Raw genomic sequence first — 110,309 nt, forward strand, 5'->3', positions numbered from 1 at the left:
CTATTTTTAGTCATCGCATTATATACAAGCTGTTGATTTTTTTCACTTAAATGACACTGTAATCCACACACCGAAAGCCCATAGCAACTGATCCCGGCCTTCAGCATTTTCGAAATATCCTTCACGAAGAGGATAACTGAACTTGCCACAAAGATTTGATTGTCCCGGCACTCACTTGTTTAATACAATTTTCTTCATCTCACAACCCTTTTTCATTTTTTTTCCCTCTGCCTCAATTTGATATAGACTTGCAATACAATTGTATATACATGCCTCCATCACAGTTAGAGCACTAACGCTCCCGCTGCTCCCAATATTTTGTTTCTTCCATTCGACCTCTCTGTTCGGGTGGTATTGTGTTAAAACTGCATCTCTCTTCTTCTTTTTTTCCAGCTGCTTTTGTGTAAGCATCAGCGGTGGTCCAAGTGGTGTGCACGTGTCAACGACACCTGCAACCACTCTCATCATTCGATTAAACACGGCCCCCCCCCCTTTCCCAGTACATTTACTGCGTGTGTGTGTGTATATATGTTTGCATCATATTTATTCTATAGATTTTTCTTATAGGAAAGTCGGGTGTGGGTTGCATGTTCTACTTTGTTACACTCTCGCTGGCTCCCCCCCCGCTTGTACTTGCACATCCACAAAACACAATTGAGGTTCAGGGTTCGATGAACAAGTTCTTATAAGTCACTTGCAGTGGAGCCCTTCGACTGCTTTGCGTTCGTTTCGCCACTCTACAAACCCGAAATTTTATCTAGTTAAAGGACTATTTGAACTAATGAGAAAAGGTCGTCTCGTTAGTCACTGCTCGTTCCTTTTTATCGCCTCCACTTTGAATAATAGATAAGAAAAAAAGAGGTAAAATGGGGTCTTGTCTTTCACGTGCACAAACGTCCCCGTAAAAGAGGTGATTATTCGAAAATGATTGAAAGCTAGTTATTGCCTAATACTATGAAAATAAGGCTAACAAAAAATAACCTCGAGTCATTTGCATTATCGTTTATAAAAAGGGCTTAGGTTAAACGGCATTGGCACGGTCTCCTTTGCTTAAAAACAAACTTCTGTTTACCATTCAAATTCGACAAATGCGCGTCAGCTATATAACGTCTAAGAACGAAGGTGCAATCTATAAATAGCCCTGGGTGTTATTCTTTTCGGCCTTCGTGCGCGTAGCGATAAATGATGATCGTGTTAGTTATAAGTTTACTATATATACAGTATATATATACTGTCCGGTATCTTGCTACACCATGTTTCCATCTGTTTGATAAAAAAAAAGGGAAAGAAAGAATGGGAGCAGTTCTTGATAAACGTCCGGCTGGGTTTTCTAATGCTACTAGCATTGAATTCTTGGAGGAATCGATTTCGAACATGAACATGTAGTCTCTGGCGATCGATGAAATGTTGGCACGACAGCTATGAAAGTAAATAGGAAAACGTTTTTTTCGTTGAATAATAAAGATAGCCGTCTAGAAGTCAATAAGTAAAGGGTGTATGGAGGTAACATTAACGTAAGAAACCGCGGGTCACGTTCACGGATGTCGAAGCTTCCCTAAGAAAAAAGGGGAAACTTACAAAATAGGTGGGAAAAGGCTTAAGGATTTGCGTCAACAATTTCACTGCTCGCCAGCATATTTTTCACTTGAAACGAAATAATTAAAGTGGTGGCTGGAAATTGGCAATAAAGGATGTAATGTGCCAAAGAAGAGCATCCCAAAACTTTGAAAGCAGCGGGAGCCAATCGATGAAAATGCTTTCTCGTAAATGCCCTCTTCCTGCTGTCCTTTTGTTTGCCTTTACATCTCATTCATAAAGATCAAAACGGACGCGATCTTTAATGATGGCAACAGTCGCCTCTAACTACCCCCAAGTATATGGTCAATGGGTGGGAGGGAGCTATGCGGATGATTGATGCGAAACACTTGATTCAGAAGTGCACCCTCCAACTGTTTCATTTGAATATCATTGCTAAATAAGCCAGCCACTAGTGCTGCCCATAAGAAAAAAAATGCTTGCATACACCGTCTGCCGTTCTAAAGGCTCGATATTAAGAGAAAATCGATCAAGACGAGCACAACGTTGAAGATGAAAATTGGGAACGAAGGAGAGACGTCAATATAAAATCGAAAAAAAAAAGTAAACGACCATTGCGTATTGATGGAGGGAGCGGGAGAAATGACTCACGCTCAGCGTTGCCAGTAACGCGTGATTCGATCGATTTCTTCTTTGTTCCCCTTTTTTTGTGTGTGTGTGTGCTTCGTTTGTTTTTGGCGTCGTCTAATGCGATAGCTGCGTGTTTGTTCGTATGGCTCTGATGGCCGTCCAAACACGTCATGTCCCTCTCGTTTGTTCCAGTTTGCACCTGTCGACTCTACTGGTTTCACATTATCAAGTCCATATGTTTCCCTATCGTTCTACTGACGGAATCAATTTCAGAGATAATGGTCCCCAATAATTCTTCGTCCCGTACCGGGCCCTTTGGCTATATACGAGCCAATCAGCGTTGTAAAAAATTGTAAAAAGCTACACGCATATCCGTACGAAGATGTTATCTATCTGTTTTCCCATCGTCTCTTCTTTACGTATAAAGCAAATCTCTTTTCGTGCATATATATTTCAGTCTACAGGCAAAACTAAGAGTCACTGCCGGTTAATAATTAAAAACCCGAATGAGTACCAGAACGTGACTTGATATAAACACACGACGAAACCCAAAACAAAAGACTAAGCAGCTTTCAAATAATCTAAACCGATCATGGCCCTTAAGACGCTAATCAGAATTTCATCGCCTTGTTTTTCTTTTTCAGATTTGACCGGTATGACAAAATCCCAAACATCCTCTTGACGTGTGTGCGTGCGTATCTATGTAGCCCATCGTCGTGATCCCGGACGATGACATGCGTCGAGTTCATTAACCGCTATATACGCTGGGCTACCCGCTGCGACTAACATCCCGTAATTTTAAATCTTTTGTAACCATCGTCTGCATTCTTCCGTTACACGGACATCGAGTCACGAGAGGTTGTCTCCATTTATTTTTATTTTTTTTTTTTTTTGGTCTTCACTGACGTGCCCTTTTATTCACGTTAGCAACAACACCTTTAGTTCAACATACATTTTTTTTTTTCGTTTTAACAGCAGCCGTAACTACTATTGTAATGCAGGATACGTGTTCCATCCCACCCCCTATTGGCTTCCATAACCGCCTATACGCACATATGCCTAATGTAAGTAGAGCAGGCGGCCACAACCAAATGGCCGTCATCTCCAATACATCAGAGACTTTGTTAAACGATGTGGGGATCCAGTCTTCCCCTTCTTTTTTTTCCATTGAAGAAATGCACCATTTTTATTTTGCTGAAGGTGCTGTTACTGCTGCCGGATTACACTGCATAGTGCTGAATCATTTGGTATTCAAGAACCGGACGACGCGATGATTTACAGCCTCTACGTGTGTGTGTGTGTCTACAATATAGTATATACAGCAGGATATATATTGTTACTCCAGAGCCCAGAGGTGCTGGTAATAGCTTTTACACACACGACTGTCTGTGGCACGGAGACTGTACGAAAGCCATGGTTATATGCTGGTGCCCCGCGCTATTTTGTTCCTTCTATTTCTTTCGTTTTAGTTAGCGTTTTTTTTTTCGAATGTATGTTGCGATTCAAGGAGTTTAGAAGGGGGAATAGCCAGCCACCATATCTGAAGAACAGGCCACCAATTGACCATCACCGTCAGTTGCAGATGGTTATCTATCACGGCCAACCGACCGGGAGCAGTGTATCTCAACTGTCGTATGCGGTGGAGGAGGGGGGTCCGAAGGGTAGTGACCAACTTCGGCCCTTGTATGCAAATCAAATCGTTCTCCTTTCACATAACTCCCTTGATACTTTCTTCCCATCCTTTCTATATACCAAACAAGCAACCATTCACCCATTTCGGAGCTGTCTCAAACTTTTCCCTTTTTTTTCCCCGTTGGACCCTTCGTGCGCCATCTATATTTTATGCCATCCGCCTAACAATCAAATTATGCTAATCGGCTCTAACGTGCGTCCAATCTTGTGTCAAAACCCGCACGTCAAATCGCATCAATTTATCATGGAAGCGCGGCAGTGGCAACGGATCTTCCGGTTGACTATTCATGTTGCGACGGAATTGATGGTGGTGGCGCTGGACGACAGGGACCCCTTTAAACACGACACACACGAGAGAGAAGAAAACGATGCATCCCACACATTACGCAACGATCCAAAGTTCCTCGTTCACGCTTTGTTTACACATCAATATCTTCTGCTGGCTCATGCAGAACATTTGCTTCTCCGTAAAAAAAAAAATAAATAATAGAAAGATTTCTTTGCTAAATATGTGGGCCGCTTCTTCCATGTTTATTTCGTTCAAACAGGCAGAAAAAAAAAACAGAGAACGGATTTTCTGTGAAGAACTGATGGTTGCTATTGTTGTTCTCTCAAATGGCTCACGAATGATACCGGAATCTCGCAAAGCGATACACCCTTTACGTCTTTTTTTCTCCAACTTGAGAGCACCGGGAACATGCGCTAAGGGATTGTATCATTATGAAACTTTTATTACTTTCCGTACGTCTTTCACGCAGCTCTATCAGTGACAGGGCAAGCAGAGCCATTAGCCGTCGTGCTTTTGTAATTGCGCTATTATGCATCAGCTGATTACTGATTACATTATCGGCAAGTTTCCATCAAGTAAGACAACTGCTGTATATAGAAACAATAAACATCCTGTATGTGAGTTTCTCATTAAACGTGGCGTTAGAGTCCTTCGTGTAACGATGGGGCCTGCATGATACCGAGTTACGCTCATTGAACATTGAATCAAGCGCGCCCACATCCGATGTTTTATATTTGATTCAGTTTTTCTTTTCAATTTAGTTCATCTAAATATAGTTCGGCCTCTCAAATAAATGCAGAGCTACAGGGGCCTGTATTGCTGCATTTTTAATTGTTAACCTCCGAACGAAACGTCTTTCAAATAATAATAATAAAAAAAAAGAGAAGAACGAGTCATGAATGAAATATGTAACTACTGCCGCTGCGGGCTATAAACAATATATGAATGCCAGTCCAAAATACTTTTTCAATTTTTCAATCTGTCTACGAAGTGTCAGTACATTTAAACCCCATGTCTACAATCATTTGCTTTGACGAGAGCTATTTGCTGTATACTTAACTGACATAAAAGAGGATGAAAATACATTTTTGAAAGCGCCAGATTTCTAGTTATAAGCTACAATAAAATAAAATGAAATAAAAACCAAAACTATACAGACTTATGTTAAATGGGGTTAACGAGTTAATATACTTAATGGATGAGATACTGCTCGGTATGAGAGCTGATTATACGTACATATACTGCAAAACTAGGAGTGGAAACCTGTGTGCTCTATGTAAAGGACTATCTTGACGTCTACTGTCACATATGTCACTTGCTCATGAACACCCGTTGCTAGTTCCCATACGGTGTCGAGACCAAAGTCAAACAACAACTTACCAAACCTTCGAGGAGGAAAGCTATAGAATCAAAAGGAAAGCTCATAAACTCAATGTGGTATAATAGTTTCACACACACACACACAAAAAAAAAAGGGAGGAAGTGAATCAAAAAGTGAGAAAAATTCAGGAGAACGAATTGTATAAGAAAGGAAAAAAAACGTTTTCAACTTGGCTCGATAAATGAATATGGTTTTTCATATATTTGTATAGTGCAACTCGGACAAAAGTTTACACTAGTCCAAATAAACACGCATCCACCTTCTTCTATCTTCTATCAAGTCTCAGTTATCGTGCGCTCTATATAGCCAGAAAGTTTATGAAGTTACGAGAAAACAAAATGAAAAAAAAAAAAAAATTTAGAAAAGCAACAGAATTATTTATAATATATTCGATATTACTGTTATACCCACTTTGTTTTTCTTTTTGCCGTTTCTCGTGGAACCGGCTTATATCTTGTACAATTTGGCAAAAGACAATTTGCCCCTACTTTTCCTAATTAATTTGTCTCCCGTTTCTAATTCTTTTCGTATTCAATAAATCTCAACGGCAGTTCGATTTATTCTTTCGTTCTCGATGTCGTTAAACAAGTCTTTTCTTTTGAGTTCTCCCTTTCTAGTTTCGCCCGAAGCTCTTCAGCAAAAGCCCCGTTTATTTGCAAACATCAATTTACATATTGCCTCAACCCGAATGTCACCACAGTCAAGATAGAAGAACGAAGGCATTTCCTTGTTTTATAACCTCAAAACTGAGGTCTCTGTGTTGTCTCTGTTTTCCCCGTTCTTTCCGTGTTTTCCTTGTATCTGAAAGTTGTTTGAAACGCGTCGTACGATCCAACATCGCCCACCCAAAAGAGTGAAATCTGACTTTCAAATCTCAATTTCTTTCGATGCGTTTCTTGTTTTCTTTTGTCATTCAGGCGTTGTCATTATAATATAGTTGCAACACTATTACACCGCTAGACGCATCAATGTGGCGTGTACATGTAAAAGCACTGAGCAAACGCTAAAATATCAACCCCAATTGCAGGTCGTTATTGTGTAGACTCTGTTGCTCTCGTTGTTATTCTTATGGTTATCCAATGCGATGTGACACCAACATATTTCCTTCGTATGTATACATGCTATGTGCTGTGCTGGTCGATAGTTTCTCTTTTTCAGGGTATCCATCAATCCGTGATACGCTGCGAGCAACGAACCGTCTCCTATATGCAACTGCAGCATCTCTCTGTCCGAAATATTTTATCCCTTCACTATATGTGCACCATGAAGACGGGCGAATTGGGGCCGGCAACTCTTGGCTTTTGCCATAATGAGTTATATGATTCCCCCGCGCCATATATCAATCTCTCTGGCTAATCAGTATCATGTCAGATTCTCGTATAAACTGCAATGATTGTATACATACAGAATAGCACTATATAGTGCATTATTACTCTAATAACGTGACTGATGAAGTAGGACCGAACGAAAATATCACCCAGAAATTTGTTTGTACCGTAAAAGGCCCTTTTTATATATCGGAAATATCTGATTGAAAACATCGATTGATCGCACATTTCTCCCTGTTGTCGTGGAAGCTCGGCCTTTATTCTTGGAATTTGATTTGGCTGTTGGATCGACAAGAATGGCGTTGCTAGACTCTAATGGGCCTAAATAAGACGAGACCCTGTCACACTCCCAATACCCTCGTATAGATGCATAGGTAGCCTTCATATGTAATTCAGTCAAGTAAATAATGCAGCCATTTTCCGAACAGACTAGTCAGACCAAAGTACTCCCCCCCCCTTCCACACTATGTGTTATTGACATTGTAGAAGCCGACCCCAGCTATTGAGCCGGTGTGGGCGTTTTGACAACCGAAATTCGATGAGAGTTACACCCAATGCCCATCGTGTTTCTTTTTCTTGGATGATTGACAGACAATCCGGCAGAGCAAGCAAATTTCAGACAGGAAAAAAATAAGGTCTCCTAACAATTAGAAACAACACCCAGCATCACATATACGCCTTCATTTTCATGTTTTGTTGTTTTGCGTGGAAATTGTACCGTGTGTGAAAAGCATATCCTGTTAACAAAGTTCGTCCCCCCCCCTTCTTTTTCTCTGTATTAGCGCACTCGTCTGTTGTATAAACTATGGCGTTTGTGTTCGTTAGGGCTAAATAGTCTAGGTAGGAGATGTGATACAGTGTGTACATGTTGATATTGCGCGTACAATATATCCGCATGGAACCGGAGCTGCATGTTTTCGTCGCTCCTACCAACTATTAGAAAGGCAAGACGTGTGTGTTTTGTGTTGTTATTCTGACCCGATGGCAAAAAGGTTTTTTTTTTTTCTGTCTTAACACACAGTCAGAATTCCAATTTCAGCTGTTAAAGAGAAACCCAGAGAGAACCTGGAAGAGTTTTGAAATAAAAAAAGGTACGCGCGTGTGACCCAATGGGCAAAGGAAACACGAACTCAGAAAAACAAACATTTTAAGAAGGGGAAAAAAAGTTTTCTTTATTATTGATATGCAAAACTCTCGAAAGAAACACTGTCGACTATTTCCGGAAGTTTGTTTCATTTTACACAATACGTCTGCCCCTTCTTATTGCCTCCTATTTCTTTTCCTTTTTAAGGGAAGGAGAGCATTCGAAGCATTAAAAAAAAGTCGTGACAGTCTAAAGTCAGAGACGGCTATTTAATCGCATGTTTTAACACCGCAGGGGTATTTTCGATTTTTTTCTTTCTTTTACAATTTCAGCTGGATGTATGCGCCGCCGTGTTTCCTCTCATTCTCGGTCTATAATCTTTAGCTACGATGAACGAATTCACCTACTTTTAACGTTCAGAAATGTCTGCCAAGTCACGCACTTTGGCCTATCTCTGCAAACTTATCTGGACAGTCAATATGCTACTATGCAATAAAATAAAGGCGTTCATAGCTATAGGCCATTCAAAAGTTAATATACAAATAATGATAAATATCGAGCAGATCACTCATCTTTTGATTTATTAAACACAAGTAGCAAATACATTTAGCTATTAAACAGCCAGCTATGAAATCAGCAGGTGTATAGGCTGCCTTTTAAACGCATGTACTCAAGCTTTTGTTTTAGAAATGTGACGTTTCTATGGCAATCGGTATTCTTGGTAATGGTATAATCAAATCAGCACAGCAGTCACAATCGCCATAAAGTCCGCCAGCGCTAACGTGAAAGCCCAATCATTTTCGTTTTTTAAAACTTTGAAACGCCATTATGTGGACAACCGTATCCTTTAATTCCGTATAGATGTTATGATGGCGTATACGTGTAACCCAAGCAATCAATTGCGGGATTAAGTTCGACAATTACAGCCTCCATCCTTCTTATTAAGTAATTAAAGATTACGATTGCGTAGGTAAGTATAATGCGTGGTAGATATTAGCGTATTTTCTAATTGCCGTACAGTACGCCGCTAAAATGGAATCTCCAAATTATTTCCAGAAATGAAACGAAATGATAAGAGCTTGGTTATGTTGGTCAGCCTCTCAGGTGGCTAATCATCCCGAAAACGGACCCGTGGATGATTAGTTAATTAGAGAGCTCGTCTGTGAGCGTTCGTGTGTTTGTGAGTACCGGTTGATGAGTCTGAGAATAGCAAACTATGAGGAAGACAAAAAAATCATAGAAGAAGACTGTGAGAGACAAGAGCCTTTTGCGAGAAAATAAAATGGAAAAAAAAAGAGAAGAGCCGTTCTTGTCAAGCAGCCGTATAGAACAGAGAGAAGCATCTCCATCATCATCCCACACACACACACGCACTCCACCCGGTTTCGGTCCTGCTGCTTTGCTCCGTTCACGATGATGAATGGAAAGGGATCAGCGTGATGAATGAGCCGCTCGGCCACGACCCAATCAAAAGCAGCAACAGCACACAACTCTGCCTTGCACGCACACGCCGTGGCGTGTACTATAAATATGGTGCTCATACATTTATATATAAATATGTGTGTGTGTGTGTGTGTTTATCTGTACATATATATATTTCATATATCTATATACTAGGTCTGCTATAGCAGCCGGATAGAGTCTAGCCCCAAAAAGATTCCAGGGAACCGGACGCTTGTCGAGACGTTAAATGTCGTCGATGAGATGGAATAGATCAGCGTCCTTTTCATCTACACCAGCCTAATGGAAAAGAAAAAAAATAAATAAATGTAGAGTTGGCCGACCAAGCATATAGGCAGGTCTATAGCCGACAGCATATTGTGCAGTAGGTCGTGTACAATGTCTATGCAACTTACGCTCGCAACTTCACACATACTGAATAGATAACGGAAATGCCTAGGTTAAAAAATAGGCCGGTGTGATAAGATAGGAAGCGACCAAGTGGACTGCATCGCTACATCTATTATTCGCAACCCCGTCCGTGACAGCGGACAACTTTCAATTGGGCCGCAGGAAAAATGTGTTCCATCTACGTATATATATATATATGTATGGTATGTAGTACGTAGACTAATGTATTACATGCAAAAGCCTACACGCAGCTACGTCAGACGATTATATGGAACGATGACGTACAACCTGACGCCGGAGAGTTATCAGCCACTTTTGACCTTTTAGCCGGGTAAATACTGCTACTCTTTATATCACTATGCTACACTGGCCGTTGCTCGACTTAGAGCTTATACGTGTCTGCCCCCCTCCCTTTTATTCTTCATTTTCTCGTTCAATTGCTTGACTTGGGATATAAAAAAAAAAGAAAAGAAAGGTTGATAAGAAAATCCAACTAATGATTTATTCCGCTTCCTTTTTCATTTCTGGTCTTGTTCCTCTTTTCCTCCCCGCTAAGAAAAAAAAACGTATGCGGCGCTAGAAAAAGCCAAATGTCGTCGATCGATGTCGTTCCAAGTTGACTGGGCTCAGTCTGCCGGCCGAGTCGTTATCGTGCGCGCGTCGCTTTCCACTCGGTTGCGATACACACAGACGTCTGAGAACGCATTTTGCTGCTTTTAATCCACGCAAAAGTGGGCAAAATCGTATCGCAATAATAGGCTGCATCTGTCCGGATTCATATTACATCGTTGGCGCATCAAGCCCTTTTTTTTTCTTCGCCATGAAAATTTTCCCCTCAGGAGTTGAGTGCACGGGAACGTGGTTGAAAGAATTCAAAGGCAAGGAAAAAGGGAGACAGAGCATCTGAAGAATAATAGAATGCGCGGGCCATTCAAATCGACCCAAGTATGGATTTCTTCACGCACGTTGTGCTCTGCAAGAGTATTGAACGATTTTTACTTGGATCCCACAAAGTTACTGGCTTCTCTTTTCATTTCTTTTTTCCTCCTTCTTCTTCTTCTTGGTTTTATTTTTTTTCTTTCTTTCTCCTTCTTGCTCTTTTCCTCCAGCACTGGATTAGATTGAATCGACGTCCTCGACCGGTTGGGGCTTCGTTGGCGAACTGCTTTATATTTTCTATTTTCCTTTTTTTTTTTTTCTTCGTCTTGTTCATCTTCTTTTTTTTTCTCTACCCAAAAATTTTCACAGTGTACATGCAGTAGATATATATTTAGGGAGAGTCAGCACGTTCCCTTATGGTCTTTCTCGATTGGGGGCTGCCTTACTTGCTGGTCTACTCCCTTTATCTCTCTCTTTGGGTTCCCTGCAAGAGCCAGACTTCCAGCAAATTTCCGGCTTCCCCCTCTCCAGAATCTCTTCGGCATCCTCTTCCCGTTATGTGGCCTGCAGCCTCTGCTTTTTTTTTTCTTTATTGTCCTGTACAGATTTTTCCGTTTTTCGACGAGTAGAATATGGAAAACGTAAATTTATTCGAAAAATCTAATCGACTGAGGATTCACCCAGAGGCTCAAACCTTTTCCTTTCATGGCATACTAAACAAGATTTTCGGTAGGAAGCCTGACGGTTTTTCCGTCAAAATATGATCATCCAATAATAGTGTTTTTTAGGAATATAGAGAAAGCTGAATAATAAAAAGGGAGAAATGCATGAAGCACCGGGTGTCAAAGCGCTCTGTAATTACATGGTGAATACAACTTGCGCGTTTTCAATCAGTTTGATTCATTTCCCATTGAAAATTCATTTTTCAACTCCAATCCAAATAGCAGATAATTATTGGGCAGCATTAATAATCAATAACTAACATACAATTTGATGTTTTTTAAATTGCCACTTTAATTGATATTATCTATATTTAATTGTGCCGTAGAAAAATGAACAAAAGTCGATAAAAAGAACTGCACGACAATCAGTTGACAACGGGGCACGTTACTGAGCCGGCATTTTCTAATGAGTTAAAAGACATTGTAAAAGAGCAAAGATCGTCACATGACATTTCTCCTGCATGGTTCACTTGTCTGTTGAAGAGGAACGGCATCCGCAATTTTGACCAAAGGCCGGAGCGAAAGTGGGCGTGCATTGATGGTTGTCAACTTTATAATGAACGAGGAACGCGTTGTCGACTCACGATTTCAATGACGGGGAATCAAGTATAAATGAAGTTAGCACCGTTGCTGGTACTTGCTGGCTAACCGACCACAAAGTTTATACGTCAGCCATCTTCCATTGTCTAATCTCGATCAACACTCACACACAGAACGAGACTCTGCACAACTCAGACCTACAGGACATTTTGGTGTTCAGATAGTGGTGGCAAGGAGCGCAGCTATGGTCCCATTCAACGATCGATTTGCGTAAAGGAGATGGCAACACGAAAAGCCAAAGAAAAAAATTAAGAATAAAAGGGCAAATACCCTCGTTCCATAGCGAGACACAGAGCAGAGATCTCACAACAGGATATCGTCTCTTTGTCATTGCCTTTGTTCTATATGTCTATATTGCCTTCGTCTTTATATGTGCACGATGCCGCCGCATAGTTTATACTGTGTACTGTATACCCAGATTATGTTAGACTATACAGAGATGATCGGAAAGCCACCGCATATATAGAGAAGAAGACGACAATACACCCTTTTTATTTGTTTTTATTTGGGTTCATCGTCTTTCACGTTTTATTTCAAAAGCGCATTGTTAATAGTCGGCATCTCAGTCCCGAAGATGTTGGTCATGATTTTTCATGAGCATCGATAAATAGCGAGATACGCCAAAAGATCAGCATTTGTCTTTTTCTTTTGTGTGTGTAAAGAACATTGCATCATCCGTCCAAGAAATAAAGAACAACAGAAAGAGGCTGATACGAAGAGCAAATCAACAAGGTTGGACAGAGATGGAACGACAGAATGAAACGAAGAAATGGAAGAACTTGAAGACACATTAGCAATCCTTTGCAAAATACAAAGCTGACAACTTTCTTCACCTTTTTTTTTTGTTTGTGTAGACGGGCTTGTTCTTTTTTTTATTTCCCCTGAAAATCATACCGCTTTATCCTTCACGTCGTTTGACGCCATGCCGGTGCCAGCGGCCTCGCGAAAGACCTAATTCAATTTCGACGATATATTTAGATCTCGTTATTGCAAATTATACGGAACCTTTCCAGACCAACTGTATCTTGGCAATTGATTGTCCCATTCGTTACACCGTACGAGAGTGCACAAAATTTTTCGTTCATTTTTTTCTTTGAGGCAAGTCCGGCATACGTTGATCGATCGCAATGACAGTCTGTGATCCAATGTTTTATATAATTTCAAACTGCATCAGTTTTAAATTTTAAAAATCGGGATAAGAGGAAGCGAGGAATAGGAGAACAGCCAGTCAGCTACGTAGGTGAGAAGCGTTCGATAAGATCCGTTGGAGCTATCGGGGTTCGTGATAATGCAAACAAAGAATAGGGACAACTATAAAATCCTCGAATGCGGCATCGTGACGACGCCATTTGCTTTGGTAGAATGAACAACACACAATGGGAAACGATCGTGAAAGTGTCGTGATGTTGTAATCAGATTGAAAAGCTTATTGTCAAAACTGGGAAACATTCCTTTCTTACGCGGCGAAGACGGAACGCTGTTTGTTTTCTTAAGTATTAGATACACTGCGGATCAAAATGCTGATGCTCTTCCCGTTAGATCCTTTCACAACAAAAAAACTCCGCCAACAGTTATGTTCCAATGGTACATTTCATCTCACCCTCCCCGAATAGAAATAATCCCGGAAATAGTGAACGTTCACAATCCGCTGGATCACGTTCCAAATTCCCTTTTTTTGTCTGTGGTATAAGAATATTCGAATTTGTCAATTTCGCATTCTACGTTGATTGGAAATATGCGCCTCATCGTTCAAAAGATGTTTTTCCATTGTGCAACACGGGTAACGCTTATTACCTGTTAACAGACATTTCAACGTTGAAACGTTTGCATGAGATACACGGCATGAATAGAACATTACAACATATCATCCCATGCACGAAAAAGAGGCTTGAAATACGTTAAAAGGTCGTGACGCTACCATAACATCGATATTAACCGCGTGACCTATGAATGGGATTAGTCGTTGCGTGAGAGATATCGTTCCAAATTTTCACAGTACAAAATGTCTCGTATTTAAACACTAAAGAATTATGATGTTGCTTTTCAACGATCGTGAAACATCATACTCTCAAGCTAGCTAGACGTTATACATGACATCCAAAGATGAAAAATATTTCTTTATGTGCATGAGGCTCTGTTCAAGATGAAGTCGTTCGGGATACGGTCAAACGTCATGCAATAGATTGAAATTAGCCTTCCCGCCTTACTCGAGGTCTAAGGGAGTTTTATTGTGTGATGTCATATGGTGAAAGATCTTTTCGTTGGTCAAAAAACGCCCCAGCTAACACACCCGAATACCTGACGATATTATTGCATTTTATTCAAAAATGAAGTAAATAACAGGAAAACCAATGTTTTACTCTCAAATTTGGTTATAATAGGTTTAATTTTATCGAATTCCACGTACACGAAAGCCCGATTTCTAATTTCACACAAAAGTTGAGCTGAAAAAATAAGCCCGACAAAAAAAATAAGGCCGACAAAAAGAATAAGCCCGACTTCTTTGCGCACTTCTTTCATTTTTTCAAAAACCTTGATATAGCTAATGCATACCTAATTTAGATGCAAAATTTAATAAGGATTAAAAAAAACAACTTAAATTTTTTGTAGGGCTCTTGAGTTGTCCAAATTGAAATTTAGTTTTTATATATACTTATTAAATATCATATAATTTTCTGCATTACTCTTACTGTAGTCTTTATTTAAGACTGAAGGTGTATGTGTACTGTAGCGCAAACGTCTTTCATGTTGCCAATTCTAAGGCGAGAAAAGTTAATCGGATTCGTGGTGTGCGCGGCTGCTTTAAGGAACCTCAAATGCCACCATTATTGTTTCTGCCCTTTTGGTAGGCCTACTCCTAGATGGTTACAATGTACACACAGTTAATAGCTTCGTCGGTTGCCTCTTCTCCTCTGCTTGTCCCGATATTTGCAAACACCAGAAGCCTCCCCGCCCAAAACGCCGGTTTGCATGAGCGTGTCTTTGGCAGGCAAACAAAACAGGCGGGACATAACGACCGTAAACAAATGGAACGAGCCCCTCGAAAACTGGTATATAGTAAGAAGAAAAAGGGAGATTCCATCATCTATCAAAAACGAAACGACTATATGCCGCTGCTGGAAAACGCGAGGAGGAGCCGGTCGTATAAGCGAGCGTTTATGTATCAGCAACAGCCATCGGGTAATTTACGTTCACTGGCTATCAAAGGAAATAACGACAGCCAAGCAGCCCGCAGTTCACTGTATATATATACACACACACCAGCCATTGCATTTATACCGCCGCATTTTTCTTTCTTTTCTCTTGTCGATTCTTTTTATTGATGCCCTTCTATGTAGCCTTAGTCCGCTATAGATGATAGGAAAGGGATATTAGAGATGGAAAAAAAACAGCCGGTAGAGTGTTACACAGAAGCCTATAGAGCACCATTATGTAGTAGAAGAAAAAAATTGTACATTTTTTTTTTTATTTCTTTTTTTTTTTTTAACGCTTGATATAAATTCATGCCGCCAATGGCGGAGGCCTCAAAGAAATGTTTCGACAGCTGTGCAGCAGTTAACTAGACAACATCGTTCATCGAGCATGAGCGATAACGGCGAGTTGATAGGAAGAAAGGTAGATCGAATCCTCTAGCACATAGTCGAAAACGGAAATGAGGAGGCTAAAGAAAAGGAAAAGACCCATACATCTTCCCAACCGCTTTTTCCAGTTAACGAGTTGTTAGTTGTAACGAACGACAGGTTGAGGAGCTCGTCCATTTTCCGATATCACGTATTTTTTTTGTTGTTGTGCGTTCGCCTTCTTCACTAGGCCGCTCCTTCAACCCACCATTCTCAAATCATAAATCCTTTGAGTACCACCCATAATATAGGCACAAGACTTTCCCCTTTGATATTGGCTTCCTTTATTTTGTATTCTATTATAGTATTATAATATAACGACGACAAACAATACTTTGTAGAACGTATCTTGTTTCTTTGTCTCGAATACCTTTTACTCAAATAGCGTCTTTGCTTCTGTGTTTTAAATTTTCGATGTTTGTTTTTTTTTGTTCTTTTTTAGACAAAAATTCAAACGAAAATATACAATTTCGTATGCGAGCTGTGCGAGATGACGTACACGAGACGTGACCATACGAGGCTTATATATCAATCCACACTTTTTATAGAATACACGCCGTATATTATACAAGTCCCCCCGACTGAGAGCTGCCGTCTGAAATGCGCCGTCTTTGTATGTTTCTGAGATACGCCGATCGAGCTGCAAGTGATCTCGAAAGAGGAAAGAAAATGAGTAACAACAACACGAAAAAAGAAGCCGAAGAAAGAAAAAACAGGATGCGCAATTCGATCAGGCTCACGAGCTGCACGAATTATTCAAATGATATGTTATCGCGCTCCCCATAAGTGATGTTTCAATCCATTCCTTTATTTTCTTTCTCATCTTTCTGCTTCCTCCCGATACTTATATACAGTTGGGCGGCTCCCTTTATTATTATTTTTTTCTGAAATTCTTTTATCTCAGGTGCCGTCTACACAACCATGCCAAACCATAAATTTCCACGCGACAACGACTCGTGTCGCGAAGCAATAACTATAAAACAAGGAGAGATAAATTCACGTTTTTTTTTTTTTATTCTTTTCATTCCTATTACGGAGATATGATATAGCTGGCTTCCCTATTCATCCACTTACCCAAATGTCCTGCATGAAGGCTATGCGCATTATTTAGTAAAACAAACGAACGTCCGTCAAGACAACAAGAAGCATAGAAAAAAAAAACAAATCAAGATTTATCGTTGCAAGGAATTTCGTATAGTTAGTAATTAAACTTCATTTTATCTTTTAGGAATTCCTTATTCAACATAAATACCTTTTTTTTTTTTGTTTTTTGTGTCTTGTCGGTGTGTCCGTGGTATCGTCGTGGGTGCAACCCTCGAACTGTTGTGTACGCGTTAATTTTAAAACAAGAAATGTAAAATTGCCAATTGACAGTTGGTGCACGCTTGATTGAGATTTCTTCTGTCGGAATCGGCGACTTTTGTCGGCTTGAATTCGGCATTGAAGAAAAGAAAAATGGAGCGGGCGACGATGATGTGGGTTGACTGGCTTTTGTCAAAGTTTCTGCTCATTTTGCATTTCTCTCTCTGTTTAGTTTTTCATTTTTCTCTCTTTGAAAACATGAAAAGGAGATTTCTTTTTTTTGTCTGTACATTTTCCATTGAAATGTTTCGTCATCTCAGCCCGTTTGAAGCGCGTCAGTCAGCGACCACGTAGACAGCATCCATTTTTATGTATAATCTCTCCTGCTTCGTCTGAAGCTTTGTGCTTATTCTCTCGAGGCCAACTTGAAATCGACCAATATATTTTCCCCAATATGCACGTCAATAATATTCCACTCGCCCAGCCTAAGCAGAGAACGACAGATGGAATCAGCCTTGTATTTTGCACACAATATTCCTCGGCTGGAATCTAATCGGCAAACACAAGTAGCAAATAGATGTAATTTAACAAAGCAACTGTATTTATCGAAGGCCATTTTTGAATTATTCCAGTTATCAACAACGGGTTCGAAACTTGCCCTTTCAGCAGGAGAAATGCAAGTGAATCATATACAAAGAATTGCTAATAACTCGGTAGGTAACCCCATTGATTTCAATTCGGTTTCCTTTTGGTAGGGAAACCGAATTTATTTATCGATAAATGTAACCGAATAAATATAAAAAAACGTCCGTGACGCGGCTTGTGTTGCCGACCGGAGGACTCCCATTGCTTGTGTAGCGAGATAACATTAACGCCGACGTTATAGGGTTTATGTTACGTTGTGGAGGCAACCGTGCGATAAACCAGGCAACAATCCGAATCATCACACACAGTCAACCTGAATCGCTAGATTATTATTCAACCGCGAGCTAGAGTTTCGTGATTTCGCCGCTTATCTGTTCCGCCTGGCGGGGTTTGAGCGACGGTAGGGAGGTGGGCCGTAGAAAATAGACACATTATACGTGGAGGCTGGAGAGGAAGCTAAACCAAGTTATGAAGATTGCTGATGTTCATCTGTGTACCCCTCGTGCATATTGCATACTCAGCGGCATACATAAAGTCGGAAGTCAGCGAAACTCAACCAAACCAGCGGCAACGGCATGCACGCATCCCCTAACTCTATATGCATCCGTCCCATAATTCATTAGTGCATACACGCCTATATTTTGGTATGGGGAACTTCAAGATAAACGATTGGGTCAATCCTCGGAGAGAGAGAGAGGAAAATTTATCTCTCCTGTTGCTACGCTTTAATTCCCTTTTGCCATGGTGCTAGAACACTGGACGTGACATGGCTCACGCTATCTGGCAGAGCTGGCGTGGGTGGGATCGAAGGAGATGAAGACGAACAAAAAAGAAAAAGCGAGGATGTAAAGAAAACGGACATACTGTCGTAAGATCCCTACCAATCCGCCATGTAATGGTCCCGCCAAAGGCGAGGGAAAAGAAGGACAGAGGTTCACCTATCAACACTTTTTGCATTCACGAAAAAGAAAGAGAGAAGAATGAAAGACAAAAGAAAGGTCGTTGCAGAAAAGCGGAGATGAGCATAAAAAAAGGAGGTTGACAACAAGACGAGACAAAGATCGAAAAGGGCTGCAGAGCTGATGACGTCGGCTTTATCTATCGCCATTCATTTTTTTTTGTTTCCTTCTTCCTTGCTCTCTATTCTCTAAACGATGGAAAAACCAGTAGGCGGAAAGCTGCGGTTGTTTGGTGCAAAATTCTGCCATCACATCCAGCTGTTGGCCGAGGAAATAATTAATAAAACATGTACCTAATAGACGTGTACTACTTCCAACATTCAACTTGGAAATCTGGAGAGGTTAGCAAAGATTTCATTTCCAATTTTCCATCATAATTTTTCTACTTCAAGGCTAGGGAGCAGAAACAGAAATTGGAAGGGAAAGAAAATGCATGACCGATAAAATGTGACAGTGTAAAACATGTACATCCAAAAGGAATTCGAGCCACACGTCATCGATTTCCCTATCGATGACATCTATTCCATCCTGCTTCTTTTTGTGATGGCCCACGAATCCCGCAGAGAATAGTGGGAAGTGGTCGCTTAGGAACCAATCAGAAGAATTGTATGCAATGGTTCTTGAAATCGGTGACAATAATATCCATATCCTTGGAGAGAGTCAGTCCAGAAATCCAATTAAATTGACCGGGGCCTGCTCCTTTGGTCCCTAGTGTTCGCACAAAGTTGCCATTCGGACGAAAAATTTGAATTCTCCCGTTGCCATTATCACCAACCAGAATAAATCCTATACGCCATAAAAGAACGTTAAATTTTCCGTACAATACATTTTGTGAATGTTTGAGATAGAACCTTGGTCATCGATGGCCAGACATTCAGGATGTTGGAATTGACCGCGTTGTGTACCCCGAAAACCGAAGACGACGACACGCTCACCGTTCGTTCCAAAGACTTTAATCCTGCAATTACCAAAATCGCAGACAGCGACGCGCGATCCATCGGGTGAGACCTTAGCAAAAATAAACAGACCACAAAAACAGCAACACATTATTTTTTGCGAAATATCAATCTTTAACATCCGCTTGTAGAAGATCCTTACCGCCACCCCGGTTGGTTCGCTAAATTCCCTCTTCTGGTAGAGCTTCCCACCGGGGAGAGTCATCGACGAGACGGCGCCCAATTCTCGGAAATAGATGCCATTTCGATCGAGGACCTTGTTACGCGAATAGCACACACAAAGCCCGACATGAAAGAAAGACACAATCGTTAGAGAGGGCTTTTTGTCACGTGGCTTAGGCTTATGGCTTAGAAAACGAACAAGCTGCTCGTTGCTGACAATCGATAGGGCTAGGTTTGCTTCCTCTTCCCAAAATTTACGTTCTTTGGCATACTTAACTCTGCACATGGCAAAAAATGAAATACGAGCAGTTAGGACGCGAAATTCAAAATGCGCACACCTGGACTCGATCGTTGCACGTATCGCAGACGTAGATGTAGCCTTTGGAATCGACGGCGATGCCTTCTGGTGATCGGAAATGGCCTGGAGATGTTCCTTTGACGCCGATCTGGCGTTCGTAGACACCGTCTTTGTTGAATACTTGAATGCAATTCAGCCACTTGTCTGCAGGTAAAAGCAAACAACAAAATCAAATCATCAAGGTAATTACTGAACAAGACATCAGGGAATCGTTCCGAATCAAATAAGGATTGACGTTCTGGCAGTAATCAACATTCAAGAGTTATAACGAAGAAAATGAGAACTGCTTTCCTGTTCCTTCCCCGCAATATCCCTTCTATTCTTTATTCCCCTTTTGGTACATTACAAGACGAAGCTTCAATTAATTATCGGACCTGCTCTGTAGTTGGAGCGTCATAACCAGAATCAGAGACTCCAACTTTCTTTGTTCCTTTGTCTCACTTTCTGTGCCAGACATTTCGACATGCGTTGCTTAGACGTACACTACCTGTGACGTAGATCTCTTCAGCCACTGTTGAAAACGCAATACCGAAAGGGCAAAGAAAGGTTCCACAATTAGTGGACGGAGCCGTCGTCAAAGATGTGCCCTGAAAGCAAAAACGTAACTTTAGTACATCACGTCACGCCGAAGCGGAAAGTGATTAACAAGTGGGCAACCGATGATATAGACAATGAAATGATATATCTTTCTCAAAAGAAAAAGAAAAAAGGATCATTAGTTTAGTGTCGACGCACTCACGTGAGACACTGTGCTACTGCTACCACCTCGTAGGTCCGATCGATAAGGGCTGCCCAAAGATTTTATTATCTTGCCACTCTTGTCGACGACATAAACGCGATGGCTGTCGGTTGCTGCCACGTAGATTTCACCCGTCCATGGCGAGACGGCCACGCCAGCTGGACGTTGTAAAAGATTGGACGTGATGCGCTGGCGCGGATGACCAGGCAACGACCTTAACAATTACGATCAAACATAAAAAACATTTATCTCTGTCGTTTTGTGACGCTTCATACAAAAGACATGTCAGCTCAACCTTTCACGTATCTCAGTGTCACACTCAAACGAGCGGCTCGGTTACACACACACACATATACTTTCGCACATGATTCATTTCCTGCTTCGTCCAGCTTCATGCCCCTCCTTCCGCACCATAAAACATCAATCATGGATGCCTCATTCTCGTTATCTGGTTTGGCTTTACCTTTTTTTTTCCTCTCCAAATGCTAACTTCCTATGACGCATTAGGTTGCAGAGGGTGGGCGCGGTTCATTACCTGTAGTAGAGAGATTGCTTATCAGCACTGGACTGATATTCAGGTGGCTTTTTACAGTCGGTAGGTGGTGCCGAATAGGATGCCAAAAGGGCAGGCTCGATGGGGTAGGTGAACAACACTCGTCGGTTTCTCATGCGGCTATGGGTCGATGATTCGTTCGAAACGGAAGAACAAACGGAAGGGTGAAGTACTGCGGCAGAAGCAGTGGAAATGGAGGTTGCGACGCATCCATCTGTCCCATCCGTCTCGGTCGATTCGCAAGTCAGCGACAACTCTTCACTGTCAAACATCAAGCGGGCCGTGCCGCAGAGACGCGCTGTCTGCAGGATAGCTTCCGAGCGCTTCAGCACGTCCGCCTATTGAACAACATGCAAGACAAAGCCATGAAGTTGAAGATCGATTAACGATGGTGGATTCAGTGTTTTCTTTTGAACGTACATTTGGTACGGGCTCTTCATCACGCGATCCAATGGTCGGAGTCTGGGCCAGGATTTGATCACAAAGTTTTTGGATTTCGGTGAATGTCGCCGCTTCCTCCTCGCGCCACAACTTCAATTTCACTAATAGCTGTTCCTGTTTCTCCGACAGTTGCTGCATTTGGATAGCAATAGAGGCTCGTACGTTGTCGCGTATTTTCTTATAGCGCGCCTGTATCAACAAATTTATTCAATTACACACTGGAACACGACAGGAGGCAAAATGAAACCATTCGCCGCATTTGCGACTAACCTTAGATTCTTGTTTGATTAAACACAGCCGCTGTTTCTCGGCAAACAGGTCGTCAATTACATCTGACCAATTCTTCTTCAATTGCGTGGTGTGCAGTAGGTGGCAACTCTTGCAAAATAACTGGTGGCAGCCAGCACACGTGTAGTAAAAAACAAAGATAAGATTAAAATGTGTCTCACAGTTGACGTGGTGCGTAAATTTGAACAAACGAAAATGGGCTCACTTGGTCGCAATGCTGGCATGTTAAATTACTCTGGGGTCTGCACGAACAGCGGAAACAAATATCAATTCCTTTGCTGGTTTCCTTCGCTGAATTGCTCTCATCTTTTGTGCTGGAACCGGTCGAAAGAGACTCGATAAATGCCTGTAAAAGGATATTGGTTGGGAAAGCGTTGATTCCCTCCAACGGAAGAGCCACCTCAAGCCGACAGGTAGGGCAACTGATGGCAGTCAAGTTCGTTTCAGCGTAAATCCGCAGGCAGTCCAGGCAAAATGTGTGTTGGCATGGCAACTAGAGTTAATTCGTGTAAAAAGAAGACGCATATTTATGAACAACAACTTTCTTTTTTCTTATTTTTAAGAACGTTCAAATTCAAATCCAAATAGAGACCATAGTTGGGCGGCGTAGTTGTTCTAGGCAAATGGCGCAGCGCACCAAATCTTCCAATGTTTGACTGGCGTGACGAAGAGGCACTTTCGAACGCTCGGACGTCGGACGCTTTTCCTCATTTAATGTCGGAGATCGACGAAGATTCTTATGACGGCTGCTGTTCGGATTTGCTCCGGATCCAGGAATGTAATGTTTATTCGCCTCTTTGTCCGTTACGACGAGAGGCATTTTGATGTATCCTTTATTTTTCGGCTCACAAGTTTACAGCTAGAATAAAGAGGTAACAGTTAGAGCTTGAGTTTGTTCAGTGCCACACATGCCATCTGGCCATGTAAATGCGAAAGAAACCAAACAACAATAACGACTAACGACTAGACATTCCAAATCATTCCATAAACCAAAAGTCCTTGCATGAGACGGCAAGATAAGATGGATATCATGATTCACAATTTCATATGGACCAACCTTATCAGTGCATTCTCACGTTTTGGAATTGCATGCATCAGAAGTTAGCCTATGAGAAATTAACTTAGCTACATTACATATATTTGTCGCACATAAGTAACTGTGACGATAGAAGAAAATTTTTTTGTAAAAAGTGGTTTATAAACCATTGTTCTCAGTAACTTGAAATTTAGCGATATACTCGTGTGCAAGTTTTTGAAACCTTTTCAAACATTGTTCAATAGTGTAACGCTGTTTATCCACTTGGAATATGTCCATTACTATCTCAAACGTGATCCAGTATTGTAAATTTATGGGAATTAAGAGATGGGAAGATGTCATAAAGAAATGGATGTTGCTTATTTGTACGCAATGTCCCTAACGTTTTTCTAACTACCGTAGTAGACCATTAAAAATTAACAAACGAAACGGGTAAACTAAAATTTCGTAATCTACAATTTGACAAAAGTGATGATGGTGATGCACTAAAAAATTACCTGATGGGTTGGGGTGGTCACGTGTCGTGAAGCGTTATGTAATTTTAAATCATACAGTTGGCACACGGTCACGTCGCGTTGTCCCGATTATCTTCCGTCGCGAACGAAGTCACCTCGTCAACATGCCTCGTAGTGTTACATAAGGATTGAAGGGTCGTCAGAGGGCGGAGACTTTGAACAGGAAGACTCTCGGAAAAATTTTGTTTTGCTTGTTTGTTTGTTTTTATTTTGACAAAAGGGATTTTTTGCTTAAATAAGTATTTGTTGTTACTTGTAACATTGTAAGTAGTGTATTCATCACCCGGAAAAAAAGTATGAAAGAGAACGATATTATATCAACGATTCGTAAATAACGTTTCTTATTAAATTCCCATAGAAAAAGAAAAAGGGGAAAAAATATGGGAGAGAGGGGAAATTTTTTTTGTGAGAGTATCTGAATCAGACCAACGGAGAGCGGTAACGATTACCGCCAAATTTAATAATAATATTGTACATTTTCAAGAAGGAAATGCTTTTCTGTCTTCGAGAACCACAAGACGAACGGACGGCATGTAACATCAAATACTTATTAGTTTTTCTGATTTTTTTGTTTGCTTTAAATCGTGAACAATTTAGCTGCGTCTAATAAATCAACCGGCTCTGAGGGGTAGCGAGAATGGTAAGAGAAACATTTTTTAAAGATAGAAAAAAGGGTTTAACCGTAAACGGACACGCGAATACATACATACAAGACATATTGACAATCAAACTGCCGCTAAAAAATTTAGATCAAATTTTACTTCTTTACCCTTCGGCCTTTGCCCAATTCCCACTCGAATACGAGAAGCGTATGAGTTAATAGGGGAAATGTTAACTGATGAGAGATGGGAAAGGCAGGGACTTCACAAACAAACTACAAAATTTCCATGCTAGTGGAAAATCACCCATTCCCGATTGCTCCGTCATTTACTTCCGAGACCTTATCATAATTATTAGATCAGCTTCCGTAAACTTGATTTTCGCATGGGAACAGAGACAGGATTTAAAAATTCAAATAGCTTCCAGTGCTAGCAGAATAATTCGTCCCGTCCGATGAAAACAGTACATTTTTTTTTCTTTCTTTTAACTACGCAATGCTTAGGTTTCTTTTTATAAAAAGGGAAAATTGATTCTAACGAGAGCAGTTTTGTGTTAGCTAGAGTATAAGCCGCAGTCGTAGTCGGGTCGTCCAAGGTCCGTCAACACAACGGTCGGTCGGGAAGTTGGCTGGCATGAGGAAAACAAAGGTCAGTCGTAAAAACGAATCCGTACTCAGAGAGGACAACAGAGATAGCGAAAGGAAAAAATAAATAATAAAATAAGAATAATGAAATAAAACAATATCAAAATAAATACATAAAATTTACACTTTACTTTCTTGTTTTAACTATAAAAAAGTGCAACGAAAATAATAAAATAAAAGTAAGTAAAGAAAAATTGCATAACGTAAAATTGAGCAAGAGAAAATTTTGTTTAGAGTACGGGTAGTAATTGCGCAGTGCTAAAGCAACCGAGGAAATCTTACCTATTGCTCTTCGATGCGGATTCGTTTACGTAGAGTATCGTTGTTGGTCGCGTTGGGAGGTTCGGCTGTCATCACTTTTAATCGGGAACCACAGACTTCTTGCCCGTGCAAAGTCTGTCATAAGCCATAAGCTTGCGTCATGCAAAGAATAAATAAGACGAGCGGCCATTTGCTTATTTGTACCATTAGCGCCCTATCGGCGGAATCCTTGTCGGCATATTTTGCGTAGCCACACGATCTGCCACCCAGCATGTAGACATCAATGAGGTGGCCGAAGCGTCCAAAAATATCCTTCAGTACATATATTGGAGGCGGTGTTGGCTGACATACTATAAATAACCTGTTTAAAATACAAGGAAAATCAAGCGTTAATGTTAACTTTAAAAACAGTTAACTGCAAAGCCCGATGCTGTTACCTCTCTCCAACTGGAGAATCCATTGGAGCTAAGGGTTGAGGAGTAGGTAGCTTGACCGAACAATATGAAGGGTCATAGGTTTCACCAGGATAATTGTTATTGGTGGGTGGTTGGCTAGGCGAGAGAGGGATCCCCTGAGTAGAAAGAGCCCCCAACATTTCCAAGTGGCCCATCAATTCATGTCTTTCATCTGTGCCGTTTACGGCGTGTTTTGAAGGGGACTGCAGGAAACCTTGCCCCAAACCGGAGGCAGCTTGAATTAATGATGTCGCTTGTGCAATCGTTTCGGCCAACGTAGCTAAATTATTATGTAGAGCAGCTGTTCGGGCAGCATTATTTGGCGCTATCAATCCGTGATAAGGCGCGCTAACTGGCGATGGATTCGTTGTAGGTACAGGCTGAATACTGTTTTCCATTCCCCCTTGTCCTTGCAGTCCAGATAAAAAGGGTAAACGTGTGCTGGATCCAACGGAGGTCAAGCAATTTACACCTGTCAGAAAAACAAAATGTTAATTATTGATGAAAAAGGTTGGGGAATACAGTCGGAGGAACGATGTCGCAAAACAAAAACAAACTAACCTGCATATTGCACTGAAGTTTGGACATTTGTCGTGGGAAGTGTTGCAGATGAAGTACTGCGGCTCGGTTCTGAATTCATGTAATCGAATTTAACAATCAATCTTTGTCCTGGTGGATATTCAAAGCCGTGGAGCTTTTCTTTTGCGTAGGACGCTGCTTGAGCATTGTTGTACACGGCGGTGTACTGACATCTTCCTTGCTGAAAAAGAAACTAGATGTAAATTGCAACGTTAAAACAGATATACAGTTGTCACACCTGGCGGTTCTTGGTTTCTCTCTTTTCACAGTAATCCAAACCGGGAATAATATCGAATAACTTCCAGAGTTGATCTTGGTTAACAGACGATGATGCTACCACTGCGAGACGAGAGAACCCTTCTGTACTATTTCCACCAGTATGATTTTCGTAAGGAAATACATCGTAGTTGCTTGTTGTCGAAGAAGCACTGCCGATATTAGACTGAGAACTGTCTGCGTGCATTGGTTTAGGCGGTCTGGGATCAGCAAAGACGGGTTTGAATGATCGTTCACAGCACTCGAAGGCTTTGGCAGTGTGCGACACACGGTGGTATTTAACGTACGCGAAGCCTTTGCTTTCTTTGGTATTTTTATCTTTTACAATTGAAACATAGTCAATGTCACCAAACTGAGCAAAGTGATCTCTTAGCTCTGAATCGTTCATGGACTTGGGAACAACAACAAAAAGGCGCAATAATCTCTCTTCTTCATTAGAATCTCTTCTTGATCCTTGCTCACGGCTGTGAGCAATCAAGACCTTTAATGGTCGAGGGTGACATCCAATGCAGCGGCCATTCATTTCTTCCATTGCTGTTGCAGCTTCAGAAGTTTTTGAAAATTTAATGTATGCCACACCTAGAACAAAAATGTTTATACAGATGTAGTTGCTAACAGGAGAATTTGTATATAACACCATTAGCTACTGGTCTAGTTTTTCAAAACCCCTTTTAAACAATGCTTTTTTATAGCAACACACACTAAAGTTTAAAAGAATCACCGCACTGATAAATTTCAGTCTAAAAAATGGATAATAGAGAAAGTTAGGTACCCTTCGGCTCCCCTGTTGTTCGATCCTTGACCATCCAAATTTCTTCAATGGTCCCAAACTTGTGAAAGGCTTCGCGAAAATCATCTTCTGTCACTGATTTACCACATACAATAAATAGTCTTGAGTTTGGTGGTTCGTCTTGTTTGCTTTCCTTTAACGAAGGATGGGCATCTCGATGAAGATCCCCCGACACATTTGGCTTTCTTTCAGCCATTTTGCACCCTTCTTCACTTTCTTCTTCTTCTTGCAAGTTATTGGAGTCGACGTCATCAGGCCGTTCGTCGTCTGCTGATAAGGTTTCTAAACAACAATCCTACAGCCGCGCTTTTCAAAGTTGCCCACTTCATCGTCGTTCGTCCACAATTTATCGTTGTACTTGTACTTCATCGTTTATAGTAAAAAATAAAATAAAATACAAACGTAAAAAGTGTAGCTTTCCACCGTCACGCATATACCTATACGTGGCAACAACCTTGAAACCCAAGGCTAAGAATGTTAATAATATCCTCTCAATCCACGTTTGCGTAATACGGTATAAACAATGAGTTTCAGTTTTTGCAGAAAATTTTTTAAGCCCGACTAAATAAGCCCGATTTTTCTTATTGTTTCGTTTTTTACATTTATTTTAAAAACCATAAGGCCTATTGAAACACCAATTTGATTTCAACGGTGAGTATTCAATTCTGAATCAATGTATTTAAAGCGAAATTTAAAATTAGCCAAAAATGAAAAAGTGCAAAGGCTATAATAACCTTACCACTTTTGTAAAAATCGGCAAAAAATCACATCTTTCGATGAAAATCACGAATTCGATGAAAATCACACAGTATAATCAAAATTTAACGCTGATTCAGAAAAAGCCATTAGTTTTCTTGTCAAGATAGCAGTTTTTGAATTACACTGAATATTCGTGCAAAAAATAAGAAAAGTCGGGCTTAAAATTTTTTCTTGAAAAAACCGGCAGTCATCAGAATCGATTGAATATCGCAGGGTATGCTCAAAATTGGATGCTGATACCAGCAAAATTATTATTTTTTTCATTAAGAAAATCATTCTGAAATACATAAAATATTTATGCTGCATCGCGCTAGCGCTGTAGCGTACTGGCGCGCTATCATTGCCTCAAATATCCTGTGTATTTCAAAAACGATCGACTTCATGAATGAAATAGCAATTTTCCCCGAATCAGAATTCAATTTTAAGTATATCCTGTGATATTCAACCAATTCCCAAGAGTGGCAGTTTTTACAGAAAAAAATTTTAAGCCCGACTTTTCTTATTTTTTCGTTTTTTTACATTTATTTTAAAAACTGTAAGGCCAAATGAAAAATAGGCTTTATATCCGTTATTTTCATTCAATTCCGAGTCGAAATCATGTAGTATAAGCCAAATTTAAAATTTGGCCAAAAATGATAAAGGCTTTCCCAATTTTGCCAAAATTGGCCACAAACGACATCTCCTGGAATTCGATGAAATTCACACAGTACAATCAAAATTTAACGCTGATTTTGAAAAAGCCACTAGTTTTCTTGTCAATTTGGCCGTTTTTGAATTATACCGAATAATTGTGCAAAAAAATAAGAAAATTCGGGCTTATTTTTTAGTCGAGCTTAAAATTTTTTTCTGCAAAAACCGGCAGTCATCAGAATCGGTTGCATAACACAGAATATACTCGAAATTGAATGCTGATACCAGAAAATTTTTTATTTTTTTCATTAAGTGAACCAATTGTGAAATACACTGAATATTTTTGCTGCATCGCATTAGTGCTGCAGCGTACTGGCGCGCTAGCATTGTATCAAATATTCTGTGTATTTCAAAAACGATTGACTTATTGAAAAAAAGGCAATTTTCGCGGAATCGACCAGTTAGTTTTTCCTACAACAATTATTTTAATTTTTTGCTGAACACGCTGACATCTTTTGGGAGAAATCAAAACCATCCCATTCAAAATGTAATTCATGAGCCATTGCTATCGCGCCCACGAAACACCACAACCACGTGAAGTTCTTTTCCGCTTTCAGAAACCATGTCTAAAGTCAAGGTAAGAAATATACGTGATGTAAAGCGAATTGATTTGATTATTACTCATAACTAGATTGGTATAATTGGCGGATCCGGTTTCTATAAACTGGATGCCCTAAAAGATCCGGTTGAAAAATCTGTAAACACCCCTTTTGGTGAGCCTTCAGATGCTTTGGTCTCCGGAAAAATCGAGGGTGTAGACTGTGTAGTACTTGCGAGGTAGCTTAATATTTATTATTTTATTTATGTGGGTTTCTTCCCAATGTTGTTTATTTGGTATTTTTACAGACACAATCGCAAACATGGAATCATGCCCACTAACATTAACTACAGAGCCAATATATGGGCGTTGAAAGAGGAAGGTTGCACTCATGTACTTGTTTCAACAGCATGTGGTTCCTTGCAAGAGGAAATAGCTCCTGGTGATCTTGTAATATTGGACCAGTTCATAGACAGGTAATGGCATATAGTGGTTAGACATTATAACACTAAATATTTCATTCATTACTAATAAACTTTCTTTCTGTAAAATAAATAAAATAATTTTAGAACTACAAAAAGGATGCAAACATTTTATGATGGAACATGTGCTCAGCTTCCTGGCATTTGTCACCTGCCAGTAGCTGAACCATTTTGTTCTCTTACTCGTGATTGCTTGAAAAAAGCTGCAGAAGCATCCAATATACCAGTACACCCTTCAGGGACCTGTGTTACTATTGAAGGTCCTCGGTTCTCATCCAAGGCTGAAAGTTTTCTTTTCAAGTCTTGGGGTGGTCATGTAATTAACATGACAACTGTTCCAGAGGTAATTTGAGTTTAAATAAGCTGTTACTGCCAGTTCTGTAGGGACGTTAAGTGGAATTCAAAAGAAAACTTGGAAAATTGTTATCTACCTGACAGCCAACATTTTGCTGTACCATATTTTTTAAAGTAAGAAGTGAATTCTACTATTAACTGTTTTTCACAATGGTGTTGTGTTAGTGCATTTTGGCCAAAGAAGCTGGACTTTGCTATGCTGCCATAGCAATGGCAACTGATTATGATTGCTGGCATCCACATAATGAGAATGGTGAGGATGCAAAATGGGACACTTTATACCATTTCATTAATAGTTACATGCCTATTTCACTATTTTAAATTTGTTTCTTAAACAGTTAATGTAGAACTTGCATTGACGACTTTCCGCGAAAACGTTGGGAAAGTTACTCAAGTATTGTGCGCTGCAGTTCCTATTATCGCAAAGTTGGATTGGACATTCACCCTTGAGGAATTGAAGGTAATCCATTTACGTAAAAACTATGTAGGATTCGAATTAACCTTCCATAATTTGTCTTAGGATAATGTTCAACAAAACGTCATGAGTTGATATATTCGCCAATTGTCCGAACTTCGTTACTGCCGAAAATTGTGTAACGCAATTATTACTAACTGTAGTATTTTAAGCAATTTCGTGTAATATGACAATAAACAAACGGATAACATTGAGAACTTAAACGTTTTTCGGGTTTTATTACTGGTTGACTATACACATGCACATCGGGAAAAAACCATCCTTATCAGTATAGAACACCATTTTAAAAGGAGTGAAAGAGGAATGTTAGCTAGACATAAATTCATCTTAAAGAGAGAAAACGCTAAATAGCTTCCACTTTTGGCTGGAAGTAGGTGGCTTAGATTTTTCCCGGGAGGTCTATCATGTCTATGTTGATTTTGTAATAGACGTAGGGATAATACTCCGCTTGACCGAAAACTAAACCAGGAATGTCGACATTCTGTTCACCGTCAAGAAAAAGAAATGCATTAAAACATTATTAATTAGAGAAAGAACTTTACATACATCATGCGCGCTTTGAAGGGCAGAGTTATCCAAGTGAAGGTATAACTGGCTGAGCACTTCACGTAAACGTTTGGTCGATTTTTTATTTGGTTGCAGCAACATCGCTTGGAAGTTTACCGGTAGCCCATAACTACAACACAGTAAGCCTGCTCCATTTGATAATTTTAATAAATAATTAGTAGTCGATTTACCGTAGCACTGATTCTACAAAAACTCGCAGAGCCTTTACATGTACCCAAGCGGTAAATCCTTCGCTGAAATTCACCTTCAACCACCTCACTAATGGGCCCTGCAATGTCATGAATTCAAAGAAAATATGTCCAACAAAACAGGCTGAGTTACTACTTACGAACTGCTTCTTTTTATCCGTGGCAAGCTTGGTGATTTCATTCTTTCCAGCGGCTAGCTCTTCTTCATTATAGGTAAAATCGCGAACGATAAACCTGATTAGGACATGACGCGGTAATTAACGATCACCATATTTTGACCAGGAACACGTTTTACGAAATACTTGTGCTCGCGGGCATGATGTTTGAATTCGTCCACCACCTTTCGGAAGAGAGTAACAGTGACCAAAGCATTTTCACCATCTTGAGTCACCAGTTGGGATGAGCGTGGGACGACCATTGCGGTAAGTTTTTCATATTTGTCCCACCAATCTTGTAGTATGGCCCTATTGATAGATTGTTTTAAATACAAATCAGAATAAATCACACTATGAAACAGAGTAGAAAAAAACTACATACTTGGGAATAATGACCAATAGTGTAACTAGATATTCAGAATCCAAAACAAAGTGTTCCTTTTTCACCAGTTCTCCCAGGTTTCGGGTAACTAAACTTCCACTATTAACCAGGACAAGTTTGGTTAAGTGTTACTGTTTTGTTCAAGTCACAAAAACTTACACTTGTTTCTTCTCCAAACTCTGCAAGTTTCCTTTAAGGTTATTATACGCAGATGATTTTGATTTCAGATCAGTCTCAATCTGTCCTACTTGCTTGCTGATTATATCTGCAATATTGCGAAGGGATTGCTTGATTGGATACTTGGCCATATCCCATTGAAATCTAGTTAGGTAAGTAACCAAATCCACTGTGAAAAAATATATATATATTATAGTCAGTATCCATTAGTACTCTAGGTACCAGATTAAAATACCTCCATTGGCAAGCAAGTTCTCAGCCAACTTGTCTCTTTGATCTTCCAATACTTCACCCAAATACAGGGCAATTTTTCGGCTTACTTGTTCTACATAAACATCAAGCTTACCCAAATCATCAGAAAGACCTACCAACTGATCTAGAGTTCCAACTTTCAAATCAGGAACTGCAAACTTCCAGTTTGTGGACAAATTGTTTTGATGGTGAAGTACATCATTCAGTTTGTCAAAAGTCTGCTGGCAAGTTTTATCTCCAGGAGCAGAAATCAACCAGAATTCGGTCATTCTGATTTGTTGATGGTACTGTACATGAAAAAGGATTAAATTTAGAAGAACAATAGTCAAAACATTGCAGTTACCTCTTCTCGACTTGAAGTCACAGGATAAAGTTGGTCACTGTCACATGATCTTGAGATTGTCTACTAAATAAAGGCCTGGCATGTGCGATGAAAGAAAGTCAGTTTTGAAAGTTAAAACTGCGCTGAAATGCTCGTAGCGCCTCAAGTGGTAGAAATCATCATCTGGTTAAATGTTATTAGGGCCTAAAGAGAAAATAAAGAAAGGGTGCTCGTTCACTTTTGGTAAACCTTAAAAGAACGGAAATAAATCACTGGTTGGTGGTTGTATGCATTACGTGACACATTAAACGTGCATAATTATCTTTACTAACATGTAGCATTCTAGACTAGGGCTACATGCATGCGAAATTTATTCTAGTGACGTTCAAAGGGATGACAGGTTGCGAAAATCCAGCGGATGTTATCCTACTATTCAAAGGCCACATCTAACTAGTACAGCCTCCATCAACAGGCCCATTGCTCTTAGCTTTGTTTCGTTGCACTCACATTAGCTTGTATTTTTAATCGACTATGAGGCGAAATGAGACATTTGTTTTTTCAACTCAAGATATATCAACTGCCACCTGTTTTATTTTGAATTACTATTTTATTTTATTTTTATTATTTTGTAACATGTTTTTTAAGAGCATCGATAAACCCAAATGGTGAAAGTTTCGGAACGCTGCATATACCGTACATTTCAATTAAATTATCTGCAACCAGACGCTTCAAATCGACAACGAAAGTATACGAAGTCAACTTTTCTGTTAACACGAGTACCAAAATCTAATTACTCTGATACATACATGTGCGATTCATTCTCGAAAGACTTGAAAGGGGTTGATAGCAATCACGCATTAAAAGACAGGGAGCAATATGAATACAGGGTAATAAAAAGCTAAATTACAAAAATTAGTCGTGTTAATAGTTTCCCAATGTGAGTTTGGCGCTAAAGCGTTTGTCACATCACTACGAATTTTGTACCACATAAACTAGATTGCACCTCACGACACGTTACAAGGCAAAATGAGCGCACGATATACGTTCCACAAGCGGCAAACTCAAATCTTTGTTAAATCTTAGTTGTCTCACTTGGGTGAACTTGGGAAGAATGGAACCGTAGAACTAGCTGAGCTGGTGGGGGTAAGAGACATCTCAATATCAGGGGGCAAGATTACATGTGCTTTCTGCCTCTCACGGTCACTGAGCAAAGGCAAAGGTGGAAGTAGGTTGGGTTTAATCCCGTTAGCCGTCTCTTTTCCTACCGAATCAGCGTGTTCCTTAATGGCCTGTGTTATATTCAAACCAGGTGTCAATACGTTTTTCTTATGAGGAAGGGCATATCGAAGGCGATCCAAGAAAAACGGATCATCCCATTTCAGATACGTGTTCAAGGAGAGATAAGTTTGAAGTTCTTGGTCCATTTTATCCTTAGGTGGAAGCTCTCCCTTGACAATGATAATTAATCGCATCCTTTTATCTTTAAGTACTTGGTGATAGGCTGTCCGAAATTCAAGCTACGCAAAATGAATTAAAAAAAGGAACTGTACAAAGAAGCTGACATTAAAAAAATATATAAAATTAATTACTTTGCCCCAGAAGCTGTCCAAGAAGTTTTCAGTTAAGACTACAATAGTTCGCTTAGAGGTGGCCACTGAACGTACAATTTGATCAGGAATCCATTCCCCAGCCAACCTAAAATTTAAAAAATAGATTCAAATCCTAAACATTATTAAGTTGAGGATGAAATTTTTTGAATTACCAATCACGGGAATGAAGGCAAAGTCGGTAATGCGGTAAGCCCAACGGAGGCCGTTCCAGTTGGGGCACGAGGTGTTCATTAACAAATTTCTCGTCCAAATGAGAGAAACTGATAAAGGCATCGTACATGCGTTCGTCGTTTTCTTCCTCTTCTTTAACGACACACCATAGACATAACTGGCGGTTGTAAAGCCAGGCAAGGATTACTCGCCGGCAACGGTAAAACAGAAGACAGATAAAGAAGACCAGCAAAGCCAATAATGGCATCGCTATGGTCAAATATTTTGTCGCGGCAATGGCTGACGGACAAAGCTTTTCTATTGACAATTCCGATATTAAAAGTCCATTGGCACACATCATGTGGTGAAAGTCTTCCACGCGTTTCCAAGAACCATAAATGAATTTCAGTAGAGCCAGGTTGGAACAGTCGCATTTCCAGGGGTTTCCACCCAAATTGTACGTCAACTTTTGCGTCCCATTCCATGCATCGACAACTCCAATAGGAATATGACTGAAATTGTTATGAGAAAGATCTAGCCGACGGAGTCTAGGGTATCGAAGGTGAAGATTTTGGGCCCAGCTAAGAGAGGTAAAAACAGAGGAATCCATACCATTGTGACTCAAATCCAGTACGGTGACATCGGCGCAACAGTTCAACGCGTTTACGTTGACTTGTCCAATATTGATCAAATTAGAGGAAAGATTCAGTTGGACGTCATAACCAGCAAGTTGGGGCAGGCGAGTTGGAATGTCAGTCAAATTCTTCTGTTGACATTCAAATAGTAGTGTTCTATCGACTGGCCGCTGGTAGCAACCACACGGATAAGTCCCTTCACATTTGCAAACAAACTGCCGTGGAAGAACTGATGTCGGTGCTATACCAGTAAGCATTGCAGGCTCTTGGCAGGTTAGCTTCGGGGCAATTATTTTCCATGAATGTTTTGTGGCAGGCATTGTACGATTCATGTATTGTGCCATGAAGTACACATTACAGTCGCATACAAGAGGGTTATCATCCAAGAAGATCCGTTTTTTTACCGCAGATTCTTCTAACTTTTCATCATCAGATCGACCATCAATTAAATTGGCTGATTTGAAATTGACATGTTCTATTTGATTGTGGCGGAGGTCAACACTGAAGTCTCGTTGTGGAGATAAACTTGCTATGTCGGTGAACGTCAGAGTAGTTAATAAGTTGTGACTCAATATGAGACGGCTTAAAGATTTCATGAACGACCAGTCAGAATAAAGATCCGCAATTTCGTTTCGAGACAGATCAATTGATTCCAGTTTTAAATTGTGCTGCAAAGGAGATTGCCTCCAACCATCAAGAGGATTCACAAGACCTTCGTCAAACTTTAGACGATTACGAGCCAGATTTATGATAGTTAATTCTGTCAAATGCCTCATGGCTTCCGGTTGGATGATTTCAAGTTGATTATCTTCAAGGTAAAGACTTTTTAAGGCTCCAACGCCTTGAAAAATGTTTGCTTCAATTCTGACAAGTAGGTTTCCGTTTAACTTGAGTGTATTCAGGAGTCGCAGGCTGGTAAAGGCTTGATTCTCAATAGTTGGAATCAAATTCCATGACAGATCTAAGTGCGTTAAACTAGCCAATCCCAAGAACCAATCGGGATTTAAACTCGTTAGTTTATTTCGCGCTAGATTCAGTGTGGTCAGCTGCGTCAAATTTGTAAAAGCATGTTTGTCGAAAGAAGATTCATCGAAAGAACAATTGCTCAGGTCTAGATCCAGCAATGACTCCAGATTATTGAAAACACCAAGACGAATGATGGAAAGCTTGGTATTTAGTTGTAGGGATAACTTTTTCAGCATTTTATTGTTACGAAATATTCCTTCGGGCAGTTCTTCAAGCGAGTTGTTCCGCAAGAAAAGTTCTGTTAATTTTCCGTTAAATTGGAAAGCATCCTTGTCCAAGTTTGTCAATTTATTATTACTCAAATCTAGGTATGTCAAATTTATTAAAGACTGGAGAACATGAGAGGGGAGTGTATCCAGAAAATTGTTTTGAAGATTCAACTGGAGCAGATTTTGGAGATTATTGAAGGCACCAAATTCGAATTGGGTAATTTTATTAGAGCCCAACTGAAGGGATCTTAGTAGATGTAGATTCTTGAATATGTGTTGATTGATTGTTTCTAATTTGTTCTTTTCCAACCAAAGTATTTTCAGATTAAACTGATCTTCAAACAAACCATCAGGCAAAAACTCTAATTGATTGTTCTGCAGGTTTAAATTTGTAAGTTGTGATATTTGCCGAAATGAGCCATGATGTAGTGTTGGAATAGGAGTACATGATCGAAGAGAGATTTGCTGAATGAAACTGAGATTCAGATGTCCACCGAAGAATGTGGATAAACTTTCCTTTGGAAGAGGGCAAAAATTGAATTTAAGAACTGAAATATTGCTTGTTGGAATTCCTTTGAGGTATGTATACACTGAATCAGTGAGTGGATTGGTCTCATTACATGGACACTCAATCACAAATGAACTGACACTACCTTCTTTCACAACGTAACTTGCAGTAAAATAGTCTTCACCGATGGAACATTGTAAGTCGAAATCACCATTATCTAATGGAAAGCATCGACATTCAGGGTGATGGCTTGATGAACATTTCCAAAAGTTCTCTGGATGCTGAATGACAATTGCACCTGATTCTTGGCCGATAACAGCGGTTTGTATAAGAACACAACACAACAGAAAAAGACGATACATTTTAAGTCGTTTACATTACTTCCGATTTAACACTGTCGATCAGTCTACACAGAGAAGAGAATCATGACCTTGACGTTAACAATATGACGTTCCTGTTTCCCGATTCTACGAACTTTCTATCTCAGAGTACTGAAATAAGGTAGATTATAAAGGCCTGTTCTCGGAAATTACAGCTTGCAGTGTGCAGCGCTTTCCCCGTCGTAGTTCTGCCTGCCACCTATGGAAATATACAATTAAATTCAACAATGCTCTGTTGTCTTCAAATGGCCCCTTTGCCATTTGGATGTTGTAACCAGCCACTGTGTGTCTCTGGATGATAGCTCTGAAATCTGGCAAGTTTTGGATCAAACAATAGCCGTTTAAAGTAGCAAACCAGCCTTGCGTTGGCCTTTGTGTATTATTGCAAATCACATAAACATTGCCTGCAGCAGCTGATGGGAATAGACGTGCTCTAGGAGAAAGTTACGGAATCATTAAAGCAGTTGCCATAGTCACGTTCGTTTGCATTGTTATTCTTATAGTCACCTGTTCTTATTGGAAATCTGAACAGTTTGATACCTACATAACCTAAATGCGTTTCGTTTTTAGCACGTACGAAATATTATTAACGATGCAATATGCATGAACTACGATGAGAGGAGCGCATACTCCCTGAAAAAGGGTACATGGGGGCATTCGGGTTTATCGTGGCATGGGCGTCGCGGTGAGGAGCGCATCTTCTTGTTTTTTATTATTCATCGTTTCTTGTAGTCCAACATGATTCTTCTGAATCATTCTGTTCCAGACCAAACAAAATCCCGCATTTTAGTCATTGTTGCCACTTTTTTTCGGGGTGGGGACCCCGATTACAGCTAATCGGTGCAATTCCTACCAAAAGTCCGCGCAGTATCCTCAAATTTGTCCCCCGTACGCACGCTTTTAGTCATACTTCCTGCCACGGAAAACGAAGAGTTAGTTTTCCATTTTGACGCAGCTGGGCGCCACAATAAAGCATCTTAGTGTTCCCAGTTCCCACATTTGCAAGCTACCATAAGTAACTCATTGGGGTACCATCACATTGAAAACCGCATCTATTGAATTGAATTACTGCACTTTTAGCAAAGCTTTCACGGTATTATAAGGTTTTTCATCTCTCTCTCGCCAATCTTCGGTAGAGCTTTTGTTCTAAGAGAATCTTTCGAAAAAAACTTGCTGTTGACGGCATAAGACGATGGCCACTGGAACTGTGGAATCTGCTGTGGCTGTACGATTGGAAGAAAATAGAGAAACCGAAAAATCAGTTGACAGAGAAAAGGTACTGTTTCATGTTTGGGTATTTTGGGTTAGATATTGTTGAAGTAACTGTTCATGTACTTCGAGCAGACATGTCCACTATTGCTTCGTGTGTTTTGTGCAATGGGTAGACATCATAGTCTTGGTGACTATGCAAGGGGAAGTGTCCCAGCAACTGAACTTCAGATTTACACCTGGTAAGCATATCTCTGAAATAACAAGTGGCTGACTAATAAATCAAAAATGTTTTCGTACAACATTCGTTTTCTATTGTCTTCTCTTTCAATTGTGGCAACTTTTTTCTGTTTCTAGGACTGATGCAACTCTTTTAGAAATAACTGGCTTGGTAAGAGAAGTTAATTATGAAGCAAGACGTCGTGGGACACGCTTTTCATTTGCACAGGTAAATGTACAATATTGTTGGAACAATATGCAAGAGGAGATTTCATATTAATCATATTTGTTTTTATTTTGCAAATTGTATTGCTTTAATATTCTGATTTTAACATTTAATGGTTGTATATAGATATATCCTGACAGAAGTACATTAAGTATGTCTCGGCGCGAAATCGGTACTACTGTTTCAGGAGAACGTGGACCTGATGATATGAAAACCCTAAAACAATGCCGTTTTACCATAGGAGACTACATTGATATTGCGATTACTCCGCCTAGCAGAAATATGAATAATCAAAGCAACCGAAGATTCAGACCATACTGATTTTTTTATTTGGATAATCGTTTTGTCACTACTGGTCCCAAGTGTTCACATTGACAGTAAAAATCTCCTACACAAAAAAGTTTTACGTCTTTTTCTGTTCTTGCAAAGCTTAATTGTTTACAAGAAATTTACACCTTTTATGGCGCCCATCAAGTAGTGAATGCCGAGGTCTTCCGTAAACTCAAGGATTTTCAACACCAATATTTCTCGCTGGGGATCAGAAGATACGGGATTTTCTTTTGCCATCCCTAATTTACTCATCAATTTATGATAAGACTTCTGCATTTTGCTGTCCATAACCATGCCATTCTGGAAAGACAGTTTCAGTTGATGATGAGCGTCTTTCGTATTCCCAGTTTCTTCCAAAAGTTCCGACATTTTAAAGCGAAGTTTTGACATGATCACTTCTTTAGAACCGTTTACTGGATAAGTGATGGAATTTTGTTCATTAAGTTTAGCAATAGACCTAGAAGATAGTTGTATGTCGTTAGCTATTTTGGCAAATCTAACTTACATCAGAACTATTGTTGATCATTACCTGCTTAAAAGCTTAATAGCTTTTTTGTTTTGCTTCAGTTGGACGCAAATTTCCGCATGGAAAAAGAGTATCAAGAAATCTTCTTCCAAAGAAGATTCGATGATGTCAAGCGCCTTTTGACAATCATTTGCCAGGAGGAGAGCCAGAATATACTCGTGTAGTACAATAGTCGTAGAAGGTGAGCGAAGTTCGAAAGCTGTCGAAAAAGGAATCCAATTTTCTTGGAATGGAGTCTTTGACAATTTTTCATATTCAACGGTTGCTTCTTTGTATCGCTATGACAGTAATCACTAAATTATGAGAAATACTGTTTCTCTTCATGAATGTAAATTTTACAGCATTACTTGATTTTGGAGAAAAACTCGCGCGAGGTGGTATCTCAAGATTGGTATTTGTGGTAGACTAAATAGTTTCAACTGTCCAAGAAGGAATCCATAAAATTCAGAATGAAAAGAGGGCTGAAAAACGGGGCACCCCAACGATTCCTCGGCAATTTTCAGTGCTTCAATTTGGAAGTCAACTTCTCCCAATGCCTAAATATATGAAATATCAGCGACTATGGTTAGATGACGAAACAGTCGTCATCAACATATCAAATCAGGTTGGCTTACTTTAAACTGTGTGGCAGCATAGGCCATCACAATAGAACAGGCTCGTGTTTGCGCCAATTCTCCCGCTCCGGCAAGGCTACATTTCAAATGAAATTTAATAAATTTCTCCACAAGAAAATAACGTGATCGTATAACAATACCTTAAAAACCTTAGTGACATAAGCGGTTGCTTTCTTAAAGCAAACTCTGCAGCGCCGATTAGACATCGTGCGAACTTCAAATAAATGTTTTGTATTTTACCATAGTCCTCTGTCTCATCATTGTTAGATGCAATGCATGTGCAGCTAGCCAACTGACAATTCACAAATCCTTTCAAGATTCCCCAGATCTCAGACAATGATGAGGTTTGCCCACTTTCCAATGCAAGTGCCTCAGACCAAGATGAGTTGACACAGTGAAACAAGCAAAGAAAAAGTTTTGAAAAATCACAAATAATAGAGCTGGAAATTCTTACCCCTCTAGGCTGTAATGGCATTTCAAGAGGGGAAAGGAGAAGTACATCATTAGAAAAATAATTGTCATTTTTCCCACTGTGTTCTAAGATTTCCAGAGTGTCCTTTATCAACTGAACATACCTTAAATCTAACTTGAATAAACAAATAAGTACACAGCTGTACAATAAAAGAGGCAGTTCACCTTGCCTAAAAGTCTTGGCCTCAATAAATTGATGAATCAAGGATACAAAATTTTCAGTAGGAGAGTCATTTCTTGGAGGAAAAAAAGTCAGATGACTACATAGTGCTTTCTCAAGTGCAATATAAGCAATTTCGGTTGCCTTAATACTATTCCCACAATAATGTTTGCAATTGAGTAGTGAATATATCACGTTACAACTACAACTTAAAGTCAATAAGCTAAACTCTTTTTCTTGTGGAAGTGCCAACGTTTTGCTTTGCAAGTGAAGGAAATCGTCGGCAACTGCTCTTCTTAGCACTTCATCTTCCTTTACATAAGAAATTTGGAACTTGCATACCAAAATGTTGTTTTGTACGATGAATTCTTCAAACAATGAATTAGTTGGTAAGTCAGACAGGTGTTTGATACACTTCAGATATTGGCCCTCTGCGTAAGACGTTGAAATAATATCCATTGTCAAATCGATTTGTCTCAGCTGCCCATTACATAATTACAAGAAAAGTTCGCTTAGTAGATAAGCTCAATCAACGAGCAAATTTAAACTTTCAAAGTAAGACAAAATCAAAATAACGAATCGGTAAATGCTGAATACAGTGTTGCCACCGATATGTTGCACAATTTGTTTGTAATCATTTTTACAGTTTAAGCCGAGATTGGTTCAAGGTATTCTCTTGATTTTATTTAATACTAAAGAAACTGAGTGAGGTCCAGTGAATTTTAATTCTAATTAATGAGGTGGCTCTCATGTATCATGGAAGATGGAATGCTTCGAGAAACGCATCGATTCTTTTAAACATCGATTACCTACAGCGTTGCGCCTTCGCCTCACAATACCGCTGTCAGGGCGTAGTGCCGAAGTAGTCCCTTACAGTTCTCGTACTAGACTCTAGGTTAGTTGCCAATCGCCAGTCGACCGTTTACATATTTGTTGACAAGTCTGTTCGTTCTCGACGCCCACATTTACCTTCTGTTAAGATGTCCGACAGCGCCAATGGGAATAGTCATGGAGGAGACATCCCCGAAATCGAGCTCATTATTAAAGTGAGTGAATAGTATGTAGTGGTTACATGTCGTAAGACGGTATCGTTTCAATAGTAACGAAGGTACTTCCAAAAAACTTCGGCACCGCTTTAGGTCATAGTTTTACGCCCAATTCGTGAAAGAATCCCGCGTTTCATTGGAGTGAATTAGGCTATAATTCACTCCCATTATTGACAAACAGGTTGTCCAGAGTTTTATCTACAAAAATGATAAACCTTGGGAAAAAAAGCAAGTCTTTTTCTTGACATTTGTTCAGCTGTCTTTGGCAAAATTGTTTCTGACCTACGTGTTTTCCATTGTTAAGTCTCAACTCAGATTAGAGAGGCATTTTCTTATCTTTTTTTCTGGCTTTATATATTTCGAAACTACAGTTCCTTTTGAAAATCTTAAGGTATACAGTAAAAAGCGTTTTTCTCCATACTATGTTTGCTTTGGCTCATCGGGTTCTCGCATTCTGACATATAAAGGACGGAATTTACAACTGGCTCTCGACCTCGAGTCTAACTGGGTTTCCGGTACCTGCAGCATTTCCCCTTTCCACTCCCTCTGCATTACAGTGCCTGACGTTGCATTTTGATAACAAAAACTTTTCTGTTGTTTAAACGCGGGGAAAACGTTCCTACCAGCAACAATATCAGAGAAATTTATACTCGCCATGTGATGAGGGTAATAGAGGTAAAACGGAACGGACGTTTTGTCGATTGGATTGCCCTTGTGTGATGCTGACCTCATAGAGGATGGCCTATTTTTCTTTTTCTTTTACATATTCTTCCTGCCGTGGGCGCTGTTTGCTATACAGTTCAACCAACCCTTGTACGGGCTTGTCTGTTTACGTAAAGAAAACAAAGTTTGCTTGACAATATTTGATGCGCTGATGGAAGTATTTGTAAGCTTCACCACCAGAACCTGCGTTCAGCGATTGCTGTCAAAGTTTTCAATGAACCTCAGGAACTTCTTATCGCATGCTTCAATAGGGATGCTGTGGCAACTTGCATATAGGGAGACCTAGTTCGATGTGACTGATAACGCTTTATTATCAGCAGATTGTTTGCCTTCGATTGCCGTGTGTCCTAGTTTAGGGGTCCTGATGGTAAATAGTTCTTGTACAGTAGCTCCCTCATCTAAAGCCTTATAACGCCTTTCTATTGCTGCATATCATCTGATTCTGTCCCAACATTTGCGCTAGCCACTGTATTCGGTGTAAAACAAAAAAAAAATCGCTTTGGAATTGCGTACGTTATGTTTTTCAGCTAGCCAATGACAGTGCGTTATTATGCGGAAGTTGCGGTTAAAAAAGAGGCGCGGCGCTATTCATGGAATTTTCCCGGGAAGACGTCACTGAAAAATAAACAAAAAAATAAAAATGTCGATATTGATAGGTTCTGTGACGTCAAAGACCGTTTTAGAAATTTCACAATGAAAAACCTTTATTATTTTGTATCCTAGGCGTCCACGATAGATGGCCGCCGCAAGGGAGCTTGCCTGTTTTGTCAGGAATATTTCATGGATTTATATCTTCTGGCAGAACTTAAAACCATCAGCTTAAAAGTGACAACAGTTGATATGCTGAAGCCCCCACCCGACTTCCGGACCAATTTTGAAGCCACCCCACCACCAATCCTGATCGACGGTGGCTTGGCTGTTCTGGAAAATGAGAAAATTGAAAGGCACATTATGAAAAACGTCCCAGGCGGTCATAATCTATTTGTTCAAGACAAGGATGTTGCTACCCGCATCGAAAACGTTTATAGCGTAACTTCATGACATAAAAAAAAAATGTATTATGGATTCTAATTTTTGTTTTAATGTTTTCTGACAGAAATTCAAGCTTATGTTGTTGAAGAAAGAAGAAGCGTCAAAGAACGCTTTGCTTTCACAATTAAGAAAAATCGATGAGCATCTGGGCAAGCGGGGGAATCGGTTCCTGACAGGTGATACCCTTTGTTGTTTCGATTGCGAACTGATGCCTCGTCTGCAGCATATTCGAGTAGCAGGTGGGACAAATAAGTTTTCTAACATTGCTTATCTTCGTCTTTTTGCCATATTTTTAAAAATAATTATTTATTATATTTTTTTGTAGGAAAGTACTTTATGGATTTTGATATCCCTACTGATTTGACTAATCTGTGGCGTTACATGTATCACATGTATCATTTGGATGCATTTACCCAGGTTTGTTATTTGGAGAGATTATCATACCTGTCCCCTAAAGAATTTTTATTTCATGTTGCCTATTTATTTCAAATCATTCTTAGTCTTGCCCTGCCGACCAGGATATCATCAACCATTACAAGTTGCAACAGGTAAAACCCACAATCAAAACACCGATAATGTCAATATTTCTATTTTGTATACGTATTACATGTATTCTAGGGGACAAAAATGAAGAAACACGAGGAATTGGAAACTCCAACTTACACTACGTCCATTCCTGATAACATTCGGCCGTGATTTTAGATATCCTGAAAGGTGCTCGTGCTTATGTTTGGCCAAGGACTAGACGATGATAACTATTAAAAGAAAAAAGACTAACATGTGTGTACAACTTTTTTTTATGGGAAAAGTTAGATACGCAAAGTCTAGTTCAGAAACATGTCGAGGGGATCCAGTCTATGCACAGGGAAAAACTGTCGTTTCCTTTGAAAGCAACCGGCGGCGTTTTTTCATATTGTTATCCTGCCTTCGCTCTTATCCGTTGTAGCTTTACAATCGGCAAAGTGTAGTTTTTCGCTGTACAACTAAAAGGACCCACCTTGACATGTTTTCGTACTGGACTGTACCAACCAGTGTTTTCAGAACTATCAGATTTAACGCTCTTCATGTGCCTTTATTTTCTTAGATTAATTTTTTGGGCCTTACTTTAGTTCTTCAAAAACAATATTAGTTACAGTTCCGTTGGGACCTTGAAATTCTTTCCTTATTTTATTTTTTCTTGTTAATTGGGGTTCCTATTTATTTTCAACTTTTTTTTGGTTCATTCGTTCTACAATATTGTTCTTCTGCTTGATAAGTCTCCAGATGTGGTACATGAATGTGTAACAAAAACATTACAATACGCACTAACAAAGTCACCTATGCCTTTACAAATACCACATTCGCTGCGCTGGAAGGATAAAAATGTTCAGTTTCGTTTCTAAGAGAGTTCGTTATTTTTGCATTTTTCCTTATTTCTTTCGATTCTTTTTGCAGCTGAGCAAGGAACTGAAAAATAGTATTGGTAGCTCTCGCTGTTTACAAATTTATAGATTATGATTAAAGTGGAGACAACACGTGCAACAACTCAGAGGGTGCTAGGAAATTATAAATATAAAATTTTTGTATGTTATCCTAGGTAGGTATATCGTATTTTGTTCTGTATTTTTTTGTTTATTTTTTAGAAAGTTTAGCTAATTACTCGAGGCAAATGAGAAAGTTCCTAAAAAGAACAATTAAAAAATACGTAATAAAAGATTCCCACACCCACGACTAAATATTGACAAACACAATAGTCACAACAGACAATGTTAATTTCGTTGTGTTAATTTTGTTTCCGGCATATTCAAAGCTGACATCGTAGAGCGCTATATGTGATGCAGGTCATTTAGTAAATCTGAACAAAAAAATGACGCCACATCTTACCGTAAATTGAATTACAGAGAAAAAAAAGTAAACAGACAATGGGAATACTTTTTCCATGCTCCCTCTGGCCACCGCTGGCTTAAAAAGTAATACAATTTGTTTTATTCTATCGCTAAATATATACAATGCACAGGTAAATAGCCAAATAAAATACTGAGCTAGCATTATCCTCTCCATCAGTACTTGCACTTCACGTTCACGCTGCTATGGGATGATTTGTAGCCGACTGACAACATTGCGGACGTACCGCAATGCAAATTCTTTATCCTTGTGACAAGTAGACAACGCTTTCGATAAAGTAAACAATAAAGTTGGTATTTCCCCCAGTCAAGTTTATTAGAGAATTCCACAAGAAAACAACGTTGTTATTTATATTTTTACTTTAGGGTGATTTAAATAATGTCTCATCAAAAAGATGAAAATTTGGATTTTGATTACTTGAATCCAGCACCAGATTCTGGAAGTTATGTTTATTACTCAACAGAATCTGCATTCAGTCACCCCTATGCAGCTGAAACAACTCAAAGTTCTTATTCTCACTACAGTAACTACCAAAGTCCATTTCGAAAAGTGGATCATCAATATTCACCAGTTCCACGGAATATGTTCACAAGTGAATCCTTTGAATCTGGTAATAAAGGATATTCAAGAACTTTCAGTGGCAATGATTTACTTACTGATAATACAGGGTCTGGTAGATGCCTAAGGAGACTCAATTCTGATATACCATCTTACTGTGATTTTGGAACATACAACCCATTCCAAGGCAGCCCTCTAGAAATTGCTAACTTGAGCCTTGTGGAAAATCGGTCAATAACAGATGAGCAAACTCAGCAGACTAGAGAGCCACCATATGAAACTGAGTTAGTGCATGAAGAGCCTACTGAGATGATTCAGAGTAAGCGCACTTACAAAGATGCTCTTACTTTCCCTACAAGAAGTGAAAGTCCTAACAATGCTAATGAAGGAGTTTCAAAAAAAATAAAGGTGGAGAATGAAATCCGTAAAGAAACATATAAAGAAAAACTGCTAAGCCCTAAACAAGAGACACCTGCAATTTTCAGTAAAGCCACACAACCTCTCATAAAACCGGGCTTAAATAATCACAGAAGCCAAATCAACACAAACCCCAAAAGGCCTTTGAAAATAAACAACAATTTAGCCACTAAAAATACTGCTAAGGGTAATACAAAAAGCCCAAGGGAAAAAAACTGGCACTGTTTGAATGAATCTGTACGAAGTGTCCGATCTCAAACAGATTTGGGGGGCATTAACAAGAAAAATCGACTGCCGTTCATCGATAATCATTCTTTTGAACAACCACTTACTGACGATGAAGCTATTAGCCCGGTAGAAGTTCGTGCAAAAGACCTTAAAAAAAGTGAAAGAATGAAAATAAAAGTTCGGGAAAAGGACAATGAAAAATCTAATCGACGTCAAAGTAAGAAACATCAAACTCCGAGCACCAGCGCAACGCTTGCACGTGCATATTTTCCCAAGGTATGATTTTCCAGCCCCTATTTGAATTAAGCCGTATCGTCCTTCACGTTGAACGGGATTATTCTGTTATATAGTAATTGACAGTAGAAATGAAACTTATGTCCCTCCCTTTTTTTCCCCTACAGCTTGCTCGCGTTTGTGGATGGTTCTGCATTTGGTAATTATATCACCTCATTGTCACTAAAATTTCTTTATACATTAATATTGAATTCACAATTTCCAACTTTTCCCATCTGATGAAAATTATGCATCAAGGAAAAGAATTACCTAATCACGTTTCTATTTGGCATTTTCTCGCCAATATTTTCTATACTCCCAATCCGAATATCTTCGGTAACATCGTTGTTCATTCTGGATTACTGATAAAGCTTTCGTGAAAATAGGTTATATAGTCTCTGCGCTGACGTGATTCGAATGAGTTACAACTTGGCTTGGCTGGGACTTCAGCAATGCCACGCAGTCCTATGGGAGAAAAGTGTTGTGGTAACTAAATGGATAACAGTACAAATACGGATTTCGCGTCAATATGTGACTGCCAATTGGCTGCCGTCGATACGAGAATTTTTCCGATTTTTCCAACGAAAATCTTTATCTGACCATGAAAGTAGTGCATTAGGCGGTTTAAATGCTAATATTCCTTTGCCTTCCACTGGAGAAGAAGCCATGCATCGCCTTTTAGCCTGCAAAGGAAGAGATCCGTATAGCATCCTGGGTACGTAGATGTGGACTGTTTCTCCTACTCTATGTAATATTTCTCTGGATTTCATTACTGATCTATAGGTGTTCGGCGGGATTGTTCTGACGAAGAAATTCGACGTTACTATAAGCGACAAGCAGTTTTGGTTCATCCGGACAAAAATCGGCAACGAGGAGCTGAAGAAGCCTTCAAAATATTAGCACACGCTTTTGAATTGGTTGGACAGCCAGAGCGCCGCAGCCACTATGATCAATTAGTACAAGAGGCGGACGAAATGGAATCTGCTTGGGCTGAGCTAAACGAGTTACTGTCCCGGTTGCACGCCAAGATGGATGAGGCCGCAAATACTATTCGATGCACTAATTGTGCCAAGCGTCATAGAAGAGTGAAAACTAATCGTCCTTGTTACGCGGCTCGCTATTGCCAGGTTCTTCATTTACGCACACAAAATTGGATTGTAATCCTTAGGTTTTATTTTTTTTTTTTGGCAGGAATGCAAAATTCATCACTCTGCTCGGGAAGGAGATTTGTGGGCTGAATCACGGTATATGGGTTTCCGTTCCAAATACTACGCTTGCATGGAAGGCGCCGTGTACGACATCACAGAATGGGCTTACTGTCAGGTATTACGGTTGTATTTTCATTCTTGTGCGGCTGATGCGGTCCTTTATAACTATGTCTACATAAAATTTTTAGGCCGGGCATTTGCGCCATTTGCAGTCTAATTCTCATCGTGTTCAGTACCGTATCGTTCCGGGCCAGGGGCAACCGAGCAACGGGGGCGGTCGGAAATCAAGTTGATTCATCTAGTTGCCTATCTTCTTTTCGTCTTGAAAATAAACATTTTTGATGTTCTTTTGTTCATGTGTTAACGCTGAAGTGTCCTCTCGGGTGATTTGTAACTAATACCTTTGGTGCCTTTTTTTCAATCGATTTTGCTTTGTCTGGTATTTGGAAATTATCTTGGTCCTAGAATCTCGTCGAGAGGTTGCGGAATAATTTGTCTCTTCCTTCCCAGTTTAATACACATTTTAACTTGAGTTTATTCATTTGCTTAATATCTAATGTGGGACGGATTTATAATAAAACAAAATTTTGTTGAACGCGAAATTTGCATAGGATACGCGTATAAGTGATTGTACGTACGTACGGCCCCCGTACAACGTAGACCTACACGGTTTACCGCATCCCTCACATTTCCACGGTGATTCCCACAGCATATCGCTCCGCTTTCCAAAAACACAAAATAACTTGTCGCTCCAAACGTACCGTGACTATTAGTGACACGTAATGAGTTCGTCTGCCTTGATCTTTGATATTGTGAAATTCGTTTATTTTGCCTGATTATTTTCTGAATTTGACCTCGCTTATTGAATTTTCGGTTTTGAAGATGAGTGAAGTTAGCAGCTGGTTTAAAAATTTGCCCATTTTTACCCGACATTGGTTTGGACTTACTATTGCATTGTCACTTGTTGGGAGATTTGGAATTCTTAGCCCTAAATATCTTGTCTTGGATTATTATGCTTTATTCGAATCATTCCATGTAATATTTGAAAAAAAATTATGCCGGGTAGATGTGTACAAATGTTTTAATGTTCTTAATTTATATCTTTAACTAGATATGGAGACCTGCAACTGCATTGTTTTATTATCCTATAACACCCAGGACAGGATTTCACTTCCTCATAAACTTGTATTTCTTATACAATTATTCACTGCAACTGGAGACTGGATTATTTAGTGGACGACCTGCAGATTACTTCTTCATGTTATTATTCAACTGGATCTGCTGTGTCATCATTGGGCTCCTTGCTGATTTTCCTGTAAGTAGCTAGTTTTGTTATTTTTGTTTTTCTGTTTTTTTTTTCTGCCATATATTGAAGCAAAAATGGTTCACCTGTTCATCACTACTCTTCATTTCAGTATTTAATGGATCCCATGGTACTTAGTGTACTGTATGTCTGGTGCCAACTGAATAAGGACACAGTTGTAAATTTCTGGTTCGGAACCCAGTTCAAGGCAATGTACCTACCCTGGGTTCTTCTTGGGTTCAACTTGATCATTGCTGGAGGGTAACAATATTTTTCTAAATAAGTTTTATTTGTATTTTAAGTGGTTGAGCTGTTGAGTTTTCAATCTCCTAAAAAAAAATCTAGGGCTATTATACTTTTGAACTGCTTAATAATACCATAGAAAATTTCATGTATTAGACTCAGCAATGGCACATGGATTTATGAGACAGATACTTTTACATATTATTTAATACTTTTACATATTGTTTACAAATTATTTAATTAAAATTTTTTCCGTAATTCACATCAGTGGTGTCATGGAGCTTGTTGGAATTGTTGTGGGACATTTGTATTTTTTCCTGACTATTCAATATCCTCAAGAATTTGGTGGTCCTTTACTTTTGACTACCCCACAATTTCTGTAAGAAATTCTTCATTTTTTACCTTCCACTGCATTAGCTGTACCTCTCTTTCTGTATTAGGTACAAATATTTCCCGAACCAAAGAAGCGGAGTTCAAGGATTCGGCACGGCACCGCAGCCCAGAGCCGAATTCAGGCCAAATGTAGATGCAGGTCCTCATCGCTATGATTGGGGCCGTGGAAATGTTTTAGGTGGACAAAATTAATCACCGACACAATTTTGTTTGATGTTCTGTATGTTTAAGAACGAAATTAATCCTTTTGTCATCAATTTCTGAAAAGTGGTTGCTTTCGTTTACGTTAAAAAAAAATAATAATAAAAAAAAATAAAAATTTTATGTCTGACGATTTCTTGTGTATTTATTCTTATTAGTGATTTCGCGCGTTCATTCAAAATTTGTTTAGGAACGGCATAACTTGGGATCCATAGATGAGTATTAGTTTCCGATGTTCTTGTCTCACAAGCATTGTATTTCTTTTGCATTATTCTGAGGCTCACCATCTGCTGATTTCGTAGAAACGACGTTTTCAATATCTGTTTTCAGTGATCCAATTTTGATCGCGGTTTGAAGTGTATCAATCAAGTCCATAACCACAGCATCTTTTTCACTCTGCATGCTGGACATTATCGATGTTTTTAGTTTATCAAAGAAAGTTAGTTCCTCACACCATATTTCGTCAAAGTCTGTGCGATCAGGAGAATCCTGATAAAACTTTAGACATGTTTCCTTAGAAAGGAAAAAAAACCCAGAAAAACATTGGAATATCATCCGGAAAACGAAAAAATGTGTGTTTACCAATTTCGAGACTACGTCTTCTTTTGCGGAAGTATCATACACCACATTGTATTGCATAGCCATGGGGCGGCCAAGCTCAAGTGGTCGAGATTCGGCGGGCGGGCAGACCCAATAACAAGCTAAATGGCTTGCTGAGTTTGTTTGGTTTGGATCAGTGCGAAGAAATGGCGCTAAAAATTATCACCGCGAAATTCCATTAGTGTCATTTTTTCAAAGCCGATGAATCCAATGAAAAAATTTTAAAAATGGGGTTTACATAAAATCATCCCAACGCAGGGACGGTAACCTTGCTCGCCGGTTCCCTTCAGCCTTAACTGGTGTTCAAGCTGTGAGTCAATATCTTGTACCGTTGGAGTTGGAGGCGAAAGCGGATGGCTATGGTACCATCCTACCAGACAAAGTCCGGAGTTCTCCATAGATTGGGCGATTTTTACTTCAGTACTTTGGCCACGTTTGTTTTCCTCATTCCGATTCAAAAGCGGAAAAGCTTGCTTGATCGTGAGTGCTAAAGAAAGATCATCTATTACGCGAGCCATTTTACAGATCCTGGATAAAAATACTCAACTGTTTGTGTTGATGTCCCATTGCCCCGCTAGGTATCCAACAACTTCGGATCGTGTCAGGGAGCAATGTACTTCCATCACAATTAAGACAGCCGTATTCAATGATATTAAAAAGGGTTGAAGTTTTCCTATGTTTGCAAAGGATATAGTTTCAATCAACAAATTTGGATCCCTGAGGAAGGTTTAGAAGGGTAAATGTTAGGAAGGGAAAAACAAATTTTCACTGTGATGAATAAAAAGTGATGAACTAACTCGATACTCGTTCTGTTTCCTAGCGTTTCATGCTTAATTATTTGTCGATCGGTAGTAGATTTGACATTTGGTACCATTTCGGGTTCCGTTTCCAGTAATACAGGGTCGTTGTTGGACATCTGACAATCATCAGGAGTAGAATTGTCACTAACCTGTTCCAGTCGTCGTTTACGCATCCACTGATTTTTATATACATCCAAAGGCCTACCACAATATCGAACCTACATCGTGTTATTTGTCGAACAGAGATGAAAGTTTAAGCGGTTTGAAGTAACACTACAAACTTAATTTCTTCGACATTTCATCGAGTCGTTATCGAATAACATGCCGAGAAAAAAAAAATTACCGATGACCAGCCGCATCCGTATTTTTGCTCAGGATTGACAATTTTTTTGCAGCGTAGGGCCCATGCGCTTGGGGAACTGAAAACTTCTTGGACTTCAGCAGAAAAAATTTTTCCATCTGCTAACAAATCCCCATTAAATTTTTGACCCTGTACAAAACGGCATGGAAATGTAGTTTCACGAGATCGACAAATGCAAATATTATGCCTACCATATATTCGAGCGACATGGCACCCTCTTTCGGCTGAAGGATATTGTCTTCAAGTAACATTTGTAGGGTGACTCCTCTTCCAGTGAATCCACCTGCAGTTTTTGATTTTTTTTCATTCAGTTCCTCATCTTCATTGCCATCTATGTTTTCCTAGTTGCCAACATGAAAAATCACATAGCATTCCAGTATCTAAACAATGTGTTTGGAAAGGCATTACTTCTCCATCCATTTCATGATCTATTGCTGCATTGAGGATGGTTTCAGCCATATTATTGGATTGTTCAGAGGTATGTTCAGTGCTGACTGCAATTAACTTTGCCTCTTGAGTATCAGCTTGATCACTAGTGCTTGAATCTTCAGATGCATCTATCATGGTTATCCTTGGTCTAAGCAGTTTTAGAAATCCAAGCAAAACTTCAACTCTCCCCTTTACTAAAAAAAAAAAGTAATAAAATCAAGATTTTGCATCAGACGTAGTAGCAATTGGAGTCAGCAAATCGACCCGAACCATTGGCGATTATAGCACGTTTGCCGGTATAATAGTAAACGTGGTAGGTGTTGTAGAGTTCTCAGCCATGATAGCGCGGTAACAGCTATCAGTCTAGAACTTGCATACCCATCTTCCATGCGTTTAGTTGTTGATGAAATATTACCTGGAACTTCGGATGACAAAGTTCGAGTTCTATCGTTATCTTAGAAGTCTAGTCCGTTAATAGTAGGAGAACCTGCACACATACTGGTAATTTCTTGAAATGCCAAAAATTATGTCAAACTAATGTCAAACAACAAAATCGCGATCTGAATCGATCAATCGAAATGGTACTTTCGATAGCTTACGAAAGCGATACTTGATACATAAACGGTTGAAAGAGTTAGAGAACGTTATATGGACGACTCCGACGGCAATTTAGAAAAGTGGAAAATAATTTGACTTAATTTTCATCTCCGTTCATGGGAATTCAAACCTGATTGCACAGCTCATACATTTTATGTGTTAACTCATTACTAGTCAACATGTTGGTACAAGAACCTGTCCAGGTTAGTAATGTGTCATCGTACTTAATAATGAATTTGTACTGTAAGGGTGTATCAAAGATGTCCCTTTGCGTGTCAGTTTTATTTTATTCAATAACAACTTGCTTTTGAAAATAATTAGGCGGCTATCTGGCATTGTCTTAATCATTACAACTATTGGAATGCTACATTTCTAGCTGAGAAACTTCAAGATGAAAGTAAGTGTATCTAGTGTAACCATTTGATAGTTAGCACTTACAATATTTAATATTTCACTGCCATTTCCTTTTAGTTAACAATGAGGAAAGCTTGTATCTACTTGCCACTTGCTACTACCGTTCAGGAAAAGCAAATCAAGCAAGAAGTTTACTGCAATCAAAAGGAACTCAGTCCCCACAATGCCAATATCTATTAGCCAAATGTTGTTTAGATCTGAACAAGTAAGTAATTATTTTTACTGGAAAAGAACAATAGATTGAAAATTTCAATGTTTTTAGGCTTGCTGAAGCAGAAGGAACATTGATGGGAGGAAATATCTTCAAACAGAAATCTTTAGATGATGTTGTGGCTGAATATGGAGATGCAGCTTCTTTTGTCCTAGTTTTACTGGGTCAAGTATACATGCAAACAGAACGAAAGCTCAAAGCTGTGGAAGTCCTCAATAGAGCTCTAAAGCTTAATCCATTCCTGTGGGCTGCATTTGAACTTCTGTGCCGGCTTGGTGAAAAACCAGAAGCTGAAGAAGTCTTTCAGTTGGATGGATTGGAAAATTTCTCACACTGTCATGGAACTAACCCAATAGCTTCATTGATCACTGCTCAGATCAACCAATCACAAGATGCTACCACCAAAGTACATCCTCATGAACCAATGTCTGTTGACCAAATCTCCACTCCTATACTTCAGGTTCCTTCAGCAGATGTAAACATAGTGAACACAAGGTAACAGACTTTCTATAAATATAAAAGCAAATATGTTAAGAACTGGTTAAAACTTTTAATATATGAATCCGAATATTTACAGCACTCCACTACCATGTGTGCCTCTTATCCATCACAATATACCTAATTTGACTCCAGACGATCAAATGATACCTTCAATACCGTTGACGAGTACCATGGCTCCAACACGTTCCAGGGCACGATCGTTCCGGCTGCGATCAGTTTTCAAAGCTGGTCAAGCTCTATCACCCATGTCTCCCAAGTATGAAGTTTTGCTTTCAAACAGCGATGATGTAACGTAAACCATAACTTTATTGTAGTTTCGGTATCATTCCTTTGGATACGTCATCGGCAAGCGATGCGTCTCAAAGTTCAATGGTATATCTGTGTCCATCGCTTGCGCCTTCGGCAACCGAAACAAAAGAAACAAAGATAATGCCTAAACGGGTAAGACAAAAAAATTTTCGAATGGGTAATATAGTATATTCGTCCTGTTATCGATTTCATGTGTTGTAGTTGGGAGGCCGGCGCGAAACGGCTAGTGCTGCCCCAAGTGCTCCTTCACGTATGGGGGTTTTCTGCCAATCAGGAAATACAGCGACACCAACACTTTCGTCGCCTCCGGCTGCGAATGTCAGAAGAAGCACGCGCCTCTACAGGTTAAATTGATTATTTCTATACTAAGCTGTACGCGATAAAAATTAGTTGATAATTCTCATTAAATTACAGCTCCAACAACTCAGTAAAAGAAAATAATAAGAGCAGTTCACGTTTCGTCGTACCCAAGTTGCCCCTGAAACGCAGCAAATCTAAACTAACAAAAAGTGATACGCCAGAAAGTGGATTAGCACCAATCAGCGACTTCCAAGAATTGATCGGAAAACTAGATAAAGAGGACGAAAAACCAGGATTACAACCCAGTCACATAACCTCTGCACAGACACCACCGACAAATTTAGTTCATGAGGCGGTCCAAATGCAAAAGCAGTCGGCGGAAGGACTTATGTCTCTTCTTCGGATTGTTGGCAAGGCGTTTTCACACCTCACGTCTTACGAGTCTCGTCAGGCGATTGACACAATAGAATGGCTGTCTGCACGCCATAAAAGATCAAGCTGGGTTCTTTCTCTTATGGCCAAAGCTTACTTTGAGTTAGCGGATTACAAGCAAGCGGCAAGGTAACCTTAACACTCTTTCGCTTACCGCATCTTAACAGAAAACTTACAAACGATTTGTTTTTCTTCTTTTTCAAGGCTGTTCCAAGAGGTGCGTGAAATGGAACCCTATCGTACTGATCTAATGGAGTATTACAGTACTGCACTTTGGCATCTGCAACAAGAAGTTTCACTCTCAGCCTTAGCACAGGACATGCTTGAACAGGATAAAATGTCTGCTGCGACTTGGTGCTGTGCCGGCAATTGTTTGGATCTTCAAAAAGATCGTGAACAAGCACTAAAATTTTTTCAGCGAGCAATCCAAGTTGATCCCAAATTTGCGTATGCATACACACTTTTGGGTCATCAGTATCTAGCTCTTGAAGAAACAGAGAAAGCCATGGATTGCTTTAAAAATGCTGTCAGAGTCGATCCGATTCATTATAATGGATGGTAAATATTCTGATAGCTTCTCGAATCTTCATTCATTTATCCACTTTCAAAAATTGTATATTGAACTTAGGTACGGCATGGGAATAATTTACTACAAGCAAGAACGGTATTCCATGGCCGAGTTTTATTTCAAGAAGGCGTTGGACATCAACAAGAACAGTCCAGTGTTAAAATGTCACGTTGCAATTGTGGAGCATGCACTCCAGCGAACCGATCGGGCCCTACAAATGCTCAATTCAGCCCTAGCTGTAGAAGAACGTAACCCACTCTGCAAGTTTCATCGGGCATCTATTTACTTCGCCTGTGATCGACTCGACGAAGCCTTGACAGAATTGCACGAGTTAAAGGAAATTGCTCCGCGCGAAGCTCTTGTCTATTACCTTATGGGAAATGTATATGACTAACTTAGTAGAGCCTTGCTTCTGATTAGAGATTTTTACACATTTTCCTTTATCAGGTTTACAAAAAAAGAAATGAAACTCACCTGGCGCTAACCAATTTTAGCTGGGCCAACGATTTGGATCCTAAGGGAGCAAGTGGTGCTAGACGTCATATCAAAGAGGTAATTGACCCAACTTCCAGTCTGAGCCTTGTTCCAGTTAGTGGAATCTCCCAAGAACCACATCAAGCTTCCATCAGCAACGATCAAGGTATAGCCTTTTTTCCATCTAACTCTCCTTATCATAGTTTAAAATTTTGAAAAGTTTAAGTGTTACATTTTCCCACGTTTAAATTATCAATAGATGATGGGAGTACCGTGGAAGGAGGCAATCACTCTGGAGCTAGTAACAATTTGTCCAATGATGAGTCTCTGGAAATGCCGCCGTTACCGACAATGGACAGCGGAGATGGTGATCATTTCTACAATACAACTGAGTAGCTAGCGTTTGCAAGTGCTTGTATTTCTCTAGCCTGGGCGTGTAATTTGTTTAACTGTCCGAAATCAGTGAAAAACTAACAGAATTTCGTTTTTTTTATTGCGGATCACAGGCTTGAACGAATAATATAGTTTAGATTCGCAATTGAGATTGTCTATTGGCCGTTTGATGTTCATCATATGAGCCTAACTTTGTTTTCGCGTCTGAATATCGTGAAATAGGTCATAAACATGGATTCGGTTTGAGCGGGTTTACTTGCCAGCTTTGTTAAGTGTTTGACGTATTTAGTGTTTTTTTTTTCATCATATGCATACTCTCTTGGGATAATAGTCTAAGCTTGCTGTAAGAAGTAACATTGTTCCGGCTCGCCCAATTTTAGGTTCTGTTACAGCAAAGTTTGGAATCTTATTTCGTTTTCTCGCGCTTCTTTTTTCTGAACTCGTACCCGTGTGCACGAACAAATTATGGATACTGCTGTGTAAATCTGGAAAATTATTTAGCTCGAAATATAAAAGACGTTGTTCCAACTTCCAATAGCTGAACTATTGCACTTACAACTTAAGTCGTTTAATTTCATCAGCTCGAAAATCAGTCCTGAGAGGAAATGTAGGATGAGAGACTAAGTAAAATATCAGTTTAGTCTGATAACAGCAAAACACCTACCTCAGCATCAAAATTTGTCGTACTTCTTGTGGTGTTAACCTCCATGTTACCGTACCGGCATTAGGGCCCCAATATTCAGATATTTCTGCCAGATTTTCAATATTCAATATTGTAACTATTTGTGTCAACCGGGTGAATCGATCACGTATAGTCCATGTCGTTGTTGTGCTTAAATAAGTGATCAACGCTCGTATTTCCTTGTCTAGCTGTAAAGCGCCTAACTACAGAATATAATAAGAGGGGAGTAAATACATTTTGTTCGAAACTTCGGTAGGCTAACCATACCCTGTTAAAGACAGTTTTGAAGATAACTTTCTCGAACTGTTGCGCGACTTGGGAAGTGAGAGTTCCGATTAAGGTTTGATAATTGTTTGGAGTCAAGGAATCTTTAAAGCCACTCATGAATCCGTCTAAATGAAGATTCAACTCCTGAATAAACGGGTCTTGGGCTTCGTAGCAGCTAAATTCCTCCTATTCGTAAAGGACAAGTATTTTTAAAAAATAAATTAATATGAAGGTGGAAATGGGCTCTACCTCATCAATTACGTGGTTGACAGAAAGAAGCTGGTCAACCCATGGCTTTATCCGAGGCTTAATGGCTGAAGATTTTAGCTGCTCATGGCCGAAATCTAATAAGTGACGGAATTTATTTTTTGATGTCTCAAATCCAGCCAGGCACGATTTAATTTTTTCTTGGTCACGACTCGTCATGGTGCTTCCGAGGTTAAGTTGGATTTCATGGGAAACATTTTTATCCAATGTTTCAATGCATTCTATACTAGTTTCAATATTGTTGAGTGCTGTCTAAATATAAATAATATGAATACACATATAAATGCATAATGCAGATAAGAATCAAAGTTTAAAAAGATACTGCAAACATGTAGAATAACTACGTAAAGGGTAAATTACCAAGAAGTTTGCTTTAGTTTTTTCTGTATCCGATGACTGGAGTCTTATCGATCCTTGTTGAAGTGAGCTCTGTATAGCGTTATAAGCTTGCGTTAAATCCAAATAGCCAGACGGAAATCCCAGCTTACACTGCTGCTGGAATACCAATGCGTAATCTTCTTCCAAGAGGGTACACGCATTATTGATAACAGCGCAAATGCTATCAATACTGCAGCTAGTCAGACTTCGTCTAAGAATTTTGAAGTTTGAAAATGCGGAAGTGTTGTAAACAAGATGTGAAGTACCTAATTGATTTTTTCACTAAAAAGAAGACATCATCAACTATGCTAGAGGTTAAAGAACCTTCTACAGCGGTATCCATTGCAACGGCTTTAGAAACGCTTTCCGAAAGAAAATAGCGCTCTAGCATAATATAATGGCCAAGAAGCTCTTGCACAGCACGGTTAATCCCTGTTTTACTACTCAACAACTTTTCGAATTCGTTCATTCGAAGATCCCGAGATTGTTCTTCTGTAATTCCAACCTCAAGATCATTCTAGAAAAAATTATTGATTTGTTATTATCATAACTTATGGATTGCTTTTGATTTTGTAAAATGAGAAAAAGTAAATTTAAGTACCGCCACTCTTCGGCGAAGAAAACGTAGGTAAAGCACTGTTCGAGAACTAAGGAGAGTAAGCTCGGCAAGAACGGCATCCAAGACCCTAGGATCGCATTTCTCGTGTAACGCTTTGTTACTTAAAAAGAAGTAAAGATAATTAAGAATGACTATGGTTCTAGAAATGATTTCCGGCTGACAGGGGCTTACCCGTTTGATAGTACTTCCGATACTAGATGGATTTGCTTGTCAAACTGTCGAGAGCGACGAAATTCCGCTAATATTTGACTTGCTTGTTTGTCGCATTCTGGTTGTAAATATTCCACTACTTGAAGAAGACGACCGGGACCTGGAAATTATGTTATATTCTAAGGGGGCGTCTATATAGCACACAAGCTTTCGATACTAAAATCTATATAACATAACACGTAGTCACACCGTAATAGGTTTCCACTAGCGGCTGATGGATTTCAATGATGCGAGCCACAGTTTCCAGAAGTAGAGTTAGCGTGTCGGCAAAATAAACATTTGCTCTTACATTGGTGGCTTCTCCATCAGCTTGCCTCAGATTCTTTTGAGCTTTTTCTTTCAACTGAAAAAGAAATGTACAAATGATGTAATTTACTGATTTTGCTAAAGCCTGGTTTGTTAAAACCTGTGCCGCAAGATAGCTGCCAAACTTTGAAATTCCTTCTTCATTCATGTTAAGAAGGGGAAATATTTTAAAAAATCTTTCAACAGAGGCAGCATCAGCATCTTTTACAGCCTCATCAAACTTTTGTTGAAGAACTTTACACAACTGAGCTTGCGCTTCATGTAACAGTACTAGGGAACTATCCACAGTAGGACCTTTAAGATGTAATTAAAATAGTGAAGGATGATAATATGATATTAATAAATATCATATTGATGATAATATAATTGTAGCTCCTTCCTTGCCTTGGGCAATATCTCCTGCTGTTAGCTTCAGGGTAGTTTCATCGATGGATAAAAATCTATGAACATGTGCAGCAGCTTTTTCAAAGTCCTCATTTTTCATAGCTGAAATTACTCCTTCTCGACAAAGTTGCAGGTCCAGTAGATCATTCACCCGCTTTTGGCATTCTGAAACCCTTCCCTTTTTAATTGACAAATGATCATAAAGTATTAACAGCAATATTTTGAGCAGCATTTGACTTGAAATACCTTGGCAATATCAAGTTCTCTCACTTTAGCGCTCACATTTTCAGCAAGTGTGCAAGTGAAATGTATCATTCCTGATAGGTGTTTTGCATCACTTTTCACAGATTTCAGACGAGGTACGAGTAAGGAAACATTCCGCAGTTTTGCTTCTATATCACACTGCTGACCCATCAGTAAGTCGAGCTTTTCTGTAATTCTAACCTGAACCATGGAAAGAGCCACGTAATTTCAAATTTAATCAACACTGAAATTTGCACTAGGAATACCTCTTCCAAACTCAAACGTTTATGCTCTTCTTGAATATTACTAAGCGACATCATGAAATTTAATGTTCGTTTTTACACAATTGTATACGTCAACTTATTTTTGTTGACAACCATCAGAGACATCTAGCGTAAAAAGCGAGTTTCGATATTGCTAATAGCGGCATTTATAAATAAAAGGTGAATCTTTGTAAATATAGACCAGAGATAGGTGTGTTTAAGACAACGGCTTCCGGTGTTCGGGAAGTTCCCGATAGGCAAACAACCAATAAATTGAAAAAATGTGAAGGGAATTACCAGAAATGGAAAAGTGGAAAACGACATCTCTAATGGCAATCCGTTTTACCCCTTCCCCCCCCCCCCCAAAAAAAAAATGTATATATCGGCCTTTTTTTTCTGTTTTACTGCTATTACCATCTACCGGTGGCGTTTCTAGTTAATTTCTCTACATACACTGACCGAAAAAATAAGCCCGACTAAATAAGCCCGACTTTTCTCGGTCGGGCTTAAAATTTTTTTCCCAAAAAACTGACATTCATCGGAATTGGTTGATTATCACAGGGTATACTCAAAATTGAATGCTGATTCGGGGAAAATTCCTTTTTTAAAACTAGGTTAATTATTTTTGAAATACACGGAATGTTTAACACAATGCTAGCACGCCAGTACGCTACAGCGTTAGCGCGATACAGCAGAAAGTCGGGCTTAGATTGTCGGGCTTAACATTTTTTCCTATTAAAAAATAATATTATTAAATCTAGATAACTATATATGTATCTGATTCAAAATTTAACAAGGAACACGAAAATGAAATTTGTTTTTAAGTAGAGTTTATGGCTTGATGCGTCACGCTAGCGCTGTAGCGTACTGGCGCGCTAGTAATGGTTTCGATTCGCGCACACACTAATTTTATATTTTATATTATTCCAAAACTATAAACTCTACGTAAAAACAAATTCCATTTTCGTGTTTCTTGGTTAATTTTGAATCAGAATCATATATATTTATCTAGATTTAATGATATTATTTTTTAATAGGCCAAAATTTTAAGCCCGACAATATAAGCCTGGCCTCCTGTTTTTTTTGTTTAATTCAAAAACTATATGGCCAATTAAAAATTAAACTTTATATTCGTGATTGGCATTCCATTCTGCATCGAAATCATGTATTTTTAACCAAATTTAAGATTTGGCCAAAAATGAAAAAGTAAGAAGGCTATAGCCTTCTCACCTTTTCAATTTTGGCAAAATTTTAGATTTCGCTTTAAATACATGGTTTCGATGCAGAATTGAACGGGCATCACGAATATGAGGGCTGTTTTCTAATGGGACTCATAGCTTTTGCATAAAACGTAAAAAACGGTAAAGGTTGGGTTAAAAAATAAGCCAGGGCTTATATTGTCGGGCTTAAAATTTTTTCCTATTAAAAAACAATAGCATTAAATTTCATTCGCATAATAATTAAGTTAAGTAAGTAGAATATAACAAAATTCCTGTATAGTTATATGTTAATCAAATAAAGTTATTAATTAAAAAAATTATATATTTACCTGGCTAGAATATGTAAAGTTGTATTTAGAAAATTAAATAGGAACCTGGCCGCTAGATGGCCATAGCTGTAAAAAGAAAAAAATGTCGGAAAAAAAAAATCGCACTTTTTTCTTTTTTTCCGACACGTAGCCATCTACCGCTCAGACTCATTATTACTGGCGTAGGCAATTTCAGTCCATTGGATGCCATTCGCAGTTAGTTCAGTAGCGTGGATGGAGAATAACGCGTGGCTGGAGGAACAATTGAAAAATGGATAAGATAATACAACAAAAGGATGGTAAGTATAAACATTATTATATTGGTTTTCAATTATTAATTATTGTTTATTAGATCAAATTATGAAGCTGCAGGCCCAATTATTGGAACAACACAAAATATTAGATAACAGCAAAGCTAAGGATGGTAAGGCCTAATATGTAATGATTCTATTTATTTGCTTTTATTCATTTGTGTTTTGTAGCTCAAATTTTGAGTCTACATGCTCAGTTACTGGAAAAAAAAACAAATTAGAATGGGACACTTTCCAAACAGTGAAGGAGGTTTTTCCAAACTCATCCCTAACTGAACGTGAGGATGAGTTGGTGTTAGGCGAACACAGTCAGGTACCTAAACTTTTCAAATAAGAATTCAAAATAAGTATAGAATTTTAAAAAACAATTATTTATTGTTTAGTTATTCAGTCCACCACCTGACAGTGTGTTAAATTTAAATTCTGTTAGTGCTGTACTAAAAGAATCGTTAATAATAAGTCCATGCAGCGAAGGAACTGAAGAATTGTGGGACCGTATTTGGGCCGAAAATGGGTGTGGTACGGAAACCCAGAAATGGCATGAGTTCAACATAAAACATGGATTATGTACTTTTCGGTTTTTTGTCTATTGAAAAAGTATTTTTAATGCTGTTATTTTGCATTCACAGAATTTTAGTGGGGGTTCAAGTAAAATCTGGAAGTATTACAGGATGGAAGAGTGAGCCTACAAATGAAAAAACACTGAGAGTGCATTACCGTTAAGGTGTGAGGTAAATTAATAGAGTAATGCAAATTGCCTAATGAGAAGTACCATCTTGTGTTAATGAATCAAGTACAACAGCAATCCTTTATAGTTCTGTCACAGCTAGAAGCCTCAAATAATTCTGCTTCTCTGGCTAAAAAACAACTTGTCCTTTACGTTCAGTGTTGGGGAAATTGGGTACTTAAATGGCCCTAAAGATGTTTTAATTTTGCTGCTATTGCAGAGATGAAAATCATACATGGACTGTTTAGGTATGAAAGGATTTTTCTTCAAATAATTTTGAATTTATGACGAAGAATTTCTCCTCCTTTTTGCTAACCAGGTCTAATCTACCAAAAAAATTTTTATCCAATAGGAAAGGATTTTCATGTACTGGGAACACAACTATCAACAATGCAACATTCTACAGGTGCTAGTTTATCATTCAAGAGCCTTATACAATGATGTTAATCTGCAATTTGTATGTCCTTTCCCAAGCTTCCACCAGAAGTTGAATCTATGAGTTATGTAACTTACATGATCAACAATTGATGTTTAATGGTGTTGTTTTTCTTTCCTCAATATAGGTTAATAGTAACATTGGATCTGAAAAGATTCTTGGTTGGGGCAAGACACTGAATAAATTGTATTGATTGGATGGATGACATGACATTTCTATACTTAATTCGGATTCCCCAGACGGTATTTGATATTTAAAAAATTGAAGTGCATATCTGGGCTCCCTTCTTTTCTGAAGCCCCGTTTCCCCTTGACTCATAATAAGCCCGTAGGGGGTCATGCCCCTGCTGTACGGTATATATAAAAACAACATATACCGAGGTTTGGAGGGCTCTGGCCGGAAAGGGGACGTGGGGGTCCGCTTAGTCCAATGATGTGTTCACGGAGGGCGACGTGGCTACACACAAATCCGAACTAAAGGTTAATCGCTCCAGTAAAAATTTTCCATATCTTCGGCTCTTCTTCTGGCTTCTCTTAGCCAATCACCGGGTAATCTCCCCGGTGGGTCAACAAGGCAGTGTCTCCCCCTGCCTGGGTTGACGGCAACTTTTGAAAGGGCTATTGTGCCTTTTTAAAGTTGCAAAAATAATTGTAATGTGCAGAGAATTGTCAATAAATTTTTTTTTATAAAATTTTTTTTGCAAATTTTTTTTTTTTCATTGTCTGTTCGCTTTGTTCACACATTACATTTATCAACTTTTTTTTATTTAGCTTGCTCAATTCATTTATATTGTTTTTGCCACCGTTATATCATTTATCTGTAAGTATTCAATTATTATTTATCACACTTTTTGAATTCTTGAACTTAGACAAGGAACAACGTGTAATACCTGGATATGTTCTGAAGTAATTTTGTATTTGTATATTGTTTTACTGGTATGGGAATCGATCCCCAGACATTCAGCGTGCAACGCCAATGCTCTAACATTGAGCCACGAGATATGTTTACAACTTTTATTATCACATATCATATGTTATCGTCTAGGATGTTTATGCAGTCTTTCACAACTATATGTTTATCTTTTTAATGCTTTCATAAGGTTCATAGCTCTGTGGTAGAGCATTCAGCTGCGATAACTGTTACCCTGCGTTCAAACCTTATTAGATGTATAAAGATCTACATTTCAGTTTTATTCAAAGTGTAAATGCAAGTCCGCAAGTGACTAGAAAAAAGCCAACTTGACATCATATGATTCATGTCTTATTGGTATAGCATCGGCGCGGTATGCCGACAATCCAGGGTTCGATCCCTAGATAATAATTGAATACTTACAGATAAACGATAAACCAATGGAAACAATGCTTACCATCAAAGGTGGCATAAACAATATAGGTGAATTGAGCAAGCTAAATAAAAAAAAGTTGATAAATGTAACGTGTGAACACAGATGATGAAAGAAACAAATTTGGCAAAAAAATTTTATAAAAAAAAATTTATTGACAATTCTCTGCACATTACAATTATTTTTGCAACTTTAAAAAGGCACAATAGCCCTTTCAAAAGTTGCCGTCAACCCAGGCAGGGGGAGACACTGCCTTGTTGACCCACCGGGGAGATTACCCGGTGATTGGCTAAGAGAAGCCAGAAGAAGAGCCGAAGATATGGAACATTTTTACTGGAGCGATTAACCTTTAGTTCGGATTTGTGTGTAGCCACGTCGCCCTCCGTGAACACATCATTGGACTAAGCGGACCCCCACGTCCCCTTTCCGGCCAGAGCCCTCCAAACCTCGGTATATGTTGTTTTTATATATACCGTACAGCAGGGGCATGACCCCCTACGGGCTTATTATGAGTCAAGGGGAAACGGGGCTTCAGAAAAGAAGGGAGCCCAGATATGCACTTCAATTTTTTAAATATCAAATACCGTCTGGGGAATCCGAATTAAGTATAGAAATGTCATGTCATCCATCCAATCAATACAATTTATTCAGTGTCTTGCCCCAACCAAGAATCTTTTCAGATCCAATGTTACTATTAACCTATATTGAGGAAAGAAAAACAACACCATTAAACATCAATTGTTGATCATGTAAGTTACATAACTCATAGATTCAACTTCTGGTGGAAGCTTGGGAAAGGACATACAAATTGCAGATTAACATCATTGTATAAGGCTCTTGAATGATAAACTAGCACCTGTAGAATGTTGCATTGTTGATAGTTGTGTTCCCAGTACATGAAAATCCTTTCCTATTGGATAAAAATTTTTTTGGTAGATTAGACCTGGTTAGCAAAAAGGAGGAGAAATTCTTCGTCATAAATTCAAAATTATTTGAAGAAAAATCCTTTCATACCTAAACAGTCCATGTATGATTTTCATCTCTGCAATAGCAGCAAAATTAAAACATCTTTAGGGCCATTTAAGTACCCAATTTCCCCAACACTGAACGTAAAGGACAAGTTGTTTTTTAGCCAGAGAAGCAGAATTATTTGAGGCTTCTAGCTGTGACAGAACTATAAAGGATTGCTGTTGTACTTGATTCATTAACACAAGATGGTACTTCTCATTAGGCAATTTGCATTACTCTATTAATTTACCTCACACCTTAACGGTAATGCACTCTCAGTGTTTTTTCATTTGTAGGCTCACTCTTCCATCCTGTAATACTTCCAGATTTTACTTGAACCCCCACTAAAATTCTGTGAATGCAAAATAACAGCATTAAAAATACTTTTTCAATGGACAAAAAACCGAAAAGTACATAATCCATGTTTTATGTTGAACTCATGCCATTTCTGGGTTTCCGTACCACACCCATTTTCGGCCCAAATACGGTCCCACAATTCTTCAGTTCCTTCGCTGCATGGACTTATTATTAACGATTCTTTTAGTACAGCACTAACAGAATTTAAATTTAACACACTGTCAGGTGGTGGACTGAATAACTAAACAATAAATAATTGTTTTTTAAAATTCTATACTTATTTTGAATTCTTATTTGAAAAGTTTAGGTACCTGACTGTGTTCGCCTAACACCAACTCATCCTCACGTTCAGTTAGGGATGAGTTTGGAAAAACCTCCTTCACTGTTTGGAAAGTGTCCCATTCTAATTTGTTTTTTTTTCCAGTAACTGAGCATGTAGACTCAAAATTTGAGCTACAAAACACAAATGAATAAAAGCAAATAAATAGAATCATTACATATTAGGCCTTACCATCCTTAGCTTTGCTGTTATCTAATATTTTGTGTTGTTCCAATAATTGGGCCTGCAGCTTCATAATTTGATCTAATAAACAATAATTAATAATTGAAAACCAATATAATAATGTTTATACTTACCATCCTTTTGTTGTATTATCTTATCCATTTTTCAATTGTTCCTCCAGCCACGCGTTATTCTCCATCCACGCTACTGAACTAACTGCGAATGGCATCCAATGGACTGAAATTGCCTACGCCAGTAATAATGAGTCTGAGCGGTAGATGGCTACGTGTCGGAAAAAAAGAAAAAAGTGCGATTTTTTTTTTCCGACATTTTTTTTTTTTTTATGTAAAACGGATTGCGATATCATACGGCATATTCAGAATTGAACATTGCTGCCGATTGTGGTATTGACGATAGCCATGAGGAAAAAAGAAAAACGAAATCACACAGTATAATTAAAATTAAACGCTAATATTTCTCTTTTAGAATAATTTTCTTAACATCAGCCTTTAATTTTGAGTGTAAAGTGTAATTTATTATAGAATTCCAATTAGCGTACTTTTTCATAAGATTAAACATTTTTGGAATAAACGTAAAAAAACAATTAGAAATGCTGGCGTGCTAGTACGGTATAGCGCAATCGTGCTACAGCACAATATTCAATATGTTTTCAAAACAGCTAGTTTGACGAGAAAATGAATAATTTTCCTGGAATCAGCGAAGTATAGCGTGTAAGTTGTTATATAATTTCAAGAAGTATACGTTTTTCGTGAAATTGTTGTGCTAGAAAATAAGCCCGACAAAATAATAAGCCCGACTTTTCCAAAAATTTTGTTTTTTTTCCAAAATCTTTAATTTATCAATGAACAGATATGATTTAGATACTGAATCAATGGCAATCACAAAAACTGTCTTTGTATTTTTAATATTATCATATATATAGTTTTTTAACTTATGTTACGTCTTCAGTTCGCTCACGATTTTCAAGCATTCCATTTTAAAAACTGCGCAGATTTCTGTTTCTAGCTTAGAGTATTGCTTCCACAGCCAGTTTATGACTATGACGTATTTTTTTTCATTTTTTAAATGAAGATGCATTGAGGATATATGCAAAGATAAGCATTATTTCCAGAAGCACCTCATCCAATCCGATGGTCTTGAGAGGGAGTAGAACCGAATTCCAATGCCGGTATTTAGTTGTGCCGCTCTGTTGATCGTTACTGGCAGCAGTTTCCAACACTGCGTGATTCATGTGAGTTGAAGGCAATAGGACAAGTGTGTTGCGACAAGTGTGAGTGCGATCCATCGTGGTTCTTTGTTTACAGTTCACTCTCTCTTCCGAGGTGCTGTTATAACCACTAAATCAAAAACCAACGAAATTCTAAAACTACTTCTAGGACTTCGTAATAACCCAAGGAATTTCAAATGTTTATATTATCAAAACGTTTGGTCAAATCAGACGGTATCTTGAAGCATACAATTTTCTTTAAACCAACTTTGACGTAAAACAAAAATATAGCAAATGGCAACTTTTACAAAATTAGGTATTTTCTTTGTGGCAACGATATTGCGTATGCCACAACATTAAAAATCTGTCCATTTAGGCGCCATGAGTGTAAGTTTTGCATCATCATTAAGTAGCACATTGTAAATAAAATGATTCATACTAACTTTGGAAAATTTCCTGTTTTGAATTTCCGAGCATCGTCAACTACGAAGCCCTGTAAAAAATTGGTATATGAAAAAATTAAAAAATAAAGACTCTGAAGGCTTGAAGAGTCTACCCTTAATCCGTTGAAAGAGTTGGAAAACAAAACTGCAGACAAAGCCACTCGACGATTAAATTACACAGACCGGAAATTCAATCCCACCATCTTCGGTTTCGTATGTCGTTTTTTATTATTTTAACCGTGATGGCGCACGCAGGATGAAGACGACGAAACAGTGAGGGGACGAAAGAAAGTTAACGTCAAATATACACGAAGGTATTATTTCATGAAAAGACATAGTAGCGTAAAAAACGAACAGAAAAGGGTGGCCCAACGCGTATATAGTATAAAAGATTAAGTAAGAACAAAAGGGATCAAGAAGCACTAGAACCGCGTCTCATCGTAGCTACGGCCATCTGGGTACTGTAGAAGACCTACATGGGCCTAGACAAACGTTGAACGTCTAACTATACGCATAGATGAAGGAAGTTAGAAGTATACCAGTACACGTCTTTCACCACAAAGCGCAATAATGATGTGGATAGGAGGAATCCAGTCGATGAGACAGTCTATATATTTGATAACGGCCGGCGGCGATTCGTCCCTGCTGCGAGAGTTACGTATTTTTAGGTTATAGTTATTCGGTAGACTCTAAGAAGCGACGATGAAAGTAATCATCTAGTGTTGTCTTAGTCGAACTGAAAAGGCGGTGCAGGGAATGTCCAATCAAAGTTAAACGGATTACACGGTGTGTGCGAATACGAACTCCAAGGATGTGAACGTGTTCTATCTCGTGAAAATCGTTTACTTTTTCGAGTGATTGTTTTGAATTGACAGGCGATTCTTTGTGTTATTTTAAACACGTTTTCCCTCAAAATCAATACTTCAATAGAGGTTTAGAGTATCACAAGACTATTGGTGGATAAGCACGTCTCTTATTTCCTCGATGTACGTCGCACTTTCAGTTGTGAAAGTCGGGGTTCGTAGCAGATTCAAACCCTCGCGTCAACGCGTATGAAAAGTGCACCATGATGTTTGGTTCAACGGATATTTTAGCCTGTTGTTGCAGCTGTCGTAAATAAAAATTAAACCATTGCTTAAAGGGATCTTCAATCACAACCACAAGCCATCGAGTTCCGAATTAATGCAACAAGGAGATCACTTTCTTGTGGACAGGATAAAACGATACGCGGAACGATTGACGTATTTCCTCTCCAACCGGTTTCGTTCTAGTTCCTGGGCCAACTCCTCGACATCGCTGGAACTTCTGATTTGTATAAAAGGTACGACAGCGAAGACAAATTCATCCATTTACGTAAAGTCAAAACTGAGGCTGGGATCACTGAATTCTTTTGATGCCTAGATGCAATATTGTGACGACAGTTCTAGCACCATTGGAATTCAGTTTACCCTGGCTGACACTAATCATCGTTTGCTCTTGATCATTGTATTATTTTTTGTAACTCCAGTACATTTACGGAAGAACTGTTTCAGCATCTCACTCTACTAGTTTGAGTTTCCGAATTCTGTAGCGGGAATTTAGCATCCACTGATATCCTTTTTCGGTTGTTTGCGGTGCCAGCGATTCTCGAGAGGGTCAAAGCCGTGTTCAGGACTTCCAAACATGGCCCAGTCAGGAGTAGACGCCATATAGTCCTCTGAGGTAAATGATGCTTTTCCTTAACAAATGTTAATTCATTATACCTTTTCGTTAGCCATGAAATGTTTCACGCGTACCTTCAGACAAATAGTATTCACGCATAAGCTGATGAAACTTATCGTAATCAATCCAAGTGTTCCAACGACCATCCCTAAAGAATTTACTGCGTTTGGCTAACAAGATACAGTTGGAATGCTCGTGTTCAGCAGCTAAGCCGTAGCCTTCAAGGTAGGTACAAATTTTCTCCCCAAAGGTGACTACTTCATGATGCCATGGTATATTCTCCATAGTTAGCGTTGAAGCCTTGGAAGTTCCGCAAAAAGTAACACCTAAAGATGAACGAAAAAGTTCAAAAACAACCCTCCAGACTTCACACACTTGCATTGTCCGCTACAATATATTAATCAGCTACCTTTGATTTCAATGAAATCCGGTTCTCCAAGTTTTACAAGATTTGCATAACTTTCTAGCTCTTCCACGTTCCAGGCTTTGACTAACGTCAGGCGATAGACAGTTCTTTGTCCCTTGGCTGAAAGAGCACGTAAACTGTCCAAGAACCTTTCCCAGAAATCTACGGAGCGAATTCATTAACACCCAGATTTGGTAAAACGAGTATTGTAGTTTTACGCATACCTTTAAACAACGGCCGATCAATTTTTTTGAGGCTCTCTTTCGTGCTAGCGTCAACAGAAACGTAGAGTTGTGTGCATGGTTCAAGCTGGCGAATAGCCTCAGGAAATTGGGCATTGGTAACCAAGAACGATGAAATTTTCTTCTCATGAAGCATTCGAAGGAATCGGTTGATTTCCGGGTACATGATTGGTTCACCAACAAGCGAGAGTGCACAATGAACAGGACTCATCCCTTCAACTAGGCGATCAGGCTGGACTCCCGGAACACCTGAAGAAGGAAGTAGATTTTTTAAAAACGTTTTCAAAGTCCTATTTAACGAAACCTTCGTTCACGATGGAAAATTTAGACTAAGAAGAAATATAAAGCTTTATCGTATAACCTTTAAATTGATTTATCATTTTGCCATGTTGTTCCAACGCTCCCTCCAATATGAATTCAGCTGGATCCATTTTCCATCGCCATTCTGTCCCTACTGGGTTCGAATGATGACGCCAACAAAATACACATTTGTTGGCACAAGCTAGGCTAGGCGTTGTTTCCATACATCGGTGGCTACGCACACAACAAATGTTTTAGCAATGTGCTGCGCAAAGCAAGTAAAAAAATATCTAAGACAAATGAAAGACCTTTCAATTCCGTAAAATGTGTGCTTGTAACAGCCGCCGCGACCTCTTAACATGGCCTACAAGATTGAGTTGAACGAGAGGTAAAAAAATTAACTGTGGAAAATATGCACATTAACCAATATATTATTAAAAGCTTGTATACTTTGGTCCATCGGCACAGTTTAACCCCCGAATGAGTTCCTATCAACCGATAGCCTTGCTTTGTCAAAGATTCTCGCAATTGAGGCGTTAGCATTTCACGGGCTTCGCCATTTTCCACACTCATTTCTTCTTCTTCTTCACTGTCTTCTACAGCTTTATTTTCCACTCGAACAAAACTACCTAGATCTTCCAAATCGAGAACTGGTTCGTTCGAATCAGAATCGGAGTCCGTATCATAAGTAACATCTGTTTCTTCCAAAATATTGTTCTTCTTTTTCTGAAATGAATTAGTAACTTTCTTCTTTCCTTTCTTGCTGCAGCAATCATTTCCTTTACTACAGCCAGTTTTATTCACAGTAGTATGTTGAGGCTTTTTTAATAAATTAAGGATCCCTTCAGACCAATGGTCAAAGTCGGCTTCTATGTTTCCATGAAAACTTTCCGCAACATTTTCATCACCTAGCCCAAGAGGTGCATAACGTTCCGCTCCTAACTGGCTTAACCAATTATCAATGTTCCGTCCGATAACGTTGTAGTTTTCGGAATACAAAGAATTTCCAAGGCCAAATACGGAAAATCTAACATCAGCTAATAAAGTTTTTGGCACTCGAAAATCAAATGCAGAATCTTCAAGCCATTTATAGAACCACTGTGCATCATCAGGAGGTGATCCTTCAGCATACGTTGAAACAATAAATATAAATAGTGTATCCTTTGCCTCCTACATTCGTGAGAAGGTTAGTTATTAAATGTATGCAATTTTAACAATACAAGTTTTAAATAGCATACCGAACCAACGAAATTGTCTTCAGAATCACATTCCTTTAGGTTAATAACTGAGACTTCCACCCCATCTTCAGCAACATGTCCTAATAAGATTTCTGCAAACTTCTAAAATATTTATTTGTAAAAATTGAGAAAGGTTGTCATTGTTAGATTCAATCACAGTTACAGTCCAGTTTACCTTGCTCTTTCCCATAAGGGTTCCATACATGATTTTTATTCGAGAAGGTTGCTTCTCAAAGTTGGAAGCTTGTGTGCTCCCACAATTGCACACATGCTTTTTCTTTTTCCTTTTTGGATTTTCGGCAGTGGGCGTTGAATACAATTCATTTGCCAGGCCAGAAGAGCTTTCATTTATGTTAAGTTCACTCTTGATGTTGTCCTTTTTCTTTCTTGTGACCCAATATCCAACAATTAAAGACAACGCGGCGAGACCCAAGGAAGGTAGAAAGAAACTACCAACCAAAGGGGGTTGAGCTACCTTCATCATAAGATTTTGCCTTTTGTATTTAAGAGTTGAAGAATCTTCTTTTTTCCTATAGCCAGTTTTTAAAAGCCCTTGTTGCTCTCAAAGTTTCGTCTAGTTTTAATTTACGCAACGTGCAATCGACACACAAAATCTACGTTGCCAGTTATCCGAACGTCTTTGAACCCGACCGTTTACACCGGTTACCATTTCTTCTTCCTTTTAATCATTAGTTCCACTGGGATTATTGTATCAATGGTAAATGAACTAAAATAAGGAACCCATAGATTCCGAAATTTATCATGGGAGTAACAAGCTCAAATATACCGCTAGCAATCAGCATCGGCCTAGGTCTCGGGCTCGGCCCGTCGTTGATCGGGTCAATATTTTTCTGGTCGGTCGGATCGACCGAGTTACTTACTATTTCATTCAGCCACGTGACATCGGGTTTGATCAGGATTGGCTAATCGGAGTAAAATACCCGTTAGTAAGGAATCGATGCTTACATAAGAATAATCGATGTGTGTATATTTATTGGCTAATCAAATCGATTGCCGGTTGACCAATCAGACTCTTTTATGGAAGTGGCGCGCTTTAAGCCGTCCTTTTTTAAGATGTTACCGTATCTCCCAGATCGAGAGACCCAACCCGACCCGCGGGAAAAATACCTCCACGATCCGATTTCTGCCATAAATTTTTGGGAAACAGATTATAGTCAATTGCGAGCATAAAAGTTCGTATCAAGCGATCAGTTATGGCCCTGAAATCCAAACTCACATGAAATACACCGTTGTAACTACAATCGCAATCAGAGTTACTAATCCTACAGTGGAAATTTTTTGGAAGCCTTGAACAGCGTACTGCTTTCAGGGCGTTAACGCAAAAGGGCGTTACCATGTTGGCAGATAAGTTGAATTGAGTGAATTAAATTTCGTTAACTGCCATTAAAGAACAAATCAGAAACCACCCCATTTCCATGGTTTGATTCCACGATATACCATTCCACGTTCCAAGTACATAAGTTACCTGATCAACCGTGAGCTGTCAAAATACGTAGTACATACATCTAATACCGCTATCCTCTTCGTTGATACTTCCATAACATACAAAATTTCGTTGTGCATTTTTAGATAGGGTTTAGAGAAGTGACTGAATTACCGGAGAACTTGAATTCGTCATGGCAAGTGGTAACTTAGGACTAACTTATGGAGGACAAGAGAAAACACCATCATTGTCAGGTGAAACTGAGTTTGCGGCAGAAGCTGGAGCTCCTGGTGGATTATTCCACGCCGATTATAAACGACATGACGATTTGAAACAAATGTTAGACAGCAGCAAAGACAGTCTCAAGTTAGAGGCTATGAAAAGAATAATTGGGGTAAAGATGTTGTGATATCCACCAGTCAAAGAATAACAACAGATGTTTCTGTAGATGGTGGCAAAGGGAAGAGATGCTTCAGATCTTTTTCCTGCTGTGGTGAAGAATGTTGTTTCTAAAAATATTGAAGTAAAGAAATTAGTGTATGTCTACCTAGTTCGTTACGCAGAAGAACAACAAGATCTTGCCCTTCTTTCAATTTCTACATTTCAACGTGCTTTAAAGGTATCTTAGATTAGTGTTCTTCCAGACATAAGTTAAATTCATTTATATGACTCAGGATCCTAATCAGCTGATAAGAGCAAGTGCCCTTCGAGTTCTGTCAAGCATTAGAGTTCCGGTCATTGTGCCGATTATGATGTTGGCCATCAGAGACTCTGTTAGTGACATGTCACCCTATGTCAGGAAGACAGCAGCTCATGCCATACCAAAACTCTATGACCTTGACCCTGAACAGAAAGATGAGCTGGTCATGGTGATTGAAAGACTGCTCTCAGATCAAACAACACTGGTTGTTGGATCTGCAGTTATGGCCTTTGAGCAGGTGAGGCATTTCCCCCGACGATTTATGGATAGTCTTTGAGTGCATTTAACCAGTTTTTTTACTACAGGTTTGCCCTGAACGCACGGATCTTATACATAAGAACTTCAGAAAACTTTGGTAAATATCGTATTCTTTAAGTATATTATGTTTTCTTTACTAATGTTGTAGATTTGTGTGTCTTAGCGCTGTTTTGGTGGACGTCGAGGAGTGGGGACAAGTTATTATAATTGGAATGCTCACACGCTATGCGCGCACGCAATTTACAGATCCTAATATAAACGGTACCAGTCATTCTCAAAAGGATAAACCATTTTATGAAGATAGTGAAGAAGATGATGAAAAATCAAAGCAAAGAGAATCCTTAGCATTAGATCCTGATCACCGATTGCTCTTGCGGAACACAAAACCCTTGCTTCAAAGTAGAAATTCTTCGGTGTGTCTTAACATCGTCAGAAAATATTTTCGTATTTTGAAAGACATATTTCGTTTCCCAAAGGTCGTTATGGCTGTTGCCCAGCTGTACCATCATTTGGCTCCCAAAGAGGACGTAGCTGTAGTGACCAGGGCTTTAATACGATTGCTGCGTTCACATCGCGAGGTTCAGACTGTTGTGCTGAACTCCATTGCATCTATGTCAGTCAACAGAAAGGTATGAATGAACATAAATAATTTGTAATACTCTGAGCTGAACAGTTCTATTTTTCGTTCAAGGATATGTTCGAACCGTTTCTAAAAAATTTCTTTGTTCGGAATACTGATGCCACGCAAATTAAACTACTTAAATTGGAAATTTTGACAAATTTGGCAAACGAGTCAAACATTACTTTCATTCTCCGAGAGTTTCAGACTTACATATCCAGTCAAGACCGAGATCTAGTTGCTGCTACAATTCAAGCCATCGGAAGGTATAAAACCAAATAAATTTCGGTGATGACTGAATTACGAATTATTCTCCTTCACTGCAGATGTGCCGCTGGGATTAAAGAAGTCACTGATACATGCCTAAGCGGGTTGATTGCTTTACTGTCAAATTCAGATGGTTGGTTTTTTAAGTAACATATATTATTTTTTAATTTCTCTTAAACAAATAATGTTTCTTTTTTTTTGTACACTTTTAAAAACTTACAACGTAGAACTCGTGGTTGCAGAGAGCGTCGTGGTCATAAAAAAACTTTTGCAAACACAACAAGGTTCGCATGGAGACATTGTTGGCCAAATGGCTCGACTTGTTAACAGAATAACAGTACCCCAAGCCAGGGCAGCCATCCTATGGCTCGTAGGCGAGCATTGTGAAAAGAAACGGGTGTCTAAAATGGCTCCCGATGTACTTCGCTTTATGGCTCGCAGTTTCGCAAATGAGGTATGTTCCTATAATCACGAGCATATATCCTGGCATGGATTCATTTAACCTATGTTTCACTATTAGCAAGATGTGGTGAAACTACAGATTCTAAATCTAGCCGCTAAGCTGTGCTTGTCGAACCCCAAGCAAACTAAAGTGCTTTGCCAATATGTGTTTAGGTAAGTCTCACTGGGAAGAGCAACATGAATACGTTCTCCTAACACTTGCATACTTTCCTTAAAGCCTGGCGAAATATGATCAAAATTATGATATCCGAGATCGTGTACGCTTTTTGCGTCATCTCATTTTCCCGTCAACGGAACAGGCAGTTCTCGCTAAATATGCAAAAAAAATATTTTTAGCCTCAAAGCCGCCACCGGTGATCGAATCTGTTTTCAAAGGTACTAAGAAGAACTAAAAGTTCCTAGGCGCTATACGTGAACAATTAGGATCTTTATGGAAAAAGTTAGAAAGCTTAATTGCATCAGCTTTTTTTTAGTGTACAATAACATACTGTATCTAGTTTGTTGTTAAGGCAACGCTGTTCCCTTTCAAACCCGCCATTTCTCGGGTCCTTTTCTTTTTGGTCCCAACTAATCGTGGTGAAGGATAGGGTTAATTTATCGCTCCAGGCCTATATTAGGCGTGGCTAACGAAAATATTTCCTAATGGATTGCTTTTGTGTAGATCGAGATGAATTTCAGTTGGGCTCTCTATCACACTACCTTAATAGCCGTGTAGTTGGATACATGGACTTACCGTGCTTTCCCGCTGTTGCTCCTGATTCTAGTGTACGGAATGTTGAATCACCACGGCCTACCATTCCAGTTACCAGGTAAATGCCACATGGTTCAGTTGCAGTTTTCAGCCATGTTAACCTGATTGAGGTACATTCGAAAAGCGTTCCTGGCATTTCTGCGGGAACCTCGTCTAAAGGGAAGAAAAAGGAAACGTTTTACTCAGAAAGTTCTTCAGAAGACGAAGAAAGGAACGAAGAATCTGGAAGCTCAGACTCAAAATCAGACTCATCCTCTGAAACTGAATCAGGTTCTGCAGCCAGTGATTCAGACGCATCCGCCTCTGATGAAGAAGATGACGATGATTCCACTAACATTTCGCAACAAAATATTGTTCGACTGTCACCATCTCTTTCTCCGTCACCTCCCAGCCATCGGCTCACTCGCTCACTCGTGATTCAATCTAGTTCGGAATCGCAGTATTCTTCGAACAGCTCTGATTCAGACGCGAGCATCTCAGACACAGCTGAGAAAGCATCTCCGCGAATGCCACTAGCTGTTCCTAAATCGAATTTGGATCTTCTCCTCGACTTAGATGGTAAGTCTTGTTATTCAGACCAGCTTCATGCCATATCTACTAGCCCTATGCGTGGTTAATCTTATCACAAATATTTTAATACTTACATATTATAAATTCAGTGTCAGAATCTGTAACCACTCCGGTGATGGCGTCCATTCCGGGTATTCCTTTTGCTTCCCTAGCGAACACGCCAAATTCAGACTTGAGCATTCAGCCAGCTTCTGCGGTATACATTTCCACGAGACCAATAGAACTTGGTACATACTGTCTAAATAATGCGTCTTGTATACGATGGTTCAAAACAATTTCTATTAATTAGTCTCCAGCGTTTCAAGCGGATGCAGTCTACAAGTACTATACCGCTATAGTCGCTCCGTGAATCTTTATTCAGCTTCCATGGTCACAATCGAGCTTACTCTGATAAACACTGGTAACGAAGACTTGGCCGAGATCAAAATAGCCAACAAAGTAAGCAGTGAATCATCTCAGTTAGTTTCGCGTCATTCTTGACAGTTTTTTCTTTTAATTAACGTGTTCCGTAACAGAATATGCCTGTTGGCATCTCAATGCACGAATTTACCACCTTGGCATCACTTCCAGCTGGAGCAACAAGACTTGTTACCTTGGGCATAGATTTTGGCGATTCGACCCAGACTGTCAGCTGTGATTTAGTAGCAAGCGGGCGACCTATACGGATTAATTTTAGGCCTTCCGTTGGCGAACTAATCCGTCCTGTAACGTGTACTGAAGGCGTTTTCATCAATGAGCAAGGTACTTATTTGTAATCTCGGCATATATTTAAGCAAAAATTTACCTACTTATTATGTCTTTAATAGGGAAATTGAAGGGGATGAATGAACATAGTTTTCCTATAACCAACATATCCGAACTTAGAGAAATGAAAAATATCTCAGCTAAATTGTTTCGCGCGGCAAATATGGCTTCCATAAATTCTAGCGAGCAAAATACCTTAAGGTAGGACGATGATGTTTTATGCCTCTTCACAATTGTTCCTATAGGTTATTTCCACGTTTCCTCCGACAGATTCGCCGGACAGACCTTATCTTCCAAATCATTAGTCTTGGTTACTGTTCTGGTTGGAGCCGATCCTAAATTAACTGTTTGCTGCGAGAAGATGATAATTGGCTCCATGCTTCTTGCAGAACTCAAAGAGGCGCTAAAGAATTAATTATTTTGAATTGATCCTTTACGTGTGTACATGCACCACAGTTTTCTGTCAATGAAAAGATTTAACACAGCAAAGATTAAATTGAATCACGTGGAAGGACTTCTAAACTTATTTTTGCTTTACAGCATCATTTTTTCTGTTTATTTCACAAACAGTTGGTTTGAATAGAAAAGAAATACATTTTTCGAAATCCGCGTTAAATTTTACATTACTAGGGGGATTTTTATCAAATTCCGGAAGATGGTCATTTTTGCGGATTTTGACAAAAATGAGAAGGCTATAGCCTTCCCACTTTTTCATTTTTGGAACAAATTCATAAATTTTCATAAATGGAACAAATGAAGCGACAAATTTTGCTTTACAGCACCATTTTTTTTCTTTTATTTCGCAAACGCAGATAAAACTATTTGATCTACATTCAAAATTATATTTTATTATTTTCTTCTTCCACGTTTCCTACGACAGATTCGCCGGACGGACCCTATCTTCCAAATCATTGGTTGGAGCCGATCCTAAATTGACTGTTTGCCGCGAGAAGATGATAATTGGCTCCATGCTTCTTGCAGACTCAAAGAGGCGCTAAAGAATTAATTATTTTGAATTGATCCTTTAGGTGTGTACATGCACCACAGTTTTCTGCCAATGAAAAGATTTAACACAACAAAGATTAAATTGAATCACATGAAAGGACTTATTAAACTTATTACTGAATTGCATCCTGACTTTTCGTACCAGGGCGATCAGTCATGATCAATTTCAAAGATTGTTCTTCCTCCTCATATTCAGTTGACTTATTTTTTAAAAGCAGATCTAAATAATCTAGAAATTTAAAAAAAATGGTTAGAGCTTAAACGGCAATTTTTAAACCATAACCTGTAGTTTCAAAATAGTTTCACCTAATGTTTTATTGAAGTGGTCCGTATCCTCCTGCTTGGAGAAAAGGGCGCACCTAGATTCAAGAGAACGTGCCCTCAAAGACCGTAGTTCCTTCAAAGAGTTCAATAGCTGCCCGAGACGTTTGACTTCACTCTGTTTACGACGGGTTTCGCTAAAAAAACCATCTGCTTCACGTCTCGCTTCTTGTTGCTTTAGCGGAAAGAAAGTAAATAAAAAAAGCTATCGGAAAATTAGTCTTTATATATACATAAATGTTTTTCAGACCTTTTTGCGTTGCAATTCATTTCTTCTAATGATGTCTCTTTGTTCGTCAATAATAACATTTAGTTCCTCGCGCCTATGTATTGCTTTTTCCGTTTCCTTCCTCCTTCTTTCTTTCTTTCTCTTCATCCATTTTCTTTTCTCCTTTCTTTTTTCTATTTTTTCTTGGGTTTCCTTTGAAGCTGAATAGTGAATGATTTGTTCATTTATAAATTCTAGTCTCTCCTGTAGAGAAAAAGAAAGCAATCATATTCTAACACCTCTAGCCATTGCCTATCTTCTAGTTCATGTTTTAAGTATTGGGAATTCATACTTTGATTTGCCCCAACTTGTGTTCACCTTCTGCATTCTGGCAGGCTTCACCTATTTGTTCTGCCATTTTCAAATGTGAAGTTAGCCTTTCAGCTTCTTTAGTCAGATCTCCAAGCCTGCTAATCTAGGAACGCCGACGTCACGTTACACGCTATACACGAAAGCTCTACTATTGCTAACTTATTTACCTTAGTCAAGGGTGAATGACTTCGGAACACCATTTGGGTCTGTATGAAACTATTGAGGAAATCCTGATCCAACTTCCGCTGATTTAACATCATCAGCCACTCCCTTTGTCTTTCAGCTGCCACAGGTAAACCATGACAATTCACTTCACTGTTGATTTCCCAAGGCAGTCTAAATGAACTGGAAGTCTGATAACTTGTGTTGCTATGGAGTAATTCACTTCCAAAACTCCATTTGGGGTTATCCATTTTCATAGGAAAACTCAGAGGAACATTCATTAAGTTGGAGGGATTATTATAATTATTTCCAGCTGGGCTATTTTCTGGTTGAAAATTTGGTGAGGTTAAATTTAGATGATTCATGCTATTGTGATTCCACTGTGCCATTGTATACTTTCAGTTAATTGTTTAGAAAAGCAAGAATATTCACACAATGGGATATTGTGTAGGAATTCAGGACAAATGAGGATGCAACTCAGATTGAATGATGCACTTATCACAATCCACCACTTTTTAAAAGTGTGGCAATGCTAATTCAAGAGCTTTAGATGCATTTTGGAATTCTTCAGTTTCAGACAAGTCTTTCTCATTTTCTAGAATTGCTTTAAGATCTGCATAAGCTGCTGTGAGTCGTTTTTGACAATCAGTTATCATCATAGCTGATTCTTGTATGACTTCTTCTTGTTTTCTAAGAGTATGGCTGTCTCCTCCTGTAATATGATAATACGAACGAGAACGATGTCAAAACTGTTATTTATTACGTCGAATGAAATAAGGTAACAAATATTCAGCCGTCTTGCGTTTCTCCGCAGTCGAATAGAATCTGTTAACAAAACTTACCATTATCTTTCAGTTTTAAAAGCCTGTTTTTCTCAGTTTCCGTTTCCTTTTCGTACGATTGTTTTTCTTTGGCGATACGATTCACGACGCCGGTTTTAATACGAATTTGTTTCAAACGTGGGTCTGCCATTAAATTGCTGTTGAAGTAGCTTGCCGTTTGGTTTTTCCTTTTCTTCACAGTATGGACAGCTGCGTCAACGCTGACAGATCTCGTTCATACTTCATATCTTCGTTTTCCAAAATCACAATCGCAAAATGCAAACTTCCATATCGTTATCTTAGTTTTTAAACCGTTGCATAGAAATATTAACTAAATAATTGGGACATTTTAAAACGTGATAAAATATTTATGCTAATACTGGTGGATCGTTAATCTGAAGAAATTGCAGCACCGGTTTCATCAGACGTATACACAGTACAGACGGTATTTTTGTAAGAAATATTAAGTTAGATACCTAAGTTTGGGATTCGTAATTTAACAAATTGTTTACCTCCCATTCTTTCTCCAATAAAAACATTGCATCGCGATTGCCGTCGTTCGCAAACGGCATTTTTCTTTCCTTTTCTGCTTTGAAGTTATACAAAATGATGTCCGTAATGACAGCCAGTGTTAGAAGCCTAGCACATGTACCGGTAATTATATTAAATTATTAAGATATTTCATTCAATCCGTATCCATACATTGATACCACTTTCAGAGATCTCGACTTATGTATCAAACTGCGGTCCGATGGAGGTCTTCAACACCTTTGAACACAGTAATGCTATTTGTCCCACAGCAAGAGGCCTGGGTTGTGGAACGCATGGGGAAGTTTCATAAAATATTAAAACCTGGACTTAATTTCCTCATACCAATTCTGGATAATATAAAATATGTCCAAAGTCTCAAAGAAATAGCAATTGATGTCCCACAGCAGTCTGCAATCACCTTAGGTTTGTTATTAAAAATCTAAAAAAATTTGTTATGTAATGTTAATTATTGTTTAACGTTTGCAGATAATGTCACACTGAGCATTGATGGAGTGCTTTATCTCAGAATTGTTGATCCCTATAAAGCAAGCTATGGTGTAGAAGATGCAGAATTTGCCATCACCCAACTAGCCCAAACTACTATGAGATCAGAACTTGGAAAAATCCATTTGGATAGTGTATTTCGAGAGAGAGAAAACCTCAATTTGGGAATTGTTGAAGCAATCAATAAAGCATCAGAGGCATGGGGAATTGCTTGTCTGCGTTATGAAATTCGTAAGCAACCAAAAAATATATATATTCGGTTTTTGTGTAGGTTCTTTAGTATTGGTTCTATAGGTGATATCAAACTTCCGGCACGTGTGCAAGAAGCTATGCAGATGCAAGTTGAAGCAGAAAGAAAGAAAAGAGCCGCTATTCTGGAATCAGAGGGTATCCGTGAGGCAGATATCAATGTAGCAGAAGGGAAAAAGCGATCTAAGATCCTTGCCTCAGGTCTGTGACGTGTGTTTTCTTGTTCACTTCAAGCTTTAGCTTTAAACGTTTGATAACGGAACTTTTGCAGAGGGAGATCAGCAGGAACAAATCAATCAAGCGCAGGGTGAAGCACAGGGACTATTGTCCCGTGCCCAAGCGAGAGCTAAGAGTTTGGAGCTTTTATCTGCAGCACTCGAGAATAAGGTAATGTGTTACCACTGATCTATTTTAACTACAACTACACGTAGTTAACTTCTTGCATACTCCAAATGGTGCGTTGGTAGGTGTGTATAGCCTACAAACATAGTATTTCAGCAGTTTCGATGTGTTCATAGATTGTTACTTCTTTGATAACATGCATCATTAAATTTTCACAGAATGGCATGAATGCAGCATCGTTGAACGTGGCAGAACTTTACGTTGCTGCTTTTCAGCAATTAGCAAAAACAAACAACACTTTGATCCTCCCTGCCACCTGTAACGATGTCACCCAAATGGTCGGACAGGCTATGACCATGTACAAAACTTTGGCTCGAAAATCTGATGACCCCACAACCACACCTGGCCATGGTCTATCCCAACCAGATGGGCGCACTGTCGATCAACTTGCCGAATACTACAGCGACGATGATGATAAGCCCAAACATTGATTCCTTTTGCAGCAGAAGCGACTAATACAACCAAAATCCAGTATAAAAAAATTTAAACATTGATGTGGCGTGAATAGGCAAAAAAAGCTAATTACTTCGATTGGAGTAGAAAGATAAATTTGTACATTAGCCATCGGCAAGTTTTAAGGAAAATAGATAGCAAGCCTGTTTGGTTTCAATTTGCAATCAAACATACTTTTATTTTTCCTTTTCCTTCTGTATGGCAGACTAGGAGGAGGACAGGTAGTGGCTAAAAACTATTTGTTAATGATCCTACATTGCCTAAGAAGATTTGCTTTTTGCTGATCGATTCGTATTGAGAATAGCATATAGCTGATGGAATGTCTGAAAAAGAAATGCAAATACTGTAGAAAATTTCTTGAACACCCATGCCATTTTGATTATGGCTAAGGTTAACTACGTACCTGGACGCCAAAGTAAACCACCGCCAAGTATGCAACAATTGTAGCTGTGAGAAAAAGATCGAAGATTGCCGGTTTCACACTAATGTAAGAAAAATCTATGGAAAAAACCCTTACAAGTTGCAAAATATTATGTCGCTTACCTGTAGGCTGTCATTATTCCTTTAGTTTGATCGTAGAATCCGAATTCGGGATCTCGTTTGTCTGCCGTCAAATGGGAAGCCTTCACTTCGCTTAAGTAGCGCTGCATAGTTTGTTGAAGCATATTGACTACTGTGTTAGCGTTACTTCCACTAAGTGACGAAGAACTTCGTGATTGCGTAGTAAGTAAGGTAATCCAAACATCCAACATTTCCTCCGAAACAGCCTGAAACGAGATCAGATGCATAACTACGTGCGATACCATCGAGGAAAAAGCAACATGGGACCAATACCATGTCTCCGACAAAAAACGGTCCACTGATGTTATATAGCTGTGTTGCTAGAGTTTCTGCTAATAGTCGAACATTACGTCCTAGAATGGAGACATTAACGGATGATTTTGTATCGAGAATGGTGCCATGCTGGAAGTCAGACCTCGCCATCTGGGAAATCAAAAACAAATTTGAATAACAAATCTGATTAATTACGCAAAATTCTGTCCGAACCTTGAAATGGGAAGCGGTCATTGCTGTAAGTCGTCGTATGGAGTATCTCTCATGTTCCCAGGCGAGAAAATCATCGGCTAAATTGATTTTCTTGTGCATCATGTTAACAGGTAATTCAACGGAAGCTGCATTTTTTTTCAGATTCTGAAGTACAAATGATCACTGATTTAAATAAAACAGCCACCAGTTTTAATAATACTGCATAAATACGTACTTCAATGAATACTCCGCTGTTACTCCCATCCTTTGGCGGTTTTGAAACATGAATATTTAATTCTTCGCCATTCCCGAGCGAGTCCAGACATAGGGCAAAGACGGTGTCCTAATTGTTAAGAAGAAATAATGGTGCATAAAGACAAGGCCGATCAGTTTTATAGCTTTGTTTTTTTACTTGGAGAAGGCCGCCATCTATGCCATCGATTTGATCTTCCAAAAACTTTTTAGAACCAAGGTAATTCAGTTTTCCGCCTCCTGTAAGGATAAACACTAAATTGAAACGCGGTAGACCATTCTGTCCAGGTTGTGAACTCAGGCGCGAAAACAATCGAACTAGCTCGAGTAGGGCCGCGACACCAGAAGCATTTGAATCGCCCCCAAATGATAAGTCCTAACAAAACGAGGTTTAACTACTTGAATATTGAACTCATACATGAAATTAGAATTCTTACAGGTGCCACTCCAAATGAGTCATAGTGAGCCACAACAGCTAATGTTGGCAATTGATCTTCTATTCCAAAACCTGGCAGTTTTCCCTAAGAAATTAAAAGTATGTTTACAAGAGACAGAGCTGTTTTGGAGGGGAAAAAAATATATAATATAATATTTTTATTACCTGGATGTTAGTGATCTGCACATCTGTCAATAGTTTTGCTGAGTTTCCATTGACAGCAAGCTGGTATCCATTTGCAGATATTGCTCCAAAAAGGGCTAGAAGAACAAAAATAAATTTTTGTATCTCAATAGGATGGATGTAACATGAATATTGAACAGGCTAGCAAATGTCCAAACCCTGGGCTGCAGAAGAAGCACTGTCTTTGCTGGTGCTTTCCCTGACACTTGCATACATTTCCTCAATTTGATGAGAGTGATGGGTAAAATAGACAGGAATTGCAATTTCTTGACTAAGAAGAAACTTCTCCATGTCCAGTATGTTCTGGGGCAACAAAATTCAATTCAATTAGAGAGGGTACATGAAATCTGAAAAGAATAAGGAAGTGTTTCACCTCTCTCACATCATTCGATAATGATTCTAGGTCTGAAGGAATTATTATTAACAATGCACCAACACCTTCATTTATAAGTTCCCTGAATCTACTGGGGCTGAATTCGTTTATCATTAGAATTACACATTTTCTAGCAGGAAGTCTAGTGTCTATAGATCGAGCTTCAAAGTTGAGGGTTGAACTTCTTGAGCCTGAAAACACAAAATAAGAATTTTAACTTCATTGTATTTTATCTTTATGTGCAAAAAGCAGAACATGCACATTTCTTACCATACTTTACTCCTTGTAGGTCAAAATGCTGAAGCCGGTAAACAGGGAACTCTGTTGCTGCATCCGCTGGTGAAAGAATTATCAGAATAGGTAGGAGCACAGCAATGTAGTACGGAAGAGAATAGCGAAATATTTCTGAAATCTCATTCACTTGATCTAGCCACATTTTAATAAGTTAACAAATATAATCCGGAGAAAGAAATGGGGTTCTGAATAACTCGAGGGAAAAATTGCGATCGATTGTTCTATAACTATCTTTGAGATACAACGCTTTCTGCTAGGGCGATGCCATGTTGGATTGCAACGAAGCCAGTTTGTTTAATACTTCTTGTTAATCGATTAAAAGGAAACAATAGACAAACAAACAAAAAACAGGACTAAATTACTAAAGGTAAAAGGTCACGTGATAGGCCAAAAGTAATATACGATAACTTGATTTTACGAGGTACAGGTCCTTAGCGCAGCAAACAAAATTTATTTAAATGTCAGAGGAAACGTCCCAGGAGTTGGTAACTCCAAGACAATGCACACAAGACTGTAGAATTGTGTTTTGCCTCGCGTGAAGATACAGAATTAAGTACATAAGATTTAAACATTTCTCGTTGATTTTTTTAAACTTCTTGCTCATTTACCAATGTGAACGGCTTAGGCTGGAAGGGACGTACGCTGTGTACGTACCCAACGAGAATACCAATGCTTATATACTCTCTGGTTGGATGTACGAAACTTTTACACACCAAAATCTTATACGAAAGGAAGGCTTGCTGTTGTACAGTAAAGAAAACGATTCTCCCACTCATAAGTCTTTACCTCCTACGCTTTTCCTGTTTTCCCTGTAAGTGAAAAACAACAGGATTACTAATTGGATGCAATAATATTAGCCTGACTGGTACCATGCAGACAGCTTTACTCCAACGAAAGTTATCTTTCGTTTACTTATTTATTATTATTTTCTTATTGTTTTTTGCATTTCACTTGTCTATAGCAAAATTGTGAATGAAAAGATTACCATATGAGATCGGGGTTCCTAAAATAAAATGAAACGGGTAGATAAGCGGTGGAAGGCGAAGCGGAGAGTAATAGAAACGAATGCGAATAGTGGATGTTATCATCATCAACGTTTGCAACTGTTAGACGCCTCCGGTGACGAGTTCTTGTTCCCGTGCACCATCAAAGTCAGCAGCCGTTAATAGAAAACGATGTTATGACGGCGAGACGTGTGACTCGAGGCAACAATGATTATTGGCTTCCCTTTTTTTCTGTTCATGATAATTGCGGCTATTACAATGTAAGTAAACGCGCTTCGAGCACTTCACGGGGGGAGAAAACGGGAATCGGGTAATTCCCTTGTAATCAACATTGAGTCGTTTCCACTTTCTTTTCTTTGAAACTTCATTTTTGTAAGACCCGCGTACTATGTCAGCTGTCAAAAGCTCCGGCGGCTCATTGTTTTTCCCTTTATTTTTTGAATATTTGAAAGGGTTTGTCAGGTTCAGTCCTCTCCTTTTTTTTTTTTTTTACTTTGCCTCCCATTATTTTCAGAATGCCTTTTCAGAAATTCCAATAAAAATATGTTGCTGTTTTGTTTTTTCTCTTACTTGATCCTTTAGGGGTTAGAATCGCGCTGCGCAATGTAAATCTTGCATTTGTTTCGGAACTTTGCTTTCAGTGCCGCCAATAGCCCTTAACATTCTTAGATATTGCGTCGTCCTCCGTTACATCAATACGCTATTCAATTGAGCATTGGACGGTTTCATTGTAATTTATTTATTTTATACTCTATTCAAAAGTATTGTTGAAATGATTACCCAACCAACCGTGAAGCGCTAGCTGTTCGGTTGAACCAACAAGAAAATAATAATGTTGACGCTGAAACTCAAGATGCGATTGTTAGGCCGAGATTGGTGACAAAACTTTCTCCGAGAGCTTATTATTCGTCGGGTTCATCAAGCGGCAATAGCCAATAGTGACAATGCAACCGGATCCTTTCGGTATTCGTTTTTTTTTCCAATCCAATGACGTACAGGTCTGTTATTACGGCATGATATAAGGGAACCACATTTTGTCACACAACAAGACAGTCAGTGGGTTTCGTCTTGATGGGTTTCAGAATGGCAACCATTTCATTGAATTCAATCGATCAAAGGAAGCCGAATATAGAGATGTGACAACGATGGTGGAACGAAGAAAGAAACAGAAAGAGAGGAAGTGAGAAAAGAATTCTAGGGAGATGACTACTCGACCGGACCACACCCTTCACGCTCAGTGAGCCGACGGAATGAAGAGGCATTGGTTTATGATAGGAATTGACATGTTCATCCAAGTAAATCGCCATTGCACAAGTCTAACTCACAAGTTTGAAAATGGATTCAGTTCTCTTTTGGATAGTGTACCGTATATCCATTTAACAGGTTGTTACTGCATCCGTGCAACGTAGTCGGCAGAAATCCGGACCTTAGCAATGAATTATTCATTCCATTGCTTGCGTTTATCTGCCTTATATTTTGATTCGTAATGTAGCGCACTCAGCTTGAAAAGTGCAGCATTTTCTCCTCTTAAGCGAATAAAATTTTAATAATGCATATACGACTGGGGCTTAAAAGGGAAAAATGCACGATATTAAGAAAAATAAAAAGATTTATAGCCAATCGCTATCGTCAGCTGGAAAGAAATTTTATTTGTAACAGACACTGTTTCTGTTCTCATAACTCAACTCAGCTCTGCATACCGACAGAGCTTTAACAAGAAAAAAAAATTAGATGAATTCGTTATCATCAAATTTTCCATCTGGATGGTCTGGTCCGTCGCCATACCAGACGCAAGACTCCCATTAATTTTACTGGTTTTTGATAAAAACTCGCAGTTGTACTTCGCGATGGCTACCAATTAAAATATTCGCGGCAGCTTTTAACTATCAAGGTAAAGATGGAATAAATGCCGCATAAGAAAACAGCATGCAGCATTTGAAGAGTCTGCTACCACTTGAGCAGTCTGCGTCTGTCAGGTTGTTTTCAACACAATAATTTGCTAGTTAACAGACGCACTCTATACCGCTTTCCTCTTCATATGAAATATTCATTTTTTTTATCCAATTAAAAATCTAGATTTGATCGCATTTCAGCATTTTCTTTTCCCGTTTCTAAACTCGTTTTAAATGGAGCAGGCAACTTTGACTCGCGATCCGGTACTCTTGTCCTTTTGTTCTTAACTATTTCTTATGTTTGTTTTTTTTATGTTTTTCCGTACACTTGTTGGTAAGGCTTTAAATTGTACAGAGGGCATTGATAAATAACGACAACTTCTTTATTATGAGCCGCTTTTCACCCGCAAAGAAAGAGCTATTGTTTGGAATGGAGACTCAAACAAACACGAACAGCGAAACAAAGATAAAGAATTTCGTCGCAGTTCGTGGCACTAAAAAAAGAATTAAGATAATAAAATGGCACCTAACGGATACAAACGTTATTCGTTCGCAGCCAATTCAACTGTTTTTAGCTTCTTCTTCTATTTAACACAAATATTTAATGCGCCTATACTTGTGGTCATGGCGGTTGGTTTCAACTGGCTTGTTGCTTCCAGTTTTTGATTAGTTTGTCAGCTTTTTATGGTCGATGGGAGATCATGAATAACTTTTTTCGTCACAACGAAAATGTTTTAGATTTTTATTGAAAAGATCATCCATTCTACGGTGATTAATAACTGCGAATGACGAGAAATAGACGACAAAGAAAACGCAGAGACATCCCAACAACAAACGAAATAAATTCATGCATCAGGTATCTTTCGACTGGATTTCACCTTTGATGATATTCATAACCAGAATGAGCTTTCAAAACTGCCAACAAGTTCCGCGACATTATGTCAGAAGGTATCAAGAACAACTGCCGCGCCTGTTAGATATATCGGAAACAGTCTAGAGAAATCATAACAAGTCAATAAAAAAAAATTCGCTTTTGGCAATCAAATAGAGAGGGGTTAACGTACAAAGACAGTAGCAACAAGAAAGTATAGATATAAATATAAAAAAACGGGAATCGTATAAATGATGATGTCAATTGGAGCTGCACCACTCGACCCGCGTATCCAATGGCGCTGGGATATAAAAACCTGATTCGTCCTTTTTGGGGAGGGAGACTTCAATTACACGCTCTGTTCGGTATCCCGATGCCCGTGGACGACTTTACTATTGTGCGGCACAGCACGCAGGCGTCGCCTTTCACCATTACACGGCCGTTGCCATCGGGCTATGCGTTCCAGCTTTTCCAAGGTGTTTTATTTGTTTACCGTCTTTGTTGTGAAAAAAAAAAAAATAAGAAAGAAACAAAAAAAAAAATACTATAAAAGGAAGAGATAATAAAGAAGTATGACGAGAAAAACCATTGTGATAGATAGACCCTTGCCAAAGAAAAGGGGAAAAAAATGATAATAATACACAAATGATTAGTTATATAGCGCCGCTGTGGGAACGAGCTCGTGATAACGACAACGCAATAAGCTCGCGGCATTGTTGGCCTCTCGAATTCGTGACAACTCAATTCTATACAGCGGTTCGAAATCTTCGATGTCACCCGCGCCTTGCCCCTTTTTTTCATTTTCTTTTCTTTCTGTACACGTATACACTTCAGCTTTTGTTATTATAGACATTTTTGCTGCTGCTTTTGCCTTCCTACCCTTCAATGACTGGACAAAAATTTTGTGGACTCTTTTATCATCACCTTCTTGTTGTTCTGTTTGAAATCTTGTACGGGCTTAATCCAAAGAAAAACTATTCTCGCTCCTTTAATATTCCAGGAAAACTAGAATAACGAGAATACAAGTTTTGCTATTTAATATTTCTACGTCAAACATAACAGTGTTGTAAAAGAGGATAGAATGAACGGCATTGTAAAGAAGCCAAGTAATTTAAGAGAGAAAATTTGAACGAGTCACTGATTGGGTTGGTTTTGGCATCACAGTGCAATCAGCAACGAATACTGGAAACACCCAAAACGAAAAAGGACCATCTAGAACTGATAATTTTATGAAAAATTAGCACCATTTCTTTTTCAAGAATTACCTTGAGGTAATCTATGCTTCTACTGTTCTTAATTGGGTGTCTGTGGTGAGAAAATAGACTAGAGTTAGATGGGAATAATATGTAAATATAAATTATCGGACGTGTAGTACGATGTTGGTCAATAACACGTCATGTATAGCGCATTTTCTCCCGTACACTTGATGGATCATTGGTGCACAGTTTAGCCGTTGGCCAACACGATGGAAAAGAACAAATTGGGATGCGCACTTTTGAAAGCCGTTTGTACGTCGCCTCCCTAGCCATCATCTTCTGTGAAACGAATTTTAAGCAAAAAAGAAAACGATAATATGCGCCATCCGTTGCATCTTTTCTATACGTCCTTCGACTATGCGGACGGCACCTCAAAACCCGTCCGGTGCGCGTGTAACGACACCTTGCACACAAGTACCCCCTGTTTCTCGCTTATCCTTCACCTTTATCCATCTCGCCTCTTTTTCTCAAATCCCCACAATAAATCATTCAAGTTGAAAAAAAAAAGAAAAGAAGGAAAAAAAAAAATCCTCCGGCGCATTCCAACGTTATGAGAATATACACAGCGTACTATACAAACTGCATACGGAATGTTGACGCTCGGAAATAGATGATCAACGACGATGAACAGACGGTTTATTTTTTTTTTTTTTTCAAAAGGCTATTTTCTTTTGCTGTTCAACATACAGCCAAGATATCTACGGTTTGTCGGTTTTTTACTTCTTTTTTTTAAATCAAAGTTTCAGCGTGAAAGCGTGCAAAGGCACAGTTTCATGACTGGGAAAGTTATGCGATGTAAACACGCATAGTTGAGTACGTAAGCAGTTCTTATAGTTTATGAATGAAAAAAAAAATCCCCTGCATTCCAGAATACATTGGATGCATTTTATTGGTCAGACGCAACTTGAGTTCAAATTATTAAATTCCTTTTTCAAAAATTCGTTTGAGCTTAAAAGTAATCGAAAATAATGCATCCGGTCTATCCGGGTGAAATAGTAATGGGAAAAGGAGGGTAGACATTCACCACGAATAATTGCACCACCATACTGGATAATTGCTTTTTTTTTTTCATTTGAAGTTTATCATTTGAATGTTTTGAAATGCACTCTGCTGTGTGTAACCCAGTCTATTATCATAAAACAACGTCGAATCTCGTTCTGGATGCATAAAAAAGTCCTTTGCCCATCGGCTATTTAATGTGTAAGAGTACGCATACATATTTAGTTCAACCTAAATTACGGAGGTCACTTTCGTCGGAATCAACTGACTGACAGCCGACTGAAAAATGCTGGGCACGCCCTTGTCGGGGTATACGCCTATTTCTTTCAAAGAAAAATGACCTCGGCAGCTCAGACAGATAGTAAATTTGATTCACGTAAGGTCGTTGCGTCCAAAAAAAAATGCCTCCGTTTCATCGTTACGCTATTATTTACATTAATACGTAGCTTCCTACAAATAAACATATTTTGCATTTTTCTTTTTCAGAAAATCGCTCACGAGGATAAAAAAATATATATACATACAAGCATGCTGTCTTTGATGTTTGGATTGGCGTAAAAATATATTTTCTTTATCCAAAGGACTTACACAATATAGTTTTATAGTCAACTGTTCGTATTGCGTGCGTGTAACCCAGCGGGACTGATGCTATCGTCACACAGTGATGCTTTGATTTGCATGCATAAACTATATAGCTTGTGTTCTCTTTGTATGGATAGGATACAGTTGTGATGATGCTGAGGTGTGGTCTATAGATGCAAAGGAGAATCACGTGCATCGAGGCAATAAATATACGTTTATGGTTGATGCACTTATTGCACGGAATGCATCAACCGTAATAGGCTCCGTCGAATAATGTATGACATACTATACGATTCCGTGCGTTGGAATTCCTGCCAAATTTTTCGCCGAGTGCTCATACAACAAGCGAAGAACCATAAAAATGTTATCAAGCTATATAACCCTATTTGGTTGAATGATGATTCCGTCTTTTCTGTCTTGGTTGTAAAGTGCGGGCATAAAAAATATTTATTATTTTTTTTCTCTTCTACTGGCTGGATGCGAATCATTCAGTTCGCTGATGTCTCCTTGAACGCGTTTCATGTCTTCTGCCGATAAACTGATAGCGTGACGTCACATTTGGATGACCGTGCAGCTTGCGGCTGCGCTTTATTCATGTCATAATTCTATGCAGCGTCTGCAACACTATGAAGAACTGCAGAGAGCAGTACATACGCACATGGAGAGATATGTCGCTCCATCTTGGCTCTCGGATGGCAGTCCCGCATCCGTCGATTCTACATATCGACTTGATCGAGGCTTTGCATACGAAGCCGCTGCCATTGATTTCAAAGAAGACGGGAGACAGATGAGTGCACTGCTGTTGGCCAGGAAGAACAACGAAAATGTAAGAGACACATAGAAAAAAAAAACGGATACCGAGAAAAGGACCCGCATATTCCTCTCTTACACACTGTGGTACGGGCATTCTCAACCTAACATAATGTATGCGATTCCTGCATAACGATAAAACCACCAGGAACGCTTTGAGATTGTCCTTCTCCCCCCCCCTATTCATTTTATTTTCTTTCCCCCCTTGTCTTCCAAGTCTTTCTTTACAATAGCTTTCTCTTCCTTCTGTGGTCCATTTTTATCTCGAGTCGGGTATCACTTCCGGACTGCGATAGAAAAGAAGAGGGATGTTATTGTTGTGTGCGCGTTTGTCATCCAAGTCTCCAAGATTGGAATTCTTTGTCGCAGCGTTGCATTGACAATCCATCGCTTTGTTATACGCGTCGATGACAAATGGATCAGACAGGCAAGAATAACATGGAAGCAGAAGCCGAATTTCAATCTCACCATTCTCTGTTCAGTACACAAGCCTAGACGTGGCATTGTAGGCCAACATGCAGCCAATACCATACCGTTGTATTACCGAATCGATGCGTGAGACTCTACGTTTGAACACCGTCTTTGCGGTCGATATTGCAGACTACGTCGCGGTGTCTTTCGATTCAATGTCGGATCAAAATAAAAAAAGAGGAGAAAATTGTTTATTTTGACTTGTTGGAATCCGCTATTTTCGTGGGGCCAAGGCCAACATTGCCGACGTTTCTATGGGATAAAAGATAAGTAGAAAAAGCAACACATACGCCGTCAAAGAGAGAGAAAGACTTGCTGAGACCGAACACACACACAAAAAAAGCAACAAGTTGAAAGCGGGCTGTTATTTATGGTTCTTCTTTTCCCTTTCTACTATAGTCTATTACCATCCATATATTCTTTCGTGAAAGAGAAGCAAGAATTTTGTTTCATAAGTATGGCTTTAGGGCTGTTCTCCTTTCAGACGTGCAACACACGATGGTGGATTCCAAATTTTTAAATTTCAAAAAGAAGAAGAAGAAAAAAAATGTTCTTAAGAAGAAGAGAAAGCTCATTACGGCGGTACTCGTTCACCGCGTGCGTGTGGTGGGTCCGTGCGTATACGTTTCCAACAGCTCAATAGAAGTAAATAAGAATAGCCAGACGAATGTGCTGTTCAAAACCATTTTGTCTGCTTAATATATTTTTTTTTTCTTTTTTTTTTTTGACCACCCTGCAGCCAGCCATTTTCTACACTACCACTACTCTTGTCTCTTTTTTTTTTACTTCCTCCCTTGTATGATGTTAGGCGCCTTCACTAAGGAAAGAGGTCCAAGTCTTACAAGAAATATGTTTTTTTTTTTCGGCTGGCAGTCGAACCCCGGCCGTGAATAGGGTGGGGTTGCGGCGGCTCTATTCCATTTCCATTCATCAGCATGCGTAGCCTATAGCATTGTAAGGATATTGTATATACACAACACAAAACGCTTGGTATGTGGTCACTGTCCGTCATCTGCAAATCGGATTCGCTCTGACGGCTATACCCATTAAATGTTGTCCTATTCAAGCAACAACATCCTCCTCTTTTTGGGGGGCCGTTACTTGCTGCTTCAAGCGGGCCGTGCTATCGGTTAGGTCTCTCCAGCAAAAAGAAAAAAACTTGCGGGGAGGCGATGTGCGTGATTTACGATTAATCTTATCTGCGACGATGAGAAACAAGAAAGGAGAAACATTTTTCAACAGACGATGATCACGATATTCTTCTGTACCCTGAAGGAACTGAAATAGCGTTGAATAGAACGTTCGTAATGGTGATCGGCTAACATAATCACAGCAGCCCATTTACAGGCGCTTGATTGGAACTTGAATGGAAGTCGTCATCAACGAGCGTTTCACACATAAGTGGGTCTGAGCCCCCCCTGTGAATGGTGTTAGCCAAGGCGCGTCAGACAGAGAGATCAAATGGGTTGTAGCAGCTTGCGTGCACGTACAGTATTCAAAGAGAATAATAGAAAGAAGGAGAAAAAAAAAACCAAGAAACGAAATGCATCTTATTCGAAATTCTCGGGACTGAGACCGCAATACGACAGCCAAAAGACCACCCGCACTGTTGGAAATGTCTTAGGGTATCCATCAGTGGCTTCAAATCTTTCTCGTCTCTCGTTTTTGCTATAGCTCAGCAGCACGGCTGTAAGTAACAACAGTCGTGATTATGAAGACGAAGAAAAAAAGAGACCATACTTGTCTTCCACCTGGCTATACGAACGTCCTCTCACACGCACACAGACACACACGAAAAGAAAAGAAAAGAAAATAAGCAAATAAAAACGACGAGTCACATTGGATTTCGCTCGCTTTCTAACTCTTTGAGCACGATTACACTGCCAGCGAGATGTTAAGCCGATTTCTTGTTCTGTCCCATCGTAATCATCTGTTTGTTCACGGATGGAGTAGCACTGATGCCTATATATGGCCGTCTATTTTTTTTTTTTTTTTTTTGTTTTTGTTTGGCCAACTTTCTTTGAAACTCAAAGACATTATTCTGTGTGTCGTTGTTGAAACAAACGACCTGATGTGTATCAGCATAACGAAAACAAGGTTTTGCTAATAGATAAATGTATTCCATCTTAAAAAAAAACGTGATTTCGAACTCAGTGAAGAGAGGCTAAGACAATCAAAGCATTGTAGCAATAGGACATGGTCTACACGATTGTACTCTGTGAACACTGAAGGATTGAAATACAGCATATGTCAATGTTTGATTCACCAAAGTCTTAGAAGATTGTGCATAGCTTCTGAAAGTCATCACGTTGGTTGGGCGTGATGTAAAACATTTTATATAGCAGCGAGTCATTACAGTAAATTATATTGGCTATTGGCACGATAAATTTGCCTGTCAATTTCGTTTCGTCACGATTTTACACGCGTCATGCACTACAGTTTCATTATGTACATAGTAACCTGAATTATTTATAGTCTGTACGAAAAAAAAAAAAAAAAGGTTCAAATGAAACAATAAAATTCATTATGTAATAGCATCAAGCGTAGCATAATTCATTTGCAGTCATAAACGAGGTCCGCGCAAGAGTGGGCAAATGATCGTCGTATAGAATTCATAGCTGACCGTGTTTCTCTGGCTACACTGGGCAACACATATGTCGTATTTTGTCGTTAAGTAGTATGTCGGTCACGGTATTTTGTTCGCTAACAGACGGGCTATATATCACAGTTGGAGTCAGGATCAATCGTTAAAAAACAAAATGGTGGCCAAAACCTTTGAAATCGAAAACATTTTCTGCGCTGTCTCTCGAACACGTTTGTTTCTACAAACCAATCTGGTTTGCGATCGATAGATAGTGTACAACTGGCCAGACTGTTCACGTCCTTATGTTCGACATGGATAACACAAACGCACACACACGTATATATATATATAAGAAACACATCACGCAACAGGCCATCTATTTGTTATTTCCCTTCCATGTTGTGCGCTGTTTCATCGTCGTCGTTGAAGTCGATCCATTGAATGATTCCGGCCAGGCTTGCGTCAGTCAACTTCTAATAAAATCAAATAAAATCAAACAAATTAGTGGATGTCGTCGTGAAAGATTGCCTATAATACAATTAAGAATGCAAAACCAATTGAAATCCACCGAACGCTACAAGTTTCTACATCGTCCTATGTTTCATTTAGAACCATAACCATAGGTAAACAAATTGAAAGAGGCTTCGTGAGAAATAAACTCTTCGGTAAAAGAACAAAAGCAAAAATCCGGACGCATAGCGAAAGATGACGCGCAACTCTGTCGGCCGGGCGCACATTCTTGGCAACCAGGTTATCTGTATAGAGACTACGAATGCGTGTTGAATGTTGAAGATAATTTCCCACGTAAGTTTGTGTGTGTATGACTTCCCCTTCGGTCTTCGTTCTTCGAAATAGTGCTAGTGGCCATCAAACGAGGTGACTGCATAGCCAAGATGTTTCAAGACCATGGGGAAGCGCTTCAGAAGTCTTTTCGGCTCTCTGCATGGCGCTGCAACGTCTTTCCATCTTGATCTGTTTATCGCTGAGATGCGTCACAGAGTGCGCCCAGACGTTGGCATTTCCAAAGAAACGAGCTAAAGCAACAAACATGGCGATCGTTGCCTTTTGATACCGCAGCACAAGAAGAAGAGCCATCACAATAGTCGTCCGACAATTTCTACAGCGTTGAAATGAACAAGACGACGCGGTAGCCGTGTGACCCGTATTTTGGCATTACTTTCTTAAGCATTTAGTGGCTGCCCATTTCGACCGTCATTTGTGTACACACCCTAAATGGCAGGAGTTTCAGTCGAAATGAATCGATACAGTCGGAGAAAGCGACATCTTCGAAGGAATAACGAATAGGACGACAGTGTATAACGATGGTGATCCTATCTTTGAAAGGAACAAGTCCCAATTTACGGTAGGTGTGGAATGGAATCGATCTCTGTCTTGTGACGTTGCCATGCATCGGGCCACGCCGTGTCGGAGAAAATTTGTGGTCGAACAACCAAAAAATCCACTTGTATCTTCATCATCTCCTTATAAAAACACAAGTGGTAACCGCCCGAGAAAAAAAAAATAAATAAGAAAACAGAGGGAAACAAGAGAACTCCACCTTAGCCTTTCTATATAGGGGCATCCAATTATGCAGAACAGCTAAAGGTACTGTGAAGGCACTGAAAGAAAAAAGGGGACAGCGAGACAAATAGGGAATCCGACTCTCAATCCTGATTGCATCAGCGTCCGACGAACAGATGCCATACAGCGATTACCCAATAGATCGGTTGAATGAAAACTACCGAGAAAGAGAGAGAGCGACATGCAAAGTGGGGAAACGAAGGCACAACTCAAGCGAATAAGCGTTTTATAAAATTGAAATCGTGAAATACTTGCGTCAGCGGCACGGAACAATAACAACAAAAATAGGGAAACCCGAAAAGTTTTGACAGCGCTTTATATTTTATCTCCATGTGGAGCACGTCATCGACGTTCAACTGGGGGGTCTTTTCTTAAACTCTCGTCACCCTCTTTTTTGGACAAACGACTGGTGAGAATAGGCCACCAAACGCGGTTTTCTTTAGATCAAAACCTACAAGTGGGTTGTGAGCCCTAGCCAAGCCATTCAAGATGACAATAGTTAAATAAAAAAAATAATAATACTGGCCATAAACATCTGGCGTTTTCACTTCCTGTCACTTTGAATCGTTGCTCTACAAGCGTCATCAGTTGACTCTTCATCAACAATAGGGCTGAACCGTAATCACCCGTATCCTCAGGTACATGGGTTCGGTGACTCAGCTCTGGCCCTTTTTTTGTGTTTGCTAAAAATTCTTTAAATGTCCTTTGGCTAATTCACGGATTGAATTTCTAAACTGGCCAGAGCCATTTGCCAACGCAAGAATTGCGTGCATCACCACAATCAAGTCCATAATCGAAAAATTAAAAATAATAGATACCCTGACTTGCCATCAGCGAAAAAGTTAAGTGGAAAACATAATTCTAAGTGGAAGAGGCAATAGCACGGGATGAACGTCGAAACTTCAGAAAGGTTATCCACGCCCTTAAAGAGAGTAGGGGACGGGCAAGAAGGGATAATTTCTCGTTTATGCACAGAATGTAATAAAGCGCATCGCTTATCAGACAAGTTGAATGATCTCTCGTTAGCGGAAGAATAAAAAAAAAAAAAACAAGTGAACGACGACAGTCAAAAATGATGGAAGCCATCATCTTCTCTTTATCATTCATTCACTCACGGATAGAATAATAACAAGTGTTCCGACAAAATAACCCCCCCCCCCCTTCCCTACACACACACACACACAAAAAAAAAAAACACATGAAATAAAAACGATAGGGTACGTAGAGAAAGAGCATAGGCACCTACGGGGCGAGAAAACGAAGTGCCTCAATGAAAAAAAAAAACCTGCACTAGCATTTAAAAATTGTTTCCCGCCGTCAGGTGCAATCACAGCGGCCATTCCAACTGGCCAGCTGTCGTTTCATTTTTATATCTTCATCGACCATTCGATCGCTCCCAGGCAGGGCATCGTCTTGGCTGCGGTTTTTCTTTTTTTCCATACACTAAATTTCCTTTTTTTTTTTTTTTTTTTTTTTTTTTTTTTTACTCTTCTTGCACTTTATTATTTGAACGTAAATTTTGTGCCTTGTATCTTCTTATCGTTTCCTTTTCTCCGCTCGCTCTCTCACTTCTGTATGTTGTTATTTTTATGACGGTTTACACGTTGACGGCTCGATGGTCAACGAGGCGGCCCCGTCTCGCCTCCCCCCGACGCTTCAGAAACGACGCCTTCGCCATTCGCGGTGAGAGCAAAAACGCAATAACACTAGCCCGGGCTAATTGCCTGTGCTACGTCCCTTTCAACGGCAATATACATATTCAACGCACAATAAAGAAGGCTCGTAACAATCACGGAATGATGAAGAAAAGAAAAAAAGGGAAGCGGGCTGTGTTGCCGTTCTTTCTCTAGCGTTGAAAGATTTATTGAACTCCCTAAAAAGAAAGTTAAAAGCATTTCTGAACCTTGAGAATGTCGGGTTCGGCTTGGCTGCGAGTCTACCGTTTTACTCGTCTTTGGCGGCGCCATATGATATTGCCCTGTAGCCAAAAAAGATTTCTGGGAAGACACGAAGAGCACCATTCATGGAGTTCTTCGTCTCTTTCGTTTTTTTTTTTAAAGGCCGTGCACATCTTTCTCATCAAAAGTTAACGCAATGCAGTTCAGATAAAGGAATTTTGTTCGTTTCTACTCTCTCGCTACCTGTGCCAAAGACATTGACGACCAAGTGTGGTGACTAAGGTATAACAAAAAAAAAAAATTCAAACTAACCAGCTACGAATAAGAATAAAGCTTCGCTTACCATATTTTTTTTTTCCAGCTGAAGGCGGGGGTCACCGATCGATGAGTCACTGTCTTTTGTTTTCCATTACGGCGATGCTGGGTCAGACGAAGCTGGCGGTTTCAACAATAGCAGCGGCCGATAAAGAAACACTCAAATTCAAAATGTAAAAAAAAAAAAAGAAAAGAAGAAGAAAACAACTGGGCTCGATGATATGAAAGCTTAAAGCAAGAGGCGGGCTGTCAGCGAGAAGACGGCCGTTAAGGCGAGCGATGAAAATGAACCGGAGGGCGAGGAAGCGGCTCGACTAGGCAGACGGGTCGGTGGCGGGTGAGGTATGAGTTCGACCTCGTTGGTTTCGATGCCTTCCGTGCCGTGTACCGGATGGTGAGGGTGATGTGGTCGTGTTTTCGGGGAGTGGGGCTGATGGCCGGGGTGGTGGCCGCCGTGCCCTGTCCGGTCGCGGTCGCCGCTGCCGCTGGTGATGCTGCTGCTGGTGTCGTTGCGCTCCTCCACCCCTAGCCCGCCCCCCTCCGCCGTTGTTTCTTGGTGATGTGGTACGGTGGCGACCGTCACCGACGTCGTCGACGGACGCATTTTGTGAAAACATAAGCGATCCATGTTGTCCAGGATGGACGGGCAGTCGTAGTCCTCAGATCCATCGCACACGCAAGTACTCAATTTGGCCGCCTTTTCCTATTGCCAAATCAAACAGTTTCATAAATATGAAACGAAAACAAGAAATGATTTTGAATAGATTTTGCAAGATCCAACCTGTCGTCGCAGGATTGATATGGAGTTCTTACAACGGAGCGTGCACTTTTTCCCAGCGAACATGGAACGGCAGAATCGGTTGTAGTACTCGAGCGCCGTGGAACAGAGAGGATCGGCCATGCAAATCCACTGGGCCACACTGTTCAACAGTCGATGATCAACAAATATTTAATGCTGATTCATTGTTTGATGAAACAGCAAGAAAGGAGGCAAAAAAAAAAGGCAGAAGAAGAAATGTGTGATGATTAGATGTCGGTTGGTTACCTGCATGATACGGTGGTGCTGTTGTGCGTAGCGCGTAATACGGCGCTACGGCAGATGTCGATGCGTCGTTTGGCATCTTTGCAAAACGTATCTCCGCATTTGCACTAATAAAAAATTAAAAGAACAAGTAAAAATCATAACGTTAGTTGTATAGTTATTAGCTATCATTCCATGAGAACTGAAACTCGAAAGAATGAAAAAATTCATTTTCTCTCTTGCTCGGTTCTGCTATTCGTTTAACTATTATTTTATTTATTTACGTAACGATTCTTTTGCCTTTTGGTTTTGCTTTTACGTTTACATGTGTTGTTGTTATTATTATTATTTTTTATCCCTTTTCTTCGGCACTCAACAAAATATTACGAGAGATTGGAAAGTGGGCACTAATAGGTGCGTACGGATAGGAAAAAGTGGAGAAACAAAGAGAATGAAAAAAACAAAACAAAAAAAAACAAAACAATCGTGCTTCACGAACCTTCATGAGAGCTTCTCCTTCCTCGGTGCTGGTCAGGGCTATCAGCGAGTTTCGGCAGTGGTCGGAGCAGCGTTGCGAAGACCCCGTAATCACGTCCGAACATCCCACCATGTAATTCTATACGGCAGCCGAAGGGGAGAAAACAAAAAATTAAAAATAAAACAAAAAGAAAAGCAAAGGAAAGAAAGATGACGATGATGATTGAAATTGAAATTCAACACTGCCACGCAGGTAACATACAGCATATGCATGTCCATGTACACAATTGTACAGTACACAATTCATACATAAATACATTCGAAGGCGTTGCGCAGTGAAACACGGATAAGTAAGGGGACGACCTCAAACTGCCTCAAACCAAATTTTGAAATGAGAAAAAAAAAAAAAAGAAGAGAAGAAAATGACGAAGATGTATCGGCTGTAACCGGGTACAATTGGCATCCAGCACAGACTCGATAACGGTGTTCAAAAAGCATTCAAAACGCCAAAGTACAATTACACCTGCTTGTGTAATAGGGGAGTGTGCACGCTCAACAGCGTACGCGATCATCCAAGTCAGCCCCCGCTACATATACAAGACGCTGCCGCTCAGCGTTTCACTGTTCTTTTTTTTTTTTTTACAAGCATCCAATTAGCGCTGTTCGACTGTATCGCAGCGGGACTGTGCAATGGTTTTTTCTTTAAGCCCATCACTCACATCGTGAGAAGCACGAAAACTGTTGCCTCTCCCTCACATTCCAAAGCGCAGAGAGAAATAAAAATCAAAAGAAAACAATGTGGATGAAAAATGTTGGAATCCTACCTGGAGAGCCATGCCGCATCCGACGCGATAAGCGCACTTGAGCCGGGCCACTTCACATGTTTCCACTCCGCCGGGTGGTTGATCTTGTTGGTGTTGAGCCGCCGCTTCGACATCTTCTTCGTCGTCGCCGTCGAAGAAAGAACTGGCCGTCTCATTTTGGAATTCAAATGGCGAAGAGGTCGTCGTGGTCGATCGGTTCCGTCTCTTGCCTTTGGCTCCGTTACGTCGATTCGAACGAGATTCTTGCGAAGCCGTCACAACGGCTACCACTATCGTTAGTAAGAGCACCGTCCCGATTATGGTCCGGTAGGGCGCCGTCACCCACCTCATCTAAATTGCGCAAATCAATCAAAATAAGACCACGATGAAATACAATGTTTTAGCATTTCTTTTCTAGATCAAAACAATTGCGTTCGCAATTTTTCTAAAAATCCCGACTTCTCGTCGTTCAAAAACTTGGATGGTTTTACGTGACTGGAATAAGGTGACTCATGATTTGGTTTCTGCCCGATGCAGCAATTTGTAGGTGCAACCGTCAAGTCTCATCTTGGGAAAGATAATAGGGCTCCTATTTTTTCCTCTTTCTTTTGGCGCATCTTCCGCCTCTTTTACACCGGGGGAAACACAATCCGCCCTGATCGACGCAAGTGATTCGCTTTACCGCGGCGGCTTCTTTGACTACACCTTCCATGATTTTTTTTTTCTTTTTCTTTTTACTTCTTCTCTTTCGTCTTCTATTTTTTTTTTCCTTCGAAATTTTTTTTATATAGTTTCTTCCATCTCTCTTGGCATCCCCCCCTTTTAAAAAATATGTCTTCAATACCCCGGCGTGTTTTTTTTTGTTTTTTTTTTTTTTCTTTTTCTCTCTGCTCTTGCGGTTTTAATGACTTGGTTCAAGCAGCGGCGTCCGACCTTATATTACCGCTCTCGGCCAGTCCTTGTCCAGTTATCCAATGGGTCGCTATAATCTTTTTATGTTTAACGCCCCCTTTTTTTTCACTTGGCGTATATATACTGTATACACACACACATCCCCCCCCCCCCCCTTTTTCGCTTTGTCAGAGAACCTGAAGGAGCAGCACTTCTAGTTCAATCAAGTGAAACACGACCGCTCTCTCTCTTTCTCGGCTAGGTTGTTTTCTTTTTCCGCCTTCTTTCCGTTCGTTTGATTCGCTTATCGCAGCCGTGCGCACAGTTGGATTTTGAAAAGGAATTCTACGCACTTGCTGTAGTTTTTTTTTTGTATTTGTTTCTTTATCATTTTTTATTACTACGATTATTTATTTTATTTTTTTGCCCCCCTTTTTCCTGTTTTTTTTTCCCTTTTTTCGGGACGATGTAGAGATCGAGAAGTGCCGCTCGGTTGGCCCAAGATTTATCGCCTCCGTTTCCCTCGGACAACTCAATTTCATATACCTCCGACAGCTGTTGTTTCTTTTCTTCTATTCCCTTTTTCTTTTTTATTTATATATTTTATTTCTTTTTACTTCTCCTCCGTGCAAAGATACAACTGAAATTGAAGTTTTAATGGGCAGGCACCGGTCGTCGTCGTCATTCACCATTTATTTTCTTTTCTTCTCTCCCCTTCTATTTCTTTCCTTATTCCTCTTTTATTATTCGTTATAGCCTTTCCTTTTTTTTTTAAAAAAAAAGGGGGGGAAGAAATGGAGGGAGAAACAGAATAAAAAAAAGGAGGCGGAAAAACCCTCTCTGTAAAAAAAAAAATATATATATAAAAGGGTCGAAATCTTTCCATAGCCAAACAAGGCGGCAGCGAGTGATATTCAAAGTTTCTCTGTTCAGTCTACACTTTACTGCATATAACTAAGTCTAGTATAGGCTATTGCTACGGCTGTACCTTATAGCTTTACACGCGGTCCAAACAACCCCAAAGAACCTAAAAAAAAACAACAAAAAAACGCAGGTATGTTTGTTCCATAGACGAGCCCCAGGAAGGCACCTGGGTTCCTCTTGTCTCAACTGCCCCGCTGCTGGCATTCCATTTTTTTCTTTCCTGACAGGTCTACCCTGATCCAACAGTCCCATACACAGACCGAGATTGTGAAGGTAACAACAACACAAGAAAAAAAAAACCGACTTCACGGGGGAAAAAGAAAAACAAAAATTATAGACACATAGTATTTTAAAATGTGGAGTTTTGGGCAAGGCCCTGGTGAGAACCGAAACACGAAAAGACAGGGAATAGTAAAACGCAATAAAAAAAATAATAAGAATCAAATAAACAAGGGGGTACGGCTGGGAAAGCGTTGATGCTGCAACCTAAACGCGCTGAAAATGGGACGCGTTTGGAACTTCCAAAAAAAATATATATATATATATTACAAAATTATCTGCCCTTCGTCTTTGTCGTTTCCATTTTTGTCTCTGAAGTGTGTCGTTCATGCGTTTTTCTTTTCTTTTAAACACATTTTCTACTTTAGTATTTTTTTTTTTTTTTTTTATCTGGTGGGGTTTGTTGTTTATTGTAAACAGTCAAGAGACGCCAGAACTTCCGGAGCAGTTCAACTGAGAGCACGATTTCACTCGACTGCATCATTGGTTTGCGTAGACGTGACGAGATAAACAGTGTCCCCTTTGGCCTTGTTGTTTTGATTATTTATCTTCTTGCCTCGCGTCCCGTTTGCCCATTACACATCATCGACAATTGGCAATGAGTACACACGAAAAAAAAAAGGATAGTGGCCGATCTCTCCCAATCAATCGATTTCTACCTGAATTTCTAAAGCCATCAGGGGTCTGTGTCGTGCATTTGAAACCGTGACGGGGGAAGTAGGGCCTTCATGCGGGAATACGAAAACAGGGCGTTTTGATTGGCCATCGATCGATCGATCAAGTGGCCCCGCTTGTACTTCCTACAAGTTCTATACCAGTACGTTATAACTTTTCACGTATGTCAATTAGAAGACCATGTTGGCATTATCTTAGATGAGCCGCCCTCTACAGCCAGCCGTCAAAGAAGGAAAGACGGATCGGCGGTGGGCGCGACGCGCGGCCCGTCTACCGAATCGACTTCGCTCTCCATCATTTTTTTTCTTTTTTTTTCAAGACCTTGGTTCGGCGCTGTTGGCAAGCAATGAAAACACCTTGGCGTTTCGGGTGTCAGTGACTACAGGAAAAGAGTAGCGGGTCGATGGATTAGTGTCGAGAAAAAGAGAGAGAGAAAAAAAAAACGAACTTGAAATCGGATCTAGTAGAAATAACCTCTAAGACAGCCGACACCTCTTGACAAGTCGAACGCTAGGTCGTTACAGGGTTAACTTGACTATACGTTACACGTTTTCTTCTTCTTCTTCTACCCTCTGCCCTGCAAATAGAGCAGATGTCTTTGCACCATCCGCCAGATCTTCTTTCGAATCTGGTCGCGAATCCCGAGTCTTTTGCCGTCGGTAACTGTCCGAATGTGCCCAGCAAAACACAGACAGTGTCGACGCAAGCTGTTACAGTTACGTAACCTCTAACAAGAGTCTCGACACATTTTACGGTTTTATGGAAACATACGCGCATGAGGTTTGAAAAGAATAAGCAAAGAGAAGAAAAAAAAAAAGTCACACTTACGATGAGAGCGCTGAGCTCGCAGAGAGGCTGGAAGACACTTGGCCCTGGCGAAGAAAAACAACAGCTCCCGCTCCAACAACAACGGAAAAAAAAGAGAGCAAGGCAACGGTTTTTTTTTTGTGCTTCTCCGTTGAGATCTCTCTCACTGTCTTTGAGAAGTTTGTTTATGTACGCAGAGCTTTTTTTTTTTCTCTTTCTTTTTTTACACTGGGCTGCTTCAAGTCAACGAGCTGCAGATGGTCGCAGCTGCTGTTGCTGCCATCTTCAACACGGGATGGCCCTAGCTCTTGAATTTTGCGGCGGATATCGCTGATCGTCTGACATCCAGCGCGCAACAAGATACACTACAACACGACGAAAAAAGACAACAATGTCAATGATGTTTTTCGTTCAAACAAAACACGAAAGAAACGGACCGATGGTCCCCTGCAATTTCACTCGCACAAACAGCCAAGCTATACAGTACAAAGCTGGTAGCGACCAGCTTGTATCAGTCAACAGGTAAATAGACAAAAGTCTAGAGACACAAATGTGACTTCTGTTTCGTGTTGATTCTTCGCGTGTTTGTGTGTTCAATCGGTCAATATTTGGTGATGTATAAACGAGAGTCAACGTAGAGCGGCCGCCCGTCCACTGGTTCACGGTGAAGCCGAGTAGCGAGCCACTCAGTATCTTGGCAAAGACTGAGCGCTACCACAGACAAGTGGGTCCCTTTTTGGTACAAGAAGGGGCTGGAGGAGGAACCTAAGAGACAACAGTTTTTATCTACCAGCAGTTGGCCAGCAGAGAGTGCTGTATATATAGTGCACACTCCGTACAGCGTACAGCAGTGCCAATGGAAAGAGAGAAAACCTTTTCTTCTTCTTCTCCTTCTCCTTCTTCTTTTTCTTCTTTCTTCTTCGTTTCGAGCCCTCAAGCTTTTTATTTTTTTATTTTATTTTTTTGAACTAGCTCTTTTCGATTCGAGACGGTCGGGTACAAGAAAGCACTAGCCGCGTACTCGGTGTTTCGCTCCGGCGAACGATCATACTCTCCATCAAGAACAAGTCGTTGAGTAGAGCGCGCAAAACATCCGCTTTCGCATCGTATTTCTTGGCTTAATAGCAACGGAACGCATCATCATTACATGACACAAGCGGGAATACCTGTTGCCATGGCTGAATTGCCGAGTAATCACGCGTACAAAAAGGCAAGCGGACTTCGCGCTGGAACAACTGATTGTGGGTTATTTGTGTCACACGTCCTGTATCTTTGGGCTTGTTGACTTCGCATCATGCGAAAGTGGTTCACTGACAGCTGACTAGTCATCACTGAAAATGAATTGCGGATTGACTTGATTTATTTTTGCCCTTTTTACGATACCATTCCGGGGCGGAATTGCGCGAAGTGGCATGTTGAGCATGTCGGCAAACGAAGCCCATCGCCTTTTGATTTGAAAAGACAATTTAAGTTTTCCTCCTCATCTTTGCCCAAATGAAGAATTTGTCTGACAAGAGCCTATATATCTAGCTGGCCCCCCCTCTAGCGCAGTAGCCAGCAGCAACAGTGGCCATCATTTCGTGCTGAGAACTCATTTCGTGCTGCCGTTCAAGTTAGAGATCCATGGATGAACAACGTTACAACAACGAGAAAAAGGAACAACCACATCTTGTTTATTATTATGATTTCCATTTTTTCTCCCTTTTTTTTTTCATCCTACCCAAATGGAAAAAAAAAACAAACTAGTTTTACTGGAAGGCCAGAAGGTTGCATTTCTGGTTGTATCCACTCTTTTTTTTTAAAGTAAAAAAAAATAACGATCATAAAAAGAAAAATAATGATCAAAATAAATAAAGCGCTTGGTTACTCTTTACAAAAAGGTTTCCCTTTATTTATTTCGCTGTTGTTGTCTACTTCGTTTTTGTAATTTAACGAACAACAGAAAGGGTGATGAATCAAGTACGCAGATACGATCTTGACTTGGACTCTACCTGCGTTATTTCCCTCTCTTCATTTTTTTTCCAAGCGTTTAATCTGTGTTGGAAAAACGATGGGGACCGAAGACAAGGTCGTGCGATTGCGAGATAGTTAATGCACTGAACAAACCCACCGTCAGTTTGAAGACTTCATTAAAGCCCTTTCCGATGGTTTGCCGCGCCACTTTGTGGACAAGGCGCCGTGAAATCTACGCAGCACAAAAGGCGCCAGCTTGAATCCTTCTTCTCTTGTAGAACAAAAACGAATTCGTCGTTTTAAACCATCAACGGATTTCACGGTATTTTGTGTTTTGTGTGTGACAAAGTAATCAGAATCTCAGCCTCCCGTTCGACGGATTTAGTCGTGGTGAAGGAAGAAGGCCCACATCATGCTGTAGGCCAACGACTACCAGACAATCCGACATTGTCCTCCGCTTGAATGGCTGCCGATGATAAAGATGCAAGGCGACGCGCATCTATATAAACAAAAATACAGCGTGGATAGAAGTGACTGCGCGAGCTAAGGAAAAGAGAATAGCCCCGCACTGGTCTCTCGGAGGATTTTCTTCGGCAGCACGGCGTAGAAGAAAGAAAGCGGAAAAAATAAAAACGTCCCCTTCTTCTTATTTTTTTTTTTTCCTGGCCCTCCGAGATAACAGTTGGCAGAGCCCACTACAGTGGACGGCCGCTGATAAAGACATCTGAAGATTTAAGAGCCACCAAGCATAAACCGCCCCTCCTTTAACGACAAGATCCACTTACAACCCTCTACCATAAGTTTGAACCGAAATATAATCAAGAACGAAAAAAAAAGAAAGAAAACTTAAAAAAAAACAGCAAAACAATGGAGGGATAGAAGAAAAAAAAAAAAGGAGGCCATGACACACGGTATGTTATCGTCAAGTTCTGCTTGGCTTGCGGGCTCTTCTTAGTATTCAACTCTTTCCATCTTTTTTTTTTTTTTTTTCAAAATTATTATTTAAATTTACCCTTACCCGTTTTTTATTTCTCTAGGGTTGGTTGGCTCCAAGTGCGTATACAGTTGAAACAGGAGATGGGAACAGTCTGTGCCTTCCAAAGACGCAAATAGGAAAAAATATATTATATATACGCATATATAATAGAAAAACTAAAAAAACTAAAAAAACTACACGTGTATAAAAGCTCAGCGCTGTTGTAAAAAATTGAACAAAAATAAAAAGTAAAACTGAATAAGCAGAGTTTGATAGCTGTCCCTTGTCGCGGACGCTATCGCATCCGGAACGACGAAGCAGTTAATATCATACATCCCATTCGGCTGCCATAGTTGTAGTTTTCTACGTGCTGCGCAAATGGAAATGAAGTGGTTTTATGCCCAGGCAAATATGGTGACAAGCCCAATAAAAAAAAAAAAAAAAGGGAAAACCAAAAAATAAAACAAGAAAAAGCGGCTGGCAATTTAATGTTGACCGCTACAGAGCCGCGCGGCGAATGTGTTTTTCATTCGTCCCTGTACACCAATCTGTCACACAGCTATCTAATCTCAACCGAAACGGTTTTATAATAGTCTCCAGACAATTGATCGCTCTGTGCATGGACGACCATAAATGAGCCATTCGGGCTCGTATTAAAATGCAAATGCCTTATTAAGTACTTTCGTTGATGGTAGCGCGCAAAGAAGCAATGGGTCGTATTTTGTTTTCTTCAAAAGACCTCGGTATGGTCAGTTGGCAGCCCTTTTCGTTTGGTTCGAAAATAGAATTTTTTTTTTTTTTTTTTACAACGTCAGATTGGAGTGCATGCAAGCACAACGAGAAACGACAAAAAAATGAAAATAAATTGAGGGGAAGAACAGAATCCCTCTACCTGCTTTGCTGCGACTGCTATAAGGCCTCGTTTAAACAATTTTCCATATTGAAACGACGGATCAGCTGAAACCGACGGCCGATTCATGGACTTGTTTGAGCGGGGAGGGAAAACGAACAAAATCTACAATTAACAAAGTACAGAATCTTATAGAAAGTTGTTTTTTTTTTTCCTCACCCTATTTTCCTGGAACACATACCTGAAACTCGTGGTTTAAATCGGCTTTTCTTCCCTGCTCAGCTGGATAGCTTGTGTATCTCTATATGTTTTGTATAGTGTTTCGTATGGGTCAGATGGAAAGCGCACATCGTCCCTAAACCCATACTGAAAAGAAAAGAAACGCATTTCCCTTTTTCTTTCATTTTCTGCTCGAAATCGGCCAGCTAATTGAGTGCTCAAACTACTTACTGTCCACCTCTTTAGTCTGCAAACTTCCATATGCCTGAGTGCCCGCTCTCAATCTTCCCCGCTGTTTGATGGAACTTGTGACTGTCAGTTTTTTTTTCCAGGTATCATTGTGGGTAAAGACGCGAGTACTTTGCAAATGAGGACACACTGAACCCTGTCCCTTTCTTATTCTTGTTTCTGTTCCCCATCGCTGCGTCCCCTTGAAGGTCTTTTACCTCTCAGCGTTTAGATCCAAAGCGGATGAGACAGACAAGCAAAACAAGCCAAGGTGTCTACCAAATCGGTGTGACACCTTCGTGTGAATTCCCGTTGAAATGACCTCCTCGAAACCACGTGCCTTTCCCTTCACTCTAACAAACCCATTGACAGCAGGAGGCAAGTCGTTTACTGCGGTTGTACTTGCAGAAAGGGAGAACCATCTGTCATTTCACGTCTAGCCTATCGAACAAGCGAACGAAAGATT

General features: G+C 39.5%; 20 protein-coding genes and 3 long non-coding RNA genes across 29 annotated transcripts; 10 read left to right on the forward strand and 13 right to left on the reverse strand.

Moving 5' to 3' along the window:
• Nucleotides 1–18,872: 18,872 nt before the first annotated feature.
• On the reverse strand, nucleotides 18,873–22,835 carry LOC130685366 (RING finger protein nhl-1-like). The gene is made up of 11 exons (XM_057508670.2): nucleotides 22,608–22,835; nucleotides 22,221–22,508; nucleotides 21,998–22,117; nucleotides 21,707–21,916; nucleotides 21,269–21,624; nucleotides 20,734–20,947; nucleotides 20,482–20,581; nucleotides 19,975–20,138; nucleotides 19,617–19,730; nucleotides 19,370–19,526; nucleotides 18,873–19,304 (listed from the first exon to the last, which is right to left on the reverse strand). Exons 1-11 carry the CDS (start codon nucleotides 22,833–22,835, stop codon nucleotides 19,114–19,116), a joined length of 2,142 nt encoding a protein of 713 aa, XP_057364653.1. The 3' UTR covers nucleotides 18,873–19,113.
• On the forward strand, nucleotides 22,295–22,897 carry LOC132088157 (uncharacterized). The gene is made up of 2 exons (XR_009421432.1): nucleotides 22,295–22,428; nucleotides 22,579–22,897. It is a non-coding gene; the product is annotated as an uncharacterized LOC132088157 (long non-coding RNA).
• LOC132088156 (RNA-binding protein 45-like) lies at nucleotides 22,735–27,412 on the reverse strand. Of its 2 annotated transcripts, none has more exons than XM_059496230.1 (7): nucleotides 27,153–27,412; nucleotides 26,343–26,959; nucleotides 26,087–26,285; nucleotides 25,508–25,997; nucleotides 25,275–25,431; nucleotides 25,092–25,205; nucleotides 22,735–22,874 (listed from the first exon to the last, which is right to left on the reverse strand). In XM_059496230.1, the coding sequence occupies exons 1-6, from the start codon at nucleotides 27,364–27,366 to the stop codon at nucleotides 25,092–25,094; spliced, it is 1,791 nt and encodes a 596-aa protein (XP_059352213.1). In that variant the 5' UTR covers nucleotides 27,367–27,412; the 3' UTR covers nucleotides 22,735–22,874. The 2 variants fall into 2 exon arrangements, with proteins under 2 accessions (XP_059352213.1, XP_059352212.1); XM_059496229.1 differs by lacking the exon at nucleotides 22,735–22,874 and adding an exon at nucleotides 23,820–24,793 and having other exon boundaries at nucleotides 27,153–27,411.
• A 1,656-nt stretch (nucleotides 27,413–29,068) lies between these two features.
• On the forward strand, nucleotides 29,069–30,665 carry LOC130685624 (S-methyl-5'-thioadenosine phosphorylase-like). The gene is made up of 7 exons (XM_057508953.2): nucleotides 29,069–29,196; nucleotides 29,251–29,396; nucleotides 29,466–29,633; nucleotides 29,727–29,982; nucleotides 30,159–30,246; nucleotides 30,332–30,453; nucleotides 30,514–30,665. Exons 1-7 carry the CDS (start codon nucleotides 29,182–29,184, stop codon nucleotides 30,541–30,543), a joined length of 825 nt encoding a protein of 274 aa, XP_057364936.1. The 5' UTR covers nucleotides 29,069–29,181; the 3' UTR covers nucleotides 30,544–30,665.
• On the reverse strand, nucleotides 30,659–32,613 carry LOC130685526 (V-type proton ATPase subunit C-like). Its single transcript, XM_059496236.1, has 9 exons — nucleotides 32,533–32,613; nucleotides 32,173–32,476; nucleotides 31,920–32,106; nucleotides 31,761–31,859; nucleotides 31,526–31,687; nucleotides 31,364–31,457; nucleotides 31,206–31,303; nucleotides 31,015–31,144; nucleotides 30,659–30,949 (listed from the first exon to the last, which is right to left on the reverse strand). Exons 2-9 carry the CDS (start codon nucleotides 32,456–32,458, stop codon nucleotides 30,848–30,850), a joined length of 1,158 nt encoding a protein of 385 aa, XP_059352219.1. The 5' UTR covers nucleotides 32,459–32,476; nucleotides 32,533–32,613; the 3' UTR covers nucleotides 30,659–30,847.
• Nucleotides 32,614–33,271: 658 nt separating this feature from the next.
• On the reverse strand, nucleotides 33,272–37,149 carry LOC130685288 (protein toll-like). The gene is made up of 3 exons (XM_057508577.2): nucleotides 34,274–37,149; nucleotides 34,101–34,206; nucleotides 33,272–34,028 (listed from the first exon to the last, which is right to left on the reverse strand). The coding sequence occupies exons 1-3, from the start codon at nucleotides 37,009–37,011 to the stop codon at nucleotides 33,600–33,602; spliced, it is 3,273 nt and encodes a 1,090-aa protein (XP_057364560.1). The 5' UTR covers nucleotides 37,012–37,149; the 3' UTR covers nucleotides 33,272–33,599.
• An 878-nt stretch (nucleotides 37,150–38,027) lies between these two features.
• LOC130685716 (histone deacetylase complex subunit SAP18-like) lies at nucleotides 38,028–39,083 on the forward strand. Its single transcript, XM_057509039.2, has 4 exons — nucleotides 38,028–38,305; nucleotides 38,374–38,480; nucleotides 38,596–38,686; nucleotides 38,810–39,083. The coding sequence occupies exons 1-4, from the start codon at nucleotides 38,222–38,224 to the stop codon at nucleotides 39,002–39,004; spliced, it is 477 nt and encodes a 158-aa protein (XP_057365022.1). The 5' UTR covers nucleotides 38,028–38,221; the 3' UTR covers nucleotides 39,005–39,083.
• LOC130685419 (uncharacterized) lies at nucleotides 39,009–41,410 on the reverse strand. Its single transcript, XM_059496140.1, has 5 exons — nucleotides 40,294–41,410; nucleotides 40,154–40,229; nucleotides 39,887–40,075; nucleotides 39,543–39,817; nucleotides 39,009–39,470 (listed from the first exon to the last, which is right to left on the reverse strand). Exons 1-5 carry the CDS (start codon nucleotides 41,241–41,243, stop codon nucleotides 39,122–39,124), a joined length of 1,839 nt encoding a protein of 612 aa, XP_059352123.1. The 5' UTR covers nucleotides 41,244–41,410; the 3' UTR covers nucleotides 39,009–39,121.
• Nucleotides 41,411–41,613: 203 nt separating this feature from the next.
• LOC130685646 (chloride intracellular channel Clic-like) lies at nucleotides 41,614–44,967 on the forward strand. The gene is made up of 6 exons (XM_057508965.2): nucleotides 41,614–41,830; nucleotides 43,277–43,582; nucleotides 43,650–43,824; nucleotides 43,911–44,002; nucleotides 44,086–44,133; nucleotides 44,204–44,967. The coding sequence occupies exons 1-6, from the start codon at nucleotides 41,765–41,767 to the stop codon at nucleotides 44,279–44,281; spliced, it is 765 nt and encodes a 254-aa protein (XP_057364948.1). The 5' UTR covers nucleotides 41,614–41,764; the 3' UTR covers nucleotides 44,282–44,967.
• A 651-nt stretch (nucleotides 44,968–45,618) lies between these two features.
• Nucleotides 45,619–48,685, forward strand: LOC130685388 (dnaJ homolog dnj-5-like). 3 transcript variants are annotated; one of them, XM_059496226.1, is made up of 7 exons: nucleotides 45,619–45,746; nucleotides 45,835–46,948; nucleotides 47,074–47,105; nucleotides 47,332–47,660; nucleotides 47,729–48,072; nucleotides 48,137–48,268; nucleotides 48,342–48,685. In XM_059496226.1, the coding sequence occupies exons 2-7, from the start codon at nucleotides 45,848–45,850 to the stop codon at nucleotides 48,444–48,446; spliced, it is 2,043 nt and encodes a 680-aa protein (XP_059352209.1). In that variant the 5' UTR covers nucleotides 45,619–45,746; nucleotides 45,835–45,847; the 3' UTR covers nucleotides 48,447–48,685. The 3 variants fall into 3 exon arrangements, with proteins under 3 accessions (XP_059352209.1, XP_057364680.1, XP_059352208.1); XM_057508697.2 differs by having other exon boundaries at nucleotides 45,625–45,758; XM_059496225.1 differs by having other exon boundaries at nucleotides 45,636–45,762.
• Nucleotides 48,686–48,945: 260 nt separating this feature from the next.
• On the forward strand, nucleotides 48,946–50,403 carry LOC130685654 (derlin-1-like). The gene is made up of 5 exons (XM_057508977.2): nucleotides 48,946–49,188; nucleotides 49,265–49,468; nucleotides 49,569–49,717; nucleotides 49,968–50,078; nucleotides 50,140–50,403. The coding sequence occupies exons 1-5, from the start codon at nucleotides 49,036–49,038 to the stop codon at nucleotides 50,282–50,284; spliced, it is 762 nt and encodes a 253-aa protein (XP_057364960.1). The 5' UTR covers nucleotides 48,946–49,035; the 3' UTR covers nucleotides 50,285–50,403.
• A 125-nt stretch (nucleotides 50,404–50,528) lies between these two features.
• LOC130685450 (MPN domain-containing protein-like) lies at nucleotides 50,529–53,052 on the reverse strand. Its single transcript, XM_057508753.2, has 9 exons — nucleotides 52,899–53,052; nucleotides 52,463–52,677; nucleotides 52,246–52,395; nucleotides 52,037–52,183; nucleotides 51,691–51,911; nucleotides 51,441–51,610; nucleotides 51,132–51,380; nucleotides 50,876–51,045; nucleotides 50,529–50,806 (listed from the first exon to the last, which is right to left on the reverse strand). The coding sequence occupies exons 2-9, from the start codon at nucleotides 52,616–52,618 to the stop codon at nucleotides 50,537–50,539; spliced, it is 1,533 nt and encodes a 510-aa protein (XP_057364736.1). The 5' UTR covers nucleotides 52,619–52,677; nucleotides 52,899–53,052; the 3' UTR covers nucleotides 50,529–50,536.
• Nucleotides 53,053–53,094: 42 nt separating this feature from the next.
• LOC130685339 (cell division cycle protein 27 homolog) lies at nucleotides 53,095–56,905 on the forward strand. The gene is made up of 12 exons (XM_057508635.2): nucleotides 53,095–53,283; nucleotides 53,402–53,477; nucleotides 53,552–53,699; nucleotides 53,757–54,200; nucleotides 54,283–54,462; nucleotides 54,521–54,647; nucleotides 54,717–54,859; nucleotides 54,930–55,376; nucleotides 55,452–55,805; nucleotides 55,876–56,197; nucleotides 56,263–56,455; nucleotides 56,549–56,905. The coding sequence occupies exons 1-12, from the start codon at nucleotides 53,260–53,262 to the stop codon at nucleotides 56,683–56,685; spliced, it is 2,595 nt and encodes an 864-aa protein (XP_057364618.1). The 5' UTR covers nucleotides 53,095–53,259; the 3' UTR covers nucleotides 56,686–56,905.
• Nucleotides 56,906–57,158: 253 nt separating this feature from the next.
• Nucleotides 57,159–60,414, reverse strand: LOC130685348 (conserved oligomeric Golgi complex subunit 4-like). The gene is made up of 13 exons (XM_057508646.1): nucleotides 60,305–60,414; nucleotides 60,042–60,239; nucleotides 59,796–59,973; nucleotides 59,512–59,705; nucleotides 59,295–59,448; nucleotides 59,067–59,205; nucleotides 58,878–58,995; nucleotides 58,543–58,793; nucleotides 58,259–58,487; nucleotides 57,881–58,150; nucleotides 57,632–57,817; nucleotides 57,347–57,567; nucleotides 57,159–57,277 (listed from the first exon to the last, which is right to left on the reverse strand). Exons 1-13 carry the CDS (start codon nucleotides 60,356–60,358, stop codon nucleotides 57,235–57,237), a joined length of 2,235 nt encoding a protein of 744 aa, XP_057364629.1. The 5' UTR covers nucleotides 60,359–60,414; the 3' UTR covers nucleotides 57,159–57,234.
• Nucleotides 60,415–62,316: 1,902 nt separating this feature from the next.
• On the forward strand, nucleotides 62,317–63,661 carry LOC130685868 (uncharacterized). 2 transcript variants are annotated; one of them, XR_008999718.2, is made up of 5 exons: nucleotides 62,317–62,453; nucleotides 62,524–62,707; nucleotides 62,770–62,871; nucleotides 62,956–63,115; nucleotides 63,187–63,661. It is a non-coding gene; the product is annotated as an uncharacterized LOC130685868 (long non-coding RNA). The 2 variants fall into 2 exon arrangements; XR_009421433.1 differs by having other exon boundaries at nucleotides 62,770–63,115.
• Nucleotides 63,662–65,113: 1,452 nt separating this feature from the next.
• On the reverse strand, nucleotides 65,114–66,772 carry LOC130685875 (uncharacterized). Of its 2 annotated transcripts, XR_008999724.2 has the most exons (7): nucleotides 66,647–66,772; nucleotides 66,522–66,593; nucleotides 66,322–66,463; nucleotides 66,068–66,251; nucleotides 65,904–66,005; nucleotides 65,660–65,819; nucleotides 65,114–65,588 (listed from the first exon to the last, which is right to left on the reverse strand). It is a non-coding gene; the product is annotated as an uncharacterized LOC130685875 (long non-coding RNA). The 2 variants fall into 2 exon arrangements; XR_008999719.2 differs by having other exon boundaries at nucleotides 65,660–66,005.
• Nucleotides 66,773–69,652: 2,880 nt separating this feature from the next.
• LOC130685358 (S-adenosyl-L-methionine-dependent tRNA 4-demethylwyosine synthase TYW1-like) lies at nucleotides 69,653–72,696 on the reverse strand. Its single transcript, XM_057508657.2, has 9 exons — nucleotides 72,246–72,696; nucleotides 72,071–72,172; nucleotides 71,283–72,002; nucleotides 71,141–71,196; nucleotides 70,894–71,066; nucleotides 70,515–70,781; nucleotides 70,294–70,452; nucleotides 69,959–70,210; nucleotides 69,653–69,900 (listed from the first exon to the last, which is right to left on the reverse strand). The coding sequence occupies exons 1-9, from the start codon at nucleotides 72,552–72,554 to the stop codon at nucleotides 69,761–69,763; spliced, it is 2,178 nt and encodes a 725-aa protein (XP_057364640.1). The 5' UTR covers nucleotides 72,555–72,696; the 3' UTR covers nucleotides 69,653–69,760.
• An 861-nt stretch (nucleotides 72,697–73,557) lies between these two features.
• LOC130688221 (AP-3 complex subunit beta-1-like) lies at nucleotides 73,558–78,399 on the forward strand. The gene is made up of 18 exons (XM_057511200.2): nucleotides 73,558–73,908; nucleotides 73,963–74,133; nucleotides 74,189–74,452; nucleotides 74,520–74,569; nucleotides 74,636–74,885; nucleotides 74,949–75,101; nucleotides 75,164–75,357; nucleotides 75,418–75,491; nucleotides 75,586–75,812; nucleotides 75,879–75,973; nucleotides 76,038–76,195; nucleotides 76,482–76,629; nucleotides 76,696–77,129; nucleotides 77,231–77,368; nucleotides 77,431–77,579; nucleotides 77,657–77,882; nucleotides 77,948–78,086; nucleotides 78,156–78,399. The coding sequence occupies exons 1-18, from the start codon at nucleotides 73,708–73,710 to the stop codon at nucleotides 78,298–78,300; spliced, it is 3,216 nt and encodes a 1,071-aa protein (XP_057367183.1). The 5' UTR covers nucleotides 73,558–73,707; the 3' UTR covers nucleotides 78,301–78,399.
• Nucleotides 77,887–80,342, reverse strand: LOC130688498 (uncharacterized). Of its 2 annotated transcripts, none has more exons than XM_057511484.2 (6): nucleotides 79,959–80,342; nucleotides 79,772–79,894; nucleotides 79,462–79,683; nucleotides 79,197–79,386; nucleotides 79,008–79,119; nucleotides 77,887–78,345 (listed from the first exon to the last, which is right to left on the reverse strand). In XM_057511484.2, the coding sequence occupies exons 1-6, from the start codon at nucleotides 80,340–80,342 to the stop codon at nucleotides 78,297–78,299; spliced, it is 1,080 nt and encodes a 359-aa protein (XP_057367467.1). In that variant the 3' UTR covers nucleotides 77,887–78,296. The 2 variants fall into 2 exon arrangements, with proteins under 2 accessions (XP_057367467.1, XP_057367474.1); XM_057511491.2 differs by lacking the exon at nucleotides 77,887–78,345 and adding an exon at nucleotides 78,691–78,936.
• Nucleotides 80,323–80,962, reverse strand: LOC130688684 (tubulin-specific chaperone A-like). The gene is made up of 2 exons (XM_057511687.1): nucleotides 80,796–80,962; nucleotides 80,323–80,665 (listed from the first exon to the last, which is right to left on the reverse strand). Exons 1-2 carry the CDS (start codon nucleotides 80,923–80,925, stop codon nucleotides 80,469–80,471), a joined length of 327 nt encoding a protein of 108 aa, XP_057367670.1. The 5' UTR covers nucleotides 80,926–80,962; the 3' UTR covers nucleotides 80,323–80,468.
• Nucleotides 80,963–81,144: 182 nt separating this feature from the next.
• LOC130688746 (stomatin-like protein stl-1) lies at nucleotides 81,145–83,082 on the forward strand. The gene is made up of 7 exons (XM_057511773.2): nucleotides 81,145–81,219; nucleotides 81,372–81,428; nucleotides 81,494–81,728; nucleotides 81,792–82,040; nucleotides 82,104–82,259; nucleotides 82,330–82,445; nucleotides 82,619–83,082. Exons 2-7 carry the CDS (start codon nucleotides 81,381–81,383, stop codon nucleotides 82,889–82,891), a joined length of 1,077 nt encoding a protein of 358 aa, XP_057367756.1. The 5' UTR covers nucleotides 81,145–81,219; nucleotides 81,372–81,380; the 3' UTR covers nucleotides 82,892–83,082.
• On the reverse strand, nucleotides 83,071–85,705 carry LOC130688287 (BOS complex subunit ncln-like). The gene is made up of 12 exons (XM_057511266.2): nucleotides 85,454–85,705; nucleotides 85,184–85,374; nucleotides 84,969–85,113; nucleotides 84,793–84,887; nucleotides 84,629–84,712; nucleotides 84,352–84,567; nucleotides 84,175–84,282; nucleotides 83,961–84,104; nucleotides 83,748–83,897; nucleotides 83,457–83,680; nucleotides 83,317–83,395; nucleotides 83,071–83,236 (listed from the first exon to the last, which is right to left on the reverse strand). The coding sequence occupies exons 1-12, from the start codon at nucleotides 85,617–85,619 to the stop codon at nucleotides 83,174–83,176; spliced, it is 1,665 nt and encodes a 554-aa protein (XP_057367249.1). The 5' UTR covers nucleotides 85,620–85,705; the 3' UTR covers nucleotides 83,071–83,173.
• Nucleotides 85,706–95,468: 9,763 nt separating this feature from the next.
• Nucleotides 95,469–106,374, reverse strand: LOC130688465 (growth arrest-specific protein 1-like). Its single transcript, XM_057511453.2, has 7 exons — nucleotides 105,639–106,374; nucleotides 102,063–102,392; nucleotides 101,261–101,377; nucleotides 100,786–100,889; nucleotides 100,522–100,660; nucleotides 99,769–100,443; nucleotides 95,469–96,419 (listed from the first exon to the last, which is right to left on the reverse strand). Exons 2-6 carry the CDS (start codon nucleotides 102,390–102,392, stop codon nucleotides 99,970–99,972), a joined length of 1,164 nt encoding a protein of 387 aa, XP_057367436.1. The 5' UTR covers nucleotides 105,639–106,374; the 3' UTR covers nucleotides 95,469–96,419; nucleotides 99,769–99,969.
• Nucleotides 106,375–110,309: the final 3,935 nt, after the last annotated feature.

This window comes from Daphnia carinata, chromosome 7 (genome assembly GCF_022539665.2).
Source record: "Daphnia carinata strain CSIRO-1 chromosome 7, CSIRO_AGI_Dcar_HiC_V3, whole genome shotgun sequence".
In the NCBI taxonomy this organism is placed as follows: domain Eukaryota; kingdom Metazoa; phylum Arthropoda; class Branchiopoda; order Diplostraca; family Daphniidae; genus Daphnia; species Daphnia carinata.

Bases quoted from the DNA above. Each gene is read 5' to 3' on its own strand.
- LOC130685366 (XM_057508670.2), bottom strand. From the start codon at position 22,835: ATGCCTCTCGTCGTAACGGACAAAGAGGCGAATAAACATTACATTCCT. The intron at 21,625-21,706 runs GTACGTTCAAAA...GTTGTTCAATAG, and splicing joins ATGAAGAGCCCGTACCAAAT to GCGGACGTGCTGAAGCGCTC. The intron at 20,139-20,481 runs GTAGTGTACGTC...TTTTACCTGCAG, and splicing joins TGAAGAGATCTACGTCACAG to ACAAGTGGCTGAATTGCATT.
- LOC132088156 (XM_059496230.1), bottom strand. From the start codon at position 27,366: ATGGCTGAAAGAAAGCCAAATGTGTCGGGGGATCTTCATCGAGATGCC. The intron at 26,286-26,342 runs GTGTGACAACTG...TTTCTTTTTCAG, and splicing joins GAGAAACCAAGAACCGCCAG to CAAGGAAGATGTCAGTACAC. The intron at 25,432-25,507 runs GTAACAGCATCG...TATTTTAAACAG, and splicing joins GATTCTCCAGTTGGAGAGAG to GTTATTTATAGTATGTCAGC.
- LOC130685624 (XM_057508953.2), top strand. The intron at 29,634-29,726 runs GTAATGGCATAT...AAATAATTTTAG, and splicing joins TTGGACCAGTTCATAGACAG to AACTACAAAAAGGATGCAAA. The intron at 30,454-30,513 runs GTAATCCATTTA...AATTTGTCTTAG, and splicing joins TCACCCTTGAGGAATTGAAG to GATAATGTTCAACAAAACGT.
- LOC130685526 (XM_059496236.1), bottom strand. From the start codon at position 32,458: ATGACCGAATTCTGGTTGATTTCTGCTCCTGGAGATAAAACTTGCCAG. The intron at 31,145-31,205 runs GTAAATCGACTA...ACTGTGTTGTAG, and splicing joins TTTGTAGAATCAGTGCTACG to TTATGGGCTACCGGTAAACT. The intron at 30,950-31,014 runs GTATGTAAAGTT...GACGGTGAACAG, and splicing joins CCCTTCAAAGCGCGCATGAT to AATGTCGACATTCCTGGTTT.
- LOC130685288 (XM_057508577.2), bottom strand. From the start codon at position 37,011: ATGTATCGTCTTTTTCTGTTGTGTTGTGTTCTTATACAAACCGCTGTT. The intron at 34,207-34,273 runs GTAATTCAAAAA...TTTAAATTTTAG, and splicing joins TGCCTTCATTCCCGTGATTG to GTTGGCTGGGGAATGGATTC. The intron at 34,029-34,100 runs GTAATTAATTTT...CATTTTGCGTAG, and splicing joins TGGACAGCTTCTGGGGCAAA to CTTGAATTTCGGACAGCCTA.
- LOC130685716 (XM_057509039.2), top strand. From the start codon at position 38,222: ATGGCCACTGGAACTGTGGAATCTGCTGTGGCTGTACGATTGGAAGAA. The intron at 38,306-38,373 runs GTACTGTTTCAT...TACTTCGAGCAG, and splicing joins AATCAGTTGACAGAGAAAAG to ACATGTCCACTATTGCTTCG. The intron at 38,481-38,595 runs GTAAGCATATCT...TTCTGTTTCTAG, and splicing joins GAACTTCAGATTTACACCTG to GACTGATGCAACTCTTTTAG.
- LOC130685419 (XM_059496140.1), bottom strand. From the start codon at position 41,243: ATGGATATTATTTCAACGTCTTACGCAGAGGGCCAATATCTGAAGTGT. The intron at 40,230-40,293 runs GTATTGTTATAC...TTTGAAATGTAG, and splicing joins ATGTCACTAAGGTTTTTAAG to CCTTGCCGGAGCGGGAGAAT. The intron at 39,471-39,542 runs GTAATGATCAAC...ACTATCTTCTAG, and splicing joins GCTATTAAGCTTTTAAGCAG to GTCTATTGCTAAACTTAATG.
- LOC130685646 (XM_057508965.2), top strand. From the start codon at position 41,765: ATGTCCGACAGCGCCAATGGGAATAGTCATGGAGGAGACATCCCCGAA. The intron at 41,831-43,276 runs GTGAGTGAATAG...TTTGTATCCTAG, and splicing joins AAATCGAGCTCATTATTAAA to GCGTCCACGATAGATGGCCG. The intron at 44,134-44,203 runs GTAAAACCCACA...CATGTATTCTAG, and splicing joins ACCATTACAAGTTGCAACAG to GGGACAAAAATGAAGAAACA.
- LOC130685388 (XM_059496226.1), top strand. From the start codon at position 45,848: ATGTCTCATCAAAAAGATGAAAATTTGGATTTTGATTACTTGAATCCA. The intron at 46,949-47,073 runs GTATGATTTTCC...TTTCCCCTACAG, and splicing joins CACGTGCATATTTTCCCAAG to CTTGCTCGCGTTTGTGGATG. The intron at 47,106-47,331 runs GTAATTATATCA...TCGTGAAAATAG, and splicing joins TGTGGATGGTTCTGCATTTG to GTTATATAGTCTCTGCGCTG.
- LOC130685654 (XM_057508977.2), top strand. From the start codon at position 49,036: ATGAGTGAAGTTAGCAGCTGGTTTAAAAATTTGCCCATTTTTACCCGA. The intron at 49,469-49,568 runs GTAAGTAGCTAG...TCTTCATTTCAG, and splicing joins GGCTCCTTGCTGATTTTCCT to TATTTAATGGATCCCATGGT. The intron at 50,079-50,139 runs GTAAGAAATTCT...TTTCTGTATTAG, and splicing joins TTGACTACCCCACAATTTCT to GTACAAATATTTCCCGAACC.
- LOC130685450 (XM_057508753.2), bottom strand. From the start codon at position 52,618: ATGATAGATGCATCTGAAGATTCAAGCACTAGTGATCAAGCTGATACT. The intron at 51,912-52,036 runs GTAATTTTTTTT...AACACGATGTAG, and splicing joins ACGGATGCGGCTGGTCATCG to GTTCGATATTGTGGTAGGCC. The intron at 51,046-51,131 runs GTAAACCCCATT...GATAATTTTTAG, and splicing joins CTGCGTTGGGATGATTTTAT to CGCCATTTCTTCGCACTGAT.
- LOC130685339 (XM_057508635.2), top strand. From the start codon at position 53,260: ATGTTGGTACAAGAACCTGTCCAG. The intron at 54,463-54,520 runs GTATGAAGTTTT...ACTTTATTGTAG, and splicing joins CTATCACCCATGTCTCCCAA to TTTCGGTATCATTCCTTTGG. The intron at 54,648-54,716 runs GTAAGACAAAAA...CATGTGTTGTAG, and splicing joins CAAAGATAATGCCTAAACGG to TTGGGAGGCCGGCGCGAAAC.
- LOC130685348 (XM_057508646.1), bottom strand. From the start codon at position 60,358: ATGATGTCGCTTAGTAATATTCAAGAAGAGCATAAACGTTTGAGTTTG. The intron at 60,240-60,304 runs GTATTCCTAGTG...TCCATGGTTCAG, and splicing joins AACGTTTGAGTTTGGAAGAG to GTTAGAATTACAGAAAAGCT. The intron at 59,974-60,041 runs GTATTTCAAGTC...TCAATTAAAAAG, and splicing joins GAGAACTTGATATTGCCAAG to GGAAGGGTTTCAGAATGCCA.
- LOC130685358 (XM_057508657.2), bottom strand. From the start codon at position 72,554: ATGATGAAGGTAGCTCAACCCCCTTTGGTTGGTAGTTTCTTTCTACCT. The intron at 72,173-72,245 runs GTAAACTGGACT...TAAATATTTTAG, and splicing joins CCCTTATGGGAAAGAGCAAG to AAGTTTGCAGAAATCTTATT. The intron at 71,197-71,282 runs GTATACAAGCTT...TCAATCTTGTAG, and splicing joins AACTGTGCCGATGGACCAAA to GCCATGTTAAGAGGTCGCGG.
- LOC130688221 (XM_057511200.2), top strand. From the start codon at position 73,708: ATGGCAAGTGGTAACTTAGGACTAACTTATGGAGGACAAGAGAAAACA. The intron at 75,102-75,163 runs GTATGAATGAAC...TTTTCGTTCAAG, and splicing joins CTATGTCAGTCAACAGAAAG to GATATGTTCGAACCGTTTCT. The intron at 78,087-78,155 runs GTAGGACGATGA...TTCCTCCGACAG, and splicing joins AGCGAGCAAAATACCTTAAG to ATTCGCCGGACAGACCTTAT.
- LOC130688498 (XM_057511484.2), bottom strand. From the start codon at position 80,342: ATGGCACAGTGGAATCACAATAGCATGAATCATCTAAATTTAACCTCA. The intron at 79,684-79,771 runs GTATGAATTCCC...TTTTCTCTACAG, and splicing joins ACAAGTTGGGGCAAATCAAA to GAGAGACTAGAATTTATAAA. The intron at 79,387-79,461 runs GTCTGAAAAACA...TTTCCGCTAAAG, and splicing joins ATGAATTGCAACGCAAAAAG to CAACAAGAAGCGAGACGTGA.
- LOC130688684 (XM_057511687.1), bottom strand. From the start codon at position 80,925: ATGGCAGACCCACGTTTGAAACAAATTCGTATTAAAACCGGCGTCGTG. The intron at 80,666-80,795 runs GTAAGTTTTGTT...ATCATATTACAG, and splicing joins TTTAAAACTGAAAGATAATG to GAGGAGACAGCCATACTCTT.
- LOC130688746 (XM_057511773.2), top strand. From the start codon at position 81,381: ATGATGTCCGTAATGACAGCCAGTGTTAGAAGCCTAGCACATGTACCG. The intron at 82,260-82,329 runs GTCTGTGACGTG...GAACTTTTGCAG, and splicing joins ATCTAAGATCCTTGCCTCAG to AGGGAGATCAGCAGGAACAA. The intron at 82,446-82,618 runs GTAATGTGTTAC...AAATTTTCACAG, and splicing joins CTGCAGCACTCGAGAATAAG to AATGGCATGAATGCAGCATC.
- LOC130688287 (XM_057511266.2), bottom strand. From the start codon at position 85,619: ATGTGGCTAGATCAAGTGAATGAGATTTCAGAAATATTTCGCTATTCT. The intron at 85,375-85,453 runs GTAAGAAATGTG...TTGTGTTTTCAG, and splicing joins CCTACAAGGAGTAAAGTATG to GCTCAAGAAGTTCAACCCTC. The intron at 83,396-83,456 runs GTAAGCGACATA...TTCTTACATTAG, and splicing joins GGAATAATGACAGCCTACAG to TGTGAAACCGGCAATCTTCG.
- LOC130688465 (XM_057511453.2), bottom strand. From the start codon at position 102,392: ATGAGGTGGGTGACGGCGCCCTACCGGACCATAATCGGGACGGTGCTC. The intron at 101,378-102,062 runs GTAGGATTCCAA...GCTGCCGTATAG, and splicing joins GATGCGGCATGGCTCTCCAG to AATTACATGGTGGGATGTTC. The intron at 100,890-101,260 runs GTTCGTGAAGCA...ATTTTTTATTAG, and splicing joins AAGGAGAAGCTCTCATGAAG to TGCAAATGCGGAGATACGTT.